Source organism: Rhipicephalus microplus, chromosome 3 (genome assembly GCF_043290135.1).
Source record: "Rhipicephalus microplus isolate Deutch F79 chromosome 3, USDA_Rmic, whole genome shotgun sequence".
NCBI classification, from domain to species: Eukaryota; Metazoa; Arthropoda; class Arachnida; order Ixodida; family Ixodidae; genus Rhipicephalus; species Rhipicephalus microplus.
In genome coordinates, this window is record NC_134702.1 from 71,331,510 (window position 1) to 71,451,167 (window position 119,658).

At 45.9% G+C, this 119,658-nt stretch overlaps 2 protein-coding genes across 2 annotated transcripts; one reads left to right on the top strand and one right to left on the bottom strand.

Moving 5' to 3' along the window:
- Window positions 1–1,365: 1,365 nt before the first annotated feature.
- LOC142802828 (uncharacterized) lies at window positions 1,366–86,331 on the bottom strand. Its single transcript, XM_075887880.1, has 9 exons — window positions 86,232–86,331; window positions 81,798–81,845; window positions 78,573–78,605; window positions 75,832–75,920; window positions 42,393–42,564; window positions 36,024–36,160; window positions 24,924–25,053; window positions 12,176–12,337; window positions 1,366–1,569 (listed from the first exon to the last, which is right to left on the bottom strand). Exons 5-9 carry the CDS (start codon window positions 42,423–42,425, stop codon window positions 1,366–1,368), a joined length of 666 nt encoding a protein of 221 aa, XP_075743995.1. The 5' UTR covers window positions 42,426–42,564; window positions 75,832–75,920; window positions 78,573–78,605; window positions 81,798–81,845; window positions 86,232–86,331.
- Window positions 55,272–64,579, top strand: LOC119176330 (sterile alpha motif domain-containing protein 3). The gene is made up of 9 exons (XM_037427555.2): window positions 55,272–57,749; window positions 60,589–60,698; window positions 60,776–61,006; window positions 61,074–61,158; window positions 61,876–62,022; window positions 63,436–63,660; window positions 63,792–63,966; window positions 64,101–64,174; window positions 64,261–64,579. Exons 1-9 carry the CDS (start codon window positions 57,606–57,608, stop codon window positions 64,528–64,530), a joined length of 1,461 nt encoding a protein of 486 aa, XP_037283452.1. The 5' UTR covers window positions 55,272–57,605; the 3' UTR covers window positions 64,531–64,579.
- Window positions 86,332–119,658: the final 33,327 nt, after the last annotated feature.

Sequence of the window (119,658 nt, forward strand, 5' to 3'; positions counted from 1 at the left end):
ATACATGCCCAATCTGGGGCTCAAGAGTTTAAAAAAAAAAGGCAGCATATCCACGGAGTGAATTATGGGGAGTGGGGCGAAGCATTCGTCTGTCCATTCGTTCTTGCTTCCGTCCATTCCTGCGTACGTCTCTGTAACCGTCCATGCGTCCATCCACCCGTCCGTGCGTGCGTCTGTTCGTGCGTCCGTCCCTGCGTTCGTCTATGCATCTGCGCCTGCATCCGTTCATGCGTCCATCCATGCATCTGTCTGTGTGTCCGTTCGTCCTTCTATTCAGCACTCCAAGTACCATCATCTCGCATCTTTTCATCATATATTCTCCATATAGAAGCACCGACATCCAGCGGACATTTCAAAGACTAAACGGGAGGTGGCACATGCACACTTTCCTACGGCTTGCGCTTCGGGTTTACTTCCCATCTTTAACCACCTCGAGTTCATGGTATATACTAGTTCACTGTATTCATGGCTATGCGGCTCAACGCTCGCTAAACCTTTCTAAAAAAGGTTACACCCAGCGAGTATAACGTAGCAACCCTTTCTTGTCCGATCGCGCTCAATGTACAAGCCAATAGCTGCTAATGGGGATTGCAGCGTGCGCGTTACCTAAAGGCCGAATTCTCCTGTCTCTCATTCACCCTTAGCAGCCATTAACATGTGCATTGAGCACTATCTTTTATTGTTCAACAACGCACAGAAGAAATCTCTCACCGGAACCACCTTGGAGGTCAAAATCGTAAGGACCGCTATTTCGGGTATGTGCCACTGGTGGTTACGTACTACGAGGGACGCACAAGCCACGCCATAAGGAGCTTCGCCCCTAAAAACAAGACAAATAGCGTAGGACCCGCAAGGACCGCAGAGCCCGTTTGCTGTGATCTCGAGGAGAGGGTGCGCCTTGGTGGACACAGGCTATTCAAAAACTCATATGGCACACATACGCAAACGCAACGCCCACTAACCTGCAGCGTACACTATTGAAAAACTCCCTATTGTAGCACACACAGATATATACGCATCTGAAGAGGTAATCTTTCCATGCTATCGCTACTTCAGGAATAGTCCAGTAAGGAAGAGCAAAAAATTGTCAAGCAGAACATTTTCAACGCAGCATAACAATGAACGATAGACTGTTTGTTGTGTATGCCAAGCACACACGGCGCACACAGTGCTACGTTTAAAGTACACACGCTACGCAATTTATTGATGGGCGTCTCTGTGCGTGGTGAACACTTGATTATTCACCACGCAAGAAATACGTCGAAGTATACATCGAGCGAAATGTAGTTAAATGTAGTAGTCCCTACATTGTCTAAAAAAAAAAGAAAAACAAAGTCACCCGGCGAGCGGGGAACATTAAGCCGGCTACTTTTCGTAATCGCACGGGAAATTGTCCTTGCTCCAATTGCTGGCGGTAACGTAGTAATCGGTGACTTCCGCGAACCTCTTAGTGCCTGCTATGGGCAGGTCGGGTTGTGAGGTGCAGGTGTTTCCCCAGTCCTCGCATTCCAGGTCGAATATGGACAGGCCGAAAGGAATGTCGGCGAATTCTTTCCTGAGCTTGCAGTACTGCATTGTTCGACATAGATTGGTACACGAGGTTATATGATACGGCATAACTAGTGATTCGTATGATACATAAATTTTTTTTACGTAACCAATGCGAAATTATTTCAATACACGAAACAACATTTCCTAAGCGCGCACGTATATTGTGACTTCTTACGGATAGTGGGCACCACGTATGCTGCTTGCAACTGTAAGGTGTGTACTGTGGCCAGCACTGCACGTTGCCGCTCAAAGCAGCGTCGTTTCAAATGTGCTGCAATTCTAAGCGGTATTATGGTCACTCAGCGATCACAGCCGTTCAAGTCACAGTATATATAATATGTATATATCAAAGGAAAATCTGCAACTCCGGTTTTTCAGCTACCGGTGGGTTCTACACATATTTGCCTAATTCGCGTTTTCCGCTTTAGAAGCACTTGTGGCTTTATTGAGTATTGTGTTTTGGCTTTTGTATCAAATAAAATAAAGAGAATGTGGTGAACTTCGTCACCGATTTGAACTGGCGAGCCTGAAAAGATCAGTCTTGTGATGTTGAGTGGCTGAACTTTGCTGAACTACATCTTGTGGCAAAGTGGATGCACACTACGCGAAGCCGAACAGAGCCGAAAGAACGAAGATTGGACAAGCATGATGTACGGCCATCATTCCCACGCTTGCTAAAGCACCATGCGTGGACCCTATTGTGCCAGAATCACTGCTATAGGTATGAAGAAACTCCATGGCTTATGCACTCTTTGCAGTGACTAGAGCACGCATTTGCCGGCGGTCGCTTGATGAAAAGGCGCGTTTCCACAAAGCGGCAGTTATCTGGATTCGCAGGGGAACCCATGTGTTTGCAAGTTTATGATGATGACTGTGTTTGAACAAACGTGCCCGAATATCCTAAAAGAGTCGCAGCATATCCAAGGAGCGAATGATGATGAGTGAGGCGAAGCGTCTATGTGTCCGTCCGTCCGTGCATGCGTGCAATCGCTTTCGAGAATGCAGACGGCGAGTGGGCATGAGACCGACGAGACGCGAGCCAAGGAAGCCGAGCGCAAGCGTCTTCAATGCTTTTTCTTATGTGATTTTTAAAGAGATAAGAAAGTCAGCCCCGTAACTGTCTGCACCAGAGTGCGACACCTCAACAGGAGCTCACGAGGAATGGGGGAAAGGTGGAATTAAAAAGATAGGATTAAAGGTACAGAGATAGAGAGAGGAAGGAAAGAGCGTGGCGCAGGGACAGCGACGCCCAGAAGCAAGGAAAAGATAGGAAAGGTGGACATGGTCGCCGAAGTCAGAGGACAGGGCACCGAGAGCTCAGAGCTCTCGCTGAGTGGTGCCCCGTTCTCGGACTCCTGCGACTGTGTCCATCTTTCCCATCTTCTCCAGAGCTCTCGCTGAGTGTTGCCCTGTCTTCGGACTCCTGCGACCATGTCCATCTTTCCTGTCTTCTCCTTGCTTCTGGGTGTCGCTGTCCCTGCGCAACGCTCTCTCCTTCCCCCTCTCTATCCCTATATCTTTAATACCGCCACTATGTTCCGTCCATTGTCCACCAACGATCCGCTACGTATGGCGACTATCCAGGAGACAGAGAGGAACTCGTTGGCAAAGCGCGCGTAGCAGCTTATTGGAGAGTAGCTCACACAGCAGCCAATCGGAAAGTAGCGCCACTTCAGAGAGTAGCATAGAGTAACGCTATCTAGGAAATGAGACGAGAAATGGTCATCCATTTCTTTTGCCTTCTTGTCTTTCTCGTCGCTTTTTCTCTCGGTGGTTACGCGTGACTAGTCACAAGGTTAGACAATAAGGAGTTTCGCTCCTGAAAATTATGAATGCTCACTGCCTTCATAGTAGCTTTTTTTTTTCTTCAGTGGCAGGGCTCTTAAGATGACCAGAGTTATCATTTATGAGAACATATATATAAAAAATACTAATTAGTGTACACACGTGTGTCAAACGGGGGAAATCGAATTCGTCCCTGTGAAGGGCCCACTGCCACTTGAAGGTTTCGAAAAAGGGGACTCTCGTAGTTGTAGTGGAGTGATGAAATTCGACCGAATGCAGCAGCGTTATTAAAGCGGAGCTCACACAAGCGACACTAGGAGACGCCCAGAAGGGCGCCACTTCTCGAGAAAACGACTGTGGCTGCCTTCTTTTTTCCACGGTATTCGTTAACGTGTGTGTATTGTGCCTGTTATTTCGAGCAAGTACAGTCCACGCACAAAGAAGCTAAGTAGATCGATCATTGATGCGATGACCTCTGCTCATTCTGGACGTATCGAAGAGCAAGGCAATAGCACAGTTTCACGATGTGAATGAAACCTGTCACAGGCGATCACTTCTCTAATAAAATGACTGATTATTGAGCATGTTCTTTAACCCTAGGAATGCTTTTTTAGAGAGGATACCTGGCAAATGTTATAAATTGATGTAAATTTCCCATAGCTACTATTACCTTCAAATAGATGGTTTCATTAGTCTCAAATGTCGTCATTAGGCGAGTATTGCTTTTACTCTTGGCCCTCCCAGTTATCTGCTTCTTCCTATCAATCGTCAAGTTGTCGTAGAGCGCCGATGGTACATTGCAGAACTGCGACAGAAAAAAAACAGAGGGATTAATGGAAACGGCATTGTGTTTCCTGCTAAACCTGTCACGACAAACACTCGCCAACGTTACACCTAATTTTCAAACGAAAAAAAAACGTGCAGTATAGTTACATACCGTGGCAGAGTATAGTAAGTACATACCATACAGTAAGTTTTCCTGACGAAGACATTAAGGTTAGTTCGTAGTTTTATGGTGTCATTCTATCTGTTGTAGCTCTTATTTTACGTTTCAGTTATTCCTAACGGTAAGTATGCTGGACGTAATAATGAAAGAACTTCTGATGCGATGCGCAGCACCTCCCTATACTATTATCGATAATCCGAAACATTGTTTCGCAGATATCGACGTATAGCAGGTAGATGAAAGAGCGAGCGAGAGCGGGTGAAAGTGAAGAAGATATCACCTAACGTGAACGCTATTCACACTTGATTTAGTGACAGGTTGGAGTATGCCTCTCTTTTCCATGAAAACTGATGGGTGCCCGGCGGCACCGTGAATTGAGCCAATGATGCCTGCCACATTGTAGGTGTACGTTGTGCCGTTTCCCCAACGCTGCCGTTGAAAAAACTCCCACAGAGGCTGCACCAGTGGTACCTACAGTCCCCATTTGTTACTGCTTTTCTAGCCCTCGTATAGTCATAGCAGAAGCATCATCAGTAGTAATATTAATAACAGTGGTATAAGGGGTAGCAATAGTCCCCTTAAGTGACGAATTAAGATAAATTGTCAAAAATGTGTGAAATTAGTGTCGCATAATTCCTAGGCATCCAGCATTCCATTACAGGAAAAAGGACCCTGTTGTTTTTATGAATTTCGTTATTTAAAGTTAGTCTGCAACTAATATTACTACTATGGCATCAGTCAGGTTCAGTAATACCGAGCTTGGTACGTGTGAAGCTAGAGAACGACCGCGAGCACTTCATGAGCGTAGCATTCAGTCATGTTGTTGCATGCCACGCATCTCATATTTATTATGTTTGCACCAGTTTCATACCTTCGTTATTCATTCACGTCCCGTAATACCAAGTTTGGTATAAGTGAAGCTAGCGAAACGGCTGCCAGCGCATCATTCATGAGCGTGGCATGTAGTCATGTTACATGAGACGCATCTCATGATTATCATGTTTGCACCGGTCGCATACCTTCATATCGTTCATTCACGTACCGTAATACCAAATTTGGTATATGTGACGCTAGCGAAATGGCCGCGGGTGCATAGTGAGCGTGGCATTAGTCATGTTACATGACACGCATGTCTTGATTTTCATGTTAGGGTCCGTCGCTTGTGGTCGCCATGCAATTATGCCATATTATACCAGTTTTGCAACACGTCATGTGAATGACACCCGCAAGAGCAGCTGGACCATGAAATGTAAATATAGACATACATGTCATGATTTTCATGTTATGACTAGTCAAATCTGTTATTAATACAGTCATGTTATGCCATATCAATTTTGGTATTGATACCTTTATCGAAACGGCCAGGAGAGCTAAAAGTCGTAGGCGGCTAGATAGATAGATAGATAGATAGATAAATATATAGATAGATAGATAGATAGATAGATAGATAGATAGATAGATAGATAGATAGATAGATAGATAGATAGATAGATAGATAGATAGATAGATAGATAGATAGATAGATAGATAGATAGATAGATAGATAGATAGACAGACAGACAGACAGACAGACAGACAGACAGATAGATAGATAGATAGATAGATAGATAGATAGATAGATAGATAGATAGATAGATAGATAGATAGATAGATAGATAGATAGATAGATAGATAGATAGATAGATAGATAGATACGCTTAAAGTCGCCGAAGTTCGCTAAGAAATGCTTCGCATTTAATGAACTATTCTACCCGAAAAGCATTTTGAGTGGGTTTTTTTTTTGCTGTATTCATTGCGAGTGCATAAAATAAGTACTTTGCACGTTGGTCCTCGTCGAACGTGGCACTGTCTCTAGCAAAGTCATCATCTTCAGTAATATGCAGCAAAATGAAATGAAGTGATTGGTATTTATCCACCTAAGAAGCTTGCAGGAATGTGCACGCCGGGTTTCAGGCCATTTGAAGAAACAATTTGGCCGACAAATTAGGGCGAACTTCTGCCCGAAATGCGAGAAGAATAAAAAGAAAAAAAAAAGAAGAAAAAGCAGCTCTAAGGTTTTGACCTAAGTTTGGGTTGTGGCTGAGGTTTCTTTGTCATTTTTAGGTTTTCCTATAGTGCTTTTAAAGCTAAGTAAGCGCTTTTAGCGCTAGAAAGATCACTCAGATGGCGTTTTCTCCACCTGGACCAGGGCCTTTCCTCTGGTTTGCTTCTCTTCCGCCACAGGAGATACCAGTGGATCAGTTTCTGCGCAACGGCTACCCCACAGTTCCTGTGACCCTCATCCCTAGCAATGACGGCTTCATTTGGATGAAGAATCCGAAAGTGGTCCAGGCGGAGCTTAGAGCTGTGACGTCTCACTTTCACAGCATCACAGAGGTCCGCCAGTTCGGCAGAGGTGGTATTCTATGTTTTTCATCTGCTCAGCTCTGTGTCCAAGACCTACTGAAGTGCTCGAGTTTCGCGACCAATCCGGTGAGTGCCTTTATTCCCCCGCATCTGGCATGTGTGAAAGGTATTGTTCGTGGCGTCGATGTTAACTTGACCCCGTCTGAGGTATTAGAAATGTTTGCCGTGACTCGTGCTATCTCCGTTTATAGGTGTGCACAACTAGTATAGAAGCAGATAATGTCGACTGAGTCGGGTAATTGTAACATTTGCTGGAGCGAATATTTCAAGCGAAATCAAGGCATGGTCACTAATATACAGAGTGGAACCGCTATCACTGCGACCACTCCACTGTACAAAGGGCTGGTGACAGGGTCACACTATTAAACGATGCAGGTCAGAGCTCAGATGCCGGGTGTGTGGTGACAACCACAAAACAAATGACTGCAAAGCTAAAGAAGAGAAATGTTGTCTCTGCAACAAACAACACTGTGCAGATAGTCCTGATTGCTCAGCTAAGGCTCGAGAAATACAAATTCTTGAAATAATAGGGCGTAGGCGCTGTTCTCGACGAAAAGCCACAGAGGAAATACAGGCCAGAACTCACGGGTATATCAATGTTGCAGCACGACATATCTCGGAAATGAATGGGTCAATTTCCCTGAATATCGCGGAGGTCGTAGAAAAGGCTCTAGAAAAAGCCATGGAACGACCGGCTTCTAGCATTTGTGATCTCAAATTTTGGCTAACCAGATGACTCGCATTTTTGGTACAACGGGAGAATCAGGCCTAGTATCCCAACATGTTGAGAGTTCACGACCAATAATTGACGGCGAATCTGAAACTGCGCCGTCGTACTATCCGTCTGCAGGACCCTCTGCAATAGGCGTCCACAGCCAAAATGAGGAGTTTGAAACCACACCATTTCTCCGTCTACAGCACCCTCTGCAGCACCCTGTGCATAGATATACAGAGTCAAAGTGAGGACAAAGATGCAGATACAGTAGATTCAGATGACATGGATTTGAACCCTAGGTCCCTGAAGCGGTCTAGATCCCCTCTGTCAAGGAAAACTGTCTCACTGAAACAGACAAAGAAGAAAAAGTATCTGAAGGAGAAGGAGAGCCTTTCAAATGGAGATTTCTTGAAAGAAAGCATTCTAGATAAAGTTGTAGCGGAAGCAGCTTTTTCGAAACCATACGGTCACTTAAGATTCTCTATTAGAATTGCCGATCAATTTATTCTGCATCTACGAATTTGGTATACTGCTAAATTTGCTCTTGATATTATAGCATTACAAGAGAAATAACTATTTGTACATAATTTGTTCCAGTTAAAAAACTTCCGGTCTTTTCGACTAGACCATCCATCAAGAAGTGGGGGTCTAGCTCTTAATAAATAAAAAAATTGATATGAAAGTCAAATGTTCATACAAACATATGTCTCCAGAATGCGAAATTTTCGCAATAGACATTACATTACCCAACTGCAGTTCTTTCACCCTAGTTAATATGTATTTTCCGGATGAAGTTCAAGACACACGAAGTTTGGGTCTAGCTACAAAGTCCTGGTGCAAAGACGAAGTTTTGGTTGGAGACTTTAATTCCCACCACACAAGTTGGGGTTTTAGAACTGATCTGAGTGGAAAACGCTTGTGGGAGTGGATGATTGCTAATGACCTGACGTGCCTACGCGTCAGAACCCCCACATTTATTCGATCACTCCAGGTCGGCCTCAGATTTCCGTTTTGTCAATTCGGCCATTACTACTTCTTCTTGAAATCGCTGGACTGTGGCACCAACAGTGACCACTTACCGATAAGTTTTCAAATTTCTTGGACGACAATTTGATCTTGCTCAAATGTATGAGTATTTGTAAATTACACTAAATTTAAGAATGATCTGAAGTCAGCATTGGCTTTTCACTCAGAAAAGAGCGATGATACAAAAGCAGTGAAGATTAACGCAGTCATTAAAAGACCCTACAAAAGAGGCGAATTTACTGTTGACTTCACAAAAACGGAATATAGCCGTTGGTGGAATGATGAATGTACAAGACAGCACCGACGACGTCAGGCAGCTTATAAGCAGCTCTTACATAATCAATACCCCAAATTATAAATTCATTGCTGCGGGCTTTAAGAGAACTAACGTTAGCTCAAGCTAAACAAGAATATAACAGAAAATATTATGAATACCTGTCGAAGCCTAAACTTATGAAAGCACTGTTCCGATATATGAGAGCTCAGAAAACCTTGCCATCGCCAGTTAATGCAGCTTGTGATAATCTGTCGGTGCAAGGAATGACCACAACTTTAGAGGCAATCAGTAAAGGTTTGGAAAGCAGATTTACTTCAGCAATGCCAAACAAGTGGCACAAGTCTACGACAAAGTCTGACTTTGTCGAAATGACACAGACTGAAATATCCAACGTGATTAAATATTTACCCTGTGCGTCTCCTGGCCCAGATGGAATCACAGTACCCATCAATAAAACTCTGTTCAACTTATCGCCTAGTGACGTCGCCAATGTTATAAACTACTCCTTAAAAAACTCATGGGTGCTGCAGGATTGGAGGATAGCAAAGGTCATTCCTATACTAAAAAAATCTGGGTGTAAGATTAACAGTCGATAATATTGGACTAATCACTCTAACATGATCAAACTAGTAAAGAGGATCCTACATAGCCGAGTAAGTATCTGGATGGCAGACACTTTAGTAATAAAACCGAATTAAATTGGCTTTTGTAGCGATTCCTTTATTCTGTGTGCCCATGCTGATTTAGAGAGCCGAATACAGCTTGCTCGAAAAAGAAGGCATTACGCTGTTTTAGTAACGCTTGACATAGCCAAGACGTGTGACAGTGTGGAGCACTTCACTTTGTTAAATACGCTAAAGAGATTGAATTTCCCACAATATTTCATTGAGTGGGTGGCAGAATTTTTAAAATCAAGAAAGTTCTACTGCCTCAAGGATGAATGTTCCTCATCTATAGATTTAAACAAACGCGCAGAGTTCCCCAAGGAGCAGTCTTATCTCCTGTGTTATTTTATGCTTTAATGAGCACAATTCCAACAGATCAAGAAGTTACTGTCTACATTTATGCTGATGACATCACATTCTTCGCTGCTGAATGTAATATTTACACACAACAACTTAAATTACAAAGAGACATAGTAACATGTTAGAAATTTGGTTCCAGTCGATTTCATTATCGTTAAATGTCAACAAAAGTGCGCTCTTGGTGTTTCCGCTTGCAGGCCCAATTTCAATTTAAATTCTATATAAACTAGAGCCCATCCAGCAAGTAGACCCTATAAAATATTTGGGAATCATTTATAATGACAAACTTAACTGGAGTCCACACACAGAGTATATAACTACCAAGGCACAATAGGCCTCAGGCTTACTGCACAAGCTATGTAACCGGAAATATGGGTTACGGAGGCGCACCTTGATAATGTTGTACAAGATGAACGTGCGCCCCATCATGGAATTCGGATGCATACTATTCTCGGGTGGCCCTGCTTATAAAACGAAACATCTAGTTGTCTTGGAGCGAGAAGCACTGCGAATGTGTCTGGGGCTCCCTAGGCTTGTGGCTATCAACGTACTGTACCAGGGCGGCGCGCCTGCCTACACTACTTTGTCGATTTCACATTTTGACTGTACAAGCTTTTTTAAAATTTTATAGCTTACCGGCAAGAATATCTCAATATGCTTTTATCGCAAACCCAGACGCCTTTTTTCTTGCTCATTGGCCATGGTTTCACACATCTCAAGTAATGTTTGAACAAAAGAATCTACAAAGTATAAATGTGAACTTTAGAAATGTAGTTAGACGAATGACTCGAATTGTCATGTTATAAATAAGTATGATGATATATTCCCCCAAAACGCCAAGTTACAATCTCTCAAATTTTAAATATCATATTGTTATATTACTTGGTGCGTGCAGAAACTAAAAATATAATAGCCACAGATGCTTCAGTAAATAATCAAAAGGCAGGTGTAGGCATTGTCTCTGATTCGCTTGACTGGTCCTTCTCAGTGAGACTGCCTGATTGTACTTGAGTTTTTGAAGCGGAGCTCGTGGCGATTATTTTATCTCTTCAAAAACTTCCGTCAAATCAAAACAACGCAGTCATAATGACAAATCCTCTTTCAGTTTGTGCAGCTCTGACAACTTCAAAGAACTCTCGAATTCTAAGGACATCCAGAACATAAGTACCCCCGCAGTTGAGACTCCTGAGGTTACTATGGGTTCCGGAACACTGTGGATTAAGAATAAATGAATTGGCCAATTCCTTAGCAGGAGCCGCCCTTGATGGCCCAGTTTTATTCACACTGCCCGATGTTTAATATATCACAGCAGTAAGATATCGAAAATCACCAATCTCCACTGATATGATAGAAAAAGTAACTACATGGACAGAATGTAACCACCTCAAGTTTCCATGGTGACCCCAATGAAGCCAGTCCAAAAGGCTCAAAATTTTATATACTAAATTCTGATGTCGCGTCCCCCCCCCCTCAACCTGTATCTACACAGAGCTGGTCAGACAATATCACCCCTCTGCACATTCTGCGGAGAGATGGAATCACTAGAACACTATTTTTTGTATTGTCGCCGATACGCTATACTTCGAAAAAGGTGTCTAGTTATTCTATTTCTGAAAATAGACGTTAGATTGACGGCGGAAACTGCACTAAGATTTCGTGCCTCAGTATTGGGCCACATGGATGCTTTCAATGCCGTTTGTTATTATATTCAGGCATACAAACGTATACCTTTGCGATCTTCAATCAAATAATTATTATTACCCCCCCCCAAAAAAAATTCTACATGGCAAAGTGAAGCGAACGCAACTGAGTGGTAATCACAACACCTGAAACCTCAAAATTTCTCAGCCTGACTTTTCCATTTGTTTCTCGTTTGCTCTCTTTTTATGTGGTTTTTCCTCACATTAGTCATATTATAATACAAATTCATTACACATAGTTAAAATACTCACAGACGAACTGCACTACGCTTTCTTGGCGAATCCACCTGAATGGGTTGGAGCCATCAGTTCAAAGAAACAAACAAAAGAAGAAGAAAAAGAAACAAACAAACAAACAAAAAAGAAGAAACAAACAAACAAAAGAAAAACAAGAAACAAACAAACAAAAGAAGAAGAAGAAGAAGAAGAAGAAGAAGAAGAAGAAGAAGAAGAAGAAGAAGAAGAAGAAGAAGAAGAAGAAGAAGAAGAAGAAGAAGAAGGCGTAGGAGTTGGTAACACCGGGAGTAGCAGTGGACGCATCTGTTGAAGTATTAATGAAAGAGGAACGCCTTCCCCTCACGCACGACTTTCCTTTCCAGCCCATAAAAAACATCCCTACAGGCCGCACTGAACAGTCGAAGTTGTCGACCCACACCCCTCGCTTTTCTCTGACGTAAGTGTTCCTAACGAAGGCAACGAGGTTAATTCGTGGTTTCTGATGTAACAGGACCAGTGAACACTCACGGCAGCCGTGCCATTTGGGCGATTCAAGTAGTCTATGCACTCCTGGTCCAGGTAAGCGAACCTCTTTGCCAGGTAGACACGTGTGCAGAACGACGTGGAGATAGTTAGCGTAGTGCGCATCACCCAAGGCACCTGCTTGGACATTTTGGTCATAACGGTTCTCTGCGTGTGGAAACAAACGCATGTTTTATTACGTGATTTAGGGGCGTACCAACTGTTTCGCGAGTTGAAGGGGGGCAAACTTAAGTCAATATATATATATATATATATATATATATATATATATATATATATATATATATATATATATATATATATATATATATATATATATATATATATATATACTTACAAACGACCACGTAAAAGTAATTGATTGATTTGTGGGGTTTAACGTCCCAAAACCACCATATGATTATGAGAGACGCCGTAGTGGAGGGCTCCGGAAATTTGGACCACCTGGGGTTCTTTAACGTGCGCCCAAATCTGAGCACACGGGCCTACAACATTTCCGCCTCCATCGGAAATGCATCCGCCGCAGCCGGGAATCGAACCCGCGACCTGCGACCTGCGGGGACCACGTAAAAGTAAGAGAATCGGCTATTTTCAAGGTGGCATATTGGTTGTCACTTGTACTTCGGCCAATTGAATTTGTCTGTGTACCATAAAATCGCCTGCTTCTTACATGGCAAGTGTTGCAGCTTGGCTAGTTGGTATGGCATGACGATAGTTATAGCGCGATAACAAAATGACGACAGGGACACGGAGGGCTTGCTAATGCGAGGCCGCGCAGATGGCACGCGAACAGGTGCCTTGAATTAGCAAGCCTTCCGTGTCCCTGTACTAGAAGGAATTAAGGTTCCTCGAAGGTTTCGGTGCACGCAAGTAGTTATATTATCTTTACTTTTCTGTTTCGTTTCCTTATAGATTTTTCTTTGCCTTTGTCCTGTGCGTTTGTTTTTGTTTTTGTTTTTCTCTTACTCATGTTCTGCTCTTTGTGCCACATGGCTTTTGTCACATGGTTACTGTCTCCTCTATATTTTCGCGCTCTGCGCAATAAACTCAGTTGGAAGTTAGCGCTCGTGTCCCTCATGTCTTTCTTGTCTCTGAGTCGTCATTTTGTTCTCGCGCTATAACTATCGTCTTACATGGCGTCACGAATTTGTGAAATGTCGTTTTGTTCATTACAATGCATTCACACCCTGAACAATACCTAAAGCTTTTTGGGGTAGTCGGAGAGCATCGTCTTCTAAATATTATTCAAGTAGACTAGCCTCCAGCCACATTATCAGCGGCTACTTATAGCAGCTGGCAAAATGAAACAATATGAGTATAATAAAGTATTTTAACATGCAGCATCAAGGGGTTTAGTAGTTTGTGAGCACACACATCTCTGAGCTCGTCCTTGTTGAGAAAGAGAGAGGAAGAGATAAAAAAAATTGGCAACATATCCGCGGAGTGATTGATAGAGAGTGGGGCGAAGCATTCGTGCTTCCATTCGTTCTTGCTTCCATCCGTCCATCCGACCGTTCGTGCGTGCGTCTGTTCGTGCATCCGTCCCTGCGTCCATCCATGCATCGGCCCCTGCATCCGTTCATGCGTCCATCCATGCATCTGTCTGTGTGTCTGTTCGTGAATCTATACAACACTCCAAGTACCACCATCTCGCATCTTTAAAATCATATATTCCCCAAATAGAAGCACCGCCATCAGGGGTACATTCCAAGGACTAAACGAGAGGTGGCACACGCACACTTTCTTCCGGCTTGCTCTTCGGGTCTACTTCCGACCTTTAACCACCTCGAGTTCATGGTATATACTAGTTCACTGTATTCATGCCACTGCGGCCCAACGCTAGCTAAACCTTTTTAAAACCAAGGAGGTTACGCCCAGCGAGTATAACGTAGCACCCCTTCCTGTCAGATAGTGCTCAATGTACATGCCAATGACTGCTAATGGGGATCACAGCGTGCGCGTTAACTCCTGTCTCTCATTCCCCATTAGCAGCCATTTTCAAGTACATTAAGCACTATCTTTTATTGTTCAACAACGCACAGAAGAAATATCTCACCGGCACCACCTTGGAGGTCAAAATGTTATACTTGTTACATACTACAAAGGCTACGAGGGACAAACAGGTGCCGCTATAAAAAGCTTCGCCCCTAAAATAAGCAGCGCTACACGCGTGTGCTTCTTTGCTGTCCGCATTGTACTTTCAGCTGCAAAACACAATTCAAGTTGAATGACAACGTATTGGCCAATTAAGAACATAGTGCTAAAAACCACAGTCTTTCACCTTCTCCTTGGTCCGGTAGGTCAAGTTAAGGGGCAAGCTCAAAAGCTGAGCTTCCCACTGTGCCCGATTTCATCACTTTATACGTCGCCACTTTGCAAGCTGCCACCATCGCTCCAAGTTACCATAAGCAAGGCTGATCAGGTTTATCGCAGACTAAAGCGGACCCTTTTAGATGCGGAGCATCTAATACTCGAGGCTTGTAGTGCGGCGCCGTCCGCAAGCTTCCTCCTCCTTCTTCCACCATCTGTGCATCCCTTCCTCCTCTACACACCGCGCGCGCTTCACTCCTCCACCATCTGTGCACCCTTCCTCCTCTACACACCGCGTGCGCTTCTCCTCTTCACGAACATTCGCTAGCTGTATAATGTAGCGCGCATGCGCCGTCACGCTTCGAGAACATCGGCAGCTGACGCGCGCGCATGCGCCGTCGCGCTTCGAGAACATCGGCAGCTGAAGCGCGCGCATGCGCCGTTGCGCTTCTCCCCCTTCTCGAACATTCGACAGCTGACAGTGCATGCGCCGTCGCGCTGTATATATACTCAAGGTCGGCGCTCGCTCGCTCAGTTGCCGCTCGTCGGTTGGTTTGTACGGCGCGTCGACGTCCAAGGTCGCGGTGAAATGAATTCCAACGAATCCACATTACAATGATCGACGTCCCTTCGACCAGCACCGCCCTTTCGCATACGTGTGTACGTGTTCACTCATTTAACACCCCCTCCTACAACCACGTTAACCAATTTAGCCATCGACCTAAGTAAGTCTCAATTTACACCCCATTTCACAACCACGTTAACCAATTTTAACCAATTATATGGTCCGCATCCTCCTCAGTGTTCCCCCGAGGGAAGCTGCGGGCAATTTTTTTTCATGCTTCCAGATAACACTAGGACATTAAAGAAGATTCGTAACATTCATCAGCTCACAGCAGCTTCGACAAAGCAGTGGTGATGATATTCATTTTCGATCAAAGAAAATAATTTTCCTGAAGCAGCAGGTGATTTGACCAGCCAATAAAAAATTTGCTCATTCGCATCTGTAACTGCATCGGCCTGTCACAGCAGAACGAAAGCGTGTACAAGTTATGCAATGTTATTGGGCCCCTGTTCAGCACTGGCATGCTCTGCAATGCTACAGCACAAAGCGCGAAAGTGCCGCATAGGCAGCCCACACTACAAGAGCATATATACAAGAAAAATTGGCACAGCAAAAATGTTGCTGAAATTTTCTTATTTTGTAATATTCCATCGTAACAACACAACTGAGTGATTATGGTGGTGAAAAAAAAACTTCGCCTTAATTGTTGCTTTCCCCAGTGTAGAGCCAACAGTGGTCCTTTTCTAAGTGAGACAGTTCGCGCCCTCCTTGCCCCCCCCCCCCCCTGGGCTGGGACGCCTATGCGAAGGCAGCAGTGGGGGGTGCCCCCACCAGACAATCTAAAGAAAGTGGAATAACAGATTCCGAGAATACCAATCATGGCTAGACACCGTAACAATAAAAAGACCGAGCAAACGGAAATATGGCAGTGGAACTGCTGCTCATTGAGAACAAAACTTGAAAATTTCAAACAATTTATTGGAGCATCTCCAATCCCTCCTGATATAATCTGCCTTCAGGAAGTAGGCAAATTTCAGATAAATCTGAGAGGGTACCTAAGACATATTAACCCAAAGTACCCACAAGTGGCGACATTTACCAAAAAAGATATAGCATTGAGTGTCAGCTACGTGAGCAATGAGGCAGTGCAACACCAGATAATAACAGTGTGGCCCAAAAAACGTGGAGGACCAAAAACAGTGGGGGTCAATATATATAGCCCACCTAAGGAGAGACGAGCCGACTTTGAGAACATTATAGCACATGCGATGGGTTTATTGAAAGAGAAAGACAGGTTAGCTATCATGGGGGATTTTAATGCGCCACACAGAAATTGGGGATATAAGCAGGACAGCCCTAAGGGCAAACTTCTTGTAGACCTTGTTGAACGGTATGATCTCTGCCAACTTACACAACCAGACCTACCGACACGGGTCGGGAATAGCTTAACAAAAGACACGTCACCGGACTTAACGTTTACAAATTCTGAAGGAAACGTCTCATGGGCGCACCTCGGAGAAAACTTGGGAAGCGACCACTACATTCTCGGAATAACTATTAATGCCGCCACGACAAGAAGAATGGGGAAAGCGACAATATCTGATTGGAACAAATTTAGGGAGAACGTAGGAGACCAAGGGGAAATAATAGATCTAGGTAACTGGGTGACACAGATAAAGGAGGCACACAGGAAAGTGACAAAGGAAATAGAAACAAGCGTGGAAATCCCAGCAGTCGACAAGCACCTGCTACATTTGTGGGACGCGCGGAGAAGCCTCACAAAGCGATGGCGGAAGCAAAAGCTTAATCGCAAATTGAAGATAAGGATAGCTCAGTTGTCACAGGAAGCCAATGACTACGCACGTCAACTAAATAACAGTAACTGGAGGCAATTTAGTAACTCACTTAGAGGGACGTTAGGAACCAAAAAGACCTGGCACATCCTGAGGAGTATGATCGATCCAGGGGCAACAAAAACAATGACGAACAGGGCTTTAAAAATTCTGGAGAATGAATTTAAAGGTAACGATGACGCACTCATCTACGAAGTCAAGAAATTATATGTCGGACAAGACGCATGTGAAGTGGTACATGGCAAATATGCAGGAAAAGAACAACCAGAGTTAGACGCTCCCATAACATTTGAAGAGGTTTATGCGGCGGCCCAGTCTTTCAAAAAGAATACCGCCCCAGGACGAGACAAAATAACAAACTCTATGCTTAGAAATTTGAGTGATGCGGCCCTTCGACGAATCACGGATTTCTTTAATAAAAAGGTATGGGTAGATGGAGGAAACCTTCCAGTAGAATGGAAAGACTCAAACATCATGTTAATACCAAAACCAGGGAAACCAAGAGATATTAAGAACCTCCGACCAATCTCCCTTACCTCATGCTTGGGTAAGCTTTTTGAAAAAACAATATTGACTAGATTGACAGACTATGTAGAGAGAGAGGGTCTGCTACCGGTGAATATGTTCGGTTTCCGACCACATGTATCGGCCCAGGATGTTTTCCTGCTGTTGCAAAATGACGTCATGAACCCAAACAGAGGTTCAAGCGACGAATTCGTACTAGCACTAGATATCAAGAAAGCCTTCGATACAATATCACACAAGGTGATAATGGAAGGCCTCGAATCGATTAACTGCGGCCAACGAATATATGAGTATGTCCGGTCATTTCTGACAAGCAGGAAAGCTACCATTTCTTTAGGCTCGGTTACATCTGAAACCTTCGACTACCCAAATAGAGGCACCCCCCAGGGAGCCATGCTATCCCCGATACTATTTAATATTGGCCTGAGAAAGCTCGCATGTGAGCTGGAAAATATAAAAGGTCTAGGAGCAGCTCTTTACGCAGACGATGTCACCTTATGGACAAAGGGTGGCTCTTATGCGGACAAAGAAAACGCCCTCCAGGAGGCAGTAGATAAAATACAAGCTTTCGTGACAGCTGCAGGAATGCAATGCTCGCCGGAAAAAACTGAAGTGGTTAGAATTAGGGCAAGATACGCAAAGAAAAAGGACTTAATACCGGTAGCAGTACTGCTGGATGGGAGACAAATCAGGGAGGCAGATGTAATACGCGTGCTTGGCATGTGGATACAAGGAAATTCGGGAACGTCACACACACTACAAAGGCTACGGGGAACCACGGCGAATGTGGCCCGGATGATCAGGCGGATAGCAAATAGCGAAATGGGACTAGAGGAGAAAGAAACCATTGCACTCGTTCATGCATTTGTGATCAGCCGAGTTACGTACGCGCTACCGTACCAGACAATGACAAACCAGGAGACAAAGCAAATAAACACAATAATAAGGAAAGCATTCAAAGCAGCATTGGGGATTCCGGAAAATGCCAAAACCGAGAGGGTAGAGAAATTGGGCATATACAATACCTTTGAGGAGTATGCGAATGCGGTGCTTTTATCTCAAAAGGAAAGGCTCAATTCAAGCTATCATGGGAGAAGAATTCTGGAAAAGATGGGATATACATTGCGACCGTTATATTGTGATGAGGAAACGGTGCTAATAGATGCGGAAAACGCACACATTTAACTGTGGCGCCTATTCCCAGAAATATGCATCCGACGTATCACGCAGGAAGGAGAAAAGCGAGAGCAGACTCCTTACGCAAAGCATTTCAGAATAGCTCAGAAGCCGTCTTTACAGACGTAAGTAAAGCGAGCAGAGGGTCACATGTAGTGGCAATTGTAGCACAAAATCACACCACAATGGCGTCGGTTAAAACTTGTTTCACACGAGTGGCAGAGGCGGCAGCAATAGCCATAGCCATATCCAACGCAGAAATCAGGGGAGAATCAGTGGTTGTGCTCTCCGATTCACAGGCGGCATGCCGAATGTTTCTCCGAGGAACGCTACCTAAAATAGCGTATAAATTTTTAAATAAACCCATAACAGGAGACCATCACAATATATGGTGTCCTGCTCACGAATGTTTGGAGGGGAACGTCATGGCAGACCGTATAGCTCGAGGCATCACCAACCGAGCGACGGCAGGCCACGACGTTGAACCTCTTTCCAATTCGCGTGACATCCTCCTCCAACAAAGGAAGCAACGAAAGGAATATGGGCTTCCACATAAGGACTTGGATAGCCAGCAAAGCAGGGATTGGAGACGCATACAAACCAATAGCTTTCCCAATTTGTACCATCTAAGTAGAATATATCCCGCAAGATATAAAGACACCTGTCCGTGGTGTTCACAAGTACCAACACTCAGCCACATAACATGGGAGTGCACCCAGAGGCCCACACACATCGACAGCCCACACATCACGAAGCAACCACACATGTTTCACAGGCAGTGGGAGGCATGGCTTGCGGACGAGGACAAGCAGAGCCAAATAGCTTTGCTTGACCAGGTCCAGCGAGCCGCTCGTGCCAGCGGAGCCCTGGACTGAGGGCCCGACCAAACTGCCTGCATTTCAATTTTTTTTCTGAATAAAGTTTCTCCTCCTCCTCCAGGAATGAATCTTTTATTTGGGCGAGCTTGTGCCCAAAATTCGAGAAACACAACCTGTAAGTGATTCATGCTCTAAGCTGACGGCGGCATGAACAGTGTTTGACCGTCAAGTAATCCAATCATCAGCGCATTGCGTCGTCTTTTATAAAGGAGTCATCGAACGTTCCAACGTTGTCGATGGCTGTCGCATGAGCTGTATAATAATTATATGAGTTTATTCGCATCCAGCGCGCAGTTTTAACAGAATGATTCCAGATAATCGTAAAGCTTTTCAAGCACTGCGGTGTGCTGTGTGCCAAGCGTTGTTAAGCTTTTGAGGCGAACACCTTAGTGGATCAATATACATTTCATATACGCGCGTGACAATATATATATATATATATATATATATATATATATATATATATATATATATATATATATATATATATATATATATATATATATATATATATATATATATATATATATATATATATATATAAAAGAAAGAAGTGTATACCTAAGGGCTCGTTTTTTCGTGTTTTCGACACAATATTAATGAGATCTAACAGACAGTAATGCCAAGGGACGTACAGGGGAAGTTAGTAGAACCAGTTGAATGTAAATAAGAATAAAGAAAAGTGGGTGAAAAAATAACCAGCCGTGAGCACGAATATATATATATATATATATATATATATATATATATATATATATATATATATATATATATATATATATATATATATATATATATATATATATATATATATATATATATATATATATATATATATATATATATATATATATATATATATATATATATATATATATATATACTGTAGATGGCTACCAATATTTCGATAGATACGTGCGCGCCAAGAAATAGTCCGACGATTTTACCACTTTTTTGTTTTGAGACTGAGTAATAAATGAAGACACTTTGGGCCTCAGATATAAACGCACTCTGTTACAGGGTTGTCGGCAAGTTTTTATGAACTGCATAGCATTTTTTTTACAACGAATGCTGTAGGCCAGGGCTCGGCAACTTGCGGCCCAAGACGCTTTTGTGTGTTGCCCTCGGCTTGAGGTCATGACACCTCTGAAGCACCCCTCCCATTTTAGCTAACCGATAAAACGCCTCTCGAGTAACTGATGAACATTTTGTTGGGCGTCATTCGAGGAGCAAGAGTGATGTAGATATTTGCGGGTTGGCTAGGACTGCTAAGTCCAAAAGCGGCGTTGAAAGAGCAGTATTTTTTTTTGCTTGCTAGCTACATTTCTGAATTGCAACCGTATTGTCACTGTGCAGTAAATAAGCATGAATATATATGTAGTACGGTTTCGTACACCAATACTGTCCATTCTTCAAATTTTCTGTTTGCCTCCAAAGCACGCCACTCACCCCACATGATCCACCGTGCAGCACCAGGCGCATCAGCTTGATGCATTTTGGCCCTAATCACCTCAAACGTTTGCCGACTCTTGCGCTACGCGAAGCAGGAAACTGTTCGCCAGGAGAAACGATCAACGCTTCCATTGGCTATTTCACCAGTTACGTCGTTCTCTACGTCACACCCAAGCGCGCGCTCTATCGGGAGCATCGCCCTCAACGTCGTGCCACCGAGCCCGCGTGCAGCAGTGTCGACGGAGCGGCGTTGAAAGAGAGAAGAATGGAGTAAAAAAAACTGGGCCCTGTATCTGCATTTAATCTGCAAATTTCGTCGAAAGACGATAGTCTTGCGTGTGGAGAGAGTGAACAAGACATTTATTAGATGTTCCGCGCAAAAAAATATAAAATCGGTGAATGGTATTCTGGAGGCGCTACATCAAGTGCCTCGAGCGTGTAGTGGAGGCGAACAAGCGCATCAAGTCACGTCACACGTGAGACATAAGCGCCATCTGGCAGTTTTTTTTTATAAAACAAAGTGCGTGGCTCCGAGACGGTTGTGCGCACCCATCTCACAGGTGGAAGTGTAGAACGCAAGGCGACAGGTAGGTGCCACCACCGTCTCTTATTAGCAAAGCGTTGGAAACACTCGTGTTTCCGTGCAAGCGTTGCATGATCAGCGCACCGTGATAAGCGCTACGGTTCTTAAAATTATTTATGTATGCCTTTTCCAGTAAAAGGCTCGCATACAGAACATATGCGTGGTGTTATGGTGCCCCAAACATGTGCAATAATTGCTTTTTAATTGACAACTGCACAAGAATGAACGCTCAATTCTGAGCAACGTAAGTGGGTGCTGCGGATGGGGTCAGCCGTTTCAAGTACCCAATGCCGTTAAGAGTTGACAAACAGACAAATGTACAGAGAGACAAACCAAAATTTTTGCGTCGAAGGTCCCCAAGAAAGACTATTGTCCTTAAAATACAGCACCGTTTCTCATCGAAGTCACCTCACAGCAATCGCAACGTAGCGTTACACATCGAGAGGGAGTGGGAGAGAAAGGAATGTGAGAGGAGACAAAGAAGGGATGATGGAAAATGAGCTAATTTGACCCCCGCTCAGTTAGCGCGTGGGTGCGTCGCCTATCAACCAAGGAAAGTCGTCAAGCAGATCTACAGGCCAAGGAGGGATGTAAACAAACATGACGTGACGGGCTATGGGGCGGGGGAAGATTTCATCGAAGCAGGAAGGTTCAGATTACAACTTTCACATGAGGAGGGCATAGATTGTGGGACGCCCAACTCGAGACAACTTTCAAAAGCTTATCCGCGAGAGAATTCATGTTCGCCAGGCCAATGCAGCCGTTCGGGCACAAGAAGAAACCCGTGTGGCGAGACGCAAGCAGGAACTGCGCACCGAGGATCCAGCAGCGTGCCTAACCGAATGCAAACGACAATGGCGACCCACGGAAGCGGCGTTGTAGGCAGAGCAGCGCCAACATGGCAATGACAAAAAATGCGTATGCTGGGGCCGACATCTGTCTTCGGCGGGAGCTTTTCGAGTGACATCGACTGCGATGTGCAACCGTCTCTGGCAGCAAGTTTCGGCTTCACTGGCCAGCCATCTTTACGGCATGCTTGGGCTGCGAGCTTTTGTTTTCGCTTTTTGATGTTGCATTTGCAGTGCGTTGAGCTCATGATCGGCTTGCACGATCATTACAACGACAAAAGCTAAGGGCGAGGCACGCGCACACACACTCACACATCTCGGAGGCCGCACTCCTAGCATAGCTTCCAGAGCGTTGCATCTGATGTATGACCCAGAGTATGGGACCCCAAGTACTAAACCAAAGCCACCGTTCAACATGACTTACCATTATGCAAGTTTATGCGACAAAATTGATATTTCTCTTTGGCTATAATGGTTATATCTAGCTGTCTTGGTACACAATCATGTTATTCCACTAAGCAATGTTATTGAAGATATATAAGCGAAGCAACTTGACCGCTATTTCTAGTTTGAATCGGAATGATAAAAGAATACATAACGAAGCCTTATTGAAATTTGATAAAAGTGTGTCTGAGGAGACTACCGTATTGTAGTTCGCCTCAAGTGTAGTAGAGTCCTTTGTCAGAAAACAACGCTGAAAGTGTTTTTTTTTTTCGAACAGCGAAACCATTTCGATAAGGCCTGCATTTTTCTGAAAGGCGATTTTCAAGTGTAAAAACTACAGGCGATAGAACTCCGAGAAAACGACGGGATTTTGGTGTGTATGTGTGAATTCCCGAATCGGAGAACTTTTTCAAAAGTTGCGAACCACGAACTTTGTTTTTCATCGGATTTTTTCACCAGTTCAAATTTCGAGGTCAGTAATTGAACGATAACTCAGTAAATAATATAATAACAATAATTGAGTGTTAACGTCCCAAAAGCATCATGATTATGAGAGACAACGTAGTGGAGAACTCCGGAGATCTTCACCAGCTGGGGTTACGAAGTACTTCAATCTACCGTACAATATATTGAAACGAAAACGGGAAAACAATGGTAATTACTTACGAAATACATCTGCTTCTAGCTGTTTACACTGACAATCAGCACAATTTTATCTCCCTTCCTAAATAAAACTAACGCAATCGCAGAACAAGAATTAGGACCTCGAACTCTTCCTAATAATGTTAGCGAGTTAAACGACACATGTACAATCTAAACATATCGTGGATATAGCAATGAAAATACCATACTTCTCGGACTGACTGGCTATGCACTCAGTTGGTTCAGTGTTTGTGGAGTACAGCTTCACACAAAAGTCACTGAAAGACGAAAATTTCGAAGGGCTTGTTTTTTTCTTTGTTGGGCAGAATAACATTAATACTTAACCGAAAATATTGCCAAGGAAAGAATAGGGAATGTTATTAGTGGTAAATGTAATGTAAATTTCAAGACAGAAAAGTCGAACGGAAAGATTACATGCTGGGGGCCGGGACCAAGCCTGTGAGCTTCGAGTGACACAGCCGAGGCCCTACCACTGAGCTACGATGGCGGCCATCCCTCCATCCCCTTCATGGGGTACACTTGGGCATTTAAACGTGAGAGCGTCGATCAGCGCCACCAGTGGCCATTACGGTGAGTGCGGAACGCTCTTCCGTCTGCCCGTTGGTGACACGTAGCTTCTGAATTTATCACGAGCTGGTAGCTGATCAATAATCAATCGCGTGCTATCTAAAAGCACCACGTCTGTCAGAACGACACCATCCCTCTACACGAAGAAACTTGGAAGTTTGAAGGCCTTGTTTTTCTTTGTTAGATACAACAACAATGATAACTTACGGTTTATAATGTTTCGGAGAGTACAGAAAATAATAAAATGCAATGTAATAATAAAGTAATGTAAATGGGAAGAAAGAACAGTAGACGAAAAGATAACGACATAACGCCTCCTATACATTCCTTGACATTATTGGCCTCGATGACATACCGTGGCACCACCTACGTGATGACGTCACTCATATGATGTCGGGTTTTGTTGTCTGCTAGAACACCGCCTTTCCTGTGCTTTTGCTGTTGACACCGTGCGTGCTTCTATTTGTTTTGAAGCGCAGTTCTTAAAAAGCGGTAAGACCTGATAATATGGGCAAGCAAACTGTGAATTGGTGTCCCCGGTGGCACTGTAGTGTCGAACTTGCATCGTAAATTCGTGTCTAAAAACAGGTGCAGCCATGGGGTACGATTCAAGTGGTGTGGCGAAAGCAAAGCTGTCGTATCACAACTAATAAGCAGCAAGGCGAGTGCACGCATCCTGTGACGTCAAAACGGTCGCAGCGCTGGCGCCTCTAGTGGAGGCCCTCGCGGCGAATTAATTGTTTGTTGATTCTCACATTAAGTGACAGAATGCAAAACATTTTGATACGGACCAGTCAAAATCGTAACAATGCCTACACTGCCGGTATAATTACATATAACAGCAAAACGAACGCGCCGCAGACTCTCACCATGTCCAAAATGTTTACTACGTCGAGAAGTTTATAAGGCGCTGCTGCTGTGATGGCACACGGTAGCTTCGCCTCGAATTCGTCAAACGTCATGTGCGTCAATATGATGACAGCGTCCAGAGGGAATTTCCTGCAATGTACCGACATCCTCATCAACACTGTGAGCGCCTCCAGAAACAGACACATAAATAACTGAACCACAGCGTTGTTTGAGACTATTCGGTAATTCCAGCAACACAGGTGGCGCCACATGGCTCACCTCCGAAGCTCGCACAAGGTGATAACAATCTGCAACGCAAATGATGTGACCGAATGCTTTGCCTTCAAACACGTGGTCAGCGTTCCTTTAGCGAGAAGAAGTCTGCGTGCGGCGATGCTAGAGGGCCTGACGTCCTTTGCTAGTCCAGATGCGCATGCTTGCGAGATCGCTTCACTCGTAGAGTTTCTCACAAATACCTAGAAGGAAGTGTGGCGCCACCGTCTATGCGAATTGCTTCAGGGGCGATGTTGGTGCGCTGGGAATGACGGTATATGTGTCTGCGAGGCTTGTGCTGGCTGGCGTTGAGGAAAGCTTCGGCTCAAAAGCGAATACGACTACGTAAATAAAGCGTCTCTAAAACAAAACGTTTATAAGCGGATATTCTTCGCGCCTGTTATATTCTAAAATAAAAGTCCAGCCACCTTGACGGCACAACCAAACGGCGAAGGAAAGAACCAGACGACATAAAAGTGCTGGAAAGAACGCTCGCCTTGTCGTCTGCCTGCCAAGTTTAGCGGCCGTTGGTTACTTCTGACGATTCGTATAATTGCACATCAACCTAGAAGGTTTAAACAATGTAAGTTTCTGTGCAATGACCAAAAATAATTAGTTGATTACGTGCTCGTTTAGTAAAAAAAATCAGTCATTTTAACGTGAAGCCAGACGCGTTTTTGAGGTATACAAATCCGAGGCAAGTTTGAAGCTCACATATCCCGTCATTCCCTTGCATCGAGCAGCTCACTAGCACCAGATTTTCCTCTAGGTTTGATTGTGAGGAACTCTATGGCATCATCCTCGTCTGGTCCGCTATTTTGACCTGTCTTGCGCCGCCTATGGTCGATGGAATGATTGAATAGTCGGTGTGCCATTTAGAAAATAGTTACAGTGCCTGGGAAGCCTGTACGGGACAATGATATTAACGAAGACGAGCACCGACTTAGAACTAAAGTTTATTGGGAAGAACTTGTGAGCTGTTCCGGCAAAGAGAGCGTTTTTCATCACACGCTCTGATTTTTATAGTACGCTGTCGTTTTTTCATAAATTGGTTGTTCTTCGCAATAGACTTAAGTTGGAAGTAAGCGCTCATCTTCGGTAATCTCCTTGTCACGTGTCTTCCCTTGCGCCGTTATCCATCTCGACATGAATAACTGTTGCAGATAGCCGAGACATTACTTCCCGCTTCCATCAGCACGTCCCTCTGCCCCCCCCCCTCCTCGCCTACCTTAGCGGACCCCATAAGTGGCTGCGCTAGGCGCTTAATATTTACAGTGCTCACGAATTATAGGTGGCGCGCTGCATGATTCAAGATGGCCTCCATAGAAAGTTCAACGAGTACATTACCATAGGTATAGATAAGACCTGCGGGCATATACTGCCCATGCCACTTTCACAGGTGAACTCATGAGCTCCCCCGAAATGGATGTGAGCCCATAGTTTGTTTCCCCAAAAATAAAAAGTGCTAATTGCTCGCCACCCAATTATTTGCCGCCTCAGTGTGAAAGGTTCTATATACTTCAGTCCCAATACCCTGCATGAACGATGCTCTATGAAATTCTGCGACTGCTACAAAGAAAAAAAATACATGCACTAGAACTGACGTATGAACTGAAGGGTATTTGATCCGAGCATGACTGACGTCTTTGCCGCAGTGATCGGCCGCTAGTGAGTAGCGCCATCACTGATGCCCAGGACCAAATGTTTCACATGTTGATGGCTTGCAAACACATAACGGCGTCGTCATCACTTGCACAGTGAGAAGCCCACAGTTACTCCTTCAACGAAATGCAAGGCCCCACCACAGTGGCCTAGCGGCTAAGGTAATCCGCTGCTGACCCACAAATCACGAGATTGAATGCCGGCTGCGGTGGCTGCATTTTTGATGGAGGCGAAAATGCTTCAGGCCCATGTGCTCAGATTTGGGTGCAGGTAAAGGGAACAGGGTAAGCTCTATACTCGCCAGGTATTTTAGGCGAAGTTTATGTAAACTTTTATCCACAACAATAAACGATACAAAAAAATATGTTACTATAAGCGTAATAATGAGTCGTTCCTCTTCATACCGAAGTAGATTTAGCACTCAAAGTTGTAATGCTGAAGTTCTGTAACTTTTTTTTTACTTCAGGTGCCTAATTATCACTCTATAATAGCCATTAGATGTCCTGTCGCAGAACAGCACTTCCTCACACGACAATAACTCAGCTTTAGCATATTTCCTATTACGTTATCTAAATGCTGGCCGAAACCTACTGTGATTGCGAAGCAAAAAAAGCATGTGTACAAAAAATGGCATTTTGAGATAATCGCACTCAAAGTTCAAAATCTCAATTATTTCAAATTACAACAAGATAACGGCAAATCAACGAACTTTTTCAATAAGCATCAGCCAGATACTTATCACCTGCACCTTTTTTATGTGCATGCGTGTGTTTAATCGTCTCGCCGGGCGTGCCTCAATTGTCGCCTGCTATGCAGACGCGTCAGCAAAGTACTGTCGTTGCAGTTCGAGGATGCGTAGGCGCTGTGCGGTGCAATGCCCTGGCAAAATTTTAAGATAGTGCAGCACATTCATGTTGGTTATATTGCTAGCATTGAAAGTGAAGTGAACACATCATCAAGAGTACATATTTAGAGTGTTTGGAGCTTGAGGAAAACATTTTTTGGGGGACGCGCTCACACACTAGAATCCAACGACTCGTTATGCTTTTAAGTTTTCCACGGAGACATTTAGCAAGTAATTTTTGATGAGCTGTAGTTCCAAATAACTTGAATTAACAGCCTCAACAACATAAGCTGGAAGGTGTTCTTTATGAACCGATCGTTCACCATTCAGTTGGGCTTTGTTGAAATGCAGAAAGTATCGGAGCTTTCTTGCAAAGGCTCTTGAATTGGTCGGTGTTTTTGATTTCACGTAAAAATATGTGGACCAGACCGCTTTTCGCATGCCCACCAAGTTCGCTTTATTTTTTTTTCATGGCCCAACGATAATACTTTTGGTGCTTGCGAATTATGACACAACTAAGACGTCGCCGACCAGAAATAGCTTTCCCGATAGAAAGCTTGTTGCCTCTGCTTTCTTTAGTTTTAGCAGTTCTAGGCCCATTCTTTTCTGAATGTGCAAAATTCACTCCATCTTGCATACTGTAACTTTTCCGTATTGCTATAATGCTTTAATCGCAAGGAATTCCTTGCTACGTCAGTATGGGGGCCTGCCAGGCTGCAACACAAGTTTTGGAGTATGACATTTTTACAGAGACAATCGTTGCACTAGCACAAATATACTACCAATTCTGGTTCTGAAGAGGCCCCATGCAGATGAGAAATAACGGAAAAAGAAGAAAATGACTTTTTAAAGTATTTTCGCTTAACATGTTTTTTTCAGAACCCCAGGTGGTCGAAATTGCCGTAGCCCTTCGCTAAGGCGTCTCTCATGAACGTATGATAGTTTGGGGATGTTAAACCCCACATATAAATCAATGAAATCAATGAAATGAAAGCATTTAACACCCCATTCAGTGGCATTTGTGTCAGCCTTGCTTAGACTAGCCGCGAGCTAGTCGCACACTGTACTCTGGTGTGTAGATTCGATCAGAACAATCGAAACATGAATATCGAAGAGAATGCACATGAATGTTTTTCGCAACGACGAATTATTCGACGTTGCGCTCTATATTATCCCCAATAACTGCGTTGCATGCAATTCTCAAGAAAAACTATGCTTTTATTTTGATTTCGCTCAAGGATAATAAACGTGTAAAAAAACAATAATGTCCGAGGCAACGTGAACTGTCTGCTCATGAGTTAGCCGCTTATCCTTCATTATCACTTTCACTATCTGTGCTTTTACAGCCTTCTATGTGCAATGTAAAATCCTCGTCTTCAAATATGGTTTCTTTCAACATCACGTATATTGAAGTATTTGAAGAAGTTTCTCCGCCGAACAGTCTTGATTACATCGCGTCGCCATATTATCTGGGTGCGAAGTATACGTTTCGCTGATTTTGCTTTCAAACTGGCGAACACGCAAATCGCTTGCAGTGGGCTGCCATTTATCGAAGAGCCTACCAAAAGAAGCGGCGCAGCGCTGATCTATTTGTGATTGTTCAGTTCTTATTGAAGGGCAAATAACGGCCAAACCCGACTTCCCACGTGCAATTTCTCGAGATTCATGCACTTCAGAAGCACTGACGAATGTTGTGCGCAAGTAAAACAGGATGAATTTTAACCAAAAGGTCAGGCGATGACAATTAACTAACCTTCAAGGCTGCAGAAAACATCACGTAGCTGATATGTGTACTCTGAGGAGTATCATTGAAAGCGCTAGTTTCCACCTGTTCTTCGCGAGAAGGGCGCGCCTCAAACGAGTGATCTGTGTTTATCGTGTCACGGAGTGCCCATATTGTTTACTGATGCAGAAAACATACAAAGTCGTAGCGCCCATTTCTCGCTAACGCGTTGATACGGAGGCTAGTACAGCCAAACAAGGGTGCGATTGCCTACTGCTGCCGTACTGACCCACCTCGAGAGGATGCTCCTGAAATCTCCTTGGCTTGGCAGTGCGACAGTCTATATACATTGCCAATAATGGTGGACTGAAGCTTGCGCAAGCTTCCAAATCATGATTACTACGATGACACAGTTATTTTGAGAAGTGCCTCACCACCCATTCTCAGTTTGTTATTCACAGAGTTTACATATGATCATGAGAGACGCCGTAGTGAAGGGCTCTGGTAACTTCGACCACCTGGAGTTCTTTAACCTGAACTGACATATAGGTCGATATATTGTACACGGGGCTCTGCCATTTCGCCACCATCGAAACGCACCCACCGCGACTGGTATCGAACCAGCAGCTTTTGTGTATGCAGCCCAGCTCCATAAGCAATGCTCTACAGTGGAGAACTGCTGGGGTCTTTATGAGATTGATGCTGTCCTAGGAGCTTAGAGGGTAATCATGAGTACGTGCGCCGTTTTCAAAAACAAAAAAATAGAGGTTGATAAGCTACTCCGAAGAGTGGTTAATACATGGGTCATGTACGATGGCCGAAATAAAGGTAATTGCGTAAAGCTTTGGGCGCATTGTGCTAAAGCTCTCCATATTGCTGCCAGCACGTAGTGGGTTGACAGCAAGAGCGGCTCTAAATCTGGAGGAAAAAAGAAGATCGCCTTCTTCTTTGCTCCAGAGCCAGCCACGACTCACGCATCGTCCTAGTGCTAGCTACCTGGTGGTTTAATAAATCCCCCAGTACTTGTGACTCATCGTGACAACTGGTGGAAGTGCTGGGTAGTCTCACGGATGCTGCAGACCCCCCCAGGAAGCCGCGATACAAGTCCAGTGCCAGTCAATACTCCCGTGCATCGGACCAGCCGCCGAATCAGGGGATTGCCTCCGGAAGCCGACGATACTGCTCCCACCACGTCGACAAACATGACCAGCGCTTCGGTGCAAACCTCGGCGACCGGCACGGGAAGCACGACGTCGAACCGCTACACGTTGGAAAGCCCACGCGCACCGGCGACGTTCCATGGCTCGGAGCACGAAGACGTTGAGGACTGGTTGGCGGATTTCGAGCGCGTAGCCGCCTTGAATCAGTGGGACGACGCGGCGAAACTGGGTCGTGTCTACTTCTATCTCGAAGACGGGGCACGTACGTGGTATCAAAACCGAGAGGAACTGCTGACGACGTGGCCCGAATTCTCTCGTAGACTTCTGCAGACGTATGCCAGTGCTGATCGCCAAGAACGAGCTGAACGAGCTATTCTGGCCCGCGTCCAGCTGCCAAACGAAACTGTGACCACGTTCGTCGAAGACATGACGCGCCTCTTCCGACGGGCCGATTCAAGAATGACGGAGGACAAGAAGTTGCGTCACTTGATGCGCGGTGTCAAGGACCAGCTTTTTGCCGGCCTCGTGCGCAGCCCTCCGAAGACGGTCGCGGAGTTCTTGTCCGAGGCCGTGACAATGGAAAAAATGCTGCAGCAGCGATCCAACCAATACAACAGGCAAGTCAATGGCATGTCTACTGCCGACATTTTCACCGCCACTAGAACCAACAACGACTATCTACGTGAACTCATCCGTGGTATAATACGTGAAGAGTTACAAAAGGCTGGTGTAACACCTCATCCTACAGTAAACTCTATTACAACTGTGATCAAGGATGAGCTGCACCAGGCCCTCCGGGACACCTTGCCTCATGATACAACTGTGCCAGCTCCTGCTGAATACCGCCGTGAGACAACCTACGCAGAAGCTTTGAAACGCCCTGCTGCATCGCCGCCATTATTCGTCCATCCTGTTCCTGCTGTTTCACTACAGTCAGCGCAGCACATGCCGTGCTACGAAGGCACGTACACGGCACCACCGTTGGCCTTTGTCCCTGGTGCTTCTGTCGCCCATCGTTCAGTGCAACCAATTCAGTACATCGACGATCGGCGCACGTCTCCTCGAAAGTCTGATGTTTGGCGCACACCTGATCGCCGGCCTCTGTGCTTTCACTGTGGAGAAGCTGATCACTTGTACCGCCAGTGCCCATAACGCCGTCTTGGGCTTCGCGGCTTCTCTGCGTACTCACCGCCACCCCGTTACGGCCAGAGACCGCGCGACATCGAAAACTACCTCTCCCAGCAGCATGCACCACCATCTGCCGGGCGCCAGTCGCGCTCGCCATCACCGAGGCGATTTTCATCAACGCCCCAGCGGTATTCTACCACACGGTCTCCCAGCCCCCGTCGGGAAAACTAGACCAAGCGACCTCTGGGGGCGGGGTCGCTGAACGTCGAAGCGCTGAAGACCTCCCATTGACGCAGAACTGTACGGAAACCGGTCCGACATCACATACTGCTGCAAAGGATGGCCGACTTTCACTCGACATAGCAGTGACAATTGATGGTTGTGCAGTTAATGCGTTAGTGGACACCGGCGCAGACTATTCCATACTGAGCGGGAAACTGACAACGCAGCTGAAGAAAGTCATCACGCCGTGGCATAACTCGCAGATTCGGACAGCTGGTGGCCACGTCGTTACTCCACTGGGTGCCTGCACAACTAGAGTACAGATTCAAGGGTACACATTCGTAGCAAGCTGCCTTGTTCTACGCGAATGTTCCCGTGACGTCATTCTGGGAATTGACTTTCTACAAGAAAATGGAGCTATCATTGATCTACAAGAGCGCCGCGTCACGTTCTCAGCCCAGCGAGCAATCAACGTGCAAGATGGTGGAAGGCGTGTCGACGTACTCCGTATTTCTGAACAGAGTGTGACGCTTCCTCCACGAACAAGTGTTCTAGTCGACGTAACATGCTGTGGTTTGGGCGATGGCGATGTGGTGGCTGAGACAAATTTAGAACACCTCCTGCAGCAAGGCATTTGTGTAGCTAGAAGTGTAATACACCTTCGTGATGGTCGATCTGAATTGCTCGTAACCAACTTTAGCAACGAGCATCGACATCTTTTCCGTGGCACTTCGATAGCGTTTGCCCACGAAGTAGCAAACGTCACCAACTGTTTCACGTCCGAAATAGTGGATACCGCCGACACGTCAATGAGTAATATTGACATCAATCCTGATCTGCCCACCGTTAACCAGACTGCACTACGAGCGCTTTTGTTCGAGTTCAGGTCTTGCTTCGCAACTTGCTCAAAGATCCGCCAGACGTCCATCACTCAACACAGGATCATCACGTACGAAGACGCACGTCCGATACACCAGAACCCCTACCGCGTGTCGGCCAAAGAACGTGAAGCAATACGTACGCAAGTCACCGAGATGCTTGACGATGGCGTTATTGAACCATCTAACAGCCCGTGGTCATCTCCAGTCGTACTTGTCAAAAAGAAGGACGGGTCGCTACGCTTCTGCGTCGACTACCGAAAGCTTAACAACGTGACGAAAAAGGATGTCTATCCGCTGCCACGTATCGACGATTCGCTGGATAGACTTCGTCGTGCCCATTATTTCACTTCTCTCGATCTCAAAAGCGGGTATTGGCAAATCGAAGTAGATCAGCGAGACCGTGAGAAAACAGCCTTTGTGACTCCAGACGGCCTATACCAATTTCGAGTGCTCCCTTTTGGCTTGTGTTCAGCACCGGCAACTTTCCAGCGAATGATGGACACTGTCCTCACAGGGCTCAAGTGGCAGACTTGTCTTGTCTACCTTGATGATGTGGTGGCCTTCTCTACCACGTTTGAGCAGCACCTTCACCGTCTGCGCAGCGTGCTGGAGGCTATCCGATCGGCGGACCTCACACTAAAGCCACAGAAGTGCCACTTCGGCTATAAAGAACTAAAATTTCTTGGACATGTAGTTAGCGCCGAAGGAATCCGTCCCGATCCGGACAAGCTTGCCGCTGTTGCCGAATTACCAGCTCCTGTCGATAAGAAAGCCGTCCGGCGCTTCCTTGGTTTGTGCGCCTACTATCGCCGATTCATTCATGGCTTTTCACAGATAGCAGAACCTCTGACTCGTCTCACAAGGGACGACACGCCGTTTGTCTGGGAAAATGAGCAACAAGCAGCTTTCGATGAGCTGCGACAGCGCATGCAATCAGCGCCCGTTCTCGCTCATTTCGACGATGATGCTGACACGGAGGTCCATACCGACGCTAGTAACATTGGGCTCGGTGCAGTGCTCGTTCAGCGTCAAGAGGACATCGAAAGAGTGATAGCCTACGCCAGCCGCTCTCTATCCCGTGCCGAGGCGAATTATTCCACTACGGAGAAAGAGTGCCTCGCAGTCGTGTGGGCAATCACCAAGTTCCGCCCGTACCTTTACGGTCGTCCCTTCAAGATAGTGACGGACCATCACGCGCTCTGTTGGTTGGCAAGCCTGCGTGACCCTTCAGGTCGGCTAGCACGGTGGAGTTTGCGGCTGCAGGAATTTGATGTCACCATCGTCCATAAGTCCGGCCGTAAGCATGAGGACGCTGACACACTGTCACGCGCACCCCTTCATGTCGTCAGTCAGGAAGCAGAGGAAGACGAAGGCTTTCTGGGCGCTGTTAGTGCATCAGACTTGGGCAAACGACAGCGAGATGATGCAGAGATTCGTCCAATCATTGATCATTTAGAGGGCCAGGGCGCAATTATACCACGTCATTTATCCCGCTCGTTGACGTCGTTCTGCCTACGACACGGTGTGCTGTACAAGAAGAACGCTCGTTCGAACAATCGTGCTTACCTCCTGGTGGTTCCTCGAGACATGCGAGACGACGTCCTCTTCGCTTGCCATGACGAACCCACATCCGGTCATCTGGGCTACTCAAGGACACTTGCCAGAGTGAGCGAGAGGTACTATTGGCCAGGACTTTCAGCAAGCGTAAAGAAGTACGTAAAGAGCTGTCGGGAATGTCAGCGCCGAAAGCAACCATCTGTTAAGCCAGCTGGTTCACTTCAGCCCATTGAAGCACCCTGCACGCCGTTCGACCAAGTCGGCATGGACATTCTCGGGCCATTTCCTATGTCTGCGGACAGCAACAAATGGGTGATCGTCGCGACCGACTATTTGACACGCTACGCTGAAACCCAGGCGATCCCACGAGCCACGGCTTCTGAGGTAGCACAATTTTTCATGCGCCACATCGTGTTACGACACGGTGCTCCTTCCAGTGTAATAACCGACAGAGGGACGGCATTCACGGCGCAGCTTACGGACGAAGTTTTCAAACTGAGCAACACCAGACACCGAAGGACAACTGCGTACCACCCGCAAACCAACGGACTTACTGAACGACTGAATAAGACCCTCGCAGACATGATCTCAATGTACATCGACGTACAGCACAAAACATGGGACCGGATCTTGCCTTACGTGACCTTCGCGTATAATACCGCCGTGCAAGAGACCACGCGATTCACGCCATTTCGGCTTCTCTACGGCCGCGAAGCGCAGACCATGCTAGACTCAATGCTACCGTGTCAGGACGAAGACGAGTTGGCAACAGACGCCGAAGAACTCGCAGAGCGTGCCGAGGAAGCCCGGCAGCTCGCGCGACTGCACATCGGCCAGCAACAGCAGGCAGACACACGACGCTATAATACCCGCCACAGAGAAGTGTTTTACAGCCCCGGAGATCAAGTTTGGGTGTGGACGCCCGTCCGCCGCCGTGGCCTTAGTGAAAAGTTGCTGAGCCGGTACTTTGGCCCATATAAAGTGTTACGCCGCGTCAGTGACGTGAACTACGAAGTAGTTCCGGACTCAACACCCCATGCACGGAGCAGGACACGGCTGAGGCCGGACGTCGTTCATGTGTTGCGCATGAAGCCATTTATTGCGCGTTGTTCGTAACTTTTCCTTTACCGTACAGCGTTCTTTGTGTTTTTTGTTTATTTTGTGAACTTACTTTCTCGTTCATTGACGTTTCCTATGTTGGCACGCTCTTCAATTTTTACTTTCACTTCATCCGAATTTCCTTTTTTTTTTACGTGCCTATGTAGTAGCATCGCGGTGCTGCTATGTACTTTCCTTTCCTCTTTTTGGTACTTGTTTTTTTTTCTTTTCGGAAGGGGGGATAATGCCGCCAGCACGTAGTGGGTTGACAGCAAGAGCGGCTCTAAATCTGGAGGAAAAAAGAAGATCGCCTTCTTCTTTGCTCGAGAGCCAGCCACGACTCACGCATCGTCCTAGTGCTAGCTACCTGGTGGTTTAATAAATCCCCCAGTACTTGTGACTCATCGTGACAATATTAACCGACGCAGGCATAACAGCTATGCTCAGTCGGATTATGGTGGCTTCATCTATCACTCCGTTTCAGAAATGACGTTAACCAGCCCCGTCAACGTATCCACGTCCACTCGACTGATGGTAACTAAATTCCGAAGTGCGTGAATTTCAATACTCACTGAATGTTTTCTGTAAATACCGCAGGTGGGGTATCGTCAGCCTTCGGCCATATATAATAGCTCGCAACGAGAAAGCCGCGATTGGGCTGCTGTATCGGATTGCTTTTTTCCAGGTCCTCCTGCAGCCTCCTGAATGCCTGTGTAAAAAAATAAGAGTTGATTTTGTCTCTCGAATTGAACAAATTAGTGCTCTAGCTCCTTTAAAAATGTATTCAAAATCCGCTTCTCAAGTTAACCGCGATTTGTGTCATTGAGACGGACACCACGGAAGAGTTGCAAAACACACCGACAGCAGCATGACAATGACGAGGCGAGTGTAGTGCGCTCCTTGTTCTCAATCACGTCCAGGATGACGTACTCGACTTCCTGGTAGCAGTGTCACAGTAATGCGGTTGAGGTATCGAAGCCCTCAACCTCCTCTGACGATCACGGAGGCACCAAGCAACTACTTTTGGCTTGAGCTTGACCAAGCCACGATGTTATGCGATGACGTCACAAATTCTGCGACCTGTTGAGTCATGATCAAGTCATATAGGGCGGCGTCAATACATTGCGATTTTATCGCCACTGTTGTTTTGAAATGTTCGCGCAGGTAAGCGGGGACAAAGAAGAGAGCACAAACGGGTGCAAAGTGATGGCGGATAGTTGAAAAGGGGCCCTACGGTCCTTTTTCTACAATCCGCCGAAAAGCTTCATTCAATAACGTTCTTCTGTCCCGAATCAACTGCCGCAATTTTTTTCTCTAGAATTTGTCAAGCATGAGCGAAGTTGATCTGTCGCACGCTGTAAATGCTTTCTCTTTCCTCCAGTCCCGACGAGCGCGCTGGCAGCTTATTTAATATTAATTGATGATTGATATGTGAGGTTTAACGTCCCCTAAACCACCATACGTTTCTGAGAGACGCCGTAGACGGCTCCGGAAATTTTGACTACCTGGGGTTCTTGAACGTGCACCCGAATCTGAGCTCACGGGCCTACAACACTTCCGCCTCCATCGGAAATGCAGCTGCTGCAGCCGCGCTTCAAACCCGCGACCTGCGGGTCAGCAGCCGATTACCTTAGCAGCTGGACCACCGAGGCGGGGCAGCTAATTTAATAATATCTAGGGATTTATGTCTCAAAATTGAGATATGATTATAAGAGACGTCGTAGTGGAAGGCTCCGGAACTTTTGACCATCAACGTGCACTGACATCACACAATGCATGGACTTCTAGCATTTCGTCTCATCGAAATGTGACCTCTGAGGCCGGTGTCGAAACCACGACCTGCGGGTCAGCAGCCTAGTACCTTAACCGGTATGCTACAGTGGGGGGACCGTTGGAAGCTAAGCAGAGAGGATTTGCACGGCAGAAACACGCTACGTTACGCGTGCGTCGTGACCTCGAGTACTCTCTCTTTTTCTATAAACGCGAGGCTTACTTTTCAGTCTGATCGTGAGCACACACGTTAGAAAGCCTTCATGTGCGCACATGAAGGCTCCCTATTTGCTCATTGAGCCTTAACACACGTGGTAATGTGGCGGCATCTCTTGGTGATCAAAGGAACTCTGAAGCTTGCGACGCCCAAATCAACCAGTGACCGTGAACTTGGGTACGCGACATCAAATGTGGAAAGGACTAGTTCTGGCTGCCATTGAGTATCAGTTGTAAATTCTCGCCGACGTGTTGTGCCCTGATATTTCGCTCACGTGCTCTTTAGACCTCGACTACCGAATGGCTGAGTTTTGCGACCATGCTTAAATACACACATCTCCCCGTAGGAGAACTCTGATAGCACGTTCGTACACAGGATTCGTTATTTTTAATTTCAGACCCGCCGTGGTGGTCTATTGACTGAGGAACGCGGCTGCTCAACCGCAGGTCGCATCGAATTCCAGCTGCGACGGTTGCATTTGCGATAGAGGGGGAAACTGCTTTAGGCCCGTGCACTTAAATTCAGGTGCAGGCTTAGAAACCTAGCAAGGCCAATTTTTCCGGAGCCCTCCACTACAACATTCCTCATAAGATGTCGTTGTTTTGGGACATGAAAATCCAACAATTATTAGGATTTTGGGGAAGGGGTGCCTCTGTTGAAGGGCTATTGTTCATAGCTAATACCGATGCGCTCCTATTGAGTGACACCACACGCAGCCTCGCTTTAGGCACCTGGACCAGCACCAGCACCTTGTACTGAAATCTTCAAGGATGAATGGATGGATGGATGTGGCTGTACCCTTTAGATCGGGCAGTGGCTAGCGCCACCAAGCCGTAATACCTAATGAACCAAAAACTATATTCATTTTTTCCTTAAACAGTGAGTTTGAGGATTCGTACTTTGCAGTGAAAAGTTTAATTTTCACTCGTGCCTTGACTTTAGCCACCAATCAGATAACCTCCTTCTAGTTAAGTCTACCCGCTTAAAGTTTATTTTGCCCTTCCGGTCCCTAAGCCCCAGTGCTTTGAAAAACTCTGCGCCATCATCCTGAACTATAGGGTGAAGCCCTTTACAGAACATTATCAAGTGTTCGGCAGTTTCTTCTTCCTCTCCACACGCACTGCATACTGTGTCTACCCCTTCGTATTTGGCCTGATATGTCTTGGTTCGCAGTACTCCCGTCCTGGCCTCAAACAGTAGAGAACTACCCCGTGTATTATCATAGATCCTTTCCTAGGCAATTTCCTGCTTAAAAGTTCGATAGATCTCTAGTGCGGACTTCTTAATTATGCCCATTCTCCACATGTCAGTCTCCATTTCCTTCACTTTCTTCTTAACCGATAGTTCTTTTTGGTTTGGCCACCTGCTGTTTTCTAAGTATTTACCAGTCAACTTCCTGGTTCGCTTCCTCCATTTTGTATCGACATTCTTCAAGTACAAGTAGCTGAAAACCTTCCTAGCCCAACGCTCTTCCCCCATTTGTCTCAATCGCTTCTCAAATTTTATCTTGCTGCTAGCTTCCCTGCCCTCAAATGATGTCCATCACATATCACCTTGTACTCCTTAATTTGGTGTATTCCCGTCAGCTCCTAAAGCAAGCCTACCTATTCCACGTTGCTTAATTTCTAATCTTGCTTGAACTTCTGATCTCATGCACAAGACCGCATTGCCGAACGTCAGCCCAGAAACCATGACCCCTTTCCATATTCCTCTCACAACATCATACCTATTGTAATTCCACAGTGCCCTATTTTTCATGACTGCTGCATTCCTGTTACCTTTAGCCGTCACGTATATTTCGTGTTCCCTCAGATACTCGGTCCCATTGCTTATCCATACGCCCAGATATTTGTATTTATCTGTAATCTCTAGCGTGACCTCCTGTATTCTAAGCTCACTACCTTCGTTGTCATTGAAAATCATGACTGCTGATTTTCCCTTACAAAATCTAAAATCTAACCTATCTCCCTCATTACCGCAGATGTCCATCAATCTCGGCAAATCTTCCTTGTTGTTGGCCATTTGCACTATATCATCTGCGTACATTAATGCTGGTAGTGCCTGATCAATAAGTTTTCCTTGTTTGACTAAAGAGAAGTTGAAGCCCAGCCCACTTCCCTCTAATTTTGCCTCTAATCCTTGCAGGTACATCATGAATAATAAGGGTGATAGGGGGCACCCCTGCCTAAGCCCCCGTTTTACCTCTGCAGGCTTGGATACCTGTTTTTCCCACTTTATAACAACCTTGTTACCTTTATAGATACCCTTTAAAAGATTAGTGACTACATGTTCCACGCCCAGTGTGTCCAGTATTCCCCACAATACCTCTTGAACCATGCTATCGTACGCTCCCTTGATATCCAAAAATGCTAGCCACAGCGTCCTGTGTTCCTTTTCTGCTGTTTAGATGCACTGCGTCAGTGAGAACAGATTCTTTAAGAGCGCCTTCGAATTCTTTAAGAGCGCCTCTAGCGGGAGGAGCGGTAACTAGAGTGGACGGCGTCTCACAAGGAAGGAAGGGTCAAGAATTGCTGCTTTGCATCTGAAGTGCTGCAGGGCCCCTTTAATGCAAACTAGGATATTGGCTTCCCATGTTTCTTCTCTCACCCCCTCTGCTTTTTTCTAATTTCTCAATGGCACGCCTACCTTTTCCGTACCCTTAGCGCTGCGTATTCCTTGAACGTTTCTGGGTCCTCACATCGGCGGACGAGCAAGCTCTAGAAGGTTCTCGAAGGAAAGGGGCATGGTGATGCAGAGAGGCATCACGTGTCGCGGACGGCCCTCGAAACGTCTCGCTCTTTCCCCAGCCTTGGTTGTGCATCGCGCCGACGGAAATGATGAGAACTTTCTGGAATCTAGCGCGAAGGTTATTTAGCCGAGCAGCAGAGATAGAAAATCAGGAGAAGAATGAATTTAGCGCCAGTGTGCGTAGGGTCTTTCCGCCGTGTAGGCGAAGCCTTTTGTCCTCAATGACAAAGGAGGAGAAGAAGAGGATTTCCACCTGAGGGGTGAAGACTGGTGCTACAAGCAGAAGAGTGTGTCTACCGCCAGCGAGCGAAGACGCATTGCAACAGCTGCGCGTGGGAAGCCGACGTGTTACCGGCGAAGTTTGGTGCTTGGAGAGCGGCCAATTGAAGACGTGAGGTTTCCTGGAAGAGAAACTACGGTGCAAGTGCATCGACACAGCGCTGGACTTTGCGGGAGTGATTCTTGTAAGAGTATCATTCAGACTTTGCTCCAAGGACTTTGGACTGAATAAGTTTCAAACTCTTTAGTCTTTAAGTGTCTTGGTTGCTCGATGCATGTGATTGCATTGTAGTGCGTATTGTTGTTTCAGTCCGTTGTTTCAAATGTAGCTGATCGTACTGTGTAGTACGTTGTTTGATTTTTGACATATCGTATTCAACCATTGTCGAGTGAACATATTTGTATATCGTTTGATCTGCCATATTTGAAAATATAATTTTGTTTTGTTTATCAACTCTCGGCTCTGACTTGTTTTTTGGACCACAGCCGACGTCCGTTGGCGCGCCGAATAGGACACCTTCTAAATTGTCCGCGCTTTTGTGGTGCAGTTCGAGGCGCCGATACTTCGGCCCTTAAAATTAGCCCGGCGATCGCCTCCCTAATTAACGGGACCGGTGACACTAGGGTTCCTTTTTTATGTGTTTCACTTCATACCTTTCAAGAAATTGCATGCAATTATTGTGCCCTTTTCGCTTGAGGGACAACAGTACGATTTGGAATGCCTGCCTTATTTTCTCCAGCCAAATATTATCCTTCGAGAGAACTTCCTTTTAGTTTGTAGGCAGTCCCCTGTTGGCAAGCGTATAATCATCATCATCATGACTGCACGCACTGCTGGGCAAAGCTCTTTTCCATGATCCGCCAATCAAGCCTGTTTACGTACCACGCTGGACGAAATGCCAGGCGCGTTAACGTTCACCTGAATGTTGATAGGTGGTGTTTAAGGTCCCCAAACCACCATGTGAGTATGAGAGATGCCGTAGTAAAGGACTCCAAAAACCTTGACCACCTAAGGTTTATTAACGTGCACCCAAATCTGAGCACACTGGTCTACAAAATTTCTACCTCTATCGAAAATGCACCTGCCGCAGCCGGTATTCAGTCCCGCGACCTGCGGGTCAGCAGCCGAATACCTAAGCCGCTAGACCACCGCTGTGGGGCTGAGCGAAGCTTTTTACATCAAAATAATGGGAGACGCAAGCATGAGCCATGTGTTGATTTCCTCAAGTGACAATGAGTTTGCATATTTGTTTCGCCCATGTAATATCAAATTAAACGTTACTTTTTGGGAGGTGCACGTGTGCAGCTTAATTTACATGTCTTTCTTTTTACTTTCTTCCTATGCATCGGCTTTGTTTGTTCCAATTGGTTTTTTTAATAAGCCTTTCAGTTGTGAGACAGCGTTCATGCTGCACATGCTGCTTTTCCGTCTTCCTCTATAGCGCTGCGGCAACCATGCAAGTATTCCAATTAGCGAAACTTTCCATTCTACTGGACGCCAAATTCAAGCCGCATGGTTAGAGCCCGACATTACATCATCTTGATGTTCTTAGCCTATTCCATTGTTGATTCGTTATTTTACGAATATTTTCATAATATTTTCGTATGGGTATAGCGCTAGCTGTTGAGCTGAAGGTCGCAAAATGAAATAGAGGCTGCGCCAGCTGCATTTCGATGGTGCCGAAATGTTACAGTATCGGGTTTCTTGATTTACGTGCACGTTGAAGAGCCCCAGATAGTCAAAATATCTGGAGCCCTTCACTATGTCATCCGTCATACTTTAAGATGTAAGAATTATTCGGTTTTTTGACGTTAAAATCCATGAACAATTATGCAATAATTGTTCGCACTTTTGTGTGGATCATTGCGGTAATTTTTAGTTTCTAGTTTTCTTAGTTGTAAAAACATCTCGCACGAAGTCTCTTACTCTCAATACGCCGAACGCTTCTGCGATGATCATTTTTTCCTGGCTTAGTTCGCTTTTCTTGACACCGATGTCGAAGACGGCGTAGTGGTAGATTTTCTTCGACGTCCAGTACTCCTTAATCTTAGCCTTGCCAGCACTGCTGGAGATATCGCCTATGACAGCCGAGCGATTCCTGCAACGTATAGCAGGGATTTGAAAATTGAAATTTCCGGATATCGGCGCGTTCCCATCGTAAGCATTAAACACGACGAATATCTCTGCTTTATATATTAGTATCTCGCAGTGTCTATCTGATGCATGAACACGCGTAGAAGAAGGTATGACGTTCATTTTTTAGATTATTTTCGTTAAGTAAGCTATCAAATACACGGTCGCATGAAATGTGTTTTCCTTCCATACACCTCCGAAAAAAAAAAAACTTAAGTGACAGCGCCCCCTAGGTGCACGTGTAATAAACGTCAGAGACAAAATGTCGCGTTTAATCGAGGAAGACTTTGAGGATGTTATTACCTCAGTGCAAGAGTCGTTGCCTTAAGCGAGCTGTCTTATTTTTCGTTCTGCATAAGCAAGTTTTGGGCTCTGTATGCATTGCAGAACAATAAATATATACAAATATACTGATTATTCTGGTGCACAATTCTTTTTTTTCTTCACTTCGCAGGTGCTTTGGAACGATGTGGTATAATGCTTCAGCGTATGACACACCTCATTATGATAATACAGCCATTTAATTGAGGACCTCAGGCCAGCCTCCCTCAAACGTTTGTTATTTGTAGTTCTGATCTCGGTAGAAGTTCATCAGATAGCTGCCAAGAGCAAAAGTGAATGAACAGCGTCTGAAAAGCGCTGTTGGTATTTCTTACCGATTTCACACTAAATCGCATTTTTCTCAACATTATGGTATAGGCACCCTGTGCCACATACAAATAACATATGAAAACCGCATTCTATAGGTACACTTCGCCGATAATGTTTTTCTCAAAGGATTAAAACTAACTCACATTGACAATTACATTACTGTTTCAATCATTTATAATAATATGTTTGGTCTAGCATTTTAAAACCACGGTTTAATTCAGAGGGACTCTTCATCACATCGACTACTTCTAAATATAGGTGTATTCTCCCTATTCGCAGGTGCATATACTAAACACAAATGAAAACACATGCTTGTTCTTCGCAACGTGTTAGTCTGTACACTTACTTTTTGTCTGCACCCCTCCCCCCCCCCCCCCTCCAAGAAAAAAATTGAAGTCCTTCCAATGTGTGATGAGGGAAGGCAGGCAAAGTTGTTTGCTTAATCAAGTTACATTGGAAGCTATCTCTCGCCGTAGCTGTTTCTCTAAAAACATCGTCAGTTGCCCTTAGTTGCCACATACTGGTTTGTGCACATGAACTCCCTGAGCTCGGGCTTTATCAGACATTCCCTTCCTCAAATAGAATTGGAAATTTATAGATAGATTTCTCTGACGTCACTCAAACCACCATGCTTGTGCACCGTATGGAACACGCAAGGTTCGTGACGTCATGCGCTGGCGTCACTCAAACTACCTTGTTGGTGAACCGTATGGCAAACGCGAAGTTTGTGACGTCATACGTTGATGCTAAAGCTTTTAACATATTTCATTATTGATGAACGAAAGCCTGTAGCATTTGGGCCGCATAATTTTCACCCTGAAGCAGGTCAGGCACGATGGAATTATACTGGCTCTACATCATCAAGGCCACCATGTAACCAATTCATTAGGGAGCTGCGACCATAACGTCAAGCTATCTATAGCACTGTGTAGGGCGGTAACGTCGCAAGTAAAACGGCAATTGTACCCCTCTCTAAACGCCCCCTGATGCACGCTTTTTGCTGTCCTTAGTTTGAAAATGCCGCCAATGAGGCGCTTCAACGACGCCACGAGCTGGTGTGACTTAAGCAGTATCAATTTAGGTGCCTCGAAGACCGTGCCGCCGACCCCTAAGGATATGCGTGGCGACCATAGGTCAGAAAAACCAGTGGAGCTCACTTAGACCCTCTCATGAAATACATTTGGTGCTTTGGGCTCCCGCCGACTCAAACGCATTAAAATATTACTCACCCGAACTCACTCCTAAACTCACATCCTGCACTCGAACTGAGCCCAAGTGAATGCGAGCGAGCCGACTCATGAGTCCGTTAGCCTAAATTACATTTTTCGACCAGGATGCCAATGTTCTATAAAGCACCAATATCTCACGTAATTGGTGCCCTTACCTGCGTTTGATATAGTACTTCCGAGTACTAATAATTTTGAGTAACTAATAATTTTAGTACTTCCGAGTACTAATTATTTCGAGTGCTCGCAAATCAGGTCATTTTTTACGCAAGTATGACACCCTAAGATATATTTTGATCAAGGACTGCCCGGAAAGAAACTGAATAAGGATGTCGAGTAACCCCCTCCCCCCTATGTAATCCTTGTCTCTTATCTATAAATATTGAAACTATGTATGGACAAAACTGCTTTAGAATACGTGTGAATCGACATGAGTATAAGCGTTAATCCACGTAATTCCATGTTTACTTCCAATCAGTTGGAGAATATGCCCTTCAATAGTCCCATGTGTGCTAACTCATACCATTGGGAGACCATTTTTCACGATACGCCCGACGCGTATACCAACGTTCTTTTTGTGCCGTGCAAGGGTGAAATTGAACTTTCCATGCCATTGTCCACATACTCGATCGAAAGCGGGAGCAACGTATTGAGATGTATATGAGCTGGCGAAAATTGAGGCAACAAAACAGTAGCCAAAATTTACCCAACCGCCTAAAAAAGTAGCCAAGTGGCTGCAAAGTAGCAATTTCTGGCAACCCTGCTTGCGAGCATAGTGACAACGTGCGCATAGAACTGAAGAAGTAGGCGTTAACCGTAACGATGACCTCGGTCATTAAATGCAGGGTGGCGATGTAGCGCATGCCCAAGTGCTTTGACCCAGTATGATGGTTCTGTTGGATGTGTTACCGTAAAATTTGTCTATATCACTTCTTTTTGATCATTTCGAGGCACCTTAAAAGGTTCCTGATCGTCCAATTGGTCTTCGCGATCATTATAGCTACTGTCAACACCTCCTACAGTAAAATATATAGTCGATGGAAATTTGTATTATTATTTATAATAGCCTCAGGGCCAAAAGGCATTGAAGGGGGAGTGAGTAAATACATAAAAAATACAAATAAAACAGTGCAATTAATACAAATAAAACAATACAATAAAAGACAAATAATATCAATATTTCTGCAGAATATAAAAAAATAATCATTTAGAAGATGTAAAAATGAACAGAGGGAATAAGTATAGGTATACAGATTTTCCTGGTTATACAATGTTAGCTAATGTTTCGCGAAAAGTTTGAAGTCAGTGATGGTTGCGACGTTCGAGGGAAGGTGGTTTCAATCATGATATGTGCGGGGAATAATTGACCGAAAGAAAGTCTTAGTGTCACATGACGCCATTCCTACCTTATTGCGATGATCAACACGGTTTCAAATGTAGAGAGGCTGGAGTATGGAGTCATTATGAAGTGTCGGGTGATAGGAGATTTTATGAAACAGGGAAATACGGGCAATTTTTCGTCGGTGAGCCAATGGAAATAGTGATCAGTTATTTTTCATTGAGGTTATACTTGCAGTGTGGTTGTAGTTAGAGAGGATGAACCTAGCAAAGTTATTTTGTACTAGTTCAAGAGAGGTGATGAGGTTAGCATGACTTAGATTCCATATGACAGATGCATACTCGAGTTTAGGGCGTATGAGAGACTTATAGAGTAGTAGTTTTAAGGAAGAGGGTGCTTTGGAGTAGTTAGGTCGTAAGTAGCTGAGCATGCGATTAGCATTGTTGATTACGTACCCTACGTGAGTTGTCCAAATTATGTCATTTGTGATGTGCACGCCAAGATATTTATAAGACAAGACGGAATCTAAGAGGACGTTGTTTAGATGGTAGGCGTTATGAATCGAGTTAGCTCTTGTACGTGCATTGTCTTAAATTTCTTAATATACGGTTCCGTTTCCTAGTGTTTGCACCAATTAGCTATAATATTTAGGTCAGTTTGAAGTGTGTGAAATGGAAAAGGGCAAACGACTTGCTCGTTCGGAAAGCTGATAGCAAAAGACGTCCTTGTCGAGGTGCTCGCCACGTTGATCAACTCCTTGATGATCGCGTTGCTGTCGTCAGTGAACGTGTCTCCACCGCGAACATAAAAGGGGATAAAGGCGTAGTCACAGGGTTTGAAGTTGATCGACTGGTAGTCCAGCTTGTGGACGCCAAACGTGCAAAACAGCGGAGTCTTGCCCATTGCGTGACCTGATGGACACATGCAAAACAGGTATGCTTCACTTAGATGGCATGATAAAAACACCTATCTTCACTAACGCGATTCATCACTAGCGGCGAAGCACTCGGTGTCGTATACCAGTGCGTCACCATACGTCACCCGCACGTTGCCACTGCTAATGTAAACTGAGTGACAAAGAGTTTATATATACACAAATGTACTTGCCTGGTTCATCTGACTGCTCATCGATCTTACTCTTCTCGTTATAATTTCTATATAGCCTTGAAATCTGGATTACATTTTGAAATACTTGTTACTGCTTTGTGGTTTGTGAAAATTAGAGCCAACCGTTTCTCGTGTTCACCTAACCAAAAGATGGCGTAAACAAGGTTTATGCATGTTTCTCGGATGATTGTTTGTTGTTTCCAATCATATCAAGTGCATTGCAGAGCGCAGCGATACTCCATATACTGCGAAGCCAGTCGCGGTCCATAATGTATACGATGAAGTCGCCGACTAGCATAAAGGGTCTGTGCTTGTACTCGGTTACGTAATCGTAATCGCAGCATACACACGCATGTCCTGCCTTTGAGATGTAAATGCTCAGGACTTCTAAGAGCTCCGACTCAAGCTCTTACAAAAACGTTTCCTCAGAGTTTCTGATTGAAGACAAACTTTCAGGTACGACATCTTTCAGATCCCACTGTGCACATCCTTCAAATTTAATGATGGCCAGATTAGCTATATCCGGGTACATGGTGCCTTTCTTTGTTATTATACTTCATATTTAGCACATTTCAGGAGCGTTTTGAACGTTTGATATGACTTTTGCCTGAGAATTTTCAGTCGTGATCACAACATATGCACTTGCTTCGACAATAGCAACAGTTTTCTTCACACCATGACAGCGGACAGTGAAAGTGTACGACAAAGTCAGGTCCCAAGTTGCGTCGGCCCTGAAAATTGGCTAAATAGTATGATGCAATCTTGTCGTGTAGAGGTGCAATGGTTCACTGTTCTCTGCGATAAAGGCTGTACGCTACTGAATGTACCGCATAGACGAGCCTCAACGGACTGACGCATTGAACTTCATTGCTAGCTACGAATGCGAAATCTCATCAAACGACGCGAGAAAAAGAAAAGAATTGACTAAATTACTCAATATTTTACATATATCTGTAGCTAGTAACCGAATAATTTACAAATTGCGTATATGTGTAGTTATTCCTTTAGCCCTGTTTTTCGTGCGCTCTATAAACTCATGATGAACCGATACCTACTCAAACATTGTTATGGCTTCGAATAGTAATGAATAAATTTCAGGAAACGTAGTAATAAATGTCTACAACTTTGATAGCAAGGACTATTTAATGCGTTACTATTTAACGCGTTACTTTACAAGCAGCTGGCATGCCATCATAGTCTGAGACGTTCAAGGTAACTAACCGGCAGAATACTCTGTCGAGCCAGGCATCTTTCTTATAATCACTGTCAAAAGAAGTTTTGAAGGAATAGGATGATAGCAGTGAACGGGAGCTTACGCGAGGAAAGACCTAAACGAGATGATCCCTGGACATACTACAACTTCACTCGTCAAATATCTCAAACGGGAAAAGCAGAGCATTCCTGCATGTATACCCCTGGGGATGAAAAAAAACAATAATAATTTTACTCATCTTCCATACCGCTCAAATATCTTACTTGCAATGAACATGATGGGGTCCTTATTCTCTCTTGCAGTAGATTTCGCTGACTGCACGCTTGTCCAGTGTATTTTTTGTCTGTCAATGTTAATGCCACTAAACATTAAATGCATGCAACTTCTTAGCAACGCAGACGCCCATAGTAATCTGTATCGCTCGTATTTGGGGTTTGAGTGTAAGGGTCGTAAGCGCATATTTGCCGGTCTCCTACTCATTGACAGTGTGTGTGAAATTTTCTCGCCTCGAAGCAACATCTGTGTATCACGCATCGGGCTCGATTCTCACCAGGTGTGCAGGGTAAAGAGTCGGAGTCCGAAACCACCGGACCGTGGGCCGAATGTGGCTCATGGGGCACCACGATGCGCCCTCCAACACGACGTCACACGTCCCCCCCCCCTCCCCGGCTCTCCTTGCCACTTCCTATCCCCGCTGCGAAGTCCCTATCTCGACTGTAGAGAAGCTCTCTCGGCATAAGACAAACATGATTTCTAATAATGTTTTGTGCACTATTTTCATTATACAGTACTGCTTCTCTCTGCACGCAAAGCCTCACCTCTTTCCTACCCATATCTCGATTTGCCGGCTGGCCTCACCATAAGGGCTCAATGAAAGTCCAAACTCCCCCTCAAAAAGTTGTAAAAAAGTTATTACTGTGTCTTAGATTTCCGTAACCTGGCTCCACCTGTGCACTGCTTTCATGGTGTGATGTTCTCCTCCTTTTATTTCATATTGTCTGAACAAACTGCTGCTCGCTTTCTTTCCATTTAACAACCTTGACCTGCGATACGTTAGCACCAATGTGTACTTTCCAATTACATGTAGCACAGAAAGCGAACTATTGAGGCTGAGATAGCATATAAGTCACCAAACGGTTTATGCCACTTATGAACTATTTTGCGGATGCTCGAGGTGTTTAATGTCGTACTTGCATACATGTGATACATTCATTCTCGTTTCTAAGAAAAGCTACGCAAAGCCACAGAAATACACTCACTGGTAATGATAGGAGGAGAGGTAGATGTCGTAGCCTTAGGAGTGGGAAAAGTAGGAGGCGGCGAAGACGTGGTTGGAACAGGAGGCAGTGTTGTTGTAGGGGGCGTAGGTGCAGGTGACGGTGAGGGAATCGGTGGAGGCGTCGGACGTACAGGCGGTGGCGTGGGCATAGGAGGCAGTGTCAACCGGGTAGTCGGAGTAGGCGGAGGAGGTTGTGTGGTAGCAGGAGGCAGTGTGGACCGGGTAGTCGGAGTAGGCGGAGGAGGTGGAGGTGGTGTGGTAGCAGGAGGCATTGTCGACCGGGTAGTCGGAGAAGGCGGAGGAGGTGAAGGTGGTGTGGTAACAGGAGGCAGTGGTCGCTGGGTAGCCCGAGTAGTAGGAGGAGTTGGAGGCAGTGGGGGCCGGGTAGCCCGAGTAGGCAGAGGAGGTGGAACAGGTGGTTGCATTGTCGTAGGAGGAGGTGTGCGTGGGGGAGGCGCAGGCGTTTGGGGACGTGTCACTGTTGGAGGTACGGGATGAGTAGGCGGTGATGAAAACGTCGGTGGATCTACACCAGTAGTACTCTTGCCAATGTCGGTATTTATCTCCGTTGTGCTTATCGGGGACCCACGTGATGTCGGTTCTGGCGCCGCTGTGTCGAAAGAACAGGAAAAAATGCGGGGATCCTTAAGCTTTGCCTTTAGGAATAGAACGCGATAACGTTACACCGTACCCAGTGCGCGCCCAGTTTAAAATGGCTTGTGTCAGTGACGCTTTCGCATATAGCTGATCACTGTAATGGGTAGCATGCTTCATACTGCAGGCAATTGTACGCGTGAAATCTTTTTGAACTTGGCATGCACGGTCTTAAGTAAATACGCGCCATTAGGTTTGTCCCTTTCCCAATGCGTGGCCCGCTTTAAACCATGAAATAATGATAATCACATGCTCTGACACCTGATCACATTGTAAGCTTGTAGCACGCATATTTACAGCAATATTACATGTTGCATTGGGAAGCGTGTACACACGTCTACGTCTAAAGCATGCAAGTTACTTTCCTTGTATTTCCAAGTAGACGAAGTTATTTTCACTGTATTTTCAAGCAGATGAGTGCTTCTTTGGTAGAACACGCGGTTGCTACGCAAACGACCCCGGTTCCATCCCGACTCCTACCTAGATATTTTAAAAACTTTATTTGCAGCATTCTCAAATTTTCGGTCATGTACGAGGTCATTTTTCACTCACAACCAACAATGTGGACGCTGACGCCGTCATCGACACCTGCATTTCTGCGACATAAGCTCTATAACGCTATTTCGATAACACAGAACAGTACATTGTGTTTGCCATTCGTGTGGGTGCAGTAGCACAGAACGAAAGCTGCTAACCCTATCTGTTTTAAAGACTATCTATCTATCAATCTACCAATCTATCAATCTACCAATCTATAAATCTACCAATCTACCAATCAATCAATGTACCAATCTATCTATCTATCTATCTATCTATCTATCTATCTATCTATCTATCTATCTATCTATCTATCTATCTATCTATCTATCTATCTATCTATCTATATATCTATCTGTCTATCTATCTATCTATCTATCTATCTATCTATCTATCTATCTATCTATCTATCTATCTATCTATCTATCTATCTATCTATCTATCTATCTATCTATCTATCTATCTATCTATCTATCTATCTATCTATCTATCTATCTATGCGCTTGTCTGGGTGCTCGTGTGATATCCTTCGTTAACTTAGGATGAACCAAAATTGGTGCGGGAGGGTAAGATGGTTTGACGAATAAAACGCGGTGGTCCAGACATGAATATTGTCACGTAGTTGTCGCGTGCATCGTGAACCGTTTCCCAAAATGCAGTGCCGCATTCCTGGGACCAGATATGTGCCGCTGGTATGCGAGTGTGTGCCACGGGTGATGCACATTTTATATCTACCTAGAAACGATGAGAAAACACAAGGGTAATATTAACACTTGAGCGTAAAATAATAGCTGACTTAGACAGCGTTCACCCGGCGAATGCAAATAATAAATGTCAGTGTCTCCAGCAAGAATCGAAGCCTTCCATACTGTGTGGCAATGAAGTTTTCTAATATATATATATATATATATATATATATATATATATATATATATATATATATATATATATATATATATATATATATATATCTTGTGCGCATTGTTTCTGCGTCCCATCTTTTCATCTGTACATACTCATCATCACTAGTCAAGCTTAGGTTGTGGGGCACATACTCGAGACAATAAAGGAGAGTCTTGAGGGTACTGGACGCCATCTTACAAGTGGTGGAGAGTGCTGCCCGATTCCTGCGTCCTCTCGCTCTCTCGGACAACCCCAGCGTCTTCTATAACACATCCCTGGAGCTCCGTTCAGGCCACCGCTTAAACAACCTGGGTTCGGTAATGTCGCAAGCCGACCAGCCCAGCGCAGCAGCAGTGCCACTGCTCCCACCGCCAAGAAACCCTTCTCCCCTGGTCACCAGCCCTCAAAAGGATCCTCCACTGTTCGCAGGGCTTCCGGGTGAGGACGTGGAAGACTGGCTCGAGGAGTACGAGTGCATGAGTGCCATCAACAACTGGGATGAGCCTGCGAAACTCACCCACGTTGCATTCTACTTGAGCGGCGTCGCAAAAACGTGGTTTTTAAACCACGCTACAGATTTTTTGACATGGCCCGCCTTTACGCGCCAGCTCCGCCAGATTTTCGCCAACCCGTTGGTGCGCTCGGAAATCGCCAAGAAAAGGCTTGGTGCACGTGTTCAACGCCCCGGCGAGTCTTACACTTCTTACATTGAATATGTTCTCGCCCTTTGCCGCCGCATTGACAACCATATGGCGGAAAACGACCGTGTGCGCCACCTGCTAAAAGGCATTGCAACTGTCGCTTTTAATGCGCTTGTGGTGCAGAATCCCCAGACCGTAGCAGATGTTGTAGCTACCTGTCAGCGCCTCGAGGAGCTTCAAACCACTCGGGTGCAACCAGATATGCCTGATCTCAGCTCGAGTCATGACACAACAGAGCTGCGTGCATTGATCCGCTCTATCATCCGCGAGGAACTTCATGCACAGGCTTCACCTCGCCCTCTTCATATCCGAACGACGCCACCTGCTACTAGTTTACGCGACGACGTGAGGGAGGAACTGGCATTGATCACAGGTACACCAGTTGCAAGTTCACATCCCATGCCCATTCCAAGTTATGCTCACGTTGTTGCAACGACACCAGCGCCCCAGCAAAGCCTGGCCTCGATGACAATCTCACCAGTTCCGAGGTCATATCCTGTGGCCATGCCAACTTATGCTCAAGTTGCTGCTAGGACACCTGCACCCCAGCAAAGCTCAATGCAGCTACTAGTGGCCGAATTGCATGGTTCGCTCAACTCTCTCGCATCGCGACCATCTTCCCAGCCTTACAACGACTGGCGCACTTCGCGGCCGACTTGCTTCTATTGCGCCATCCGTGGTCACAATTCAAGGTTTTGCTGACGCTGTCAGTGAGACGAAAGATGAAGCTACAATAACTTTGAACGAGAGACTTCTACCCCACTGGACCACCCTATCGCCGGCTGTATCCGAACAGCACACGTCGGTAGCCGTCTCCGCAGAACTTTGGCTCAGTTGGCAGTTCCCATTTCTCACGCCGTCGCTAACCTTCACCGATGCGGCGTTTCTCTTCTCCTCTGCGACCTTCTACTTCAATTCCTGACCGCCAACTAGAAAACTAAAGAGTGCAGCTTTTGGAGGGAAAGCTGCATCTTTCGAACTGCGTCAAACTCCTCCGGACCGCCCATCGAATGTTTTATTAGTGTACGTTGAAGGTACACAGACAGAGGCACTGGTAGACACAGGCGTTTCACTTTCCGTAATTCATGCAGACTTTTGTGCCCGCTTGAAAAAAGTTAGGACGCCATACGATGGCCCTCCCCTTCGTTGTGCAGATGGAGTCCCTATTCAGCCTTCAAGTGTTTGCACAGTCCGCGTTTTCATAGATGGCATCCTTCACCACATTCAGTTTCTTGTACTTCCTTGGTTCACTCACACAGTAATTTTAGGATAGGACTTTCTTCCTACCGTATCAGCTTTCATATCGTGTCGTCAGCGAGTATTTGAAATGTCAGCTACTGAGAGTTCATTCGATGTCGATCCGTACAGCTTCCGTTTTGTTGCTGCCGCTGATTGTTTAGTTTCGCCGGGAGATGAACGAATTCTCACGATCACTTTGGATACTATAGTTAACGGTGACGTGTTCATAGCCCCATCAGTTCTCTCCAAACTTGCGGGGCTTACCATAGCACCCGGCCTTCTGCGGTTTCACGACAGTAAAGCATTGGTCACCACCTTGAACCCAACTTCATCGCCAATGATGCTGCCCTAAGGCACTGCTGTGAGCTGCTTCGCTGACAGCGAGCCTTTCTCGCTGGTTCCCCTTCACGCAGAATCAACGCCTTTGTCTGCTACAACTGATATGAAGGCTATCACTGTTGCTTTAGATGACACCATAAGTCCTCACATCACTGCCGAGCAAAAGAGAGACCTCTTAGGCCTTCTCCAAAAGCACAGCGTTTTGTTTGACGTACATTCCAAAGTTCTGGACCGCACCTCCGTAGCAGAGCACAGCATCGAAACCGAAGGCAGCTCCATTGTACGCCGCCGCCCATACCGTCTGTCTTCGGCGGAACGGCAAATCATTGAGGAAAACGTCAATGACATGCTCAAACGGGATATTACTCGACCTTCATCCAGCTCTTGGTCGTCTCCTGTGGTGTTGGTCCGGAAAAAGGGTGGCTCTGTCCGCTTTTGTGTTGATTAGAGAGCGCTCAATAAGATCACAAAAAAGACGTATATCCGTTGCCACGCATAGATGATGCCCTGGACTCCCTACAAGGCGCAGAATATTTCTCCAGCCTCGACCTCCGATCCGGGTAATGACAAATACCTATCCGCGAAGCAGACAAGAAGAAAACAGCGTTTGCCACGCCTGACGGGCTCTACAAATTTAACGTCATGCCTTTTGGCTTGTGCAATGCTCTAGCAACATTCGAGCGCATGATAGATACCGTCTTAGGTGGTCCCAAATGGAAAACCTGTTTATGTTACTTAGACGACATCGTAATTTATTCTTCTACTTTTCCTCAGCACCCTAAGCGTTTGGATGAAGTTCTAACGTGCATTTCAAACGCTGGTCTATAGCTCAATACAAAGAAGTGCCACTTCGCCAGCACAAGCATCAAAGTATTGAGTCACCTTGTCAGCAAAGATGGCGTTCGACCTGACCCCGACAAGGTTGCTGCCGTAATTAGTTTCCCACGTCCGGGCAATCAAAAATAATTGAGAAGCTTCGTGGGCCTGGCGTCTTACTTCCGCCGCTTAATCTGTCACTTTGCTGCCATTGCGGGGCTGTTACACAAGCTTCTGACGTCAGGAACGGCTTTCACGTCGACTGACGAGTGCGAGTGTGCTTTCCAAGCCCTTAAGCGTGCTCTGACATCAGACCCCGTCCTCCGTCACTTCGATGAGAGTGCACCCACTTTCCTGCACACAGATGCCAGTGGCCACGGAATCCGTGCTGTCCTCCTCTAGGGCGATCAAACATCACGTGAGCGAGTTGTTGTTGTTGCGTATAACGATCCCGGCGGCGATACCAAATGTTTGTTTTGTCGAGAAGTGGGTGACACGTGTTATTGGTACCTACTTTACACAGTGTTTAGACTTGAGTGAATAGCCGTTTGTAGAAGAATTATTAAGATGCTCGCTTAGCCGAATGTTTACACACCGACACCAACTCGAACAATCAGCCATTTTTACACACCAACCCGGTTGCCCCACGTACACCCACCTCGGTTGTCTATTGGCACAATGGTCACAGTAACTTAGAGTGGTCTAGAGTGGCTATAGACCACTCTGGGCTCCGTGTTTCGGAGCACAAACCGAGATCTCAACCAAAAAGTGTCACTTTTTTTGGTCTAGTGAAATATGCCGATGGAATATGCATGCCGATTCGACGCTGCAGTGTACTGGTTTAATATGGCAGACAGTGTGCCATCTTAAGAAGCGGAGGTTGGGAATACTTTCTAAGAAGAATAATAAAACATTAATTGGACAACTGCAGATCGAGAAGACATACGCGCCCGATATGTTTGAACTCTTTAGTGTGATTCAGCGGTCCTCTGGATACCATTCAATTGTACGATATGCCGGGGCCATCCTGATTAAATGCGTCGCAGTGGTCTAGCTAAACTATATATGGTCATATCTCCGACGAGCTTTGTAAAGGCAGCCACCCGCCCCATTATTCTGTCAACTAACATGATTTTAATTAGAACTAACAGACAATGACTCCAAGAAATATATAGAGGGTGTTATTAGAAGTAATTGCAATGTACATGTAAAGAAAGAAAATGGCATGGAAAGATAGCAGTCCGCTGGTAGGGACCAAACCTGTGACCTTCGAATAACGCATGCGATGCTCCAGAGCAGGGGTTCGCAACCTGCGGCCCGCGAGGCACTACTATATATGTGGCCCCGGCAGGACGTCCACCCCCCCCTCTCCTTCTAACCTTATTTCTTCGTATACTTAAAGGACCAGGCAGTTTTGGCCTAAAATGCAATTTTTTTAGTAACCAATGTTTAATTGGAACCTCATGACGCGTGCTTAAAATAAACATGATTTTACAGTTTTTTTACATTATCCCTTTGCTCGCAAAGCCCCCCCCCCCCTTCCATTTGGCCCGTCGCTGTGCCAACTTCTGCTCTAGAGCATCGCACGTGTCGAAGGTTCGGTCCCTGACTGCGGTAAGTTACCTTTTCGTCCACTTTTATTTCGTCAAACTTACATTGCAATAACTACGAATAACATTCCCTATACTATCTCTGGCATCATTGTCTGTTAGTCCTCATTAATATTCTGTCGAACAAAGAAAAACGAGCCGTTCAGTTTTCACTTCTTTCCTTCAGCCAATGTATGTATATCTTTCCTAACAGAACAACAAGACCTTGAAGCAACAAAAAAAATTTCTCACACAGGTTTTGATAGTGAATATTACCTACATGCAACACAATCACTCCATTAGAGTCTCTCTCGGAGTGAGACCGTGCGGAAGTGACATAATATCGCTTGTAGAATAAATGATGTTGACACCGGTGATTGTTTTGTCACGAACTCAATGGCCACGATAAATGAAATCTTAGCACTTCATTCACGTGCTCGGAGAACATATTCAAGTTCTCATCGAATGGCCGAGAGATAACAGAATTCTTTGCCTACATTATGCTTGAAGCAGTTTGTTTTTACGAGTGGCCTTGAAAACTGTGTCTCACACCTTTCAAAACAACACGTGGGGAGCTGCATCACACTATCTGAAATAACACAACCGCTGCTTAATTAGTATTGAGCGAAGTGGTAGCTGCACATGACTTCTGTCGTCGTAAATTCACGTTAAAACGGACGTGGCATCTGCCTACACGAGCGAGTCATGCAGCAGAGAATTAATATAAATTAATTAATTTGTGCGCTCGATGCACACAAATTGAATTGAGTTAGCTTCTTTGTGGTGGTCTTACTTATTTGTACCAATGTCCATCTGGTTAAGCGCATAATTGTAAGCTATATAAACATGGAAGGTGGTGGCGCGTTACAGTGTCGAACGTTAGGGGGGGGGGGGGGCAGTGGTTTTCAGAATCGGAAAAGAAAGGAAAAGTGAACCCCGCAAATATTTGCCGCCAACTGCGACACCTGAGCAGTGGTTCACTGGGGAAGGGGGATAATAGACTAGAGTGGAGAGATGAAATGGGAATAAGAAAGCGAGAGAAGAGACCAGGAAAAAAAAAGGGGGGGGAGAACTTGTTCTCTTTTCATGCCCTTCTACTCACTCGCTGTCCCCAACTGGACCGGCATAATGAATAAAATGTTCTTTATTACCTTCGCATGCCAGCTACAGGTTTCAGACAGGACAAATTTCCGCTGCACAGAGCCAAATGGTCTTCAAGATTCAAAATTTTAACAACAGACAGCGTCGTTGTGATAGTTACCTTCAGGAGGCGCTGATTACTGAAACGCGGCAGGGGGCGCACACATCGACGGAAGCTGAGCCAGGCTAGGGTGGCTAGCCAGGCAAAGAGCAGGTTGTCGCAGTGTGAACGTGTCAGCAGCTTTCCTCCCGCGCCCACGTGCTTGTGTATTCATGGAGCCGCCGGAATTCCAATATTTGGTGTCATTTCAAGGCCGCAAGAAGATTATTTCTGCTCGTGGACCGACGGAGGCGGACATTTTGGAAGCCTTGAAGACGACAGACTTTGGCCATTCTTTGCAAGCATGCCGGATTGAGGTATGTTGTCTCTATCCTGAAGTGCATCGAATTGCATTGTGACAGTGGCCCAAACAGTACTGATTATATTCCGTTGTTAGCACGTGCTTCAACAGTTTTACCAAGCATGCGCTCGCGCTTTTCGAAGCGTGGGGCTTTTCTTGCCCTGCTCTCTCACTGGAGCTGTCGGCCCGCGAAGCGTGCACGTGGTCTCGGAGTTGCTGATGGGAGATGTAAACCAGGTTTAATCTCCGCTTCGGCGGCGCGCAACCACCCTTTGCTGGCATTCGCAGTGGTTGTGTTGCGATAATGTAATGGTGCGAATCGGCTATCGGGGTGGTTTTAAAAAAAAAGTGAAGAAATAAGTGTGGCCTCGTAACTGTGGCTCACTTCGGAGGTCAACTCAACAACACTGCACCGAGGATGGGGAAGTGGGAATGACAGATGTAGAGGATGAGAGGTGAAAATGGTAAAAAAAAATGCGCACTCGATCTGTCTCTCGGAGGCACGCACGAACTTTCATTAGCGGAAAGTGGGGCAGCGCGCTTGGTCATCCAGTTATCGAGCAGGCAATGCACCAAGACACGGCGTTGGTAAGATGAGTGGCCGTCGCTGAGTTCGTTTCCTGGTGTTCAAATTGAGCGAGATTGTTCACGAATAAAGGCATAGCTAGGATGTTAAGAGGTTAGGTATGTAAGGAGATCAGCAAAAAAAAGTAAGACTTTTGTACCGCACGTAAAACATGAAATCAATAAAATTGGACTACAAGAAAGACTTATTATCAATTTCGAAGGACATGGAATAGGCTAATTTCTGTGGTTACTGCATGTATCTTCCATAGTGAAAATAGCGTGGGTGCAGAAGCTGCTTGTTAGCATCGGCATGCGCAGGGTTCCCCTCTGAAGAGGGGGGCTGGGTGAAGGTTGCACGCCGGGCACGTTCTCTCCCCCCACCCCGAAATTTTTTTTCGCTCTGCCTACACAGAACAAAATGAACGTTTACCTGCCCGGTACCCACTATAGATCAGAAACGTGCCCTCCCCTCTGAAAAAGATATCTGCATACTACCCTGGCTGACTTTGCGCTGCCTTCTGAAACTCAGCACCCCTCTCCCTATTGTGTCAATGAGTGGGGCAAACATGGCGACCCCCTTCTACGTCTTAATTGACAATAGGGTGAGGGGCGGGGGGACCGCCAGCTGTGCTCCCAGGTATGCTCGTCAGAAACTGAAAATTCTCAAAGCTAGCGTAAAGTGTTGTGTGTGTGTGTGTGTGTGTGTGTGTGTGTGTGTGTGTGTGTGTGTGTGTGTGTGTGTGTGTGTGTGTGTGTGTGTGTGTGTGTGTGTGTGTGTGTGTGTGTGTGCGTGTGTGTGTGTGTGTGTGTGCGTGCGTGTGTGTGCGTGCGTGTGTGTGTGTGTGTGTGTGTGTGCGTGCGTGTGTGTGCGTGCGTGTGTGTGCGCGTGCGTGCGTGTGCGTGTGTGTATGTGTGCGTGCGTGCGTGCGTGCGCGCGCAGTCTTGTGTTCTGGATGCTTGTTCACCAATGCTGTACGTTTGCCCCACGGTCGGCATTTCTGTCTCGCAGGTGTCGTTAGGTGTGTTTAATGCTTTGTATTCTTTGATATATTGTGTTGCTTTGTGTAGTGAAATCATCAATAATTATTAGGTGTGTGAGTATTCAAATTACCAATGGAATAGCGACGGATCCTTTATCTCTATTTAGCTATTTCATTGCCGAAATGTGTGCACTCGAAACATTAATGGGCTATCAACACTGTATTTATTAGCGCATGATTTCGCTTCTGCAAAAAACTATGGTGTTGCCAAGCGGTGGTGTTGGATGTTGAAACACAGTTTGAATTTTAGCCATTTTTGTAAAGGTGATAGCTGCCAGGTAAAGCCAGCTACATAGGTCAGAGAAAGTGTTTCCCAGAAACAGTCTGGAAGATAGAAGTGCAGCATAGCGTTCTTGCAGAGTAATATGAGAAGCACGATCATAAGATCGACTTCGACATCGCTTCTGTTCTTGAAACAGAAAGGAATCTATGAAGGAGGCTCTTGTTCAAATGCTGTTACATTCAGAACACACCTGTAAACATGAACCGGTCGTTAGGAACAATTCCCTCTGTATACGTTCACAGCCTCCGATACGCGAGAGAAAGAGAAAGCAGGGGCCATTGTCAAACAAGACGGGGAGATGCTTCCATGACCAATATAGTCATCTCCTTAGGAAAATACCGAATTGGTTCCGAAACGTCGAGATCTCTACGAACTTGGCTAGAGCCATTTCTAATTTCTAAATTGTGATACACTGTAGAAGAAAAGTTTGACGACAGAGATAACAACAGAGCTAAAAAATTTGCTTCAGCTTAGCGCACGCAAGAAATGCAGCCTAATAATTCCTTCAACGTGCGAAAATATAAGGCTCCATGGTCTATTGAATGAAGACTTGTGCCATTAGCGTATACAGTATTTTATAGATAGCAGATACTGTGAGTGTGGTTTTTCGTTGTAGCACAGTGATTATCTTCTGCTAGTACAGCAATCATTAAATGCTTTTGTTTATTTCTAATTGATGTTATGAAACAGTGAAATTTCACAAGTTTAATTGTCACTATTTCACAAATCTGAACTTACTGATACCGAATGTCCAGACGAGTAATTTACAATGCTCTTTACAATACATACATTAAGGGTTTCTCGACAATACACACGGCATCATGATAATAATAAAAAAAAACAGGACAAGTAAAGTGATTCTAGGGTGCTATTGAATATAACATTGGTAGTCTGCTTACTTCAGGTTCTGTGCCTATTGAGGTAACTTTATGGGAATTTGAACATCACATCTGAATCTCTTTCAGGTATACAACGTCCGACATGATGAATTTGTGGACCCACCAGCTGGCCATGTCTTCTCTGAGAAAGATAAAATCAGGCTTGTGTGCAGTGAAAACTTCTTAATGAGCTGCAGGTCAGTACCTAAATTTCAGGTGCCAAGTTTAATATTGCTTTTGGAAAACTGCATCACTTACTAGCCTCTGTTTTCAGCACAACTGACAAAGTGACAGCAGTGCATGAAGGTAGCCTGCCCAAGACCCTTGAAAGTAATGAGCAGTCACCTAGTCAGCAGCTTGCCTGCTGTGAAAATGATTATAGGCTACCACCTGTGCCCTTAGATATTAAGGATGCGATTGAAAGGACACAACCAGGAAAAGTGTCCAGTCACACTAAATCCCGCATTGTAGGGTGGATTGCAAATCATCTCATGACTATAACAGTGTAAGTATAGGCATGTATTTGCATGTGTTTAATTCAGTACAGGTTTTAAAGTTGCTCTTTTTTACAGCTATCCAGGAAGCCTCTACGAAGCAGCTGCAAAATCTCTCGTGTTGGAATATCCAGTGCTAAGGGACACTATTGGCACAGGCTGGGTAAGCACTAAAGCAATGGCATTCCTATAACTTTATTGGGATGTCATACATGTTGGTGAGCTAGACTGCAGGTGCCCTTCAAGTTATTTTGTTCTTGGAGAGCATTCAAGAAGTTTCAACCCCATATTTATTACATTTGAATAATTGCCATGCATGTTCTTAGAGTCGTTTCATCGAACTCTGATAATGGCAGACATTAACTTGAGGGTTTGATAATAATCATCAACTAGGTGCCCATGGCCAATATATTCATATCATGCATTAATAAAGTTAAAAACTGGCCCTGGTTATAAGCTTTAACACCGGTTTAAGAGGATAAATACAGATGTAATGCATCGCTTCTGGGGATTGAATATTACCACTAATGGTATATGTAGTTTCTAATCACAGCTTGAATAGAGGCTCACACAAGCTCAGTTCTGCGACTGAAATGCCACGATCTTCGCCATGCCGCATGGCTCCAGCACATACATAAAATGCAGGAACCGGAGTTTGGAATGAGCAGATAAAGCTAAAATACAACAGATATGCTGATATTACTAGGAACAGCTAAATTTGCCAGGTATTGTCACCTGAATCTGCTTCTGCCCCATAGCAGGTTAAAAGCAGTGTATCAAGGTTCCCAAAGAATCATTTGCTTCAAAAGTGACCATGTTCAAAGAGGACAGTGTCCACTGTGCGGAAATTTGAAATAATAAAAAAAATTGTTGTTTCCAGGACTCATGGAAAGTCTCCTTGAAATACAAATTCGCATATATGAGGAAGTCTCTGTGCACAGTTCCAGCTGTTCAAGCAGCGAGAGCAGCTTACGGAAAACGCAAAGACTTAGAAGAAAGCACCAATACTAAGCGGCACTGCCATGTGGTAAGTGAAACGTCAAATGGACTGGTACATAGAACTCAACTATGAAGTCACTCTTATTTTATGTGTGAGCTACTGAAGTAAAACATTATTCATGTTTTTAACGATATAACCTCTTCATATCAACACATTAAGAAGCCAGGCAAGTTTTCAGGGCCATATTGACAGTTAAAGTATAGTAAATGCAAAATAAGACAAAATAAATTTGGTAAACAAAAAAATCATCTTATCTCCTATGGAGAACAAAACAACAACTTTCACAGTTTTCATGCAAGGCTCTATTATTTGAGTCAAGATGGTAACGCTCTATCAAACTTCTATGTGTCCCTGTATGTTTAAAACTCGGCGTTTCAGCAAGTGCCGCGGGCATGTTGCTCGATTCCTCATTCTTTTCTTCATTTTGTAGCTAGGTTCCCGACTTGGCTGATTCCATGCTCCTTGGTTAGCAAGTAGTAGATTTATTGCTCGGTATCAGCTTGTTATTGACATCATGCATCATTCCAGCTTTAAATATTGTGTTCTACATTTTGCACCATACTTATCACTGAAAGTGACTGACAATCCTTTGATTCAACTATTAAACTCGCATGAGTACTGAAATAAGTGGACAGGTGAAATCAAACTACTGCAGCTCAGTGAGCATGTGATGTGAAAGCTCCAACCAGCGATAATTAATGCCCTTTCAGTGGCCACCATAAACAATGCCCATATGCTATGCTTGGCTTCAATATCTGTCTGTCCTCTACATTAGAAAAGCTCCTTATTGCTCTTTATTTGTTGACTACACCATGTAACTATACATAAACCAATGTTTTTCCAGAAGCTTTTTAGAGGTGAACATTTTTTTTTGGGGGGGAGGCAAGATACATATTAGGTTCGAAATTTCAAGTTTTCAAACTTTCTTTTTATATGAAAGAACAAGCACTACTAACTAATATCTGGTCAAAGTTTTACATATATGACATACATATAAAGGCAACAACTCTTGTATTCTAACACCGACACCGCAGTTGGCAATATTTAAAATCAGTGTTACCTCTTCAGACTCCTTCTGATATAGGTAGGAGGCGTGGTTCACTGGTTTTACACACACATTTGCGATATGCTGGTTCACAAGGTGTAAATTTGGAAGTGGTGAAGTGCCGAGGTGGTCGACATTGGAGAGAATCATTGTGAGAACTTTGATATTAACATAATTTATGACACACTCGCAGAGCAAGATGGTATCAGTACACACTGCTTCAGTTCTCTTACGTAAGTCAACCCTGTAATTGAGTTCTCTACACATGTCCAGTTCAAAAAAATGCCAACATTCTTCAACTGAGCTAGCAAAAAGTTGAGTTTTCATGTCTGCCTATTTCATGTCATTTGTCGTGATCTTTCACTGTGCAGTACCATCTTTTTTTTGCTGATTAGATTGTAGATCTCTCCCAACATGTCGCTTCTCAGCATGATGAGGCTACAATTAATAGCCATATTGACTACATGGTGAAAGAAATCAAGCGGCCTATTCCTGACATGCAAAAACTCGGTGATTCTATGGAGCAGACAAGACCATCTAGACAGAAGTGGATGAAGGAAATGAGGCCATCAACAGCAGATGTGGTGCTGAAATACCCTGCTTTGGCAAAGGCTGAAATGGTGAGCAGAAACAGCTGTGGTTTTGATCCTGCTGCAGAAATGTATGTGAGAGAACTTAACAATGAGTTTTTTTATGTTATCGATAGTTGCAAATTTGTTGGTGATTCGGTACAATTTTTTTGTCGTTCTAGCTTCATGAGGAGTTCATTGCTCTCACTGGCGTTAACTTAGAAAAAAAGGTCCTGGAATTTATAAACCGGTATGGAGACCGGTGTTTTGAGCTTGCGAAGTGTCGTCGTTGCGCGAAGGAAGCTGTGAAAGCAATTGAAGAAGAAGTCGAGGCACTGGATGGTGACGAAAAGAAATGTACGTGTAGAAGCTTGCCAGCTTTTCCAGTTTTCCCAAATTTCCAAACTTTTATAAGTCATTTTCATAGGAGTATTACTGTCAATGCCCTTATATGTGAAAGTTTGATGTGCCTAAAAATATTTCGTCAACAGATCGCTTTGCCGTTGGCATTGTCGAGTTGCTGCCCATGCTCCTAAAGGAGCAGCCGCGATTTCTGCAGGGACCGGTGAGCTTATTTGCTTTACCTTTTTTTATATCAGCTAGTATACTTTTCATCAGTGATGCTGATTTTATGTATTACTCATTTTACAGGACACCTACCCTGCCCTTTCGCTGAAGGGCAAAAATGCCTCTGAAGCTACAAACATAGTTGCGAGCTTTGAAGGGCTTAGTGTAGAGGTGCTTGATGTAATTGCAGGTATGACGGCGCTTATGGAAATATACTGGATATTCGATGTCAAGTACAGTGGCGCCAACAAAAAAACATTCACTCTACTTGAACATTTCTGTGGCTTGCCGACAAGTGCAAAGCAGATGCCGCTAGTCATACGGCAAATATCATCGCTTGAAAAGGCAACTTAAGTTATGCCTACAGACGTGTGTTATCAATAAATGTTTTCATATAAAAATGCACTGTGTGGCATATTTCATTGCTCCCTGGCTTTTGGAACAATGCATTGTTTTGTTCCTGACAATGTCAGCCGCATAAACCTGTGGTTTTATACGGCCGTTGACACTCAGCAGTGAATTTGGAGGTGTGTTCGTAGTGTCTTTCATGATAATATATTTCGCAGTGTGGAACAGAACCAGGTGTTTTCCAAGAAAAAGTGCTAAATACCATGATGCAATACATTGGCAATTATTCTGATTTTATATGTATAGTGCATATCTATATTATTGGTATATATACCCGCATTTTCGTCGCATTCATTACAGCTACAATGTTCTCGGTAAAATATGGCCATCAGAATAATCAATTCAACTAACCTGGTGTGCACACAATTGTGTATTCGAAGAGTCTGTCGTACCTCCATACCAGCCGTAGCTAGTAAGAACGTAGCATCGATTACTAACATATTAGCTTCGTAACTTTGGAAGAAGGTAGTGGAACTTGCTACTTTTGGGTAGCAACGGCTTGTCACATATGTTACAACCATATTATAGTAATGGGAGTAGTAGTAACTATTGCTACATATGCCGTTACTAACAGGAAGTAGTAATGGCAAGGCCAGTAACAGTTACTAACCTTGTTGTTGCTACCTGCTGTTAGTAACAGCAACGGTAGTAAGGATTCCTACCCTTGCTTTTACTAGCTGCTGCTAGGAACGGCAAGAGTAGTAACAGTGACTACGCTTGCCGTTACTAACTCCCGTTACTAACAGGGTTGTAACATATGTGACAAACTGTTACTACCCAAAAGTAGCAAGTAGCACTACTTTTTTTTTAAGAGTGTGCACTCGAGAGTCGTTCAAATTTTTACATCATCACCAGACGTGGACGCAAAAGCAAACCTTTGCTACCTTTTGATGATTGTGAGCTGGAATAAGCATGGTACGTGGGCGTAATCTCGGCACCACACAAGTTGGCTGGACGGTGTCCGTGGGTCAGCCACGTTGACAGAAATGCCTGGATGCCTGAAGAAGCACACCATACCTTATGTGAAATGCGTGACGGTTGCATAAATACCGCTGTCGTGTGGGAATACGTACGTAGGCCAAACAGGACGCTGTCTCAACGACCGACTCGGGAGCATCCTTTATCTCTAAAGAATAAAAGAAATGCGTATTTACCTGCGCATGGTATAGCCTGCAGATGTGATCCTCGGCTTCGCGAGGTCAAGATAATAGGCAGAAGCAACGAAACATTAGTGCGAGCTATTGGGGGCGTTTGACATTAAGAAAAGAGGCACAGCTTACATTATTGATACGACTATTTTACTTTACCAAAACGAGCTGCAGCTTTCTGACACGCGAATGTGACCAGTGTTTACCGATTTTGACGCACGCATTCGCAGAGATTTGTAATCTGGTGGCCTGTTCTTTCAAATAAACAAAGAAGTTTATCGCACGACCTTTCTGCTCCCTCCTACTTATTTACTAGAATCTGTGTTTTTTCCAAGTTTGCGGTATTATGTACCCTACTGACGTTAAATCAAATCGCCCAACAACAATTTATACTTAGTGTTGCATATTCAGAAATTTTTCAAAAATAGTTTCCTTCGCTTTACAAGTACGTTTCATAAATGTTACTTTACTGTTTCTGTCGCATACATTTCACACAAAAAATTCAACGGTAATGTTTGCTTATAACACCCTCATCACCTGTCGAGAACGACGGGTGATGAAATTGGTCCCCCGCATTGAATATGTTCCATATTTTTGATCCCATAAATTATGCAGTTTAAAAGAAAACTGGGTTCCTTTTCGGGCTGCTTGGTGCTATATACATAAAATATGAAATACTCAATCAAATGTGATACATCCTTTTCAGATTCCTGTCGATCTCACTTCAGTTCGGTTTATTACCTTATCTCCCGTGGAATCACCCGTTTAATTTCTATAACCATGGTTAGGAGACTAATTGCGGTTATGCTTGCTGTGCAGTCCTTTAATTAATGGACTTTACTTGAAACAGAGGGACGCCAATCAAAGTAAGGAGTAAACAAATGTTTTGTTTTGTTGTTCTTAGGTGCAATATCAAGACTAACAAAGAAAAACTAGCCCTTGAAATATCCACTTCTTTTCTTCTTTTTTTTTAGCTGCAAGAAAAAATTCCACGATTCGCGTACTTTTTCTTCCTGCCGTGGGGTCGTGCCTATTCTTCATGATGAGCGAAATTATATTGAGCGCACTCGATTAGCAGCGCACCTTAAGCCGGTTGAAGTTACTGGCTGTCTCCTTGCGAAAGGGGCATGCCCTTCCTGTACCGACGTGGGTGCCGCCCGCAGCCGACCAGCCGTCTTGAAAGACGTCAGCTCCTCAGGGGAATGTGTAAAAAGTTTGTTGACTGACTGACTGTCTTGGATAGGCCAGGATTTCGCGAAAACCTGTTTAAATAAGCTGCATCTTGTTCGACGACGCCGGCATTGTGAAAATAGATGCCGTGGTCCGCGAACGTACTCTTTGTCACTGGAACTTGGGGACATCGCTCTTATGTTGCCGTAGCTTCTCAGGAAGTTCAATACTTGCCCTACGAATGAAATGTCACAATAAGCACGTGCGTGGCATGAAGTAAACCAACCCATGCGCTTTCCCTACGGGCAGCCTGTATTTCGGGCACGATGAAGGGCAGGTCCAAGAAATCCACCTGCACAGTGTACTTCCACGAAAAGCATGTCCGTCCAGTTTAGCGTGGCTTTTTCAAATCTTGAACTTGTTTTGCAAATAAACAAACGCTCGCTAATTGCAACGTATATCGTTGCAAATTTGGCGAGTGTTTGTTTATTTGCAAGACACGTATGCCCCTCGCCAGACGGTGTTTCGTCGAATCCTTCACTAGATCTTGAACTTGATTTTGAAAGAAACCGTTTCTGCATCGACCAATATTCACGGCGCTGCTAGACACGTGTAGGAATGTGTACCCTCTCGCTACCCGCAGCTAAGACGGCACATGAATTCCCGTGTAAAGGCAACTACTCCTTATCCTTATTGTCAGTGAAAATATCTCACCCTTGCCACCCACCCCCCCCCCCCTTCCTCCACGACGCCCGCCTTCCAGGTGCAGTCTAGCCCGGCCGTGCAAAAACCCTCAAAGAATGCGGAGCTTCCACGTGTTGCCGGTTCATGTTTTTCGCCCTCCGCCGTCTTGTCAACTTTTTGGTCCTAAATGGTAAGCCATGCTGGCCCAGTTCGGCTGGTGAAAACTACGGATAGAACTGCAGTTACGTCTGCCATGTAGCTACCTGTAATCATGGTGAGCCGTCGGCGTACTTAGTCCAGAATACCGCCCAGCGGCTGTACGCAAATACTGCCGCGAGTGAACATGTTACACTCATGCCCAAGATGTGCGTTCTCGTCCACGAAGCTCTGCAAAGTCGTCTGGCACATAAGAGACCATCGCCACGACAATAGATTTTCTATCATGTGCGGTGTGGATGGGTGTGCGAAAACCTACAGTGAGTTCGAATCTTATCGAAGGCACATTTACCGTGTGCACAGACGATATATGGACATGGATGACGCAGAGGAAGCCGGTGTTGAACCAACAGTCCTCGAAGAACCACCGGTGCGTGCCACAACAAGCTGCGCTGCGCACGACACAGTGGGTGATCACAGTGAAATGTTTTCATCTGGTTGCTCGTCGAACATGATCAACACGGAATGCGATGCGGTCTCTGTTCCCACTGCTCGAGTGACCACAATCAACGACTTCGTGCTGAAAATAAAAAAACAGCTGTGCTTACTTTTTTTTCGTGTTGCAGAAGTGCACAAGCTACCGCACTCTACGGCAGAAAGTGTTTTCAATGACTTCAAGATTACCTTTCTCGACATAATTCGGACATTCGCTTCTGTCATTGAAAATAACATCGCGATGGAGTCGGCAGGAATCGAACTGCGCAAGTTACTCGCTGGTGAATTCTTAGAGGATATTTTTCAAGCAGCAAGTAGTAAATATAAGCGAGAGCAATTCGCCAAGCGTCACCTGCCCTACGTAAAGCCTGAAGTGCGTGATCTTGGTGCTGGTGAGACTTTTCAGTTTGTTCCTATAAGTGGTGTCATGCGAAATCTTATGTCCTCTGAGAACTTCCGCGACCACATAGAGCTAGATTTCTCAACAGGAGCGCCTTCACCAACGCTGCATAATTTTAGGGATGGCTGCATATACAAAGAAAAGTTGCATGCACTACTCGAGGATGGCGCGCAGTATACGCTTTTTTTTGTGTTGTACAGCGACGAAGTGGAGATAGTGAATCCGCTGGGGTCAAAGCGGGGTGTTCACAAAATCCTTGTCGTGTATTTCAGCGTGGTAAACATCCATGCCAAATACAGATCACAGCTCAGCTCTATCCATGTAGTTTTAGTTGCACCATATAGACTTGTCATCAAGCACGGAATCAATGTTATTTTGAAGCCAGTTGTAGATGACGTATCAGCTTTATGGATGACTGGTTTCACTCTGTGGAAGAACTCTGTTGCGGTAAAGGTGAGAGCGATTCTTGTTGCCTTTTCCGGTGATAACCTTTCAATGAATCGACTTGGCGGATTCACGTGTTCTTTCAGCCGTGGTCGTCCATGCAGATTTTGTACTTCACCAAACTCGGCGTTCAACACTGCCTTTCACGAGAGTGATGTTCAGGTTCGAAATCTGCCCTTGCACCAAAACCACGTTGCAAGTGCTAAAATAAATAGGCAGCTAGGCACAGCACTGTACGGCGTTAAAGATGAATCTCCACTCACAGATGTTGCCTATTTTGATGTGACAGTGCAACTGCCTCCGGACTTGATGCACGATGTGCTGGAGGGAGCCATTCCACATGTATTAAGGCACATTTTGCAAGGCCTGCTTCGTTCTGGAGTAATTAGGCACTCAGACCTTGATCGTATCCGCACATTCGTTTTTGGTGCTCACGACAAAAAGAACAAACCGGAAGAAGTCGTGAAATCCTTTCTTAATGGGCAAAGTGCATACAAGGGAACAGCTTCTCAAAAGTGGTGCCTATTCAGATTTTTTTCTCTTATGTTTGCAGATATTGTTCCTAAACAAAATGAGCACTGGGAAGTGTACCTACTTCTGAGAAGCATTGCAGATATAACATTTGCCGACAAGATTCCTCACGACCATTTGGCATATCTGCAAGATGAAATACGATTTTTTTTATCTTCATTTGCTGCTCTCTACCCTGGTGCAATAATACCCAAACTGCATTTCTTGATTCATTACCCTCGGCTCATCAGTGAACTTGGTCCACTAAAGCAATACTGGTGCATGCGATATGAAGCCAAACACCAGTACATGAAAACTATTGCACAGCGCAACCAAAACTTTCGAAATATATGCAAGTCTATCGCAGAAAGACACCAGTTGCTGCAGAGTTTCGAATTTTCCAACTTAGAAGTGGACCGTGGCATACAGACTAAAAGATCCAGGCAGCTGAAGCTAGAAGACTTGTGCTCATACATGCGCAAAGTTGTCTCTCCTGGCATTCCAGTGTGGGAAGTTGGTTCTGCCGAGGTGGAAAACTTGGTTTTCAAAAAGTTCGATGTAGTCATCCTAGAGAAGCAACAGCTGCCACTTTTTGGCCAAATAAGAAGGCTGTATATTTACTGCGGAAGCCTTTTCCTGCTTGTAGATGTGCTCATGACAGTCAGATTCGATCGTCACCGCTGGTCGTATGTTGTCGACAATACAGACGAGCAAAAACTTGTACAGCCCTTCAATCTTCCATCACCTCAAGTTCTTGACCTATATTTTGGTGCTGAGCTGATGCTACGGCCTGAAATTATGATTGTTGAATGATGTCCAAATTGTCATCTTAGACAGCTTTTTGTCACGGGCTGAATCTAAACTACTAGTAGCGTAGCCAATGTTTTTTTAGGAGAGGGGTTTCAGTCATACTTCATATATTTTTGCTCTGGAGTTTGTGTATTTGGAAATGTCCTCCCTGGCTACGCAACTGAAGATGACGTATGATTTTATGTTACATCTCTCTTTTAGTGTATGGTTTCTAGTGTGCTGTCTTTACTGTATTTATCTTTTACTGTACCTGATGCACCCTTTCATCTACTGTTTTCTAACCAAAGCTTGTTACATTCTTTTTCTTTTATCAGTGTTATTGGTCTCTTCCCACTGTATTGCTGCAGAGCGCATGGCACTTTGTGTGATAACAAATTAAATGATATCCACCACATTTATAGTGAAACGCATTGTGCATGGTTACTTTGTTACATATTGCTCTGTTTATTTAGTAGTATCCGGAGCGGATAATTGATATGATTGTTACTTTGGACTATCTGATGCGCACATCTGCTGTTAATGTGAAATTGCTACCTTCAACTGCAACCGAAATATTATCATTCAGCGAACAATTTCGGTTAATCAACATGAAACACAATGGGCAGCCACAAAGTTACGGCTTAGGGCCTGTTAGCTTAGAGTTATGCAAATGTACAGCTGTGAAAATTTACACCTATAGAATATTTTCTGTTTTTTACACATGGTGCCTATATATATATATATATATATATATATATATATATATATATATATATATATATATATATATATATATATATATATATATATATATATATATATATATATATATATATATATATATATATATATATATATATATAAGGGAAAGAAGTGTATAATTAAGGGCTCGTGTTTGCGTGTTTTGACACAATAATAATGAGATCTAACAGACAATAATGCCAAGAGGAAAGTATAGGGAAAGGTATTAGACCAAATTGTAATGTAAACGTGAAGAAAGAAAAGTGGGTGAAAAAATAACTTTGCCGTGGGCAGGGACCGAACCTGCGACCTTCGAATAACGACCTTCGAATAATATATATATATATATATATATATATATATATATATATATATATATATATATATATATATATATATATATATATATATATATATATATATATATATAAGGGTCATGAACCACCCCTGGGCTTGGTGAAGAGAGAGACCGTGATCAAGTATAGAATTTGTATTTCAATACCTTCAACTACTCAACATTTCAACTCTTTACTAACAAGAATACGAAAAAGTTAGTAATACCTCAAGTGAGGTAGTAAACGTTGCAGCTACTATACTTCTTTGCATGCAGCTAGTAACTGCTTACTAATGTATGTAGTAAATAGGTAGCAAAGAGGTAGTAAAAATTCAAGAGAGGTAGTAACAGCTGCAGTTGCTACCCTATTGCAGTTAGGTTGCAACTGTTTACTAATGTAAGTAGTAAATAGGTAGGAAGAAGCTAGGAACGGTTCAGGAAAGGTAGTAACCGTTGTCGTTACTACCTGTTCGCTTGCAGTTACTACCTTTTTACTAACTTTTTTTTAAGAGTGCAGACAACGTCGTCAGCTACGGCAGTTCAAGCTAGAGAACAACGTCATGCAGGCTATACTTACAATGCGGATGGGCATCGGTGGGTGCCAGTACTTCCCCGTTCACTTCGAAAACAAGTTCTCGAAGCATTGCACGACGACCCATCAGCTGGACACTTAGGATTCCAAAAGACCTACAACCGCGTTAGGAGCCGTTTCTTCTGGCCTGGTCTTTCTACCTTTGTGGCTAATTATGTCGCTTCTTTCACACTTTGTCAACGCCGGAAACGACCAACTTCAGCTCCTGCTGGCCTATTACAACCCATATTCCATGTCCCGATACACCTTTTGTCGTTGTCGGAATAGACCTCGTCGGGCCACTTCCCGTAAGGCCAACGGGCCACCGCTGGATCGTCACAGCTGTGGACCACCTCACACGATACGCGGAGACTGCTCCTCTACGCACTAGCTCTGCATCAGACGTTGCCGCCTTCTTTTTAGAAGCCATTGTGTTGCGTCATGGTGCACCTCGCGCGTTGTTGAGTGACCGAGGCAAGGCCTTCCTGTCCACAATTCTCGATGAAATCCTAAAAACTTGTGGCACAGTTCATAAGACCACATCCGCTTACAACCCGCAGACAAATGGCCTGACAGAGCGATTCCACCGGACTCTAATCGACATGATATCCATGTACATCGGACCAAACCATGATAACTGGGACAAAATCTTGCCGTTCGTAACATTCGCACACAACACCGCTGTTCAACGAACCACCGGGTATTCACCTTTCTTCTTCGTCTATGGTCGTGCGCCGACATTCACCATTGACGCCTCTTTCTTCAATGTATCGACAGAAACGTCCACGACTACGCCAGAACATTTCGTTTCCAGGCTCTCTGAGGCACGGCAACGTGCTCAACTCAACACGGAGGCCAGTCAACAAGACCGCAAGCAACGCTATGACAGCTTTCGTCGAGACGTCACTTTCCGTCCTGAAGATGAAGTATTACTTTAGACGCCTGTTCGCACTCCAGGATTGTGTGAAAAGTTTCAGTCATGCTTTCTCGGACCTTACGTTATTTCTGAACGGACATCTCCTGTCAATTACCTTGTCACTCCCGTCGAGGGTTCCTCGGACCGTCGTTACCGTGCCTCCGAGATAGTCCACGTTTCACGTCTTAAACCTTTTGTTCGCCGTTCATTTCCCGCCTAAGTCTCGGCCGGGCCGGCCACTCAAGTCTCAAGTGCGCGGGGAAAATAAGTGTGAGCATTGTTTATGCGTCCCATCTTTTCATCTGTACATACTCATCATCACTAGTCAAGCTTAGGTTGTGGGGCACATACTCGAGACAATAAAGGAGAGTCTTGAGGGTACTGGACGCCATCTTACAATATATATATATATATATATATATATATATATATATAGCCAGGCCATGTTTCGGAAATATTTCACTAATGGACCATTATGTTCTTGAAACGTCAATTTTGGTTGCAGTGCTGGCTTTGAAATTTTATAAAGATTATTAGATTTGTACTCCTATGATACAGCCATCAAGTCGAGTTAACGTCAATTGTAGTTAGGCGCCATTCGTGGAGGTTGATTTGTGTAGCAGTGCTGATGGCTATAATCCTCGTGAGCCCCAGCGAGAACAATAGCGCCTTACATCATTTTACGGCTTCTGGTCTTGCTAATATTCATGATGCTGTTCAAGTCATTACGCAACTGTAAACTATTGCTATTATAAAACATATGCGTCGGTTTCGGGATGTACAGCGCGGTTTCGGAGCGGCGGAAAACTACATTGCTGCCCCGCCTACCATTTCGCGGCATGATGTCGGGGCTTCCGGACTCGGCCTCGATGATTATATCAACGACGTGTTTAGAAAACGTGGCATTGCAGGATCTAATCGCGGAAGCTGTGGCCGATAACCTCAACACCATGGTGCACGTCGCGGTAGAAGGCGCTGCAATGCGGTCTCTGCCGCTCCTCCAAGCCCTGTGATGCCGCAAACGTTTGCTGTTGACAATGCATATATTGAACGCCACTGCATAACGTCTCACTAAAAAAAATAAAACACATTCAGCGTGCATCCGCGTGCATCGCGTAACATCGATTCTTAAGGTACGTGGAGTTCGTGGAATTTTGTTTCGGTGTATGACGTCATTTGAAGAAAAAGGAGGGAGTTTGTTCTATCTGACTTTGAGATTAATTGCAAACACTAGACCACGTGCAGCACCAGCATGTTTTGGTCTCGTATTCTTCGAAGCCGATCGCCGGTATTTCTCTACCATGCCGAAAAAGTGCCGCAGGGTCCTCTTTTTTTGATTTTGTGGGGTTTAACGTCACAAAACCACCATATGATTATGAGAGACGCCGTAGTGGAAGGCTCCGGAAATTTCGACCACCTGGGGTTCTTTAACGTGCACCCAAATCTGAGCACACGGGCCTACAACATTTCTGCCTCCACCGGAAATGCAGCCGCCACAGCCGGGATTTGATCCCGCGACCTGCGGGTCAGCAGCCGAGTACCTTAGCCACTAGACCACCATGACGGGGCCCGCAAGGTCCCCTTAAGAATTCGCATTTAACTCCCTGCAGTGAAAGACAGCGTTTTAATATACGAAGGCAACAGCATATCCCTGCGACTGGTAAGCTGACGTTGCAGCGTCCCGACCACAGGAGGCCCTCTACCCTTCGCACCAAGTTGGTTCCCTCCAAATGGTGAGACAACAGATAACAAACACATTTACTGAAAGAAAAAATTCGCCCCGTATCTGCATGTTAATCTGTTAATCTGTCGTGAAAATACAGTAGTCTTGCGTGTGGAGAGAGTGAACAAAACATTTATTTGATGTTCTACGCAAGAAAATTGGGGAATGGTATTCTGGAGGTGCTGCGTTAGAGTGCCTCGAGCGTGCAGCGGAGGCGAGCGAGCGCATCAAGTCACGTCACACGTGAGACACGAGCGCTATCTGGCAGTTTTGTTGGAAAACAAAGCACGCAGCTCTGAGACGGGCTGAGACGGGCGTGCGTGCCCGTCTCAGGTGTGATAAGGTGTAGGACGTAAGGCGATGGGTAGAGGCCACCACCGTGTTGTCTTAAAGAAACCGATAGAAACACTCGCCTTTTCGTGCAAGCGTTGCATGGTAAGTTCAGCTTGATAAACGCTACGGTCCTTAGATTTACTTATGTATGTCTTTTCTAGTAAAAACGCATATACGGAATATATACGTGTTGCTATGGTGCCTCAGATATGCGCAATAATTGCTTTTTAATTGGAAGTCGAACAAGTATGAATGCTGAATCTTGAGCAACATTGGGGGACGCTGCGGATGGGGTCGGCCGTTTGGGGTGTCGGTTAATGCCGTTCATAGTACCCAGTACCGTTATGGGTGCACAAACAGACAAATGTACAGACAGACAGACCAAAATTTTTGCGTCGAAGGTCCCCAAGAAAGATTATCGTCTTTAAAAGGCTAGTGGCCACACAATGCATGGCGGAGACTCATTCAGCATCCCCAATTCGGCCCCAGCGTTTCCTTCAGAAGGTCATCGCAGCCCCGCCGTGGTGATGGCTAAGGTACTCGGCTGCTGACCCACAGGTCGCGCGATCGAATTCCTGCTGCGGCGACTGCATTTCCGATGCAGGCGAAAATGCTGTAGGCCCCTGTACTCAGATTTGGGTGCACGTTAAAGAACCCCAGGTGGTCGAAATTTCCGGAACCCTCAACTATGGCGTCTCTCATGATCATATGATGGTTTATAAACGTTAAACCTCACATATCAATCAACCAAGAAGGTTATCGCACGAGAATAATCATCAAGGATGGTGACCTAATTGCCAAAGAAGCGATTTAAAGGCGCACGCTTCACTCACCTGTAAGAAAACTGAAAAGCATGTAGCCGAAAGTGCCGAGCAACACGATCAGGAAGCCACCGAGAAGCAGAATCATGGCTTGGAATTGCCTGCATTTGTAAAATATTCTGAGTGTAAAAATATTCTGAGTGACTGTGAGTGGAATTCAGAAGAGCACGTCATCATCTTGAGCGCATGCTAAACAGTGTTGTGTTGATCGTTAAAGCACCGCATGTCACCGATTTCCATTGATTAGGGAGGTCTTGTGGTGTGTTTTGGGCAAAACATCGTCAATTCTTTGTGATTAGGTCTGCCATGGGTGTAAGTTTGAGAGAAGCTTGATTATGTCAATTGGTCACGAAGAAAAAAATGAGGACTGTGGGGGACCATGGAATCTTCAATAATGGTAGTGGTTTGTGTGCCTTATTTGAAACAATAAAAAGTACCGAGACAATGACTAACGCGCGTCTCAGGACCTTATATGTTGGTGACTAGTGTGCATAGTGGCGGTTAACATCTGTCTTTACTGACGTCTCACCAATAGTTTAGTTTTGTCACGGACCTAAGGATCCTTTCTTGGCTACACCCCTGTTTAAGCTTGTCCCCAACAAGTAGTGGGTTTGTCATGCTTAGGTTAGTGTTGTTTTATCTAAATATTTGCTCGGAATGGTGTGCACGGAAGCTCTCAGGAAGCCATTAGTGTTGCCTTTGTCTAATGAGACTCCGTGCTTGAAAATTTGCTTTTAACTTTCACAAACATTGTTGTCCCTCATTAACACTTCCTTGTCTAATTATTCTCAGGTGTTCTAGTAGTTAGTTGGCGAAGAATAAATTTTAGAGAACGGTTTCAACCTTATCAGCGATAATCGAGCATTTCGGCTGCTAACGTGCCGGTATATGGATCGAATCCCAGGTGAGGTGGCCGCATTTCCGACAGAGGCGGAAATGCTGTAGGCCCGTGTGCTCAGATTTGGGTGCACTTTCAAGAACTCCAGATGGTAGAAATTTCCAGAGCCCTCCACGACGGCGTCTCTCAATCATATGGTAGTTTGGGGACGAGAAACCCCGCATATCAATAAATCAGAATCCAACATTCCTTGCAACGTTGGTTTCTATTCTACAGCTCTAGCTAAGGTTTTTCAGTATGGTTGTTTTTAGGTTGTTATGAAATGCCTAATACCGAATTCCTCAAAGGAAGGGCACTTAGAATGGTCAGCTACATATAATTATAACCATTGTCGTGTCCATATGTCCATGCTGTGCCGCTCACCCTTAGGCTTCTCGCATGCTCTTGATGAGTCACCGAAAGTGAACAGCTTTTGTTTCTAACTAGGAATGTATTCGTGGTGCAAAGGTATCTGAGATTGCTCTATCGTGTTATGTTTCGTCTTTTAGCTTCTTCTGGGCCTAACACGTTTACATCGACCACAAGACAGATAAGCGCAGGCCCTGTGGGGCGAGCAGGAGCCTCAGCCTCAAGATCTCAGAATGCGGCCCCTCCCCAGGGGCTAAATCGAATGTAAAAAAAATTACACCATCTCCAACTAATAGAAACCCTAGTAGCACGTGAAGCAGCGCATGGGTCGACTTGAAGTTCCGTTCATCACGGGCACCTCGCCCGATGTTAGCGCGGCCTTGCAAGTGGAGCACGCCATGAATTCACTGTATACTCTCTCTTGCTGTCCCTAATTCTAGTTAGCTAGAGGATGCCACGCGTATTTATCACTACGCCAAGCGGGAGCGCATGGGTTCATCGCACGCCTGCAGTATCTCGTTGCAATCTTTTCCCCCGACGCCATCGCATGACTGCTTGGAGAGCGTAAGGGGGAGAGGCCGCCGTGACTCACCCACGCCTTTACACGGGCTGGAACGCGCTAGCACGTGAGCAAGTTCTCGAGGTGCTTCAGGCAGCTGCTGCGCGTGCGCAGTAAAGGCGCGCAAACCGAATTGAACTCCGCCATAGGGGACTTCGCACGTAATAGTAGAAAGCAACGAAAAGCCCTGCTGCGGAACGCAGAGCCTGCTTGTCAGCACGAGCCATCCGCCTGACAGAAGAAAGCACGAAGTGCTAAGAACTAACTCTTTGCCTGATTTTAAGGCCTTTTTGTCCGGAAACAGGGGTGTCCCTGTTCGCACGAATACAGAAATAATGTGTTTAGTAATGTGTTCAACGATTTAGAGTACTTGGTACTCCCCTATGGGCTAGCATACTGCCGTCCCGTGGACCAGTCTATCATGTTTGTTGTGGACACATCGTAATTATTTTATAGCACGTTGACTAGTAGACTTTTAAACTTTCTACCTTTATAGTACTTGTATCTCGCTCAAGTATGCCGTTATGTTCCACTCATCCTAGTTTTCTCTGGTGCACCGAAGGTTTAAAATGAACGAAGTACTTATAACCGGTCGTCCGCGCCACGCATGTGGTTTAGTACGCGAAAAATGCTGGAGCGCACTCAAAGAAACTATATATGAGGTATTTCGGGAGTATTTTTCGCTGTACAACTACAATCGTTATTGGCTTCTCGCGCTTTTCTTGCGTTACCACCACTGTGCGAGCAATACGGTCACAAAAAGCGTGCGGCATGTCTGCTTGACAACGCATTCCCGATAAGAAATTGGCAACATCCGCGTTTCCAAGACTGGTAACACCACGTAACCGCATCACGATTATGGTTAGGTGGCATGACTACTCCACAAATACTCGTTTTTTTGGGGGGGTTGGGGGGGGGGCTTAGAGGCAGATTATTTGTGATGCTTACCAGGAAGCAACGGCTTCGTATCTCGTTTCTGGTCTGAAAAATAAGACAAGATTTGCTGTATTGATTCAGCTAAAACAATAATGCGTAATGTGTATCTCTTTATAAAGGGGTACTCAAGCCACCATCTTTTTTGAACACTGTGCGCGACCTTAGTCTCTTACACACTTGTGTAAATAATAAATTGATCCTTGCAGAACAAGAACAGCAAACGAAACAATATGGTTGGTATCACTGGCATTATGCAGAGAAAAAGCGCAAAGAATCACTATGGTTTTTACCCAGAAATTCACCTAGTTGCCTGCCGTTTTTTTTATTTGTTTTGTTTCTCCATAGCATATTTGTAGCCGACATGAGCAATGATTTTACCAAAACATTGTTGGCTATCAAACGAATCGTTTTTCATAATGCACGAGGTGCTAATTGGGTGAACTTCGTTATTTATTATACGGATGCTTTAGATGACTAAAAAGAGCAAAATTCCGAATCAGAGATACTTAGCACAGAGCCCATTTCAAGAGAAGACGATAGTAAACGATGAAATCAATGAGAAAAAAAAACAGATCGTGTCTAGTTTTTAAGTAAGCATCTTCCGTCCTGTTTCGCAAAGTGAATGTTAATATTCCATTATTCCTGCTTATCATCATTACTTCTTACGCTGCGACAACCGGTTGCACAATTATGAATAACATTTACTACTAATGTATTTCGCCATTCATAATATTTACAATTGAGAACATAGAAGATGTGTAATACTTACATTTCACCTAAAATGAAGCCAGTAAGAGACCGAAAATAAAGGCGATGCATTTAATCGTTTCATGATGTAAACGACAGGCTTATTTTGTGAATACGCATATTACGATTGCGAAATTCTATGCACTTTATTTGGTCTTGTAACACTTTGACTAAGACGCATGCTATCGCCGCTTCTACGTATAAACGTATTCATCGAGCTGCAAGTTCCGTACATCACTAGCATTGCAGAATCTTTAGCACACCTGCACTCTTCACCACTGTCACCCACTCCCCATACTTATAGACGTCTCAATCTCTGTTATGTGCTGATTGATTGGTATACGGAGTTTAACGTCCCAAAACCACCATATGATTATGAGAGACACCGTAGTGGAGGGCTCCAGAAATTTCGACCACCTGGGGTTCTTTAACGTGCACCCAAATCTGAGCACACGGGCCTATAACATTTCCGCCTCCATCGAAAATGCAGCCACCGCAACGGGTGCTCCAATGCTAAAGCAGTCCCATTGAAATTAATACCACTCACTAAACAAATATACCGCGATTCTACAATCTTTCAGTTTTCCTCGTCCTAATACTTAAACGCCCTCATTGTGCATGGGAACGCTGCTCTGAATACGCCGCCTTAAAGGGACACTGACACCGTTTCTATACATACCGTTTTTGATTAGACCACTACTAGTGCAGATAACTGGCACCATGATTCAATAGAAACACACCTTATTAGCGGAGCTACGAGTGATAAACAGGTACCCTTCTCCTCCGCTCAGCCTTTCGCCCCCAACTACCTCCACTCCTCCTTCGAGTGCTCGGTGCTAAGCGCCACCTTCACGCGGCCCTGCCGCGAGTTCCACAGCCAATGAGATCAGCAGCCATGGTGACGTCAATGGGGCAGAGCATGTTGCTCTGTCAATGTGTAGTTGAAAACACGTTTGGCCGAGTCGCAGTGATCTGCAGTGATTCGCAGTTTTAAACCATCGTAAAAATTACACGCAAAGAGCTCGAATTGGTTTGTAAATGACCCTTTGGACTGCAATGTGTTACAGTCGACTCCGTGAATTCGAACTCGAAAAGTATTGTGCGGGTTGTTCGAATTATCAAGAGATTCGAATTATCAGACGTTCTCAGATATGTGAGTCTGGGTGAAGTGACGCCATACATTGTGATTAGGCATTAGTTTTATCACAATTAAAATTTTTAAGCGTTTTTAAACGCTAACAGCATGCAATGAACAGAAAGCAGATGTGTAAGGTTCACAAATTTATTGGCAATTCACTGCTGAGCAGACCTTTTAAAGAAATCGTGAAGCTTTGTGCTGAAGGCACATAATAAAGAAATATAAGCCTTCAGAACAAAGCTCTGTCTACAAATGAGAAGCATCGCAGTTTACCATGCGTGAGCTTCGTTTGAAGCATTTGTTTACTAGCAAAACCTTTTTCGTGAAGAACGGAGGCGCTTGTTCTTCATTTTCAGACTGTTAGGATTACATAAAAACATGAACTTTTCAATAGCAGTGGGAAAGCAGCCGATATTTTTGGTGTAGAACCGCGAAAAGCATGAACAAAATAATGGTGGTTTAATTAAGAGACTTTTAAATAGTGCATTAAAATAATAGAAGGCCAACCAAAAATTTGAAGTTTGTTTAAATACCAAAAGTAATAATTATCAGCATTTGATTTATAGAGAGTGTATATTGTCAATGAGTGGGTGAAATACGCCTTTGGCCGAGTCGCAGTGATCTGCAATGATTCGCAGCTTTAAAGCATTGTGCTAAAAACACAGTTTACGCAGAGATCTGAGATTGCTTGGTAAATGACCCTTTGAACTTGTGCTTGTGCTAGTGCCAAATCATCGAAACCATTTCAGGGTCCGTTTAAGTTAGCACAGCTAGACACCGCAGGCTACTTCACTCTGCGAAGGCTTTTTGTGTTTTATACACACACGAAAATCTGCCGAAACGTCATGAGTTTCATGACTCCCCGTGGCCGTACCAGTGTGCTAAAGACAATTATTGCGTTCACTATATGTCTCTAAGCTAACATGTATATTCTCCATTACACTCTACTACAGCACAGAATAACGGAGTTGAGCAAGTTGGCAGGTGTTCGTTCGGAAGAAACAAGGCGTATATGCAGGGAGGCAAAAAAAAGCCAAGACATCACCTAAACATGCAACAACTAGACCAACAAAAGTTTCTGCTAGGAGTCAATGACTTTGTGAAGTAAGAGCATGTGTCGTGCCTTGATGTCTCTCTAGTGTTAGCTTTTGTGCACCCTGTACCTGCAACGTCAGTACAATATACAAAAAGTAAGTATGTGGCGAATCAACACGTGTATTTTTCTTGTTAACGACAAAAGATATTTTCTCCACCTAATTTCACTTATTGCAGGCTTTAGTGCGTGAAAATTTGCACGTTTAACAGCTTCGTTTGTCACGGAAGTCATGGACGGCGCAGCGTGTGCCACTCACCTTGTGGTTCCCCCTGCTCTTCCCTCCTGTGCAACGGCGCGCTGCTATCTGTGTATAAGGGAGTGTTACATTAGGTTTCCTAATCATACACTCATGTATAACGTGAGACACAATACCCTGCTCTGTAAGCTGTTTTACGTTGATGCCAACGTTCAAAATGTAAATCATCCTGCGAAAACACTCGTGTCACCTACTTGGTTTTGTCACCAACGTACCGTCGTGCTCGAATACAATAACACTCACGTAGTTTGCCGTGGCTTCGCTTTGTTAAATACTACAAGGTGAAAATAAAAGGACATCACTCCAACTTTCTGCGGGGCTGCGAATGAAAAAAAAATTGCATACCTGTGTATTCGTATGTACATATACGAATGCATAGAACGTGCGCACGACAATGTAGTAAGTATGGTTAAGCTCGCCTCTAAAGAATGGTTAGAAAAAAGTTGTTCACAATTTTGAGTACTTGGTACAATACGGGGAAGCTGAAAGCCATCGCTTGGTTCCAGATGGGCTAATGCAACAATTACCCACTCAGGTGGAATGTTTTGCGCGACGCTGCTGTTTCACACTGTCCGTTGGAAGCTTTGTTTTTGGTATAGGCACAAAATCTTGAGGCCCGAAGACAGCTCAGGTATTTATTATGGACGTCGACACGTGCTGTAAGAGGGCACTCTCCGATCACGAGAAAAGTCGATTCTTCGTTTAGGTGCCCTGGTTAGGCACCAACTGTAAGGCCTTCACAAGGGCCAATTTTTTGAAAATTTTTGCTTTAAGGTAATTTTCTTCGCAGGCGTACGAGAAAGGAAGAGTTTGCCCTATTTAAGCCCCATGCCGTACTTTACTTGTCATTTTTTGATATTGCGAATGCGCGTTAGGATTCCTGTTTGCTACCGACACAGTGCAATGCTTGTAAAAGCGTTTAAGCGCAAACTAATTTTTAAGAAGCTTTTTGTAAAAGAACAATAACATCTGGGGCTTAAGGTTCCGAAACCATCATAAGATTATGGGAGCCACCGTTGTAAAAGGCTTCGGAACTTCAGATCGTCTAGTGTTCTTTAACCCTTTGGTGCCCAAAATGATTTTTCAATAAACAACACCAAGAACACTCTGCATGGTATGCATAAGGAAATGATGAAATATGTCAAACACGTCTTCAGATAAAAAAACGATTATGTATAGGCGAGTAATGAGTTGCTGCTCATGAGCAACATTGGGTACATATGGTAATACTTCACACGAAATGCCTTGCAGCAGTATCGGCCTGGAATAGGGTGTAGATGCACGCACCATCCAAGACTGAGGTTTAAATGTACACATCCCAAAGTTTGGTTTAAACCTGCGTTGCGGTACTGGGCTTGAATCGGGTAGCTTTGAAAAAAGAAAACATTACAAAGATAGAAAACAGGAGATATATTGTCTTTTTATATAATGAAAACATTTTTTTAGATTTATAATTGTGTAAATAAAAAGGCCACTGAACCACGCAGACATTTTTGTAAAAATAAAGTTTTTTATTTTTCCTATGCTGAACTGATCGGCAAATTCTGGGAGTGACGCCGACAAGAAAGGACGAAATTAGCGCTAACCGGTTTCTAACAATCTCTTCCACACTTAAAACATCGAATTTAACAGCTCCACACGCTGAAAATTATTACAATCACGTCTTCTTATTTTTCTTTTGTACTTCCATATATACCCAATGTTGCTCGTGAGCAACAACCCATTTTGTAATAGAGGTTTCAGTGATGTAACATGCGACCACACTAATAAGCGGGCTCATAAACGTTCTGCAATGTCTTCTGAGTCACTTTAGGTATAACAGGTGTCGCAGTAGCATCCTGTTCCACTGTAGTCGAATAAATTTGCTACCTTGTGTGGAGATTTCTTCACCGCCTTTCAGACGCTGAAACAAAAAACAACACAAAACGCGATGCATTTTAATTTACGCTTTTTTTAAAGCTCGAGACGGTCGGTAGTGTTTTTTTCATTACCGCATATAGTGCCAGAAGGGTAACGCAGCAGGGTGCCTTTGCTGAAAAAAATATATTTGGGGGGAAAGCTCCTCATAGCGGCACCCGTTCGTCCTTCGTAGTCGTAGTAGTAGTCGTATTGTGTAACCAGCCTTACAATTTGACCTCCAAGGTGGTGCCGGTGAGAGATTTCTTCTGTGAGTTGTCGAACAATAAAAAATTTGCAGCATGCGCGTTAACTAATATCCGAATTCTCCTGTCTCTCATTGCCCCTTAGCAGCCATTGGCATGTACATTGAGCACTATCTGGCAAGAAAGGGTTGCTACGTTATACTCGCTGGGCATAACCTCCTTGGTTTTAGAAAGGTTTAGCCAGCGTTGGGCCGCAGTGCCATGAAAACATTGAACTAGTATATACCATGAACTCGAGGTGGTTAAAGGTGGGAAGTTGACGCGAAGCGCAAGCCGTAAATAAGTGTGCGTGTGCCACCTATCGTTTAGTCCTTGGAACGTCCGCTGGATGGCGGTGCATATGCGGAATATATGATGAAAAGATGCGAGATGGTGGTATTTGGAGTGTTGAATAGATGGACGAACGGACACACAGACAGGTGCATGGACGGACTCACGGATGGCTGCACCTACGGATGGACGCATGGACGGACGCAGGGGCGGATGCATGGACGAACGCAGGGACGGACGCACAGATTGACGGGCGGACGCACGAACAGATGAACGCACGGACGGGCGAAGGGACGCACGGACGGTCACACAGACGGACGCATGGACGGACGGATGCTTCGCCCCACTCTCTATCATTCACTCCGTGGATATGCTGCCATTTTTTATGAATGTTGCCGTAGAGCAACAGCGGGCATCAAAGAATTAACGCGCGCTGACATCCCACAGCGCGCGCGCCTCTACCATTTCGAATCCGTCGAATAAGGACCACTACGCTAAAGGAGCTTTTGTAATTGAGGTGAATTATTTATTTCTACTATTAGTAAATTGCTCCTCAGTTATTTCAGTATTCACCACGTGGAAGTCAATTTGGCTATATACTGCACGTAACTACCCAATGCCCAATGACTATGACTAAATAACAGTGCGAGTTTGGTGCGTCTTCATTTGCAGGTATATACGTGCATATAAACTAGTAGACACAGACATGCCAATATACTGGCTAGAATATGGTCATTGCAGCTCTAAATGTTAATAGATATAAGAGCCCTAAAGTGACGACCTTTTGCGCTATCGCTGTCAAATTTTGTTTTTATTTTTCCAAAATGAAAGCTTTGCGAACACAAGAAACTAAAACGTCTTATGTTTCTCAGTCCTAAATCTTGTGGATCATGAGGATTTGTGGATTTATGTTGAATATTCTATATCAGAGGCTTCCGAAACGCACAGTAATGATGGTCACATCGGAAACATTATGTATCGTATGAGTGTCCAGAAATGCCTTGAATACAAATCGCCGGACGTTGAGGTAATCTAGGAACGCATACGTCTAGAAGTAGCTTGTATACAACTGGCTGGTCGTTGAGGTAATCTATGAAAGTATACGTCTAGAAATAGCATGAATACAACTGGCTTGACATTGACGTAATATATGAAAGTATATGTTTAGAAATAGCTTGTATATAACTGACTGGACGTTGACGTAGTCTATGAACGTATACGTGTAGAAGTAGCTTGAATAGAGCTGACAAAGTTTTGGTAATCTATGAACGCATACGTCTAGGAATAGCTTGTACACAACTCGCTCGGCATTGAGGTACGCTTATAAATAGCTCGAATACAAATGGCTAAACGTTTGAGTAACATATGAACGTATACGTCTATGAATGGCTTGTAAACAACTGGCTGAACCTTAAGGTAATCTATGAAAGTATAGATTTATAAATACCTTAAGTACAGCTAGCTGCACGTTGACGTAATCTATGAAAGTATACGTTTAGAAATAGCTTGAATACAACTGACTGGACGTTTAGGTAATCTATGAACATATACGTCTAAAATGGGCTGTATAAACTGGCAGCGAAAATTCAAGACTTGGTATTACCTCACGATACTATGTTTTTCCACTGCCTGGCCTCCAGTCTGCTTCTTGGCTTCCTTGACAATAAAGCTAGCCATCAGCACGGTACACTGTGTTTTTACCTTGCTCTTTCCTGATTTCACCTATTCAAAGAAGCTGAACGAAAAAGTTATCATGACTAGATGCAGGTGCGTAGACCTGTGCTACCTTGGTGTTGAATTTTTATAATTATTCACCATGAATGGCACGTCTAACTAAAGCTATAGTAAATTTAGGGCAGAAGATGAAATTAAGTAGCTTCTTGGTATAACGCGGGCGCAGCTAGTACAGGACCTCATTGATTGGCGGAACATGAAGAAGAAGCCTCTGCCTTGCAGATGGCGACGTCAGGCTGATGATGATGATTATGATGAGGATACTTACGCGATCGTCTCGAAGATTCGCCGGCTCTGCTGCCGGCCGAGCTTGTCGCTGTAGGCAGCGCGCCCGACGTAGCGGAGGACGATCCCGCTGCTGAAATGAGACCGCGGCAAAGCTGGGGTGTTATTACGAAACAGTCGACTAAGGTATGTGGCTGCAGTTTATGTAAGCGTTGCTTCTTTGACAAGAAGACTGGTTCGTACTTTGAATTTCGCTCATAGCAGATGACAATAGAAAGAAGACATACGCCAAGTCTTTCGCATCCAGTGTCCTTGCTCTTAGACATCTGAGATATAATATTGTTTCTGGCTGACATCCTTATAGTCTTCTTTGTTGTCCCAGACTGCGCACTTGTGCCCCAATATCTGACGTCGTATCGCCTCTATCGTGTTGCTCTTTTTTTGTTTGCTCTTACAAAGCCTCTAGTATTTAGTGGTGCTGCTACTCTCTAAGGCTAACAGTCTTATAATGGTATATAGAATAAGATTTAAGGAACCGTACTGACGAAGCTCTTCGTCACTCATGAGAGAAGCTATGGCAGAAGTCAAGCAACAGGACGGTAAGATATCGCTGCTAAAGAATTGCGGAATAGCGCGTAGTGGCTCAGTTCCTAGAAGGCACGTCTGAGCAAAAAAAAAAAAAAAAGAACAAAGCTCAAAAGTTCGGTCACACATCAATGGATGAAATGAGAAATCTTTGAACAGGAAAGGTCACTGCAGCAACTGTTTTTTTTTTTTTCAGAAAAACTTGACATCCACGGTGGCCTAATGGTGCTGGTGCATGCTCTATAGGTAGAAAGTAGCGAGATAAAACGCCGGCAGTGGCGGCCGCATTTGCAGCGCAGAGTAGAATGCTTGAGGCTGGTGATTTAGGTGTAGAATAAAGAAACCTAAATGGTCCAAATTTCTGGAGCCCTCTGCTACAGCAACCACCATAATTATGCCATGGTGTTGAGACGTAAAACCATAATAATTTTATCAGACGACTCGCCTTCGTCACGGCTTTCAAAAAGACACAAGTGTAGTCATTATATATGGCTCCAGTGGCGTTTTCCGATCCACAATTTCTCATAACTGATGCGCTGCTTACAGAAGTCGTTTCATGTTGTATAGGTTTAATTGAGCACATGAGCGGCAGAAAGCCACGAGAAATCTGGACTGGACAGCGTCACAGGTTCGACAATAAACGCCTTTATGTCGTGTTGACTCTTAGCTCAAGACAGGGCAGACCTCCGCTAATGAACTGTCGTCATAAATCAACATAAGGCTACTTGCGCATGACGGTGCTTGGGAAACAGGCTTGAGATCGTGTAGAGCAGTGCTACTGAGGTGGATGAACAGCCGTGATGACCCTGGCTCACGGCGCTGGAATTAAGAGCGGCCAGGAATGCAGTGCGAGACGTCGTTCCAGGATTCGTCGTCTTCTTCTTCTGCTTCGTTCTTGCTTAGTCTCGAGCGGAGTGACACGAGATGGTTTGTGCCACACTTCGCGCTGAGCACGTCGACGATCATACGAATTATTATTATTATTTATTATTATTATTTTTAATATTATTGAGGTAAAAACGGTCGAAGTGAACTGTTAAAAACACCAAGATCAAGGAAGTTAACATTATAGATTAAAAGTCTCTGTATTATTAACTTTCTTGGTCTCGATATTTTGCATAGTCCACAGTCATTGCTTTTACTTGAGCTTTGCGCTGTCTCACCATGGTTTTGCACACTTACGAATTCTTTCTTTTCCCGTCTTTCAGCGAGCCTTCCACATAGTCTTGTATATTCCGCCTTATTTTTCACTACCATTTCATGATTTTCGTCTTTTTTTAATTCTTCTCACTGCGCGTATTCACTTCATTTATAAATGAAGACTGTCGGTGTCGTATTGTTAGCGGCCATGGTAGTCTAGAGTCTGATCGGTTGCTGACCCGCAGGTCACGGGATCAGAATTCGGCCATGGGGTCCGCATTTTAGATGGAGGCGAACATGCTGGAGGCCCGTGTTCTTGAGGTGCACGTTAAAGAACCTCAGGTGGTCAAAATCTCTGGAGCCCTCCACTACGGCGTCTCTTATATACACATGGTGGGTTTGGAACTGTGAACCCCAGCAATTGTTACTGTGTATTGCGTTGTTTATTTTTATCGTTCTATAATTGCGTGCGCCTGCGCAATGATCCGATGTTTGTTCCTGAGCACGTTAAATGAATGACTGATTGATGATACGCCACATAGAAGCACGTACACCTAACGGTGGTTTAGATAAGAAGGGAATGGTACAATAAAATTAAATTGACAACAATGATAATAGTTTTCTAAGCAGAAGTCAGCTGTGTCTAAACACGAGCTGATTATAGATTTTGGGGCCAAACGGGTCGGCGCCACTTCTGCGCCTGCGCGTCGCGGCGATGCCTCCAAACACGGGCACCAGCGATAAGAACACTCTCGCCTGAAATAAGCAAGAAAGCTGTGTGTGTGCCCCGATTCAGGGGCAGTCGTTGTTGAACCTTCAGTGCGGAAACATAACGTTATGTTATCCCACAATTTATTATTATTATTATTATTATTATTATTATTATTATTATTACTATTATTATTATTATTATTATAAAAATAGATGCTTTGCGCCTTTTCGGTATACTGTAAAGGCGCTAGACACGCGTATTTTCTTGCTATAGCACTGGTCTATCTTGAAGCCATAAAGTGGAACCCCCTATGCCCTTAAGCACTTGACAAAACTCATGCATAGGAAAATAAAACACGTGAAAACAAGACAAAATGACTGTATGAACAAAATGACATCCCTTGGCAGGGCAAAGTTTGGACCCGCCCCCCCCCCCCCCCCACTTACACGCCGAGTGTCGAAACCACAATGCAACACACCCCTATTTATTGACTAGCGTACACGCCAACGCTAGTTAAATATGTATGTAGCCGAACGCTACGATTGGCCTTCATTTCCTATGGTCTGGGTTAGGACATCTTCATCCCAATCGATACGATTGATATGTGGGGATTAACACCCCAAACCACCATATGATTATGAGAGATGTCACAGTGGACACTCGGGACACTCGTGCAATACTCGGTCTCGATTTAGAAAAGGCCTTCGATACAATAACGCACTCGTCAATCTTGAAATCGATCGCAGCCCTCGGCCTAAATCATCGATTTTACTACTTTATCCGCTCTTTTCTCACTCGACGCAGAGCCGTCCTCCGCTTAGGAGACCTAGTGTCTGAAGAAGTGGAGCTCGGACAGCGGGGCACTGCTCAGTGATCCGTCCTCTCACCCACGCTCTTACACCTCGTGATGATCGGGCTTTCCGAACGACTTTCGAAAATCAACGGCCTGAATCACACTATCTATGTGGATGATGTAACCATATGGTGCTCCACAGGGTCGGATGGCTTCGTTGAATCCGCGCTGCAAGAGGCTATCGACACCGCCAAGTCCCACCTCGAGCACACCGGTCTCAGGTGCTCATCCGCGAAGTCGGAGCTGTTGATATATTTGCCCAAACGCCAGGGTGCCAAGCCCAAATGGTGGAAACCTCCGGCGGAACGCAATATCACCCTCCACACCATAGATGGTCGCACTGTACCCAGGGTAGACACCATCAAGGTCCTCGGCATGATCATTGAGTCCCGCGGAACCAACACCCAAACAGTACACAAGCTCAGGACTAAGACTGAGAATGCCATACGACTCGTACGTAGAGTAGCCAACAGGCACCATGGCCTCAAAGAAGACAACCTGCTGCGTCTCGTAAACGCGTTTGTTTTGTGCCATTTTACCTACGTTGCCGCTATACACAAGTGGCTACGTGCTGAGCGCGATCAACTCAATGCGCTTATTCGCAAGGTGGTCAAACGAGCCCTTGGCCTCCCTATCACCACTCCAACGTACAAACTCCTCGAGCTTGGCGTACATAACACGCTAGAAGAGATCGCCGAAGCTCAGGAACGCGTCCAATTGACCCGAATGACTACCACCAAGGCAGGCCGCCATATTCTGCGCGAGCTCGGCTTCTTCTCCTCGAGGGCCAGGGACCCCCCAGAGTTGACTCTAATTCCTCGTGAAATCCGCGACATTATCACGATCGCTCCCATACCACGAAATGTACACCCCGAATACAACAGAGGCAGGCGCCTTGCGCGGGCGACCGCCATTCTCAAGCGCATAGACATGGAAGCGGACAACGTCTCGTTCGTGGACGCCGCTGCCTATCGCAACAACCAAGCCTTCACCGCGGTCGCGGTATCATGCGCGCAGCAGACTCTTAACTCAGCCACAATCCTCACCCGAAACCCCGAAGTAGCGGAGCAAGTAGCTATAGCTATAGCTATGCTCGACAGCAAACGGGAATTCATCTACAGCGACTCCAGGCCGGCCATCAAAGCCTTCGAACGCGGAGTCATCTCCGACCAGGCGTTACGTATCCTGCGCAATGCGGACCCGAGTGCCCTGAAGCACCACACGGTCATCTGGTTCCCCACCCATCTCGGCCAGGTGCCGGGTGCCCTATCCAACCTCAACGAGATCGCCCATGATGCAGCGCGCGCACTTACCGACCGCACTGCCACAGGGCAACCTCGTCTTGCTGGGTTAGATACCAATCGGGATGCACCAATTACGTACAATGAAATTACAAAGCACTTTTACCTGGAACGCCGCATTTTTCCACCCCCATATCCGAAAGTTAACCGACCGCAGGCATTAACCCTACGCCTATTACAGACACACACGTACCCAAACCTTGCCACGCTTCACGTTTATTATCCCGATGCATACCCCAGCGACACATGCCCATCATGTGGACACACAGCGACACTCGCACACATGCTCTGGGAGTGTAGAACAACTCCTCCCGACTCTACCTCAAACAAGTGGGAGAGGTTCTCAGGAGCTCACTGCTCGCCGACCATCAATGGGCCGCCCAGCAGGCCCACGAAGCGGCCGCCAGGTACTCCCTGTCGGTCCCTACGTGGGAGACGCCCGCTACGCGCTAAGCGCGTCCTGCAGGACTGAAATAAAGTTTTTTCATGCCATTCCGCAGTGGAGGGCTCCGCAAATTTCGCCCATCAGGGGTTCTTTAACGTAGCCACGACATGAACGGGGGTGCTGTTATGCCATGGAGTTCAAATCGTACTTCAGTGCTTCTGCAAAGGCAACCAACGTCAAAACCAGGGAGCGTGCCCGGCTGACGCCCTCGCCGTCAACAATGTGTATTACGCAACTTGTGGCAATCTCCCTCCACGCACGTGCCTGAGTCCAGCCCGATGATGTAGTCGACGTCATCTAGCCCGATGCCTCTTACGCAACATGTGGCAATACCGCTCGCCCATGAGTGCAGTCCAGCAGCGGTTCCTGATTAGAGGCTGCTGACGCAAGGACAGCAGCGTTCCTGATTGGAGGCTGCTGATGCAAGAGCGGGTGGCGTTCCTGATTGGAGGCTGCTGATGTGAGGATTCCCCAGGGCCTATAAAAGAACCAAGCGGCATGACGACAAGCAGCAGACGAGATCGTCAGAGCATCCAAAAGCTCTCGACAGCGTCGGAGAGCGTCCGTAGAAATCCCGGCCCATCGTAGCATCTCAGTACGAGTTTTTTTTTTTTAAGCTGTCAGCCCCACTGCCGAATATGTAACGCCTCTGTTTATGCTGTGCGTAAATGTTGCCTTGATTGCCCATCGCCTTGTCCGCTCCATCTATCAGTTCTGCGCAGAAGCAGCCGCTAGCTGAGACACGCGATACCCAACAGTGGTGACAGTGGATCGTTTCGTTAAAGCGTGCACCCATATCTGAGCACACGTGCCTACAGGCACTGAAGGCTCTAAGTTGCGGCTTTAATTAGCAAATGTTAACATTAACATCAGGCAAATAACAAATCGCTGGTGATGACTACAAAAAGATTTTTTTTTGACATTGGTCTCCGCTATTGCCAAAGCTATCTCGAAGGCCTCACTTTCACCTTTCGTTTACACCGAGAAAGTGGACACCGTGTGTCCACATCTGCAGTATATTCAAACGGAGAGCAACTGTGAACAAACTTTCTAGAGAGAGAGAGAGAGATTAATGAAAGAGGAAGAGACAAAAAGGACGCTATTTTCTGCCTCCCGTCGCGGGGGCACGGCTCAGCGCCTTTAGGGATCGGGGAAGGGGAAGTAAAGATGATAGGAAGAAGAGAGGAAGGAAAGAAAAAGTGAATGTCATGGCAAGAGAACGTCTTGTCAGTACAGTCAGTAGTGCGAGTGAAAAGAGTCCGTCTATAAGGCGGCGAGGTCCGCGCAAGCACAGAACTCGAGGAAGGCTCGAAGGGCTTTCGTCTTCGAGCGCGCGGGAAAAAGTATGTCTTCCATTGTTTCGGCAGGTAGTCCAAGCAGACGATAGCGGCTTACCAGTGCGCAACGCTCAGTGGCCAGGTCAGGGCAGGAGCAAACAATATGCTGCAGCGTTTCGTCATCACCGCACCTTCGGCACGCTGGCGATGAAGAGCGACCCGCGGAATACATGCGTGCCGCAGGCCAGACGCTGCCAGTACGCAGGCGAAGCAACAACCGCCGCTCGCATCTGTCCAGGCCGGTCTCCGGAAGGGATGGTGGAGGTTTGCCGCTTGCCACCCGTGTGTCAGGGTGGGCCGTTGGTAAGAGCTTCCGCAGTCGCTGCCGTGAGTAATCCGACTGGGTTACCGCCTTAGTGACTGGCGTGTCGCAGTGGTGTGCTGCCTTAGCGGCGGCGTCAGCCTCCTCGTTGCCAGCTATTCCAACGTGCGAGGGAAGCCAGTGGAGGGACAGGCGCACACCACTCTCTTTGATGGCGGTCAGTTTTGCGTGCAGCAACGCCACAGTTATGCCTGCTTGGTCTGGTTGGAGCAGCGCTTGTAGGGCTGGTCGGGAGTCGCACAGAATCGCCACAGGCAACTGGGGTAACGTGGCAGCAAGGTGGTCGGCTGCCAAGTGAAGGCCGGCCAATTCAGCTGCAGTGGAGCTGGCGTGAAAGGGAAGTCGGCAGCGGATGGTTGTCCCAGTCGATGGTATGACGCAGGCAGCCGCGGCCGAATGGGGGCTGTCCCGAACGGACCCGTCCGTGAATACCAGGAGCTGCCCCTTAAGTCTTTCATGAAGTTTCGCCACGGCTGCCTGATGGAGCTCGCATGCCGGTGTGCGCCTTTTTCTGAGGTTGTCCAGAGTTAATTGTACGTCCAGAGGCTGCTGGTGTGGTGGAGGGGGTTGGATTGGACTGGGGGGATCGGGGACCAGCTCTTCATAGAGAGCGCAGATCTGTGCCATCCGTGACGCTGGTCGGCTCCGCAGTCTCCGAAGGAGGGCAGCGCCCCCGAGGGCCCTGTGAAGGCGATCCACGTGATGCAGCGCCTGTCGTAGCATCAAGAGTGACAGAGGCCAGGTCTGGGCCTCCGCCAGGGTTGCAGCTATGGGTGACTGACGGGGAAGTCCCATGAAGCGCCGAATTGCCATGCGATGTTGCCGCTCCAGTTGCTCCTTGCGGTGTGGCGCTAGCTGCACCAAGGGCAGTGCATAAGTTTGCGCTGTCGTTGCAGCCCCTTCGTAGAGTCTTAGAGCCAGCCGTGAGGTGCACCCTTGGCCCCTGCTGAGCAGTTTGCTTACGGCAGTCTCGACCCTGGTGGCCTTGAGGACGGCGAGCTTAACGGCTGGTATCCAGGTAAGGCGGTGGTCGATCCTTAGCCCCAGGTACGTCACTGCATCGCTCCACGGGATAGGTCGGTCACCTAGCACAAGCCTTCGGACGGCCCTCCGCGCAGCGGCTCTGGGGTGAACCAGCAGTGCCTCCGTCTTCGTGGGCGAAACGTTCAGTCCGATTGCCTTGAAGAAAGAGACGACGGCATCCAAGGAGCGCTGCAGGGAACGCCTTATGGCCGTGAAGTTTTGCCTAGGCCCCTTAACCCACAGTGCCACATCGTCTGCGTACAAGGAGCACTGCGTGGGGTAACGCTTGTCTGCGGGCATCGCGGTCGGCAGCCCCGCTAGCACCAGGTTGAACAGAAAGGGGCTCAGGACGGAACCTTGTGGAACGCCTGCTGTCACTGGCCGTGGATCGCTGAGCGCGCGTCGTACTCTAACCCGGAGGGTGCGTTTTGCCAGAAAGGCACTGATAAAGGTACGTAGGCAGCTCACGATGCCGAGTGTGTCCAAAGCACTCTCTATCGCTATGTGAGGCAAGCTGTCAAAAGCGCTCTGTACATCCAGCAGGACGAGGAGGGCCACTTCGCCGTTGCGCTTGGCCTCCTCCAAGGTAGAGACGACGTCCGCGATCGAGTCTGCTGTGCATCGGTGGCGTCGGAAGCCCGTCTGCTGTTCTGGTAGGAAATCCTTTTCCCCCGCAATCCAATTTAGGCGTGCCAGTGCTATGGCTTCCATGAGCTTGCAGGCAGCAGAGGTGAGAGAAACGGGTCTGTAGGACGTAATGGCGGCACAAGGGCGGCGAGGTTTCCGGATCGGCACCACAACAGCGGTCAGCCAGGCTTCAGGTAGGTTGCCGCTCTGCCATATTTCATTAAAAGTCCTCAACAGGTGTCGTCGTGAGGCCATATCCAGGTTGCGCAGCATCTGGTATGTGATGCCGTCGGCACCAGGGGAACTGCGGCGCTTGGTTCTGGCTAGAGCAACGTTCAGTTCGTGTTCGAAAATAGGGTCCTGACACAGAGATGCGATCTGGCTGGCCGTCCAGGCAGGGTGATGACCTTGCGGTGGCTTGGGAGCAGGCGTGGCGATGAGGGCTGAAGGATTGGCTGGTGGGAGTTCTGTGAAGCGATCGGCCAGTCGCTCTGCCAGTTCTTTTTCACTAATGCCTAAGTAGATGGCCACCGCAATGACGGGTTGCCGCACCATTGGTCCAGTGACGAGGGATCGTAGAAGTCGCCATGCTTTTGCGCCGCCTCTTGCCTGACTCAGGGAGAGGCAGATGCCTTGCCAGCTTTGCCGCCTGCGACGGTTGGCATGTCGCCGACATACCGCATCCACACGATTAAAGAGTGTACGTTGAGCTGGGTCATGGGATTTTAGGTACCTTCTCTCAGCCCTGCGCCTCGCAGCCCGTAAGTTCAAGTGATGGAGGTCTGGCACAGGGTGGTGCTCTGGCACCCTGGTCTGGATAGTTGCCGCCTGCGCTGCCACTGCTACCAGATTCAGGAAATCCTGATCCTCTGGGACGTCTCGAAGCTGCCTTCGAAAAGCCCGCCAATCGATCGTACTACACAGCCTCCTCCTTGGGATCTTTCCGCCCACAGGTGAGATGACGATCGGCAGGTGGTCTGAACCCCAGGAGTCAGGCTCCACTGCCCAATCGTACCGGTCCCCTTCACTGGCCAAGGTGACGTCAATGGCGGAGCATGACGGTCGTGCTGTTCTGCGGACGAAAGTGAAGGATCCGGTGTTCAAAACTTGTAGGCCCAGTTGATGGATAACGTCCACCAGATCCCTTCCTCGAGAGGAGCAGGTGCTACTCCCCCACATGGTGTGATGAGCATTCATGTCCCCACATATGAGGTAGTCTCTTCCGAATTTAGCCGTGAGCTGTAACAGCATGGAGGCGTCCCACCGCTGTCCAGGTCGCACATACACAGAGGCCACTGTCGTGTCCACACCGCGAAGCCGCACCGTCACGGCACAACACTCAAGAGCCCCTCCAGTGACATCAGCCACGTTTATGTGCACATGTGGTAGTTCTCGTCGCACGTACACTGCACAACGTGGTCGACCCTGGGGATGTGCACTCGCTATGCACGGCGCGTCCTGGCACGTGTCTAGAGTACACGACGTGATACTTTGGTAACCGATGTATCCGGGAAGTCGCAAGTCGGTCGCTGCTATGTACACTTCCTGCAAAGCAAGCACATCATACTCGCTCTGCAGGAGATGTGAGGAGAGGTCTGCATGCCGCCGCCGCAACGAGTGAGCGTTCCATTGAAGCACACACGGGCGGCGGCGGCGGTGGTTCTCTGCAGCATGCGGATGAGTGTCAGCCATGGTGGCTGCTATGAGGGTGCGCGCCACCTGCCTGAAGGCAGATGGAGCGCAGCTGGTTTTCAGGAGGCAGCAGGTCCGCAACTGCTCTTAACAGGAGCCTCAGGTTTGCATTTTCCTGGTCCACACGAGGCTGGGAAGGTACCTTCGCGGGTGGACGAGTCGTGGTAGTGTCTGGGTGCTTGAGACCAGCCGAAGGGCCCCGTTGTTGTACGCCTGTCTGGCCTGGATGGGTCGAGCTGACCGTCATCTTGGATGGTGATCCCACTGCGGCAGCATAGCTCTTGCCCGTGGTCTGCCTCAGCTGAGGACTATCAGTTACACTAGGGCTTGCCCGCAAGACTGCTTGAGCCTCGCGGTGAGGCAGGTAGGTGGGAGCTGATGCCTTGATGGTGGCCAGGCGCCGCTCTCTTTGCCAGAGCTGACAGTCTGCGGAATCAGCTGAATGTGGCCTGCCGCAGTGCAGGCATCTTAATTTGTTGGTGCAGTTGGCGTCTTTCCCATGGTGGCCACCACATCGCAGGCACCGCTCTGGTCCTCGGCAAGTGACGGCGATATGCCCATAGCGTCCGCACCGCCGGCACTGAAGCGGGCGAGGTCGGGATGGCCTCACTTCGAACACCATGCGAAAAAGGCGGACCCGGGTGGGAGGCACGGGAGAGGCGAACCGCAAGACTAGTGATGTCCCTTGTCGCCTGGCTGCAATCACCGGCACATCGGACGACACGGCGGCCAGGAGGGCTTCGTCGGTATAGTCGCCATCGACGCCTTGCACCACGCCACTGCTTTGTGAACGGTCAGCAGGGAGGCGGGCAGTCACGGGTATTCCTGCGAGCTCCGATGTTGCTAGTAGGCGATTCATCCATTCTGGTGTAGATGCGTCTGCTGCCACGATGTTCTTTTTCGTGTTTACTCTCACCTCCTTGACTCCGGGCAGCGCAGAGAGAGCTTGCGCAATGGCAAGACGAGAGGTGCGGTGAAAGGAGGCGCTGGCGTTTGCTGGTCGAAAAAGAATAGTGCCCGAGTCTAGCGACGATGAAGCAGAAGCCGGCATGGTGTGTTCAGAGGCGCGTACCCCTGCAGGAGCGGTCTGAGTCGCAGTGGGCGCATTAGAAGTCCCTGGAGCAACGTGGGCAAGCATAGCCGTCGATTCAGTGGCGGGACGAGGACCAGTGTGGGCAGCGGGTCCTTGAGATGTCGAGGCTCGCTGTCGGCGCTTCTTAGACTTGGAGAGGACGGTCTGAAACTCAGACTGACTGATTTCGTCAGTTGCGTGTGTGACGGCGTCTTCGTGGGCAACCGCATCATTTGACGTTGGGGTAAGACACGCAACTGTGGCACGTTCAGGCGCTACTGCGTGCATCTTCCGCGAGCCACCCTCATCGTCGCTGCCCGACTCGCTAGGACGCGAGCGCTTACGCGTTGACGTAGTATCCATGTCTGCAATATCAGGTTCCTCGTCTGACGGCAGTGGTACGTTCTGCGGAACGGTGACGTTCACGCACAGAATTGACCCGGCATCTTCGAGTTGGGCTGTATGATGCGCCGCTACAGCGGTCGAAGATGCTGTGGTGCTAGTGGTAGGGCTGGAGGCCGCCGAGGACGTCAGGCCCCTTGCAGTTGTCTCGACGTCGGCAGCAAGCACCGGTAGGCGAAGTGATGTCGGTTTCTCGCTGACGACTCTGCACAGTTTCTGTGCCTGTTCATGATGCAACCGCACCGCTTTGGCACTGGAGATGAGGTTCCACAGCACGCGGGTGCACGCGACGCTCGCTGAGCGTCTGTGTGACGATGTGGGAACCAGGGAACGCGACGGGCGTTCCAATGGCGTAGCCGAGAATGGAGGGGACTGCTCTGCCATGGTAGTCGGGATGACAGCTGCCCCAGCGACGCGCAGGAGCAGAGGACGCTGTCACTGGGCTCAGGTCACCGAAAGCGGTGGCAGGGATCCAAGGGCATAATCTGTAAAGATTACTCGCCTTGACAAGACTCGAACGGGTATGAGAGTCCAGGAACGCGAGGAGCACTGCGCGGAACGCGGTCGCGTCTCTCGCGGGCTGACGCGGTAGCGTCTCTCGCAGAATCGGGAGCACCGGGCAACACGTCTGCTCTCTGTGAACGCTCGAGAGAGACTCCCCAAACTTTCTAGAATCCGTAATGAAACCATTCAACGCCCAAGAATGGAGAGATAGATAGGGAATGCGCCTACAAAAACGAAAATTCCCGGCGCCATTCATGCATCATAAAGTGAGCTTTGCACCACTGATCGCAATATACATTGCCCTCGTATGTACTTCATCGCTTTGGCATCATGTGTACACCCAAAATTAACGCATTTGGGCGTTACAGACGGCCCGTCGGAGTGCTTGCCTCGAACTATATGTCACGCGACGCTCACTTGCACTTATATTGCGAGTAGCAGCACGCCAAAATAAACTGAAACATATTTAGCGTTGTACCTGCACTTCTCTTTTATGAACGTCCCACTTTTCTGGATTGACGTGGCATTCACGTTAGAAGCCAGATCCTTAATTATCAGCGAACCACGCCTAAACACTAACAAAAGAGGAGGGCCTATGCGCCTTCGCTTGCGTACGGCTCTCTTTGCACTACCCAGTTAGGGCCACGGAGCGTGGCGATGGGGGCGCTGGAGGTGGCATTTTTCGCAGCGACGCCTGGACAGGGTCGGACGTATAGGGATTCACGGCCACTTTAGAATTTTCTCTCCCAAGGCCACCCTACGCATGCGGGCGCACGACATGCGAACGAAGAGCGAGGCGCGCGTGCATGTACAGGCACAAGGCGTCGTCTGCTCAGTGATCACTTAGCAGTTTGTTTCAAGCGCTGTAGGGCCTCCAATTTTGGCAGTATAAACTAGTAACTGGAAATAAAATATCTGTCACCCCTACAGCTTGGTGTTACTGAGAGAAATCTGAAAAATACCTATCATGAACGAAAATCTGACGTGATTTTTAGGTGTCACCTTGATAGAAGAGCATGTAAAAGATTTAAACATGCCGAAAACTTCATCTGGCGAGTGTCGGAGTGAACCGCATTCCTCCGAGCACGGCCGCCGGCGTGCGCCCGATCCAAGCAGACATGCTCCCTGACTCCATCACACCACCCTCGGGCGCTGCCACGGCCTGGCAGTTTCCCCTCCTCAAACATTGTTGCTCCGTGCGTGCAATCCCAACGGATAACTCGGCGACAAGGTGCCTGTAGGCTCGTCCATAAATAAGAGTGTGTATCTTTGTGGTTAAAGCGCTGCACATTGGAGTGAGGGGGCCAGGGTAAAGTCCCACTAAAAGATCTTATTTGGTTCATTCATTCGTATTTTGTTGCACCAGGTGTTTTATTTTCTAATGGTTTTAGTTTATGGCTGCTTCATAAAGGTTACAGCGGGTTCCAGTTTACGGCTTGAAGATACACCAGTGCTCTCTGAGAAGCGCTAGACGCTCTTTCTTTGTACGCGGATGCAAGAAAAATCATGGAGGTGTGACATTATTTTTCAATTAGTTAACGCGTCAAAACCACCATATGATTATGAGAGACGCCGTAGTGGAGGGCTCTAGAAATTTTGACCACATGGGTTTCTTAAACGTGCACCCAAATCTGAGCATATGGGCCTGCAGCATTTTCGCCTTCATCGAAAATGCAGCCGCCGTATCCGGGATTCCATTCCGCGACCTGCGGCGCAGCAACCGAGTACTTTAGGCACTAGACTACCACGTCGGGGCTAGGGAGGTGTGACATTACCGCTGTGCTGTATATGTAAAAAAAAATATATGTACTGTGCGTGTTCGGACACGGGTACCTTCTTTAAAGAGACTGTCTACCGTCCTTCAATGTTCTCCTGTTTTGTGTCGCAATAAAAAGCGTACCATGTGAAGTGTCTAACCTTGAAGCGGTTTCTCTGAAAAGTGCGTAGAAATTTTAAATGCGAAGCATTTCTTAGCAAACTTCGGCGACATTAGGCGTATCTATCTATCTATCTATCTATCTATCTATCTATCTATCTATCTATCTATCTATCTATCTATCTATCTATCTATCTATCTATCTATCTATCTATCTATCTATCTATCTATCTATCTATCTATCTATCTATCTATCTATTTATTCATTCACACATCCATCCAGCCGCCTACGACTTTTAGCTCTCCTGACCGTTTCAATATTGTGATCGATACTAAACTTGGTATGGCATAACTTGACAGTATGAAAAACATATGTGACTAGTCATAACATGAAAATCATGACATAGATGTGGATGTCATGATTTACATACCGTGATCCTACAGTTCTTGCGGTGGTTTCGTTCACATGGCATGTTGCAAAACTGGTATGGTATGACATGATTGCATGGCGAACACGAGCAACAGACCCTGACATGAAAATCGTGACATGGGTGTCATGTAACAACATGACTACATGCCAAGTTCATGATGCGCTCGCGGCCGTTTCGCTAGCGTCACTTATACCAAATCTTGTATTACAGTACATGAATGGATGACGAAGGTATGGCACTGGTGCAAACACGATAATCATGAGATTCGTTTCATGTAACAACATAACTGCATGCCGTGCTAATGATGCGCTGGCGGCCGTTTCGCTCGCTTCATTTTTAGCAAATTTAGTATTATGGGACGTGAATGGATGAAGAAGGATGATACTAGTGCAAACGGGATAGACATGAGATGCATGCCATGTAAAAACATGACTACATGCTACGTTCATGATGCGTTTGCGGCCATTTTACAAGCTTCACATGTACCAAAGCCGGTATTATGCGACACGAACGGCCGACATAGGTAAATGACACATGCAAACATGATAATCATGAGATACGTTTTATGAACAACATGACTACATGCCCCACTCATGATGTGCTCGCGGCCGTTTCGCTAGCTTCACAAATGCCCAATTTGGTATTACGCAACGTCATTGGATGATGAAGGTATGTGACTGGTGCAAGGATGATAACCATGAGATGTGTGTCATGTGGGATCGAATCCCAGCTGTGGCGGCTGCATTTTCAATGGAGGCAAAAATGCTGGGGCCCATTTGCTCAGATTTGGGTGCACGTTAAAGAACCCCAAGTGGTCGAAATTTCCGGGGTCCTGCACTACGGCATCTCTCATAATTATACGGTGGTTTTGGGACATTAAACCCCACTTGTCAATCAGGTGTGTGTCATGTGAGAACATGACTACATGCCACAGCTAAGGCGCCAATACATTTCGACGTGATGCGGTGCGCGTGCTCGCCGGCGTTCATTTCGACGCGTCACGCCGGCGTAGCGACGCCAGGTGCCGGTCCTGCCATATACTCGCAGGCGCGCAACGCACTGCGTTGCTTTGACGCATGCGGGTTTCAGCGCGTCCGGCGTCTCTCCGTCACGAAAAGAGAAAGACGCAGTGTTGTCTGGGTATACCACATGGGCACGAAATGGAGCATGTCGCATTTTGCACCGGTTGCCGTCGGGCCGCGCTGACGGACGCTGGTCGCGCCGGTCACGCTTGGCGTCAGACTATAGAGTCCTCGCGTTTTGCTAACGTATAGCGTCGCTGTGCCCAGCATGCACGCGTGTCAACGCTACAGTGAAGTACATTGGGCTCTTCAGGATATACATATACCAAATTTGGTGTTAAGTGACGTTAATGAATGACGAAAGTGTACTACTGCTGCAAACACGACAATACTGACAGCATGTTATGTAGGAACATGACAACATAGCACGCTCATAGCGTGCTCGCGCTCGTTTCGCTAGCTTTCCATATGCCAAATTTGATATTGCGTGATGCGAACAGACCACGAAGGTAAATAACACGCCCAAACATGATAATCAAGACATGCGTGCCATGTAAAACATGTCTAAATGCTACGCTCATATAGTGCGCTCGCGGTTGTTTCGCCAGCTTCACACATATCAATTTCGGTGTTACGTGAGGTCAATGAATGACAAAGGTATATCGCTGCTGCAAACATGATAATCACGGCACCTGTGTCATATAAGAGCATGACAACATACCATGCCCAAGATGGGTTTGCGGCCGTTTCGCCAGCTCCACTTAAACCGAATTTGGTATCACGTGACGTGAATAGATGACGAAAGTGAACGACAAATCCAAACGTGATAATCATGTACGGCATGATTTACCTCCACCTCGTAACGTTGTGTTGATTTTAAAATGACAGATCGACCTTTCTCATTCGTGCTTCGCATTATCTTCGATTCCCACTGTACGTGGGATCTGCCAATTTTTAAAACAGCTTTTTTTTTCCTCTCCGTGCTTTTTCTCCTTCCATGGGAGTGACGAATGCCCACAATATTATTCGGTGCTGGTAGAAGTCGAAAACTGCAACCGCGCGCGCTTTTTGCAGGCTTGATCAAGTTTTGTTTATTAGTTAAACTAATACCTGAGTGGTCGTTTTAGGCAGGCACACACGCTTTTGTTGTTCTGATGAGCGACAGTGGACGTGGTGCTCGCGTTTCTCCGCAGTTTGCAGGCAAGCAAACACACCGCCGTCATCGCCACCGGCCGGTTATTTGAACGTGTGAGAAAAAAATATCTAAATTATACTCTGGCGCAAACAAAAGCAGCCTTAAGGGCATAAAATACGATTTCAAGTTATACGCGTTTGTTTTAGGGGCGAATCTCCTTATAGAGGCACCCGTTCGTCCCCCGTAGTATGTAACAAGTATAACATTTTGACTTCAAAGGTGGTGCCGGTGAGAGACATCTGTGCGTTGTTGAACAATAAAAAATAGTGCTCAATGTACATCTCAATGGCTGCTAAGCTAATGGGGAATGAGAGACAGGAGCATTCGGCTTTTACTTAACGCGCAGTCTGCGATCACCATTAGCAGCCATATGCATGTACATTGAGCACTATCTGACAAGAATGGGTTGCTACGTTATACTCGCTGGGTGTAACCTCCTTAGCTTTAGAAAGGTTTAGCGAGCGTTGAGCCGCAGTGCCATGAATACAATGAACTTGTATATACCATGAATGAACTCGAGGTGGTTAAAAATGGGAAGTAGATACGAAGCGCAAGCCGTAAGAAAGTAAAATTCGAATTCTCCGCCTCTCATTTCCCATTAGAGCCATTGGCATGTACATTGAGCACTATCTGACTGAAAAAGTTTGCTACGTCATACTCGCTGGGCGTAACCTCCTTGGTTTTCGAAAGATTTAGCGAGCGTTCGGCCGCAGTGCCATGAATACAGTGAACTAGTATATACCATGAACTCGAGGTGGTTAAAGGTGGGAAGTGGACCCGAAGCGCAAGCCGTAAGAAAGTGTGCGTGTGCCACCTCTCGTTTAGTTCTTCGAATGTCCGCTGGATGGCGGTGCTTCTATATGAGGAATATCGTTGTAATACCTCGTTGTAATTGCGGGAGGGTTAAATGACGTCCTGAAAAAAAGAATCGTCAGGACTAGCGACGGCCTTGGCGAGAGGGGTGGATGACATGCGCACCGTGTCCCCCCAGATGCAAATTGTAGTATGCACAGTACCGGAAGTACCGGTGCGCAACGTCAACCTACGAAGAGCGGTTGTCGACGCAAACAAGGAGATATGGCGGATTAGTCGAGAGAAGGGTTTCGAGGTAGTGGATTTAAACAGGGAAGTGCACAGGTGGGGTGGATTCCAAAGAGACAGGATTCATTTCGATAAGAGGCTTGGACACGAGGTGGGCTGGCGACTGGCAGGACGCGCAGTAGCTTTTTTGGGGGGCTCACGGGCCCTTCGGAGTCCGGGGTAGCTCGTAACAGGGAAAGCAACCAGGAGGACGCTTTGACAGGTAGAATTGCGAAAAACCAGAAAAAAGGTAAAAGAAAAAGGAAAAAGGCGCGTGTTGCAATTAGTTACATAAACATGCAGGGTGGCAGAAAGAAGGCAAAATGGTTAGAGATTGAGGAGCAGTTAAACAAAGAACAGATAGGCGTGTATGCGGTTACAGAAACACACCTTAGAGACTTGGAAGAGCCACCACATATTAAAAATTATGTTTGGGAAGGGTGTAACAGGACCATATCGGAAAGGAAAGGTGGGGGTGTAGGAATGCTAATTCACCGCGGACCCAAATGGGTTAGAGTGAAACAGACGTGTTCAGAGCACCTCTGGGTTCGGGGCACAGTAGGTGGAAAGGAAACGTGGCTAGGGGTAGCCTACTTGTGGACGGGGAATAACTGCAGAGAAAAGAATCAGGAGATAGTGGATTGCATGAGTGCAGATATTAAGGAATTTGGTAATGGGGCCGAAATCATCCTTCTAGGGGACATGAATGCCCACATGACCTTGACGGATATTCAGACACCAATGGGAAGTTATTACTAGATCTTTGCGAGCAACATAGTCTGGAGATAGTTAACACGGGGCCTAAATGTGACGGCCAGATCACATGGGAAGTCGGAAACAAGCAATCAAGTATTGATTATTGTCTCATGACTGAAGGAATTTACCACAAACTGACAGAAATGAGGATAGACGAGGAAGGCATTAACAGCTTGGGTAGTGATCATAAACGAATAACATTACAAATGGGATACGAAACTGAAAATATGAGCATGGAATCAAAGTCTGGCAGCTCGTATTTAAATGACAAACAAATAATAAATATAGCCGCAAGAGTCGAGGAAGAAGTAGGCGAAATACCAGGCAAGGGCTGGGAGTATAGTGAGCTGTTACATCTAATGACGAAGGAGATAGGGAAAGAGAGGAAAACTGTTTGCTGGAAAGGAAAAAGGAAGCCAAAAAGTTGGTGGAACAAGGAAATCCGGGAGGCGATCGAGAAGCGACGCGAAGCCTCACGGGAGCATAGAAAGGCAAAAAAGGAGAAGCGGCCGCAGGACGAAGTCAAAAAAATATGGGAAATATATTTAGAGAAAAAATCCCTTGTACAGAAATTGGTAGAGGCAAAAATTAAAGGTGAAAGTGAACGCTGGATGACAGAGATACACGAAAAAAAGGAGGCCGCGCCTAGGATTTTTTGGAGCCACATAAAGGCGCTAGGTAGGAAGTCTGTCACAACGCAACAACATATTCTAGATGAAGGAGGAAATCAATTGGAAGGGTACGAAGCGCTAGGTTACATCCAAAAGGTAACAGCCGATTCGTTTCAAAAGAGCGTCCAGGGGATCTCCCCGGTGAGTAAAAGTGTGGCGGAGAAAGCAACAGAGGAAGAGCTAGTACTTGATAATTTCAACTGGAAAAAGGCCGAAGGAAAAATTCCAAAGCGCACTGCCGCGGGTTTAGATGGGATTCCCGTTAGCCTCATTAACGAACTAGGACATAACACTAAAGAAGCATTGTTAAAAGCAGTAGAAAAAAGCTTAAAGGACGGACAAATACCGGACAGTTGGCGACAAAGTAGAATGAACTTAATCTATAAAGGCAAGGGAGAAAAGGACAAGATTCGCTCGTATAGACCACTAACCATTACATCGGTACTACACAGGATGGCGATGCAAGCAGTAAAAATGAAAATAGAAACATGGGCCGAACATAACGATATTTTGGGAGAACTTCAGAACGGATTTCGAGTCGACAGGCGGTTAGACGATAACCTGTTTGTTCTCACTCAGTGTATAGAAATATCCAAAATAGAGAATAGGCCCTTGTACGTGGCTTTTCTAGACATCACTGGGGCATACGACAACGTTAATCAGGAAATTTTGTGGGATATATTGAAAGGAATGGGCATGGGCGACGACTGTATGCAGCTTTTGAGGGAGATATACCGAGAAAATACAGTTTGCATAGAGTGGGAAGGAATGCGTAGCAAAGAGAACGTTGAGGTTAGCAGGGGTCTGAGACAGGGATGTCCTTTGTCCCCGCTGTTATTCATGCTGTACATGGTGAGTATGGAAAAAGCGCTAGAAGGTAGCAACATTGGTTTTAATCTGTCACACAAACAGGGCGGCATGATGATTGAGCAGAAACTTCCAGGTTTATTTTATGCGGACGATATCGTCTTATTTGCGGACAGTCGAGATGATATACAGCAGCTGGCGAATATATGCGGAAGGGAAGGTGAAGCTCTTGGACTAGGATTCAGTGTAACGAAGTGTGGATTGATGGTATTCAATGATCCCTGTGATCAGACGGTGTCCATACAAGGCCAAGAAATACCGAGGGTAAGTGAATACAAGTACCTTGGAGTATGGGTAAATGAGAGTGATAGATACATGGAGGTACAGGAAAAAGCCTCGGCAGCAAAAGGAAAGAGGAATGCGGCAATAATGAAGCACAGAGCGTTATGGGGATACAATAGGTATGAGGTGCTTCGAGGTCTGTGGAAGGGTGTAATGGTTCCAGGGCTTACTTTTGGGAACTCAGTGGTGTGCATGAGGGCAGAGGTGCAAGCGGGAATGGATGTAAATCAAAGGACTGTGGGACGCCTCGCGTTGGGTGCTCACGGGAAGACGACAAACGAGGCTGTAAAGGGCGATATGGGGTGGGCAGGTTTTGAGGCGAGGGAAGCGCAGAGCAAAATAAGGTTCGAAGAAAGGCTAAGAAATATGAAGGAGAGTAGATGGGCAGAGAAGGTGTTCCGTTATTTGTATAGGAAGAGCGTGGACACACAGTGGAGAAAAAGAACTAGAAGACTCACTAGTAAGTATACGGCTGGTATTGTAAGCCATATGTCAACAAAGAGCGTTAAGGGAAAAGTCAGGGAGGCGGAGAGGATTTACTGGATGGCAGCTATGGAGAAAAAACCGGCTTTGAGTAACTACCGAAAGGGCAAAAATGAAATAAGGAGGGAGGCATTTTACGATAATTCAAGGGGAAGCGCTTTACTGTTTGAAGCGAGATCGGGTTGCCTTAGAACGCGTAGTTATAAAGCAAGATTCAGTAAAGAAGAAGAACAATGCACATGCTGCGGGAAAGATAAGGAAACGGCGGAGCATGTTCTGATTGAATGTGGAGATATCCACCCAGGTGTACGTTTGGGCACGAGCCTACAGGAAGCCTTGGGTTTTAGGGACAACAATGGAAAGCTGAACACACCCGCGATTGAAATAAGTAAGAGACGGTTAGAGTATTGGTGGCAGAAAATTAGAGAGAAAGGACAAAAATAAATATTGGAAAAATAAAATATGGACAGTGTGCCGTAAATGGCAGAGAACTTAAGCTGAAAATTTACCTTTTTTCCATTAAGATAGAATTTATCGAAGTAGAGGCATTAGGCCAACATAAAAAAAAAGAAAAAAGGTTTTTTTTTTTTTTTGTCGAGCCTGGTGGCATACTTGTCACCACCCCGTTATAAAGGGGACGCTCATAGCATCCATCCATCCATCCAATATATGATGAAAAGATGCGAGATGGTGGTACTTAGAGTGTTGAATAGATGGACGAACGGACACATAGACAGATGCATGGATGGACGCACGAACGGACGCAGGGGCGGCTGCATGAACGAACGCAGGGACGGACGCAAGAACAGACGCACGCACGGACGGGCTGATTGACGCATGGACGGTCACACTGACGGACACATGGACGGACGGAAGCAAGAACGAATGGACGGACGAGTTCTTCGCCCCACTCTCCATCATTCACTCCGTGGATATGCTGCCATTTTTTTTAAGCCAACTAAATCTTCCTGCGAGAATTCCTTGTCCTACCACAATATAATGTGAAGATTGACCATATTTGCTGTTGGGTGTCGCTAGTGGTCACTTTTTCTCAAATTTCAACATCAAGTTAAAATTAAAATTATTTTTTTTCTGGCATGAAAGCATGCTCGTTGCCACCGATGTGATGAGCGATCTTTTCATTTGCGCCACAATCAGAAAAGTTTTTTCGTGTGGTAGGCAGTCCCTTTGGGTGAAGTACACCCATTTGTGACATTTAGATGTTTATTGTACTATTCTTTTCTTGAGTGAATTATCGTTATGTTTACGTGTTTTAATGTGGAGTATAAGATAATAATAACAATAATAATAGTGAAAAGAATAATAGCAATAATAATAATTAAAATCTTTTATGCGTTCAGTATGAAAGTAAACGGCACGAACCAGCTCGTGTCACGCGGCTCGAGACTAAGCAGGAGCGAAGCAGAAGAAGAAGAAGACGAATCCTGGAACGACGCCTCGCCCTGTCTTCCTGGCCGCTCTCCATTGCAGCGCATTGATCGATGCACATCACGGCCATTCGTCCGTCTCCGAAGCAGTACTGCACTCGATCTTAAGCCTGCTTCCCACGCGTCGCCATGCGTAAGTAGTCTTACGTCGTTTTACGGAGACAGTTTATTAACAGAGGTCTGCCCTGTACACAAGCTAGTGCACAATTTTGAGCTAAGAAACAGTCAACATGGTATATAGGCGTGTGTGACCAAACCAGGAACGCCCCGCCGCGGTGGTCTAGTGGCTAAGGTACTCGGCTGCTGACCCGCAGGTCGCGGGTTCAAATCCCGGCTGTGGCGGCTGCATTTCCGATGGAGGCGGCAATGTTGTAGGCCCGTGTGCTCAGATTTGGGTGCACGTTAAAGAACCCCAGGAGGTCGAAATTTCCGGAGACCTCCACTACGGCGTCTCTCATAATCAAATGGTGGTTTTGGGACGTTAAACCCCACATATCAATCAATCAAACCAGGAACGCTGTCCAGTCAAGATCCCCCGTGGTTTTGGGGTTTAAAGTTCCAGAACCACCATATGAATAAGAGAGACGCTGCTGTGGCGGGCTCCGGAAATATCAACCTTCTGGAAATCTTTACCGTGCACCCAAATCTGAGCACGACGGGCCTACAGCCTTTTCACCTCCATCGAAAATTAAGTCACCACAGGCTGCAGCCGGGATTCGATCCCGCGACCTGCGGACCAGCAGCAAAGTAGCTTAGCCACTAGACCGCTGCGACCGGCGATGAATTTCTCAGGAAAACAACAGGCGCGTGCTACGTGGCAGAACTGAAGAAACGGCTTTGTATTAGCAGTGTGCTGGAGGTTTATTTCTTCGGATCACGAAAGATTGTTCACCAAGAAATGCCCTTGGAGCCAGAGTAATGACCACGCTTAGAGGTTTACGTCCCAAAAGCATGGCCTGACTGTGGGGGGAACGAAGTAGTCAAGGGCACCGGAAATTTCGAACACCTGGGGTTCTTTCACATACGCCTAAAGCTGTGTGTCTCATGTCTTTGCACGTGGTTTGACGTGTGCAACTGCACGGGCCTAGTGCGTTTTTGTCTCCACTGAAAAAGCGGCCACCACGGCTGGGAATCGTTCGCGCTACTTTCTGTGCAATAGTAGAGCACCGGTACCACTAGGCCACTGTGGTAGTAAAGTGTTTTTTTTTAAACGTCGGCACCAGTGACCTTTCCTATGCAACCAATTCTTCTGATTTGAGCGTGTCCATGTATAACTTAATTTCTTTGTTAGGCTCTCTTTCTCCAAGGCGTGGCTCATAGAAACTGAGCCATTATGCGTTATTTCGCAATTCTGTAGCGTACCATCCCACTGAATGAAAAAATTGGGGGACCCTTAAGGTTCGCCTTTAGAGTTGAACGCAATTGTGAAATCCGGCCAAATGTCTCACACTCTCTAAATGTCTCACAGATGACACAAAGACACACGCGCGCGCGCGCCCGAATGGTTCATACAGGTTTTTGAACTAAGGCAAGAGTCGCATGGCCTCCAAGATACACGCCGCGCGCTCACCGTCTGAGAGGCCATAATAAGTCTCACCATGCCTCACAGATGGCAGCACATTATTCAGCGTTTGCTGTTTGCTTGATCAGCGCCTCTGGAAAGACACGATATGTTTTCCGCTAGATGGACATGGCTGTTCATTTTCAGAGCTGTTTGAAAGTCTCCGTATTTTTAGTGGCGATGACAGTACTATCCCGGCCTTTTTAGACGTAGTTTGATGGCCTCCAAAATGCGCCTACAAATCGCCCAATGGGCTCGTTTTCATTGTAACACCTGTCGAACGAAATCCATTAAGGAGACTCCTTGCACTAGATGACATTTATGTATTGTTTTTTTTTTCCGAAGCAGCTCCAAGTTACATCGTGGCTTTGTGGTAGAACGCCTGCTTGCCCCTCGATCGTCCCGGGTTTGTCCCTAATGGGGCAAAAATTGTATTTTTATTTTCTTTGATCCTTGCTCAATTTTTCGCTCACGAACGATTTTTCGCTAACAACCAACGGTGCTGACGCCAATGGCGGAATTTGTGCGACACACGTTATCACGTTAATACTGCCATAGCATGCCTCACGAGTCAAAGCTTCGTCGATACAGTTCCTTGAACGTAGGCCATATATCAATATAAGGCTGTTAGCTTTCGAGAGTGGCAGCATTACTAATTACCACTCTTATAGCCCTAAACAAGTCACAGTAACTTGAGAAGTACGACAAATAAAAAAAATGAGGGAAGGTTGCGTGAGAGGTAACCACCCCTTTTTTTATGTTGCCTACAGAGTAGTCGAGGCGATAAAATAAAGAGAAAGAGAGAAATTGTGCGGTTCATGCGACAAGATCGACTAGCTACGAGAATACTTAATTACTTGTTGAAGTGTTAAATATAGGTAGAATTGCAAAGCCTCAAGCTAGAATTTTGTGCACAGGCACCAACAAGGAGGTCATTTCGCGAAAAAAGTGAAGAGGCCTCGTAAGAATAGAAGAAAAACGAGTAACAGGGAAGATCCACTTCGACGGGAAACGTAGAGGCGAAAAGCTTGGGCAACGAATGCGCAGTCTGACACAACGAAGCAGACTATAAGCAAGCCAGCCAAAACCGATTCTATAGCACAGAGGTCTGAGAATAAGGACAGTGGATACAATAGAATGGGCGCATACCTCTCTTAAGTTGTCATCGAACACAATGGAAATCGAGAGTACGAAACTGCTTTCGGTTATAAAAAGGCACCGTTACAGGAACAGCAGTGATACAACTTTGTCGGCTGCTTCATAACAACAGCTGAGCTCAGCCACGATCTCCTTTCAGCACTGGACTCGACGACGGTGGTGGCCTCCACAACTACGTCGGGCGTGCGGCCTACGGCGACGACGGACTCGCAAAGCAGCAGATACGGCGAATCTACGAGACCATCGGGTAAGCGTCATCCTCATCATCATGGTCATCAGCCTGACGTCACCCACGGTGGGGCAAAGGCTTCTTATAAGCGCCATCCTCATCATCATTGTCATCAGCCTGACGTCGCCCACAGCAGAACAGGGGCACGAGCGGTGATCTGCCAGATCACCGCTCGTGCCAACATTGTTCTCTTCTTCTTCCACGCATCCCCTCAGTATCGTAGCAATACGTTCCGCCAATCAACCAGGTTCTGCGCTATTTCCACCTCCGTTATACCTGCACACTACTTAATCTCAACTGCTGATCAAAATTGAATAAGCCTTGTACACGTTCCTTTAAAACAATAAGAAAAGCTCGTTGCTCGTTCCTTTTGAATTTGGGAACGAGTTCCCGTTACAAGTTCTTTTAAGGCGAATGGAACTCGTTACAGCTACATATCTGAAATCGCAACGTGTCGTTATATTAACCCTACATTTGACTCTTCAATCCAATTATACTGACGGATAATCTTCAGATCAGCGAAATAAAATGTTACATCTAGCTACATATATTGTACGAAGTAGACATCGCCAACAGCAGGTTATAAGTGAATAAAAGGAATGAAAATTAGCACTATAAGACAATTAGATTAAGGACCACTGGCCATCCTACAGGCATTCGTTACTTCTACATTCATGCTCGCAACTATAACACATCTTGAATTTTTCACTTCAGCATTTAATTTGGCAGTCGGGATACTGCGATTCAGACATACAGATAGATGCCTCGACGCGTGCACAAATGTAATAATTTTTTTGCGCAGCAAAAAGCATCGAAATGGACAATACTTAAGCTCTTCATGAGCTCTCACACAATATTTCAGCAAGATAACATATTTTTGCGTATATTTTATCATCTCGTCATTTTTCTCTTCACTAATTTTCCTCTCCCAACCTAGTTTTCCTTTGCCTCCACCTTTCAAATATATATATATGTGTATGTATGTATATATATATATATATATATATATATATATATATATATATATATATATATATATATATATATATATATATATATATATATATATATATATATATATATATATATATATATATATATATATATATATATATATATATATATATATATTCTGAAGGGTCTGCTTTTATTACTGCGTTTAACCAGACCCCCGAACCCTTATTGTTGCCCTGTGGATCAACAGTCACATGCGTTATTGACCCGCATCCCGTTGCAATTGTTGCCCTTCCAAGTCAAGAAGACCTACCAGAGCCAAGCACGCCACCACTCAACTCTCCCACTCCTCTATCGGTGACAATAAGCCCTGATTTGACAGCAGCCCAGAGTCAAGAATTGCTGAATTTATTGAACAGACATCGCCCTTTGTTTGACGTTCATTCCGCTGTCCTTGGTATGACAACTTCTGCGACTCACCGAATTCAGACTGACGGCTCCCGAATAATTCACCGGCACCCATACCGCGTGTCTCTCGCAGAAAGGACGATAATTGAGGAAAACGTATCAGACATGCTTCGACGAAATATCATACGCCCTTCCTCGAGTCCGTGGTCTTCGCCGGTTGTGTTGGTGCAAAATAAAGACGGAACGGTACGTTTTTGCGTTGATTACCGGGCACTGAACAAAATAACGCGCAAAGATGTTTACCCTCTCCCACAAATTGATGACACACTAGATTCATTGCATTGCGCAAAGTGTTTTTCGAGCCTTGACCTGCAATCGGGCTACTGGCAAATACCAGTGTCCGAATCTGACAAAGAAAAGACGGCTTTTACTACACCAGATGGGCTATATGAATTGAACGTAATGCCTTTCGGACTTTGTAACGCGCCTGCTACTTTCGAACGTATGATCGACAGCGTACTGCGTGGCCTGAAGTGGAAAACCTGCTCATGCTACCTAGACGACATCATGTGTTTTCGTCTACCTTTTCGCAACATCTACAACATCTCGAAGAAGTCCTAGGTTGCCTTACAAAAGCTGGTTTACAGCTGAATACGAAAAAATGCACCTTCGCAAGCAAGACGATCCAGGTTCTAGGGCACTTAGTCAGCAAAGACGGTATTCGACCGGATCCTGAAAAGCTTGCCGCCGTCCTCGAGTTTCTCCGTCCGTTGCGTCAAAAAGACCTGCGCAGTTTTCTAGGCTTGGCATCCTACTTTCGGCGCTATATACGTGATTTCGCAAAGCTTGTCTCTCCGCTCCATCAACTGCTCGCAAGTAACACGGCATCCGTCTGGTCTGAAGAGTGTGAAAAGGCTTTCCTGGCGTTGAATCAAGCCCTGACATCCGACCCGGTACTATGTCATTTCGATCCAGGTGCACCCACAATTCTTCACACTGACGCCAGTGGTCATGATCTCGGTGCCGTTCTACTGCAACGTGACAACACCGCACGCGAACGTGTCATGGCTTACGCCAGTCGTGCTTTGACTGCTGCCGAGAAAAATTATACAATAACCGAACAAGGGTACCTTGCTGTTGTATGGGTGGTACAAAAATTTCGTCCATACCTCCACGGCTGCCAATTCACAGTCGTCACCGACCACAACGCATTGTGCTGGCTTTCGTCGCTAGAGAACTTATTGGGTCGTCTTGGCCGCTGGGTGCTTCGTTTACAAGAGCACAACTTTGATGTCATCTACAGGTCTGGTAAGAAGCACCAAGATGCTGATGCTCTCTCTGGCAGCCCTCTACCCAACCGTAATAGCCCACCGTCACCAATTTCCACCGCAGCATTACCCATCACAGGTCTCAGTTGGCTAAGATCCGGGCACCCTTCTACCCTTGTGTCGCATCAACGCGTTGACCCTTACTGCCGCTCCATAATAGCACGCTTAGAAGGTACATCCACTCCTCCGAACGCCCGACTTCGCCGACAACTGAAAAAATTCAGGCTTCGCGATGGTGTTTTACATCGCTATAATTACCACGTTCAAGGAAACAAATGGGTCTCCGTTATACCACGTTGTCTACAACGTCAGGTTCTTGAGACATTCCATGACGATCCTGCTGCTGGGCATCTCGGCTATCACGAAACGTACGACTAAATACGCAGTCGGTTCACCTGGCCTGGCCTCTCATCCGCGATTTCCAAATATGCTTCTTCGTGTGCCTTATGTCAACGGCGGAAACGACCCACTACTGCTCTTTCTGGCTTTCTCTAACCTCTTCCTTGTCCCGCTTTGCCATTCGAAGTCGTCGGGATAGACTTGTACGGCCCCCTTCCCGTGACCTCCAATGGAAATCATTGGATTGTAACGGCTGCTGACCACCTCACTCGTTACGCGGAAACCACCTCACTGCACGCTGGTACAACCACTGAAGTAGCTGATTTTTGTCTGCGTAACATATTTTTACGCCATGGAGCTCCACGTGTTCAGCTCAGTGACCGTGACAAGGTCTTTCTTTCCTCTATTGTTGCTGAGGTTCTACGCGCTGCCAACACCATCCACAAAACAACTTTTACTTATCATCTTCAAACAAATGGCTTGACGGAACGCTTTCATCGTACCCTCTCAGACATGATTGCCGTGTACGTTAACCCTGACCACACGAACTGGGACGCCATTTTGCCATTCGTAACGTTCGCCTACAATACAGCTATGCAACGCACCACCGGCTTTTCTCCCTATTTTCTGGTCCATGGCCGCTCTCCAAGTGTAACTCTGGACGTCTCCTTCCTTTCGGCTCCTGCTACCTCAGCAAGCCCTTTATCAACACAATTTTTGTCTCGCCTCGAGCACTGCCGTCATCTTGCCCGAATCAACACCAGCATCTCTCAGGAAGCTCGCAATTCTCGCTACGACTCGACACACCGTGCTGTCACCTTTTCCCCAGGAGACGAAGTTCTTCTGTGGACTCCCGTGCGTGTTGTGCCCGGCTTATGTGAAAAATTGCTCAGTCGTTTTATAGGGCCTTTATACGGTGATTGAACAAACGTCCCTCGTTAATTAATGCATCTCACCACTTAACGCTCCCTCCGACCACCGTTGCCGTGGGACAAAAATTGTGCACGTTTCTCGGCTGAAACTGTACACCTGACGCAATTCCTAATACTGTCTCTCGCGCGGCCAGGAGGCCGCTTCCAGCGTGACGGGGAATTAGTGTGAGCGCAGTCACCGACTCTTCTTTATCAATTGAATGTGTCATCATCATTTGTATAATTTCCTCATCTGTAGCTATCATCATCAGTGTGTGCCAGCTCGAGCTCGCCTTGAATAAAGCTCTTCAATGATGAATGAGAGACGTGGCCTGGCTCATACCCCATGTTTATTCTATCTCACTTCTTCCTTCTCTGCTTCTACCAACCGTCGCTACCTTCTTACGTCACATGATTCCCCCTCCCCCCGAAAGAATGCGCGAGCTACAATCTAGAGAGCATGAACAAATGGAGTCTTATAATAAAAAAATAATGCCAGAAAATGCAGTAGTTCCATGCCACACCGTGGTTCCATGCACTTGCACAAAGTGTTCACAGGAAAGGCAGTCCGGTGATATCTAGGAGACCTCAGGTGGGCGAGGTTGGCTGTTGCATTCTGGAGAGCATAACCATGCCTTCAGCGTTGAAAATGATGATGGCACAACCTGGTTAGTATTGAGGAACGAACAAGGTTGGGAGTCCTTGTAGCGTTGGAAGGTCGGATGTCTCATGCGTCGGATTCTGAGTCGTGGCTGCGACAGATGCATTGTATCTAGTATGCGTGCATTTTGAGAGATGGTGACGGCTAAATGCCTGTGTGCGGGCGGCGTGCAAGAAGTTGCTCCGCGTATTAATGGGTGTTTTCCGTGGTGTTGTCGTCTGTGTAGCCGCTGGCGCAGAGAGCGTCTGTGACGATGTTCCTTCATCCGGAAACGTCTTTTTTTTTTGAAATGGCCCTTGGATCAAAGTTCTTAATTTTTTAAATCGTTCAAGTTGGGAGCGTGCTTCCGTTGAAGTTTTCATTCGTCATCGTCTTTTCTTGATTTGGTGATGGTGTTGAGAAAATTGCGGGTTGTCATCGTCGTTGAATAAGGAGACGCTGTCGATAGTACCAGAATTATTTACGAGTGGGATGCAAGCGTGATTTGTGTCAAGGAAAGCAGTAGATACATTTTCGTTTTTATCGGCGAGACTTGCATACAATAATGACTCCGTACTGCTTCGACTTTCGGTTGTTCCGATTCCTGAGGATGACATCACCGCAAACATGGCTTGACGTGGTTCCGATTCCGTGTGTTTGTTTCTTTGCTGGAGAATTGAGCCAAGCGTTCCTGAAGTACAACCGCTTTCGGAATGGCAGTGGCTTGAAAAGTTATTTGGCCGATATTTCAGGTGGTCTGTTGCGTATGTGCCGATATCTTGAGCGGTGCGATGAGAGTGACGAGCACCAGATGAGCTACTTGGCACAGAACCAAATGATGGTTTACGTAAGCAAGATGAAGAGTCAAGTACATTGAGTGCTTGAATAATGTCTTGATTTGTGTTTTGCAAGGAAGAGGTTAGCGTTGGCGATATTTGTGCAGATGCTAAACCAGGTGGAAGGTTGGGCCTCGCAGAAAAACGGCTTGGATGTCTTTCTATGAGCAGATGACTGACTTCGCCTGACGGGAATTGTAAACTTCTGCTCTGTGCTCGAATGCGTGAAGGCTGCGTATGAGTGTGATGACTGAATTTGAATGCATCAATATGGCTGGTTGTAACCGAATCTTGATAATAGTCTTGAAACCAGATGATCATTTCTTCTTTTATCTTTTGCCAAGACTCATAGTTCTCGAAGATGTGGGTGAGGTAAAACTTGAATGCCTCACCTGAGATGTAGTCAGTGAAGTTTATGATCATCTCCCGTTCCGACCATGATGCAGCGGTAGCGTGGAGCTCGAACAGGTCGAACCAGTCTTGTACGGGTCCATCGTCCGCTGCTCCGGTGTACTTGGAGATGGGAAGGTCGGTCGATGATTCCATCATGATGTTCGTCGATGTTTACTGCTAGATGCTGGTTTGGTAGTTCACTTATGGTCAGGGTGTCATGCGAAGAACTGCGTAGATGATGAGCGACTGATGAAGGGGCAGGCGAGTCTCATTCATCATAGCGTCACACGAGTCTCCATCCTGTCGACTCGTATGACGCTATGATGAATGAGAGACGTGGCCTGGCTCATACCCCATGTTTATTCTATCTCACTTCTTCCTTCTCTGCTTCTACCAACCGTCGCTACCTTCTTACGTCACATATATATGGTATATTGGATTGGCGAGGTGTTTAACTTACCGCCCATGTAGTGTATAATTTGAAAGGACTTTACCGAATGTAAATAAATATCTGTTCTAGAGCTGGATGCGATGTCCCTCGTAGTAGATACGAGCAGGATGAACATGTTAGTTCTGTCTGTATTTAACTTGCTTCTTAGTACCATACCTATGTTGAGTACATATAACTAACTGAAGAAACTAGATGGCCGAGTGATTACAACGATCGCTTTTGGGCGGTGGGTACGTGGATTCGTATGGCGCCTCGCTGAGATTTTTTACCTTTCTCTCTTTCTCTGTACTAGTTTTCTCGCCCATCAGTTATTGAACCCCAGGCCGAACGAAACAGAGCACGTGTTCTGGGAGTGAAGCCAACAGGACGAACAGGGTGAAGGAAGCGCGTGCCTGCTCATAGTCATGATGCTAACACGTGGAAAACCTCCAGCATGGCAGCTCTGTTGTATATAACGTGGTTGCTTGGGCGAGTTGGTACGACATGATTCACATAAAAAACAGCGCCAACAACCTTGTCCCTCCTTATTGGCGCTCTTTTTTATGTGAATATCTTGTAAAAAAAGAAAATACAGTTCTCGCACAGCTTCGGCGTCTTGGCATTTCGCGCTTCCTTGCACCTCCGGCAGGCCCCTTGAAGTGAAAACCAAGATGCGCCGTATTCAGCGCGAGAGGCGAGTGATACATTTTTTTTAGGGGCGAAGCTCCATAAGGCGTGGGCTGTGCATCCCCTGTATGTAGCCCCCTCTCGTTTAGTTCTTGCAGTATTCACTAGATGGTGATACCGTCCCCTGAATGTAGCCACCTCTCGATTAGTTCTTGCAGTGTTCACTAGATGGCGGTACTTGTAGCTGATGAGCAACTACAGGAACATTTTAATTCAGAAAGGCATATAGAAATTGCTACTAAACAAATTGACAAAGTAATCACTGAGGACAATAAAACTGTGTAGACGTACACAAATCTAATTAGACTGTTTGGGCTAGAGCTTGCGAAGACACGTTACAAGTCACCCCGGAAAAGAAGACACAAGCCCAAGAGTTGGTGGGTTGAGGAAGTTAAGAGAGCCATAGCAAAACGTCAGGAAGCCTCGAGGGAACACAGACATGCTAAGCAGCGGGGTGAACCGACGGATGATGTAGAAAGAAAATGGGAAATCTTTCTAAGCTCTAGAAGGAAAGCCTCCCTCCTGATCAATGAAAAGATTAGAAGAAAGGGTGCTCAGTGGCTGGCAGAAGTACAAAAAAGGACAGAAAGGCAGCTGCGAAATTTTGGAACCATATAATCTCCCTAAGCAATGAAGCAGACCTAGAGCAGAGGTTCATAACTACAGCGCAAGGTGCTAGGCTAGAAGGGGACGAAGCTATTGAATATATAAGAACAAGGGTGATAGAAAATTTTCAACAAAGAAGTGCCTTATGCACCAAAATACGCAGGGATGGATCAAGTGGCACAATGGCTCCATTTTCACAACGAGAGTGGGAAAGGGCTGAGAAGAGGGTTCCAAGTAGTACATCAACAGGCCCAGATGGCATTCCAATTATGATAATAAAGACATTGGGTACGAAGTCTAAACAGACTTTGAGAGAGACAGTGAGCAGAACAATAATCGATGGTGAAGTCCCTAATGAATGCAAACCTAGTAGGATGATCATGATCTATAAAGGAAAGGGGGAAAAAGATGACATAAACAACTACTGTCCTATAACAGTGACATCAGTGGTCTACAGGCTGGCGATGCAGAATATAAAGGAAAGACTGCAAGCATGGATAGAAGATGAGGGGGTGCTGGGGGAACTGCAGATTGGGTTTCGGAAACACAGGAGGTTGGAAGAAAATCTGTTCTCACTGAGGCATTGCATCGAAATAGCAGAAAAGGAACTCAGGCCCCTGTGGCTAGCGTTTTGGATATCAAGGGAGCGTATGATAGCGTGGTAAAAGAGGACTTGTGGGGAATACTAGACGCACTGGGTGTGGAAGATGGAGTCACTAATGTTTTTAAGGAAATCTGTAAAAGTAACAGGGTAGTTACAAAGTGGAAAAAACAGGTATCTAAGCCCACAGAGGTGAAACGGGCACTTAGGCAAGGGTGTCCACTGTCATCCTTGTTATTCATGATGTACCTACAAGGATTAGA

What these genes read in the sequence shown, in the direction of transcription:
- LOC142802828 (XM_075887880.1), bottom strand. Translation starts at nt 42,425, where the DNA reads ATGATCATCGCAGAAGCGTTCGGCGTATTGAGA. An exon ending in AAGCGTTCGGCGTATTGAGA is followed by an intron (nt 36,161 to 42,392) that starts GTAAGAGACTTC and finishes TTTTTTACACAG; the next exon opens with GCATTCAGGAGGCTGCAGGA. An exon ending in GCCCAAATGGCACGGCTGCC is followed by an intron (nt 1,570 to 12,175) that starts GTGAGTGTTCAC and finishes CGAACAATGCAG; the next exon opens with TACTGCAAGCTCAGGAAAGA.
- LOC119176330 (XM_037427555.2), top strand. Translation starts at nt 57,606, where the DNA reads ATGGAGCCGCCGGAATTCCAATATTTGGTGTCATTTCAAGGCCGCAAG. An exon ending in TGCAAGCATGCCGGATTGAG is followed by an intron (nt 57,750 to 60,588) that starts GTATGTTGTCTC and finishes AATCTCTTTCAG; the next exon opens with GTATACAACGTCCGACATGA. An exon ending in CGCGATTTCTGCAGGGACCG is followed by an intron (nt 64,175 to 64,260) that starts GTGAGCTTATTT and finishes CTCATTTTACAG; the next exon opens with GACACCTACCCTGCCCTTTC.